General features: G+C 36.9%; 1 protein-coding gene and 1 long non-coding RNA gene across 2 annotated transcripts; one reads left to right on the top strand and one right to left on the bottom strand.

Annotated features, from left to right (window-relative positions):
• Window positions 1–55811: 55811 nt before the first annotated feature.
• Window positions 55812–59919, bottom strand: LOC140337271 (uncharacterized). Its single transcript, XR_011922010.1, has 2 exons — window positions 59671–59919; window positions 55812–56148 (listed from the first exon to the last, which is right to left on the bottom strand). It is a non-coding gene; the product is annotated as an uncharacterized lncRNA (long non-coding RNA).
• Window positions 59920–60178: 259 nt separating this feature from the next.
• Window positions 60179–118960, top strand: LOC140337264 (forkhead box protein O6-like). The gene is made up of 2 exons (XM_072420923.1): window positions 60179–61929; window positions 111134–118960. The coding sequence occupies exons 1-2, from the start codon at window positions 61618–61620 to the stop codon at window positions 112499–112501; spliced, it is 1680 nt and encodes a 559-aa protein (XP_072277024.1). The 5' UTR covers window positions 60179–61617; the 3' UTR covers window positions 112502–118960.
• Window positions 118961–126948: the final 7988 nt, after the last annotated feature.

Raw genomic sequence — 126948 nt, 5'->3', positions numbered from 1 at the left:
TGGGATCCTAGCAATGCCCCTACCTGTTTCAGTGGATGGCACACATCATACTGGTATATGGTATTTTCTATCATCATAGTATTATACATTAAAGTGAATGTGGACATGTAAATCTGTGTTAAATAAAATATGTACTGCTTTCCATGGAGTATATAAATGACTCTTTGGGGATTCACTGCACGTGTATGATACTTTACCATTCCTTTTGTAATTCCATGTTGAGCCACATGAAGGCGCTCATGCTTCATTGTGTGCCCATGTCTCTTTCATATATCTCTTGCCTTTTAATGTCTCCCAGGATGAACTGCTATTATAGGGTCACATTTAACTTGATGATGCATGGACCTCTTTTATTCTTGCCCTGTGTTAACTGCTACATTATATGTTTTTCTACATTGCATCTTTAGAAAAAAAAATATTACACTAAAAAGAACAGGAAGAAAACTATGCACATTGTAGAAATGCATGAGCTTGGTTGTCTGCTGTGCTGCATATCCATTGAAATTCAATCAATGGCATGCAAGCACATTCTAAAAGGAATAGGAAGAGTTGAAGGGGACATTGACCGAGGATGCCTCATGTCTGACTAAGCTTGACTTTGTAATCTGCAATCATAGATTCACCCTAAATAACCCAGGACTGTCTGAATGTGTCAACATAATGTAGTCACTAAGTCACCATTCGTAAATCAAGATTGTGCAAGTCTGAAAAATGCATTTAATAGGGTGCTATAAAGCTTGTCATAGAAAAGGGGATTACAGGTGGCTACATATGTCCTTTATACTGGGAGCACTAAGGGGAAGAAGAACAGAAAATAAAAGCACAAATGACTTTTCTAACAAAACTCAGATATTTGCAGAAGATTGTTATACTGGACAAGATTACATGTGAACTTTGCACAGTATAACTATATTTGCTGTATACAGTGTATTTTACAATCAAAAATGTCTATGAACTTTGAATACAAACATTTTTATAAAATAAAAGATCAGATCAGGAATGCTTTAAATATGATTTTTTTTTCAAAACCAAGTTTGTACAATAATAATGGAAACTTGTCAGGATGGTGAAAATCCATTGCAGCTCCAAGCAAGCACTAAATGCTACCATTACTCAATCCCAAGAAGTGATACTAGACAGAGAGCAAGTAATTTACCCTTTGTTTTTATTAGCATTTATTTATATAGCACTTTACATAGTCATGAAACTATCTGTCCCTCAGAGCAGGGAGGGTTTTGAACAAAACTGGTCCCTGGGCAAATATAAGGTGGAGAGTCCAAAGTATTCTTGTACCCCCTGTCATTCTGTGAAGGGGGGCATAGAGAAGGTTGGGGTTCCTCCCTTGCAAAAACTATCTCTGTCTCAGTCTAATGTCTCCATCAAAATATTATGTCCCCAACATATTCTAAGTACAGTTTTTGGGGAGAAGCCAAGTGACCTATTAGTAAACAGGGAGAACATATCAATTCTATAAAAATAGAGTTGTGGCCAATATTCAAATCCGGGATCCTAAAGCTTCAAGACTAGAATGCTATGCCACTCTCTGCCCTCAAACATGCCAGGCTTCTGGGAGTTGGCCAATAGTGGCTTTTCATCTTAAAACGAAGCTTCAGAAGTGATAGAATCTTAATAGGTTACAACATTGGGCACAGAGACAAATGTGTCCATAGAGAACCTTGAATAGACAATTGTAGAATCATCCACTTTCTAAATCTTGTGTTTGCTCCTGGATATCTGCACTTTCCATTACAAATATATGACCTTGCCCCTATGGCCTTTAAATGGCCCTTCACCCTTCAAAGACCTTATCTATTTGAATTGTCTAGTAAATAGTAGTGAGGTCATGCCGGATCTACCTCCTATTTATTATGAAAAGCAGAAAGAATGCTCAACAAAACTTCAAGGTTGGGCCATTCCTATACAATGAACTATAGAACACACAAGAAAATGAATTAATCGTTTATCATTGAGCTCCTCAAAGAATCGGCACTCTGTATATGCTTAGACTGCTGTATGTCTCCAGTGCCTATTATATTCATAGAAATTGACATTTTAATAAATTGATTCCCACAGGTCACTGATTAGATCTTGAAGGAAATGAGCGTTGTGTCTGCTAATTAATGCAGTTTTATTTCTCCCCCTACTATTTTCTCCCCCCGTTTCTGTCCTATGGTCGCGCTGTTTCTTTCCATATCTCTCCGTCTACTGCTCACTCTCTCTCCTCCCCTTTCACTCTCCCTCCCCACTTTTCTCAGCTATCACTAATTACTCTGCCCACGGAAAACAGGATCATCTGGCACAAACCGCGCGAAAAATACTTTCTGAGAAAAGGCGTCAGAAAGACGAGGGGGATTTAACCCTCATGATTACAGCTGATATTTTCTATCACCAAGCAATATAATCAACTATGAATGTATTATGGTTGAGGCTATCAAAATATCTGCCCCTTTCATCTGCACCACATGTTCATTGTCAGTATGATGGCAGTACGCAGAAGAGGGGTCATCTACAGAATGTGGGTTTTATCTGGTCCTGTGGAATTATATAATGCCTCAAATTCTTATTTTCTTCTACTAATTATATCAGTGTTTCTTAACCTTTTTAACATGGGGAACCCCTTGAAATAACTTTCAGGTCATCAGGGAACCCCTGCCATAATTACTATACACATAGCTCACAGTACATTATTGTGGTAGCCACTTACATTGCTGTCCAGTGGAAAAAAATGTCACCCTTACCGATATTAAAAAGTTCATTGGTGTCAGCTAAACTGACCTGCAGGTCACAAACTGCTTATTGCTCATGGAACCCCTATAAACTTGTTGGGGAACCTTAGGGTTCTACAGAAGCCTGGTTGAGAAACACTTGAGTGGTATAGATGGCTACCTGTAGGCACCGTATTTATAATGCTGCGGTGAGTTTTGCTATATACAGCCTGAATCTATGCAAAGAGCAGAAACCAATTATTGCAAAAAAAAATTGTATTTAAATCTGAGTTTTAGTTTAGCTTCTTGTGCCTTTTTTCAAACTATTTACCCAAGTTCAAACTATTTTACAACAAGTTCAATAAATGGAACTCTGATAGGCTGCTATAGATAACTGCAATTGTATATACATTTTGGGCTTTATGCTGCATTTTAGAATAAGACTAATTTTATAGAATGCCAGACAACAGTATTGTCATTGTGCCAATAGGCTAAAAGTGTATGTAACCCAAGGATCACAATTTTTTGTCTTTAGTATGAAGGAGTAAGGTTGTCAGTCTAGGGGAGTGTTGGAACTACTGTACAGAGCGCCCATATCTTCCCTTCTCTCCATAACATTGTGGGGTAGGTGTTCTGTAGCTGATTACAGTCCAATACAGATACAGCATAAAGGAAGCTATGAACTCGTTCGACTGGGCAAGATCAACAGATATTTTTAGACTTACTGAAAAGAAACATTTTCATTTGTATAATAACTAATATTTAGGAGAAAATGAGAGATGTCTGTTCTTGGGGGTTTTATTTACTTTACTACCTAAATACTGTAATGCAGATGGGTTAACACACTTTATGTTGCATATCAATAGGGGAACCCTTTGAGAATTAATGGATTACCTGTGCACCCTAAAGATCTGCACAAGACCCTTCTACCCTAACGAAATACACTTCCAGTCGTTGCTATGACTTGCGTTGATTGGCTCAGCAACGCCTGTTACATTATGCATGCGTTACCACAGCACAATGATCTAAATGAACCCTTAAGCTGATTTATGAAAACTACAGGAAAGTAAAAATGCAGTTACCCATAAAAACTAGTCCTGTGCTATTTTTTTAAGAATACACAAAAGAAATGTCAGCTGGAGTATGATTAGCTGTGATGCACAACGCAGCCACTTTATTTTAAGGCAATGTGACCATTGTTACAGGTGTGAGCTCATTACAGGACTACGAGATTGTCAGTGAACTTGTTGAGCAGCTAGGTAATACTGATTAGAGGACAAATCTCCAATTACAGATATTCCTGCAGAAACAACCTCTATAGAGATTGTGTACTGAATTATTCCACAGCCTCGGGGGAAGGGATGTCCCAAAATCAGCCAAGTATTTACCTAGTTACGTGATGCTCTACAAAAAAGAACTGCATTTCTAAATGCTACTATAAAAATAATATTGACTTTCATCATTATACCTTAAAACTCTCTCCATTACTCACCATTACAAGAAATTGCACTGTATTTCCTGTCATTGTACGCTTTATTGCTAGGCTACCAATAATTCAATTTGTCAAGCTGAGACTGGCTTTTAAGTACATATCAGTGAAACACGGACCGGCAGGATTAATACCAGTTTATAATGATTCAGTGCACTAAAATATTCACACAGCTAGCCTGTATACAGAAAAATAATACATTCATAAACTGGAAAAGATAGGTGAACAATGTAAAAATGAGAGCTATAAATAAAACAGTTTCTAGGAATTCTGAATAAAATCTGCTTTTATTCTAAGGTCCATTCCACGTCTATGCACACCAAGTTATGAGTTTATAACACTGGTTTTTAACCAGTTTTATGTTTACTCCAGGGGTACTTCTTATAGGTGCATGTCCACTGCCTAAAGAACATTCAGTGTTGTTATTATTTTTTTTGCTCTGACATATTGAGGATTGCTTTACAATGTTCATAGTCATGGCCCTAAACATGCCTCAGAGGAGCTCACAATCCAATGTTCCCACCAGAGTCCTAAGTCACCAATGCGGTCTAGATCAGCCTTTCCTGACCTTTTAACATGGAGCAACCCTTGTAATACATTTCAGGTCTTAGGAAACCCTTGCTACAATTATTATATCCACAGCTCACACTACATTAGTAGTGGTCAATGCGAAAAACACCTCTTACACTGCTGGCCAGTGAGATGAATGTCACCCTTACAGATAGCTAAAAAGATCATTGGTGATCGTGATGAGAGGCACAAATCACTTACTGTTCAAGGAACCCCTAGCAACCTCTGGAGGAAGCTTAGGGTTCCATAGAATCCTGGTTAAGAAACACTGGTCCACAGCCAATTTTGTGGGGAAGTCAATTATCCTACCTACATCTTTTAGGACATGTGAGAAAACCCATGCAAAGACAAAGAGACCACACAAACATCATGCGGATGTTCCTTGCTGAGATTTGAAACTGCGATCCTAATGCAACCCTATCATTATGGAATATTACCAAATTAAACAAAAAAAAAATAACGAATAAAAGTACACTAGGGCAGGGGTCAGCAACCTTTACTATCAAAAGAGCCATTTTGCCTCCTCTTCCACTAAAGAAAAATAGTCTGGAGCCGCAAAACTTAACACAGTTTATAAACTTTTAAAAGTTTTAATATTTTTTTAATTTTACCTGTTACAACAAGTGTGCATGTGTAGGCCTACTTTGAAATAAATTAAACACTGAACTATGCCCCTAGAAGCAAGGGGATCCCCCATCAGAGATCTCCCCGCGGCAGCCGAAGGGAGCCACAACAAGGAGGCTGAAGAGCCGCAGGTTGCAGACCCCTGCACTAGGGGAAAAATTTTAGGTATCTTAAAGAAAAAAGTTTTGTTTCAAAAGCATAAATACAAATTATGATGATTATGAAATACTTATACAAAACACAAAAGGGCACTGATAGTAGATGAGAACTGCAGATAGGATGGCTCACATAAGTAAGCACCGGTTTCTTAAAGGAATACATTTTTTTTATGTTCAAAACAGTGGTTTGTAATACTCCAATTTAATACATTTTCATATGTGCTTGTGAAGTTTGAAGTGCACTTTTATCTTGTGTCTTGCAATGTGTGGGACAAAGGTAAAGATTAAAATTTTTCATATTTAGAGGCAAAATGTACAAAAAACAATCTACATATTTACTGGTCCTGATTAAAGCATGATAACATGAAAAAATGAAGGAATTTATCACAGTGTGCTGCACTGCAGCACAGTGATGTGGACATACTCTAATGTATGGTGTTTGCATATGAATTGTGTTTTTCTGCAGAAAACCACATTCATTTTGCAAAAGCCTGTAGGTCTTAAAATATATAAACAGAAGCTTTTAAATTTGTTCAGAAAATGTTTAGTATTCATTATCTGAGGGCAAAGGATGAAATACATCACTGATGCATTTTGTCGGAACCTAGCTTTCAGAGGATGCCTATATGTATTTCAGAAAATGAGACGTATATGGCCACTAATCATCTTCATGAGTAAAAGAAATCAGTCATCCATTGTCCATCATCAAACCACAAAATGTGAACTTTGAAACCAATAGGGGAATAATTGTAATTCATGGGTAATGCAATGAATGTTCTGTAACATGTAGCTCAGGGACCTCCAGAATTCTTGGCTATATCTACAAATTACTAGCGCATCAGCAGAAAGCTAAATGTAGAAAATACCAAAAAAGGACCAAAGCTTTAAGACTGCAAAACGTTCAAATAAATTATGTGAATGGCCAACTCTATACCAAGCAGTCACCAATGGAATTAAAAACTACCAAAGTTAGATAATAATAGTTGCTGTGCATTTTACAGTGCACATAAGTAATTAATATAAATGTATTGTATGATTAAATATATAAATGATAGGCAATCTGAATTATCCTTGAAATGTACTTTGCCCCTTTGTAGAACTCGATTCTTCTAGGGTAATTCAGGGATGCCAGTGCTACAAACATAAAAGGCTAGGAGTCTAAATTAGATCGCTTGGGGAGATGCCAAAAATCTATGCCATATCACACCCACACTGCATAACTCACTCACATGCACATAGGCATTGCTGTGTCACTTACTCGGATTGACGCAGCATGTCCATGAGCACATCACGGATGTCATAGTGACATGTAACATGGTCATGCATAGTCATAGTAAGCATGAATATATCAACATTCATTAGAAAAGAGTGATCCATTGATTTGAAAACAACAGCAATGCAACATTTTATTAATGGGTATATAACTTGGCAATCGTATAGGAATTAATAAATATACCATGTGGTCTAATCAACAGGTATGCTGTCAGACAGTCTTATTAGAGGGCTGTCCTTTAAAAAAATGCCAAATGTAATGATTTAACAGAATTTTATTACCATACTAGCTATATATTTTAAATTTATAAGGTGTCTTCCCCGGGTGTGACACATTCACATAGCTCACATATGGAGCATATCGCTTTCCTGTAGTGTCCAGCAGATGCTTATGGAGACAAAGCAAATACAATACACTTTCTCTGTGAAAACTAACACACATATAAATATATATTTAATAAATTCTTTGTATTCATCCCTCAAAACAGTCATCAGATATGTATTTACATATCATGGCCAGAAGCCTTTAGACAAAAACAGCCAGCACAATGGTCCACTAAAAACAAAAGTATCATATTAGATTTGTTCTAGTCAGTTCAAGGTTGTCAGATCTAATAAATAATAGTCCAATACTAGAACAAAAGCCAGGCAAAAACAATCGAAACCTCCTCAACATGTAGCACAAAATGTTCATAAGACCCCCAAATAAAAGCAGATACCTTTTCATAATAATTGTTTTTCTAAAAGTGCTTTATTTAAATATTATTGAGAGAATATCAAGGCCAAATAGGAAATGACCTCATCATGCTTAACTATTGTAAGCATTGTTCATGTAAAGTCATTTATATTTGTAATGTAAAATCACAAATAATTTTATGTTACTGGCATTAGGCATTTCTCTACTGTTGGTTATTTCCTATATGGTAAAAAGAATGCTAGACTTATGAACAAAAATAAATATTACTTCTAGCAAATAGCAAAATAGGTAGCTATCCCCCCTAAAGACATTTTATTATTATTATTATTATATTAATAAACAGGATTCATATAGCGCCAACATATTACGCAGAGCTGTACATTAAATAGCGGTAGCAAATGACAGACAGTTACAGACAGTGACACAGGAGAAGAGGACCCTGCCCCGAGGAGCTTACAATCCAAATGGTGGGGGAAGACTCACACAATAGGAGGGGAGATTTGGAGTGATGGGAAGTAGTGAGTGTTTTCAGAGACAGAAGAAGAAGGGTAGGCAAGTTTGAAGCATTGGGTTTTGGGTACTTTTTTAAATGAGCAGAAGGTAGGAGCAAGCCAAATAGGACGAGGAAGACCATTCCAGAGAGTCGGGGTAGCTCTAGAAAAGTCTTGTAGCCGTGCCTGTAATGAGGTTATGAGTGGGGAAGTCAGTAGTAGGTCATTGGAGGAGCAGAGAGAGCGGCTAGGGGAGTATTTTTCTACCAGGTCAGAAAGGTAGGTTGGACAGGAGCTGTGAAAGGGATTTGAAGGCAAAGCACAGGAGCTTGAATTTAATTCTCAGGTGAAATGGAAGCCAATGAAGCCTACAAAGAGAGCAGAAGAAGAGCTGTGGGAAGGATGGATTTCTGGTTAGTGAAATACCAGAGAGGAGGATGTTGCAGAAGTCCATGCGAGAGATTATAAGAGCGTGTACAAGGAGTTCGGTGGTCTCTGTGGACACGTAGGAGTGGATTTTGGAGGTGTTGTGCAGGTGAAAGTGACAGGACCTGTAAATGTTCTGAAAATGGGGGGTAAATGAGAGGGCAAAATCGAAGGTGCCAAGACAACGTGCCTGAGGGGAGGGCCGAATAACAGTGTTGTTAACAGTTAGATATATGTCAGGGGGAGATTTGGAATTTGAGGGGGGTTGATGATGACTTCAGTTTAATCCAGGTTGAGTTTCAGAAATCTGTCAGACATCCATGATAATTTGGCTGACAGGCAGCATGAGACCTTACCCAGGACTGAGGGAGACAGGTCAGGGGTGGACAGATAGATTTCAGTGTCATCAGCATATAGATAGTACTGTAAGCCAAAGGAGGAGATGAGACTATCGAGAGAGGAGGTGTACAGAGAAAAGAGAACCGGTCCAAGGACTGACCCCTGGGGAACACCAACCGATAGGGGATTCGGAGAGGAGGAAGAAAATTGAAAGGTGCAGTCAGACAGGTAGGAAGTAAACCAAGAGAGAGCAGTGTCACTGATACCAATGGACTGCATGATTTGGATTAGAAGGGGATGATCAACAGTGTCACAAGCAGAGGAAAGATCAAGGAAAAGGAGCAGGGAAAAGTTGCCTTGAGACTTGGGTCTGATGAGGTCATTGGCCACTTTAGTAAGGGCTGTTTCGATGGAATGGGCAGCTCAAAAGCCAGACTGGAGAGGGTTGCTGCTCAGGTAATCCGTGAGTCTTTTAAAAACAAAGGCGCTCAAGGAGTTTTGAAACATATGGAAAAAAGGAGATGGGACGGTAGCTAGAAGGTAAGGAGGATTTAGTGAGGGTTTTTTTCAGGATAGGGAGAATAATGGCATGTTTGAAAGCAGAGGGGTAGATGCAGAAGTACAGACAGAGAAAGCAGGAGAATGAAGGAGCAAGCAGAGAAGGGGTTAACAGTCTGGGGGGGGGAATAGAGCAAGCAAAGGGAGTATGGGATGAGCAATACATAGTAACAGGTAATTTTGTTCAGGACAGGACATTTTGTTTTGACAGTCTTGTGCATTACACATAGTTTAGATATTGCACAGCTCAGAAGGTGGCTTTACCTTATTTTCCTGCATCTCCTACTAGTTCCTGGCGTTTCCATTGGATATTATCACCTCTGTCCACCAAGCAGGAAGCTCAGCAGTAAGGCTTCATTCAGATTAACATTCTGTAAAGCAGTGTGGATACCAGCACCATCTGGCCCTATGGAAGAGTCTCAATGACAGTTTGGGGCATTTGATGAACACATGCCAATCATCTGTAAAACACCCATCAAAGCACTTGGTGGTTTGTTGCAGTTCCAGCTGATCATCAGATGCATTCTAAACCAGGCATCAGTAGAGACATGCTACATATGTGTATTTTTTTTTACAATACATTAAGTTGTTGCCTCGATTCTTATAACTCTGGGCTTTTACTCCACTCAAAAACAACTACTGACACATGGTAGCAATAGGCTTTCTGTCTGGTTTCATTCACAAAATGTTTGGTGAATCCTTTATGAAATTCTGAAAATTCTACCTATGTGGCAAGTTTAGTGTTTGGAGTTCAAATTGTGTTAGTCAGTTCTGTCCTTTAGTAGAGACAATAGGCAAATTATTGTCAAAAAGGCTTTGGGAAACTGAACACTGGAATGTCACTATGGCTTCTGTGTGCCTCCCCTTTTTTTTTAGTGAGGGCCTGACTTGTCCAAAAACCTTTTATTACTGGTCTGATTCTGCTGCCTATAGTTCATATGCCATTGAATGCAATGTTATTCTAAGAAAACTTACCTAGACTAAAGTTTGTCAGGCTATGCCTGGTAAAGATTCATATGGAGTAATTTTGTTTCACAGTGTATGATCTGAGTTGTATCCTATGCTGTAAAAAGCAGGGACAAACCAGAATAAGTGCAATGTGTTCATTGGGGCGAGCTGAATATACAATATGTGAAAAATACAACAATCATAAAGCAAAGAGACAGCCTTTTTCAATTGTTTTAGCATAAGAGAATTCTTGAAATAAATTTCAGGTCTTGTGGAACCCCATTGCGACAATTACTATATCCACAGCTCACAGTACATTGGCGTGGTGGTCAGTTGGAAGAATGTTTCTTACACTGATGGCCATTGGGAAGAATGTCATCCTTACAGATAACCAAATCACTATCATTGATATCATTGGTCACTTATATTGACCTGAGAGGCACAAATTGTTCTATGGTCAGGAAACCCCTAGCCACCCCTGGAGGAACCTTAGAGTTCCATTAAACATTCATTGAGAAACACTCATGATGTATAGGCCAGTCTCAAAACTACAAGGTATAATTAAGGAAAGGCAGTAAGAGAGGGCTTAGAAGAATTGAGAGTAGAAGTTCACAGAGGAAATGGCAGGACAGTGGGATAAACACACTGATTGCTACAACTCCTGACTAGAGAAGAGGCAGAATAAAGCTCAGGTGCTGAACATTATTAATACAAATGGCAGAACTGTAGGATGAGACATGGTGATGGTCTTAGCAGAAATGTCCTGATGATGCCTTTAGCTACATATAAATGTACCCTACATAACACCAGGTCATTTATTAATTAGTGAAATAAATAAAATTATATTTTTTGGTATTCTTACCTATTATCATTTTTATCATATATTATTATTTACATAATATGCTACTCTTGTAAAATTCTATTTCAAATTTGTGAGCGCTTCCAGTAGATGATTTTTTTTTGTCTTTAGCTATTGGTGTGGCATCAGCAAGGGAAGACCAGCTTTGTCATATGGAAGCGGCTCAACTTGCCTAAGGTCTTGTTTTGGCCTTTAGAGCTCAGCATAGTATCACCTTTATCAACCTGAGAAACATCAGTACTGTGAACAGACAGACAGCTTTTTTGTCTTCCAGGTTTTATGGAGAACTTAATAGATTGTATGTTTGATGACTTTACAAAGTTACAAGACAGTCTGTAGAAGTTACTGCTACTTGCACTGATTAGGATCTAAATGATTCCATTTCTTTCTGTAGTACATCATAACATTAAATAGCTTTCTTCAGACCAGGGGTTTATGTTTACATGTAAGTTTAAATCTAATTAAATTGCAGATCTGGTACAGTGGTGCATTCTGAAGAAGCAACTGCATGCATAGAAATAGATTTATTTTTATTTCTTTTTTTTTGTTCAGCCCCCTGCTGCTGCTATAGAAGCATTACCAACGCTGCAGATGCATTTTCTCCTTCCATTTTTAACCATTTATAGAAACGTGGATTTTTCCACTTTTGACTTATATCATCATAGACATCAAACACAAATAAGAAAATCTACTACATTGGGTAACAAGTACGGTCAGTCTCATCAGATCCCTGAGGAAGCCATTCAGGTGAAACGCGTCGGGACAGGAGACATACAGTACTTACCTCGCACTATCGTTACCCAGTTAGGGATCACCTTTGTATAGCTAATGACAATTAAATAGGCATGACTATATACTACAAATTCTGTACTGCAATATTTTTGTGAAATTTGTATCAATACAGTCGTAATTTTGCCCAAAAAAACAGCTTTCCTTTCTTCATTTCATTAATCTTATTTATCTTGGGGTGGCAACCACTAATAATTACACTGGAAAGACTCACTTTACCTCCAACTCTCAAACTAAAGTTTCTGAAGTTTTGTGAAAAACTAAGTACAGAACACCACGGAGATGATTAGGAAGGAAGTGTTGACTACATACTTGAAGTTGTTAGCAGGCCTGGAACACTAGTAACAACACAATGTTTTCAATATTTTATTTTACTTTACATGGCTAAAGAAACAATGCGGATCATACCTTACAATATAATTTTTACATTCAAGGTCCTCCTTCAAATGTACCTTGCGTTAAACCATAAGATCCATTTATTAGTTGTCACCTATGCAAAAATAATGCATAATAAAAAAACACACATGCTCTTGGACCCTGTTAAACTACGTAAGCCTAATGGCCAGATCACAGCTAACCCCAAACATGTTGTTCTATGTTTACTGAGGTACTTTCTAAAATGTATGGTTCCAGAGGTCCTTTTAACGCTGAGAGACTTTTTTCTAGCCTTACCCTGCCAGCTTTAGCTGAATCTATGGCGGAATCAAGCTGAGATTAAACTTGAAGCACAGGAAAAGTTTTCTGCTATTTGGGAACCCTGGCAGCAGTATTCTCTCCCAAATGTGCAGTTGATGTGACAACCTTCTAGGTATGGACTATGTTTTAACTAGTGTTGTACACGATGCCTTCCTGGACTTTGTATTTGTATTGTTATTGTTTTCTTTTTCTTTTTAAGTTGCACTGGAAATTTTATTTTTGTACGTTTAGTATTGTGCTATGACTTCTAATATGCACATTGTACTGTATCTCTATTTTTGTTATGCAAAATGTGTTTAAAAAACCTAATAAAAACTGTTGAAACCAAAAAAAAAAACACACATAGACAGGTAAAGTATATTTCAGCTCATGAACAAAAATATAATATGCCTGGCTTTTAGACATTTTCTGCATGCACAGAAACACTATGCACTGAACCAAAATGTTAAACAATGTATTTTTAGTTGCCATCTGTGAACTAGAAAATGCAGAAAGGGTTTAGTACTTTATATATATATATAATTAAGTATATTAAAAAAAGACCTATACTAAGAGATGATGAAAAGCTGCCATCTAAGTACTGGTAAGATGTAATATATTACATTTATGGTTTGGGGCTTTTAATACATCTATTTTACATCCTGACTTTTATCAGCAACTATTTTAAAAGCATCTTGTGATAAGATTTGGGAACCTCAGCATCCCATGATTTCGTCAGAAGATCATGACAGGCATCATCCTCGTCTAGATGTAAGTGAAAGCTGGACGTAAGGTAATTATATGTTTTAATAATGTTATACATTTTACTTTTTTCCCTTAGATGTGTGCTTTCATTTTATACTGGTCTATTTTAGACCTCACTTAGTTAGTGTTGGATGTGAATGACTAATTTTTCTAATTTTTAGTATATAATGTATATGCTATGCAAATACATACCTGATGAAATTGTTCACATTGGAAAAATAATAATAAAAAGGGAATAGTTAAAACCATCATCCTGCCTACTCCTGGATTCTAGTTACTCCAGAACCTTGTTTCTGAATACAGGACATGGATGGATAGAGCAAGCTGCTAAAAGACTGCAACCGTTTTATGCTATTTTAGTAATGCACTGTATTTGCATTGTGTATTTATCTGTATATTTCATGTGATAAAACTGAAACTTTGAGTAAAAATTTTGTGATATCAAACAACACCTCTAAAGTATCCCAATAAAGGTCCATTAACATGTTTTTGCTTCATTGCAGTGCAGTTATAAATCTACATTAACATGTAGTCATATAAAAAAATGTACCAGAACTTTATACATATACATACATTTTATAATATATATGTGTGTGTATTTGTTTAAATCACAAATATTATAGGTAGATAGATAGATAGATGTAGAGTTAATGTAAGTTGTTTTGTTCATTTAACTTTGAATTTGTGAATATTATTTTTTCAAATGATAGCATAAAAAAAATTCTCTACAGTTTTCTTGGACGGCTCACTGAGGATTTCTGTGATTTGTTCTCAGATTCCAAATGGAATCTGAGCCAGGAGCTAATTAAGCAGGAGGAGAAATTATAGAACAGGTGGTGATGTCAAATATTCCTAAAGGAAGAGGGGGTTGGATTATCCCACTATGTGCCTTCTTCCAACCCCAAACCAATCCTTTTTCATCTAACTCAGCCTAGAGTGGGAGAAAGCAAGTTATCATGTTTTCGTCTTGACAAATTTGGGGGGGAAATGTGTGTTTTTTGTGATGTTGCTAAGCTAAGAAAAAAATAACCCATTTAAACATTCACGATAAAAAGAAGAAAAAAGTTTTTTTTTTTTTAAATAAAACAGTGCCCTTCCCTAAATAATAAAGATTTATGATAGATTTTTTTAACTGGTATTATTCAGTATAAAATTACACACCACGAGCCTATATACAGTGAAATGCAACACCTTGTTACAAAAATGGTACAATAACTGATAAATCAGAAGTAATGTATTTATTTATTTCAAGACCTAATTCTATTAAACAATGATATAAAAACATAACTGAAATACATATATGGCAGCTGACTTATCTACTAAAAGATCTGCCTGAGATTTATGCAGCTCTGATAGGACAGCACATGCAGCCTGGTGACCTGACTTTTCTCTGCTGCAGTTAAGGAACACAGATCGGTCACAATCATGCCCCCAGCCTGTAATTAGACCCAAACAAAGCAGCAAAAGGCTGACAAGGTCATATTCCGGCTCTGTCCACATGAATGCAAGACACCTGATTGCCTCAGGTATTTGCCCCTCCATCTAACATTCAGAAGGCAATTTTAGAGGGGATTACATAGGTAATCAAGTATTACAAATACCAATTCTGGTATTTATTACTTTACAATTAAAAATGTTGGTACATTTACTAAAACAGAACTGTATTCATTGTTTATCTGCCTGGAATTTATGTTTAAAAAATAGGATTATAGTCCATTTTGACACAAAATATTTAATTAATTATATTTATATTATTATGTCATTCTGTCTGCTGACAAGTTTCATGAATTCAGATTGTGGCTGCATTAGTTTTATATATTTCTGAATTGGTAAACCATTGCATTGCATACTGTTTTATACCTTCGGACAAGCAGCATTGTTACCCCGGACTGGTCTCTCGATTTAGAATAGATATGGTATATAGATATAATAGCTCTTCAGGACAGGGTCTTCTACTCCTGTGTCACTGTCTGTCTGTCATTTGCAACCCCTATTTAATGTACAGCGCTGTGTAATAGGTTGGAGCTATACAAATCCTGTTCAATATTAATACTACTACTACTAATATTAATAATATTCAATAAATTTAAAATCAAACACTGGTGCATTAGGACCCAGTGGAGTGTTGGGGTGGCCAAGAATCTAATAAGTTGCCAGCTGTCAGAAGCCACACAGGAAATGCTGTTCCTCCCACTGGTCTGAACAAATCCTATTTGAGGATAAAGCAGAGAAGGGTTTGAGGCTCTGCCAGGTCTTACCCTACTATTTATCTGCATAGGACAGGAAATGATGAGAATTAATCTCTCTAACAGGGACAAACACAAAATGGCATTTTTAGTAGCTAGCCATACGCTTTACAAGATTTTCAAGATAACCAAAAACTTTCAAAAGTTTTTAACTTTCATAATAATTTTTGCCATTGCTATTTGGCTACATGTTGATGCAATTGGTTAACCGTCACATCAAAATCTAACCACTTGTTGTGTTTTTATCAATATTTCAATTACATATGATTGTTTAATCGTTTATATACAGAATAGTTATTAAACAAGTGGATGTTACTTTGAATACTTGAGACTGATTTAAATAGTTCATAATTTGGAGCATATTATTGATGTAAAATTATGTACTGTATGCCTAGCATACACCATACATAGTTAGCATGCATACCTCTTTTGCACTCAACAAAATAAAAATACATTTTGTCTGTGGTTTGGCTGAAATGAAAATGCATTTTAAACCCATCCTAAAATTATCTCAGATGATTTTTCTGTGTTTGACTTGCCCCTGACCCTACACAGGTTCATTGTAAGTAAAAGGTCTGACAGGTGGCTGCAGTTCAAACATCTACAACAGTACGATTACTTATAATTAGGTAATACATTTAATTAACAATCCGTGTGAAAAAAATGTCTAATTTTAAGGGTTGACCCAAGACAGATAAACCCCATAGTGAGTTGTTATAAAATCATTCTCCGAGGTCGTTATTTCAGTTCCTAATTATATTGGGGAAGTCCCAGCAGAATCACACACAGCCTTAGACAACTAATGGTAACAGAGATCTAATAACAGGGTACTCAGATTTGGGTTTGTTCCTCTTCCTACATTACAATTAGGATATATATATATTGTGGCACAGACACAAAAAAAAGATTCTTTTCAGATGAGTTTGTTAGCATTGAAAAAAAATCATACATGATGCAGTCTAAATGCTCTGTATAGCACAGCTCCTTGTTTTTTGTTTGCTTTTTCCTTTTCAAAAAATGCACATACCTAAATGTTGCAGGAATAAGATATTGGTTGAAATTACAGTATAAAAGAAGAACAAAACCTTGCTTAAAAATGTAGTGCTCAGAGGAAAACTGTCTAAGACAACTTATTTTAATGTAACATTCTTCTGGTTGACAGCCTAAAATACGCAATCAATATATTTTAATGATTACATCGTCTGTTTTTAGTCATCTAGGGTCATCTAGGCAATGTGTTCAATCCTTCATTACCTTTCTGTTCTTGGGTGAATAAGAAAAGCAGCCAGACACCGACTTGTCCCATCTTCAGAGCTGCCAGGATGTAAAGATGTGCCAAAGATAACTGCACATAGACTTGCTTATCACAAACAAGGATCTTTCTAGTAATACAAAAGAATTGTCTTTGAAATTATTTTCAAAAAACAGCAATAGAAAAACTAACTATAAAAACAGATCTGGAGAAAAGAAAATTATTTATAATAGTATGCCATTAGTGACCAATCAGATCCCTTGTTTTATGTTTCTGTAAAATAGAGGAAAAGGCCTTATTGGTCATTTTGGCTATATTCTGCAGTTCTTAAGTGTATACTCATAGATGTACAGTCTAAGGAGACAATATGGTTTTTTAACATTATACAGTATTACAGTGCAACTAAGTGTTTCCAGTAGACCAACAAACCTCATACTTTCAGGGGGATGTGAACAGTTGCCAGAACTAAATGACAAGGTTAGAAGGGTTAACACAACTGTTTTTTTCTCTAATTTAATGAGTGTTTGCATTTTTTTATTTACAGAATAAAGCAAAATTTTATGTAAAAAAAATAATCCATTTACTAAAAATCGGCAACCCAGTGGTCCATGCAACAGGCAAAGCAATAGGCTTTAGTATAAAAGGTGCCCAATTCACATTTTAAACAAAGGGTTCTAACAGTTTCTACATACCTGTTCATTTTACAATCTTTACTTTCCATATTTCCCTTAGAACTGGATGGGTAGAAAAAATTTCGCCTGTTGCTACAGAATGTATACAATAAATCTAAAGAACACAGCTATGATGGTTTAAGCATATGAATAAATTATTCATTAGTGCTGAAATTCTACCTATACAACACGAGGAGAGAGGAATGTCACACAGCAGTGAGAGTACCTTGTGTTATAAGAATTCATGTGTTCATGTTTATACATTCATCTCCTCAGCTTAATATAGAGTGGAAAGATATTCATCACCACTATTGTTCTCATCCAGAATCCTTGATTTATTCCACCACAGAGCAGAAATTATAAAAATCTTTTAAAAAATCTACCATGTATGATAAATGAAGCAAACATGCAACAATAAAAATGCATAATGCAGGTAGTAAAACATGGTACACCATATGATTACTGGGGAACACAACTAACAAAGGGTATATGTATGAACAGATGAACTTGAAAGCAGCTAAACATATTCAGTGGCTCATATACATTTATGCGTTAAGAATTATCTCTAGAAATGTAAGTAGTTCTATACTATTACACTATACACAGATGTACTGTAACAGTGAAAAATCCCCCTTCATCCACAGCATTTGATACTTATGGTCCTTTTTTTTTGCTGATTTTATCATTGGTGGTAAATCTTTTACCTGTATACACCAGATCACAGACAATAACACCTGGTGTAGGTGCTTTCTGCAAATGGGAAGACCTATTAAGATAATGTGCAACTGCTGAGAGTGCTCATACCGTATTGATTTACTAGGTTCCAGTTGTTAATGACACAGTCCTGTTTTTTAAATTAAAAAGAAGCTCTGGCTGCAATACACACCTATTCTGAGAATTGTTTCCTAAATATTCACCTGTTCTTTGTTCCAGTTCTCTTCCAGGTTGCTTAGTACAGTATGTCATTGATTCCACTTTCAGTGGGGACATCCCAGTCTTTACTGTATAATAATACATACCATCTGTGCCATCTGTATCAATGAGGACCACTCAGTGCCGGACAAAGAGAAGAGGACCCTGGTGGGTTACATAGCTAGGCTGAAGAATAAAAAATAAATAAAAAATATAGATAAAAGCTGGGGTGAAAGGGATATTTCCACTGTTGTCACCTTCGGAAAACCTCCCTTACAAACATTATGAAGTCATGGTATGGTTGCAAATATGTGTTGCAGGAGATCAGCGTGTGCAACAAAAAAATAAAAAAAGTTAAAATATCTTAGCTTTTAATCTTTCTGTAATTAACTTATATTGCATAAAACTAAAAGACAAATAAAAAAGTGAAAATGAACAAGGTTTCTCGCAAAGTACAATGTCAAAAAAGATCAAAACTGTAACGTATTCTTAAACAGAAAAGAACAATTACTATGTTGTTGTGCCTGACTCACTTATTCTTCTATAACTGCTGCTAGCAGGTAAACACAATCTATCTGTCTGAAAGCAGATATATTCCTTATGTGTTGTGTGATATAATATTTTCTAACAGCAAAAAATTGAAAAAGAGTGAAAATGTGCTGCTGAAAATCGTGTGGAGAAAGAGACAAATACAGAAGACGTGCAAAGGGCTGTAACTTTCTGATTTACAAAAAAATAGACAAAATTAAAACAAAGAACACAGATGGAAGTAAAAGACACCTTTGTGCACTTAACTCTATGAATCTGATGGTGCTGCCTTGGCTCCATTCACTTATGTTAATGAAATCCTGGTTTTATCACTACATCTTTTTTAGTGTAGTGAATATATTAAAGCAGTTACAACTCCTATGCTGTATGTGGGCTAGAAGATAAAATAAAGGGAAATGTAGGGAACCTACATTTTCCAGTAAGTTTGTGGTCAGTTGGAAACCTATCAAAGCTGTGTTCACTTGATGTAACCCAGTGCATGCTAATCTTATTACTCATTATCACAAAACATTGCTATGGAGATTTTTGGATATGGCAATCATTTAAGTGAACCTATCAATAAATACTTGCGCTCCTTTTGTGATTCTCACCTGCAAATGCTTTTGTACACAGTGCATTACTGACCTGGAATAGAATGTTGTCACTGAGAGCCAGCAAACTAGTATTTTCACAAGGGGAATTGAAATAGCAGCACTTGTATTTTTCCCTAGGGTACACAAAGAAAAAAACTAGGGCTACAGATAAAATGGGTCATATGGTAAAAATCTTTGAGCACTAGGGAAAATTCATAAAATAATACTATAGTTTATTTTGTAACTGGATAACTGATAAAATAGTTATAAGTGGTCCAGCAGTTTTGTCTCGTATTACCTAATGTAGGTAACACATGCACATATTTTATTTTGTAGCCTTTATTCAACAGACAAAGGGGTTGATTCTCCAGTCTTGGAAAACTTAATAAATCAGGCACTTTGTGTTGCAACTTGTGGTTGGTGTGCTTTAATGGACTTCAATAGGCTTTTCAAATGCCTCTTTAAAATGTAAGCAGTTGAAAGGCATTTCAGAGGCGATTAGAAAGGCAAATGACATGTGTTGGCTTCCTTTTTCTTTCTTTTCATAGCTTTTTTCTGATTTTCAAAACTGTGTGTCTAGTTAGATGTAACTGCATTGTAAATTGACCATCCGTATGAACAAGTCCTAAGCGAGCAGAAGCTGTCCACTTTGTAAAGCATATTAATATTATTACACAGTATTTATATAGCGCCATCATATTACGCAGCGCTGTACAAAGTCGATAGTCGTGTCACTAACTGTCCCTCAAAGTAGCTCACAAGCTAATGTCCCTACCTGTCATATTATAGTAAATAGTATGACTATTGGCCTGATTTAATAAAGCCTTCCAAGACGGGATAAGATAGATTATCATGAGCAAACCTAAGTGATCCAGCAAACCTGGAATTAACTTCTTAAAATTCAGGACATTTCCAGGTCCTGTCACTTTCACCTACACATCTCCAAAATCCACCCCTACCTGTCTCCAGAGACTACCAAACTCCTTGTACACGCTCTTATCATCACTCGTCTGGACTACTGTAACATCCTCCTCTGTGGTATTCCACTAACCTGTCTCCTCTACAATCTATTATGAATGCTGCAGCCAGACCCATCCACCCTTTCCACAACTCCTTTTCTTCTTCATCTCTTTGCAGATCTCTACACTGGCTTCCATTTCACCTTAGAATCAAATTCAAGCTCCTGTGCTTTGCCTTCAAATCCCTACACAGTTATTGTCCCACTTACCTTTCTGACATGGTAAAAAAATACTCCCCCTGCCGCTCTCTCCGCTCCTCCAATGACCTACTACTGACTTCCCCAGTCATAACCTCATCACACGCACATCCTCGTCCTATTCGGCTTGCTCCTACTTTCTGCTCATTTAAAAGAGCACTCAAAGCCCATTTTTCAAACTTGCCTACCCATCTTCTTCTGTCTTTTGAAACCGTCACTACTTCCCATCACTACATATCGCCCCTCCTATTGTGTGTAAATTCCCCCACCTACTAGATTGTAAGCTCTTCGGGGCAGGGTCCTCTCCTCCAATGTCACTGTCTGTATTCATTTGTCATTTGCAACCCCTATTTAATGTACAACCCTATTTAATGTTGATGCTATATATATCCAGTTTATTATTAATATTAATAATAATAATAATTTAAGCGTTCCTACTACCTCTGCTTCATTATACATAATGCATTGTATATTAAAAATCTAACAGGGACAGTTGCAAACCCTTTTGAAGAATAATAGTGAGGCGTAGACCTGGAAACCTAATCTCAGAGGTCTTTTTCTTGTATTCCCTGGGATATAGAAAAATTTTGAGTGATTCAGCAACCCTGCATCAGATATAGGTGGACGGGTTTATAAATAGGTGTTAAATTGCCAATGCCATTTGTAGCACTGTACAAACTGATGACATCCGGGGGTTAAAATAATTAATGATATTTCTGATTAAGTTCCTGGGTCTGCACACCTGCTCAGCTACAACATGAGATCCAGGAACACACAAAGGTGGTGGGAATACCCAAAGGTGAATGGAAGAGTTGAGAATTAAAGTAAGTCGATATAGATGCTAAGAAGCCTTTCTCATTCCTGCTAAAAAAAATTTATGGAGGGTCAGTTGGAAAAAGCCTCCTAAATTGGTGGCCAGTGGAATTATTGTCCCTCTTACAGCAAAAGCTGAAATGTCACCTTTATAGATAAAAACTTAGAGTCATGCAGCTGACTCTACCAATGGGAGTTGGCCCCAGAACTATACAGAAATCATCAAATTAGAGGTCAATTAGCCACCGTTTGAGAAATACCTAGCAACCTCTGCATGAACCCTGGTTGACAATGGCTGAGCTTGAACTTTACCTATAACTAATATACTTGGGCAGGAATTACACTTTTCCTTATAACTTGGTAATACAAAGTCATGTAATATAAAAACCATGTTTTTGTCATGGCATGCATATCGTATTTTCACATGAAACTTGTGTATTGAACATTTACATTTTGTATATAGAGCCATGGACTCATAGTAAACATGAATATATACATGTGTGTAGACATACATTCATTTACTGGTCCCTCTTGGGGGAATAGTAGGGGTTAATAGCTGAGAAACGTCTGACTAATTAAGCGGTTAATTGGATTTGAAGAGAGCGTGGGGGTGTCCTCTCTTCTGTTGTGCTGTGATTTAAACCTCCCTCCCAACTGGATTTGAGCCAGTCTTATTTTTAATCATGAATCAGGAGACAATGTGTCATACAGTGACTATCAAATATTAAAATCTCCAACGGCAATCCATACCAACTTGGATTTTACTACACAATATAGACTTTCTTTATTTTAAAGCAATGTAAAATCTCGCTTCACCTACTTTAATATGTAAGTAGAAGCTTTATAAATCTAGTTTTGCTTCATGAGCTTATAAAGGATATCAGCTAATTACCTACCTATTCTTGTCGTATGAATGTTCTCAATGTGAAAAGGATGTCTTTGAGTTTTATTCATACTTTGGTTAGCTAGGTAGTAAAAGGTGTAAACACTAGAGTTCCCTATAAACAGTACACTAGATTCAGTCTCATATGAATGATGTTGCTCAAGGCAAGCATATTGTAGGAGTTGGAAGCTGAAGAAAATATGGGAGGGTTCAACGCATGACCATAGGTCACTGGGACATACAAAATTCAGTGCCAGTAGCAACAGGCAATCATTTCATAAAATTATTAAGTTTTGTGGGGCTATTACTGCTCAGTAAAATGTTGCTGCTAGATGCTTCATTCAGAAGTTATTACAAGTAATTTCATGACATTTTCCTCCTAAATGTCATGTACTCCTAGTCAGCACTGACATAAAAATCTTTATTTGTAGCAGAAGTAATAAACTTTTTTTCTGTAAAAATAGCAAAATATAGCTGAAAAATGAATGAATCCACCAGATTCAAGGTTCACAAATTCAAAGATTTTTACACATATAACTTCTGATCTGCTGATGTGCTTTTTATTATAAAGATAAAGAAAAAAATCCATGTCCATCTTTCCCAACACACTAGGCATATAGGGGACACATTGAAGAGGCCTGTGTGTAATATACCTCCTGATGTGCTGATTCCAGACCATATGTCCATCAGGGAAATTAGGTGATTGCTTTGGTGAAGGCTTCTACAGAAGAGAAGTTTCTTCGAGATTACAATAGACCTATTCTAAGAGATTATGTAAAGGCCATTTCCGAAATGGTTTTAGAAAAAATTATTATTTGACCCAGGATGAGTATACAGCTAAGGTAATCAGCTAATTGTCAAACAGTTATCTGCACCCTTGTTACAGGTAAATTTCTGAAGCGACTGAACCCAAAATATGACCTCTACATCCAGACAATAGTCATTCTTTACAATGAGTTCAGCAATGGCAGCTTACATAAACTCTAAGTTTAGGTCCGAGTCAATAGTAAATTGCATCTGTGTGCTTTAAATTGACTCCTCTGCCCCTCTGGAGCCTTCCAAAAGTTACCCCTAGGCAGTACATGGGGCCTTGACTTTTGCCTATGTTTAGATTAGGCCTAGCACCTCTATACCTATCATTTAGTTACAAATGACAAAGTACTTGCAGCCCAATAATTCTGACCTCACAGGGTTTCAAAGGGTCATAAATGTAGTTCTACAGAGTACCAACATTTTTTGTTGATGAAAAAATGTTTTTGGCGAGGTTAGGTTTTATTTTAAGGTAGAGCTCCATTTTTTGTAGCACTTTTTAAAGTTTAAAAGCAACTGTTGCTGCATCTCTAATGATGTCATCTGGGTTGAATGATGGCCAACATCATCCAACTTATTTTCTGTGGGTCCAGGTGGTCATGGAGGATATGGCACCATACACCTGGACTGAGCAGCGCTCTCATAAATACCTCGATAGGTTAGCACTGCTCAGTCCAGGAATATACAGCTGTGAACAAAGTTGTCTATACCCCTTATTGCCTCAGAGAACAACCTGCAACATCATGGGGCTAGCTGAAATCATGATTTCAGACTGCTGAAATCATGGAATATATTTAGTAAGTTTAAAAGGAAAACTTCAGAAAAGGGGACAGATCATGGTGTGAGAAGGCAGGAGTGCCAATTTATTTTCATCAGAGTAGCAGTACAGAGTCTCTCCTTACCTGCACATCCATAGTACATAACAGGTAAGATGTCAACCTAATCCTTTAAGTGTCTCAAAATGTTTGAATTTCTGAAAATCAAACCAATGTATAGTTCAGTAGTTTATACTCGTTTTGCACAATTGTATTCTCTCCATACATCAGACTTTTCACATGATTGCACTGGAACTGATTGGATTGTGCAACAATATGAGTCATTATGGCTAACTTTAGCAGACATTGGTGAGAATTGAGTGATTAAGACCCATAAAGCCTGCTATATTTTGGTTATGAAATGCCTTGGTGATGACACTAGTTGTTTGTACTGTAATTCACAGTTCATTTAATGTAAACCCTATGATTCAGCAAAAGACATCCCCTGCTCTTCCTAGACACTTATCATATCCCTTTAAATTTAAAAAGGAGGACACTTGCTTCAGTAACAGAGCTGCCGCTGAGACGTTACAATTTTATGATCAAAAGATGTCTGTCACATAGCTGCTTATAGTTATATCTGGTATCAGCTGAGTAAAGGATATAGCTTTAAAATCAACATCGCTTTATATTAAATTTCAGTTTTATCAGTTCAATCTAGAATTCTGAAGGTCTTGGTGTTGACAGAATTCTAGCTCCCAAAGTGTGGTATTTGGGAATAGTGCATGTGGACAGTGTATATATGGCACTCTTTGGCCATAGGGTGAACTGTCAGCAGGGATGCTCACGTATCTTTTTATAAAACAGTGAATGTGACATTCAGCAAGGTTTTCTTTTGAAGAATACATCACTGTCATTTGAAACATATGGACCAGAGAATTGTCTACTAGAGATTGTTGCTCAATGTTAAATTTAGTGCTTTAGACCCATACGTCTCTTTTACTTTAAAAAGATTAGGAATTATTCATGTTTATTGGCCACAGGTTATTGATTAAAATATTATTTTATGCAGTTTTTTGTAGTAAAGATTTTTTTTCAAGCTTTGTGTAGAAGACAAAAAACAAGGGCTGTACAGACAATGCTCTTGATTCTATAGAGAAAGGAAAGATGAGGATGGGTGGGAGCAACCCTATGTGTTTTCCTCCATAAGAAACAACAGCAGCCATTAGCAGTCTGTGTTTTGGGGAACTGAAAGAGTAGATCACTAAAAGACACCAGGGGAGTTCTGTATAAATTTGCACCCAAGATGATCATGAAGTTCATCTCAGGTAATGAAATCTAGAGTATGTAGCCACAGCTTTAGTTTTCTACATTACTCAGCAAAGGAAGTAGGCTGTCAGCCACAGGAGGATAAAGCAGGTTTAAATGGGATTTTAAGGGAGTGTATAGATGTTTTGTACATATTTTTTACATATTTTGTCTTTAGTATCGTTTAACATATCAATTTTTTCTTTAGCCAACAAGTGGAACTTCTAACTACTTGTTTTTTCCTGTATCTATTTACATCCATTTGAGAGAAGACCTGTAGTTAACAAGCCACAATAGCTCAAGTACAAAAAATGTACACAGACATGTTAAATATTTTCTCCTTAGCTAACTTTGTTGATTGTTAATTTGTTGCATGAAGAAATATATACCAATTCTCCGTGGGTTCCTCTAGGACCCCTCAGATTGTTGAGTGTTTTGCAACAACTTTGTAACAAGCAGATGTTCCAAAATCAATTTTCTTTGCAGGTCAGTGTGTCTTAGGACTGGATCAGTATAGAGGGGTTTTTGAGAATATTTGATCATTATCAAATGTTTCAACAAGGAAACATGAGAGGAGGTAGAGATGCCAACTGGAGAAGGGATCAGAATCTTTGGGTTTATGAACTACAAGAATTATTTGAAAGTATATCGGCCAATGTATGGTAAACAGTTTGCTTGTAGTAGAAGGTCAGAAGCTGTCTCGAGAATTAAAATGTAGAACCTGGCTGGAGAGCTGCGGGTTACCTGTATATGCTCCTAAATTATTTTAAATTAAATTAAAAATATTGGTAAACCCTGCACACAGTTACAGCTGGAATAAAAAAGGAGACTATGAAGGGAGGAGGCAATTGGGGTATAAAGAACACAAACCACAAAGAATGACTATTGATTCACTGACCAATTTAATAATCAGCCCAGTTGTCTTGCTGGACATGTGTCTTGCTGGATATGTAAAAAAGCTCCAGGATTTGGTTTATCTTCTTATCCACAGAACTGTAGGTTGAATAGAAATTCAACATAAATCTCAGTAAATTGTACATAACTCACCAAATCCAAACAAATCAGAGCTGATCTTTATATCCTACGTTAAAATGTCCTAAAAGCCAAGTGAAAAAAATTGCTTGAGCTGTGTGAATGTGAATAGGAGGTACATTTCAGATGTACTATTTTCAAAAAGCTGTTTTTTTTATTCAGATCACAGTTCAGAAGGTAAGAGGGACATAATCTAATGATATGTGACTATTGTTTGGAAATAGGCAGGGGGGAGGTATGGTGGATATTCAATCTCAACAAATGTAAGGTCCTGTAAGTAATCTGCAGGCTCCCAAGACCATTTTAACAAATCTTTGTTTTCTTTACTAGAGGTCAGAATTAAACTTGAAAAAAGGAAGAGTTAGCACTTGTTGCACCTGTTATAAAACAGGTTAAATGAAAAGGCTTGGCAAACCCTGAAAAAGGAGCATTAATCATTCATAGCAGAAGTTTTCTAGTTACAAATCAGGAAACAGGAATCTAACGTTGACTGCAGTTGATGGCTCATTAGCAGCAATCCAAATTACAGTGACCATATTCCAGCCATTGGAAGGTACCATAGTCCTATGCAAAGTAACCTCACATCCCTCCCGAATTATATTCTAATAAATATATTAATATTACCATACTGTTTCAAATACCTAAATGCAGAAGCAGGTGGATTCTTCTTGGAATGTCATAAAACATTCATAATTCCTCTAAACCCTTCCCAGGCACTTTTCAGGCCAGATGTTTCAACCCACCAGGCTTCTGATTCTAAGACAGTAGGCAATGCTCAGGAGCAGCCTCTTTCTAGGTCCACCCTGGACTCTATAGCCCACTGACCCTGTGACACATTGCATAATGGACCCATCCCCAAGCAGGACAATAACATTTCAAGCCCAAAGACTGGCTCCGACTTTTAATTCCTATGCCTCCAGGTCTCACTAGTGAACAAAGCCCCCATTGATTGGTTGGTTGATTAGGGATCCAGGAATTCCTTTTTTTCACTGTCTACAGCACCCGCAGCAACAGTAGCAGGGAAGAAGCAATCAATTGCTAATCTTAGGGGTAACCTACAGAAATCAGAAGACATAAACAAAACTCTGACTAGCCAAGCTGTCAAACCTAACACTAAATGTAAGCAAGGAACACTTTCGCTTAAGGAAGACATTTTTATGATCTTTGTAGACCTCTAATTTATTCTTGGGATTCTTCTTAAAATTTTTATCAAAATAAATAAATTCGACTTCAGTATTTAAATGTGGCGCCCCAGACCTTGTCATGTCATGAAAAAAAGAAAAAAAAATGGAGTGTCAGAATTACCAAAGATATGTAGAAGCTGTGAACCCCACCCCAGACAACAAGGGGATATCAGAGGCTCTAAGAAAGTCAAGGACCAGAGCATTTGTTTGCCTCATTTCTATCCTTGAACTGAGCTACATTGGATCTCCAGTGCAGAATTATAGGTATAATACATATTCCACAGTCAACTATCAAAGGAAGGAATTTCCTCTTCCTTTGGAAGGATTTTCTCTTGGTTTCTGTTGTGTGTCTGGGAAACCAACAGAGATCTTACTATGAAAAAAAATCCTAAAATGAAAAAAAGAAAACTGTAGTCTTTACATACACTCTAATATGCAACCGTTGGAAACTCCTGTTAGGTGAATAAATTGCTTGTCAGCATGAGATTCCAAATGACCATGTAGTTTAGTCCTAAAACTCTGATGTTAATTTTTTTTGTCTTTTTAATATTACCTTTTTAGGGGTTATCTCCTATGGTTAATTGTGCAACAATCTCACTACAAGCTTTGTACAGATGTGCAATCAATCAACTTCTGAGCTCATCTTATATAGTATAATGGTGATCTAAACCAGCGGTTGAGAACATTTTGGTGGTCTGTGGCTCTGGCCGGTGCGCCCCCAGTAGGGGGTCAGGAGAAGGACCCACTGGGGGGCACTCCGGCCACAGCCACGGACCATGTCCCCCGTATGGATCGCAGGCTTAGGACAGTTGGTGGCTTGTTTCTGTAGACACAACCCACCCACTTTCCCATCACAGACTTTGGTGTGTTTCATATAGCTACAGACATTGTGTTGGTTTGATTTTCTTTTCCTTAACATTTACATAATCATCTAGATTCTGAAGTACACACAATTTCCCAATGTATCACAGTAAATTCACTATCTGAGCTATGTGCTCAGATTTAGAGCATATCTAAAGCCTAGTCTTTTTTTTACTTTACAAAGAGTAAGCAGAGGGGAAATCCCATGTTAGACAGCTGTCACTGGAACAGGTGTGCTATTTGGAAGATCTCACTGTACCTTCTGTTCTTGTCATAGTGGCCCCCAGGGTAAATAGTGAGGGTGAATCTCTCCAGTGGGGACACCGAAACCAAGTAATTAAAACATACTAAAAAGGAATGGTAAATTTAAACATATTTCAGCCTTGTTCACATTTGTGCAATGCAGCATGCATGTTTAAAAAAGTTGTAATACACAACACACATTGTATTGCTGGCATCAGTGAGCTGTATTGGGTTGTCATAAAAAAAAAAAAAAAAAGTCACCTTAGCGTACCAACACGCTTTAGCACAATAAACCAAGGCTTAATGTCTTCTTACCAGCAGCTTTATGTGTAAAGGGATCCAGAGCTCCTGAAAGAAGACAGAAGGCTCCTAAAGGAAAACTAAAATGTAAGTTGTGCCCGTAAAACAGGCAGGCAAAGGGCAAAAAATTGGTTGTTAGAGTTGCCTATGCCTCCCCCCCCCCCCTCCTCATTCTGAAGCTTAACTTCCTTATAACAGTGGCTCCAGCAATTGGCCTGATTTTCTAAAGCTCTCTAAGGCTGGAGAAGATACACTTTTGCAGAACCTGGGTGATCCAACAACCCTGGATGAGATTTCTAAAAGTAATTTACTATTTGTTAGCAAATGTTTTCAATCTTGGACTCGATCCATTCCAGCTTTATTTTTATCACCCAGGTTCACTGATGAAAGTGTATCCTGTCCAGTCTTGGACTTGGATTAAATCAGGCCCAATGAGAGAGCACTGGTGACATCTCCTATGACTAAAAGTCAGAAGTAGCAGAACCTTAAATGTTGCACAACAGCTATGAGGCTGCCAGCACTGGAGTGCCTAGGCACCCTCACATATCAGATAATACACTGCTATATTTCAGAAAGAATTTACAACAAAAAAGGACATTTTCAGGGTATTGGTGTGGCACAATTAGCATTTTAAAATGTCTTTATAACATAGCAAATCTTCCATATTTAATTTACTTTCACTTTAATAGTTGAGAAATGGTGAAATTGTCTCTTCCTGGAGATCTGTATATTTGAAACTCCGTCCTGCATATAATACAGACCTATACTAATTTTAAAAGTGCATTGTAGCAATGGTACTTACTAAAATAATAACACTTGGGACAGAGCTTGTATAAAATTGTGTGTTATCATTCAGATGTGCCTAGGGCTGCATGATGTGAAAATACAGCCCTGACTATAAATGACCTTTTCCCCAGTGTAAAGAATAGAGGTTGTATTTAGAGATTTCATCAGCTCCTTGTTTTAAACCTTTCTTTGCCAGACCCTGCCCAACATTTTTCACATTCAATGCCTATACCATTTTATTATTTCTTTCACTTACAGCTTTGAAAGTATATAAAACACCCCTAAAGCTATGCATTTTCTGAAACAGAGGACCTATAGAACACAAAAACGATAGCTGCAAATGTTTGTGTTGCACTTTATTTGTGCAGCTGTTTATTAAACCAATATTTGTAATAAGAAACACATTAAAAAAGAATGTTATTGAGCAGAAATACAAAAAATACCCATTTTGGTAAAAAAAAAAAAAAAAAAATGATGAGATGGTGTAAAGTAAATCGATATTAAAAAGACTAAAATTGTGTGTTCCCATGGAATGGTGACAGACTGTGATACTCAATATTTTCATGTTAGGCTATGTTTAAAGAAATCTTAACAGTTTACCCATAAATAGTGGTTCTTAAGTTATTATTCTTACTCAAAGTGCTAAGGTGATAACCTACACGTATCATGTAATTGCCTTTCACCAAAGTATTTGAGTGGTAGGTGCACATATTTTTACATAACAGCAAAGCTTAAGGGGTTGGGGCACTTGAAACATTTGTATTGCTTTTTAAAATTTATTTTATCTAATTTTATAATTTTTTAACTTATTTGTGTAGGGGATTGCCTTTTTCCATCTGCTAGCTGAGTTGTAACCTTGTAAAATGCAAATAAAGTTGTTGAAGTGTTTCCTGCCCCTGATAGTGGCCTTAGAAACCCCAACAGGATATAAGGAAATGCAGGAAGTACAGGGGCAGAGATAAGAACATGTGCTCAGCCAGGGTAGGTGCCTCCATCCCTTCCAGAACACACTGACTGCTGTGTCTGTGTGTAGTGCAGTATTATATTATTTCCCTCTGTATTAATGGGGTATATGTCATATCTGTTATCAGAGATTATTCCCTCTGTATTAATGGGGTATATGTGATATCTGTTATCAGAGATTATTCCCTCTGTATTAATGGGGTATATGTGATATCTGTTATCAGAGATCAGAGATTATTCCCTCTGTATTAATGGGGTATATGTGATATCTGTTATCAGAGATCACTTTGGGAAATCCCTACTGTCAGTGTATCAGCTACATACACAAATATATATGTGCTCTGCCCGTTCAGTTATCTTTGCTGATTCGCACTCACTGTCTAGTTACATCTAGCATAGGTTAGGCATCCGATGGCCCATAGGTAGCAGAGGTCCGGTTGCATTGACAGATTAGTGTGATTGATAAAGTCTAAGTGGTAGTGCAGATAGATTGTTCCAGAGACTTTGCCTGCATCCCTGCAATCCAGGATCACAGCATACACAGCCCAATTGCCGGTTGGAGGATCTTCTTGCTGCTGTTTTCCAGATCATCTCATCAAGACATCTTTGTTACAATCCACTCCAGAGGCCTCTGCAACTCATTCTGACACTGATCATTACTGGAGGTATTTGTGGTTAAAGACTGTATATATACCCGGGTATATTTGTGCACAATTCTCTGCTATGTGCTTGATATGTGTACTCATTGATGTTTATGGATTGTAAATATTGGTATTACTGTTTTGAGATATTATTATTATTATTATTATTAATAATAATAAACAGGGTTTATATAGCGCCAACATATTACGCAGCGCTGCACATTAAATAGGGATATAAAGCTTACAAATACTCCAACCTGTGTGTTCATTTAGCTGCAGTGGGTAATGTTGTATGCTGGGTGTAGTGGTTCCTCGGATGCTGTTTTATATTACTGTTATTATTCTGGTTAATGTCCCAGGAAGGGAGCCCCTCTGCAAGTCAGAGACCCTGTCCTGGGTGGAGGCACTGCCAACTTTATTATTATCCTCACTCTTCCACATAGTGAAGGCCCCGGATCCTCTCTGTTATCTACAGGTTAGTGCCATAGCCTGGTTTGTGAGAGTCATTTACATGACCCCCCCCCCCCCATAACAGGGCTACATTTGTTTTTTTGCTTCACTTTATTACTAGCCGTTAGATCATTAATGTGTCCCCTGTCCCTTAACAGTGCTTAGTGAGGGGTGCCATTTTGGAACTTAATAGAGGCGATTGAGTGGCTTTGTAGATGCTACCAGGTAGATGTTACCAGGATTTTGTTTTACCCCTATGACTGCTTTGACAAGTACAACACGTCATTGGCTGTCTGGGACAGTGTTTCTCGACCTTTTTTAGTATGAGGGAACCTTTTAAAATAACTTTCAGGTCTTCGGGGAACTATATTCACAGCTCTCAGTACATAAGTGGTGCTCGGTGGGAAGAATGCTTTTTACATTGCTAGTTATTGGGAAGGCTACCACTCTTACAACCCCAAAAGATCATTGGTGTCACTTAAACTAACTTGAGATGTTGTTGATGAAGTTGCCCATTGCTCAAGGAACCCCTAGCAACCTCTGGAGGAACCCTAGAGTTACAAGGAACCCTGGTTGAGAAACACTGAGCTGAGACATTCATGAAACATCCTTGACAAAGAGATAGAGTTATTTCCCAGTATAGAGGAGTATCTTGGTGGTACCCTTTAGAAGAAACAATAACAAAGTCATTGGACTTCCTGTCTCGTGTAGAAAGGAATGTCCCATCCACAGTCTGTCGATAACAATGAACCAATGAGTCAAGTGATGGGGAAGTGAAACGTGCAGCTGTTGTTTACACTGTAAGAAGTGTTGTGGGACTGTGAAAATAGCAGATTTCCACATTATAAGAATTGATCAAATCATGGTAAATGTATAAAACACAAGTTTCTGTAATAAACATGCTACGCACGTAACTATTTACCACAGCTTGTGTCTCAGTTTTAAAATAAATCTAATCTCCTGGCACCACCCTCACTTCCCTTTTTAAACTATTCTACAAATTTTTTTTTTTGGGGGGGGGGGCAAGTTGTTTGGGGGGAATTCAGTGTCTAATTCAGGACTGCAGATGTACCTATGCCAGACGCTTTCTTTGTACTTATGTTCCTGCCCCGGGAGAACCAATGGAAACTGTCCATGTGACAGTCAAAGAAGGACCCCAGCTCCTGTAAATGGAACAGGGAACACCTAAGACTGGAGCATTACCTGAACATGGCTTTCAAAAGACAATTTAGGGTTTCAGAGGGTTCTGTAATGCCAGTGTTTAGTTAAAAGGGAGTGAGATGGAGGCTGTGGGCTTTAAGGTGTACATAAAGCCAAAACTTTTCTTATAGGAAAGAGTTGGATCCCTTGTTAGATATTATATATTCGTTTGTGGCCCCATTGGGGGGATTTATCTTAATACGTATTGTCATATGGAGACAGAAAGTGACAAGAAATCTAACATTTTACAGTTGTCACCAGAGCAGCAGAAAGGACCACCTGTTCCTGTGGCATCTTTCTAAAAGCATAATTCCCTGTTTATTGAGAGATTTCCTCCTATTTTCTGTTCTCTCTACAGGACACGAAGTGAAGGGCATTTTCCCAAACAGAACAAAGCATTAAAAATTCTGACTTTTTCAGATACCTCTGTGGAATTTCAGATACTTTTTATATCATTTTAATAAACCTAAAAAAAGTAATCTATATATGGTATCTGGTATCTTGTATTAACCTACTGGAATCATTAATGCATTTCAAAGATATACTACTTTTTCAGGATAAGCACGTGTCAAAATAATGCAGGAGGTACATCCCGAAGCCTCCTGGGGTACATTATGTAAGTATCCCAGGGGAATCTGGTTTTCCCATTCAGTCTTTACCGCCACTATGATAAAAACAGAAAGGGAAGGGTCCTCTCCTTTTTTTTTTTTTTATATAAAATGGTTATCCACCCTTTTATATAAAGTTAAAAATATGATGATTTAAGGTTTTGCCTATAGGGGTTTGTCTAACTGAAACCTCAAGTGCATCAGACTGATAAATCTTCTTTTGTTCAGCTCCAACTATTGAGCTGTTTAAACAGCAAGTGGTAAAGACACAGAATAAAACACAATAACTCTATTTGCTGGCTGGATAGATTAATGCAACGTATTCAATTGCAATATTTCATATGTCCATATAAAAAAAAAATCTCAACATTCAAATAAAATAAATTACCCTATAACCTATTCCAGCACATTTTATTATGGTGCAAGATTCAATTATTGATTTGATTGCTACATGCTGCCTAGGCCCTGAAACATCAAAGAAACCTCAAAGCTCAACATCACCACCACCATTCTTCACGGTTAGTATGAGGGTTTTCTCCTAAAATATCATCAGTTTGCACTAAATATGTCTACTGTTACTGTGGATATAAAATTTTAATATTCCTTATATCCCCAAACCCCCCCCATCTCCCAAGGTCTCATTAAGGAAAAGTTGTTTTAGACCTTTTAGATGAACTGGATATAGGTCTCTTTGGACAGGTAACCCCAAGTTGATTTTTTGGGGTAAGGAAATCTTTTATTGATTTTTTACTTTTCTCGTTCCTTTGCACTGACCTCTTGGTATTTGTACAGAATTCTACTTAGTGACCCCCTCTATTAACGGGGACTCTGCTGAAGTATCATTAAATTGTTGTTTATGATCTTTACCTCCTTTTGTTTTATCAGACTATCATATTGTGGAATTATTGGTTCCCTACATTCTTTTTCTTAAGCTGTGTACACACTTCCAATTTTTATCGTTGGTAAACGGACGAACGATCCTGCACGATATCTGCGAACGATCTTATGGCACCGATCCTGTACATACAGATAACGACACGATCGTTCAAAGATATTGTACACACGATAGATGCGATCTTTTGAACGATACAGGAAGTGACGTGCACCACAGGAAGTGAATACTGTGTGCGAACGTTCGGATCAAACAAATATATAAAAAATGACTATCCATGACATAAAGTGAGAAGACAGCTTTTTTCTCTCAGTTTATAGTATGAAAAGGATTAGAACCCCTGTCAAATGTTCTGATAACAGGAGTGTATTTAATTTAGAAGGAAGGTAAGATAGTGAGTATAGGGAAAAAAGGGGATAATCGCAAGCAATATGGCAACCAATAAAGATCTCATGAAGACCAAGGTTGATGTGTAATCAGGTGTTGTCAAATGTCCTGTGAGTTAACAAGTCCCAAATTGGAGCAGCACAATGTCCAGACTGTCTATTAAATACCCCCTATAATTCAATAAATAAAATCATTGATTGGTAATGAACTGAGATAACATTAGAACACACATAAAGCGCTCACTTTAGGTTTTCACAGATTTCAGCTTCCTATACCTCAAGCCAATATAACATTATATACATGCAGACAGTCTTCCAGCTATCCTCTAGCAGTGTAAATGGAGGGCTGTAATAAAAACACGGAAAACATAAATCATCACAGTAAATACATACTTTTCTGATGTCCGGTATTGTAAGCCTACTTTGTGTGTGTATTCAGATGGTGACATTTTCCAGGATGATATAAACTCGTTTTACATAAAAGCATCAGGTTTATTTGGTAAATAATGGTTGAATAACCAGAATATATCTCTTTTGTCATTTCAGGAAACCACTAAGTTTCTTCAAGTTCTCTAAAACATTCTATTGTTCTCTCTTTTGACATTTTGTATTGCAAATCTGCATTAAAATAAAACAGGATCGCATGCCGCCTGTGAATCCACAGTAACGTACCAAATTTGGGAAGCTCAAACTGAACACAGTTAAAAATGTATCTGGAGGGGTTATTTTATCCAAAAGTTTATGTCAGGTCAATAGATCCAGAAAGATATTTACCTTACCATTCTTAGACCTATTTCCAGCTAAGTTACCTTATATGACATGTTACAGCAATTTTATCTGGATCTAGTTTTAGACCTTCATAGAAGGATAGAACGGAAGTTGCCAAAATACATCACTGAGGCATTGGTGCAACATTTCCACAATGTTGTTTAGCAATTCACTGTGTTGGATTTCTATGCAGCAGACCGATTCAACCACTATTGTTTACTGATGGGGAGGTTGCTGCGGGACGCCTCTTGCTTGCCCTCCCTCCTCCATTCTCCATAGAACAAAACAGTGCTGTCTGTAGAGTGTACGTTCATTCCTACTAATGTTCGGAACAGTCACTAAAGATTCCAACAACAATTATTGAGAGTCTGTACGAAGCCTTAAAATTGATCTAAACCCAGGAACAAAAGTGTAATTAAGTACCGATTAGAAGTCATTAGATGTAGAAGCTGCATGTTTTCTCTTTTTAGGATTTTCACCTTTTTGAAGATTTATACATTGTGTCAGTACCCCATTGTAGGTTGAAAAAGTTGTTCAAACAAAAGGTCAATCCTATTTTGCAAAAGATGAATACTATTTTCTTGTTAGTTCTTTATAGTCCAAGTTTAGAAGCCACATGCTGAGAATTACTGCAATCAGCATGAATGCAAATACTTAGGTGGAGGGACAAAACTTTGAGGGTGAATAAAAAGTTTTAGACCTAGTATACAGGGTACAAGTTGCATTTTTTGGCCCCTTCGTTGGTTACTTTTTTTACGAACGATTTTTGGCCAATCGGTCGTTCGTTCGTCGTTCGTTTCCAACGATAAAAATTGGAAGTGTGTACGCAGCTTTACTGACTTATCTTCTTTAGTTACATGATTGATCCACCTCTTTTTGTAATTGACCTATTGATATTGTTCATTGTTAATAATTAATTGTTTTCTTCATTGAATCCTTCAATAAAAATTGATACACAAAAATTCTATATGCAATTCATCTTTCTACAGCACATTGCTTCCAAAGACTTGATCTTCACCTTCATATTCAATTTATATTCAATGCCAGATTGTAGTCTTGCTCTAATGTTCTTATTGGACTGCAAACTATTTTTTCTAGCAAACCGCCCATGCAGGTTTAAATAACTGTTGCCAAATACAAGTATAGTGATTCTGGAGACCACTTTTAGTATCAAAAAGTCAGCTCTTATGCTGCATTTCCCGGACTGGCCTGTCCTGAACAAATTAGCTGTCATTTGAAATCTATGCCACTTCTAGATTATTTCCCTACAGCCGAATGATTGATCTTGAATGATTTGGATTTGAATCTTTTTAATCCCTTGCAAGACTCATAGGCATCATCAACCCTCTTAGAGAGGCATTTGGGAGCACTTCCAACTCCTGGCAACATATACCATACATATCAATAGCAAATAGACCTTCTAAATCTCCTATACCTGAATGTTGTTTGATGGATTTATTTGAAATGGTAATAAATGTATGGGGGGGTACCTATTTTTTATCAACCCTGCACTTTTGTGAATTTAAATAATGAGAATAAATTCACCTTGTCAGTTTTATGCATAATTTATTTACCTATATCACCTTTTATCTGTAGGCACTGTTTGACTAGGATCTAATCTTTGCCTGTTCAAACTTGTTAAAACAATGAACAATTTTAATGGGATGCCCAAACTCCTTGTGTCTAAGGGATGAAACAAACATTTCCAATATAGTGCATTGCTGTAACTCACATTACTAAACTATCCCTTCACTAATCTTTTCCCAAAATTTTACCACCAAACATTTCCCACAAAACTTTTCCCAGAAAACAATTCCCCCACCCCTTTTGTTTAACCCCTAATAATAATAATAAGGAATAAGAAATATTATAAGAAAATATTATTAGTAATTTATAAATAACCATTACAAAATATATATAAATTTTCAACTGAACAAATAATAAATATGTAACAATATAACAAAGATACAAATCAACAATAACAATACAATAAACCCTGAATTATTGCCTACTAGTTGCAGGTCTTTGGAGGTCACCCCGCCCCCTCCCCCCGAGGACCTCACCCACCAAACCCCTCATACCGCATCCCTAGGAACCAAAAATTTAAAGGAAGGAGGGTGGGAACACTTTTCCCTTACTGCTGTCACTTGTGAAAAGGACTTTACTTCCATTTCCTGACCTTTTTAGCTCCTACTGACCCCTCCTATAGTCCCCTGCCCCTTCCGCACATTCTTGATCTAAAAAATTAACCCTCTGCTGTCTGCCCAGTCATGCCAGCCTTCCACTATACTCCTTCTCTTGCTCGCTCCAGGCCTACCTTTACTGCAACTGCATTTACGCTGACTTTCATCCCTAGTGGATGGGAATGCAGTGAGTTGTGGCACAGTGCAATAAATGGCAACACACTATCTATAATTGTAGGATGCTGCATATCTGTTTTTGCTGTTAGGTCGATATGCTGTAAAACACACCAACATGTTACACAAAAAGCAACATGTGAACATTAAGGAAACACACAGTTGCAAATAAGTTAAAATGCAGCCCTAAATTGGAACTAAAATCAAAAATAAAAAAGGAAGATGCCTGGAATGAGTGGGGTGCCAATGTTGTTGTAATAACTGTGTCTGTGTAAGCACTTACCCTCCTAGGTGAATTAGGGTGCTGTTCTCATTCATTGGGGGTAAGTGCTTAAGCCAAGAGCTAACTAAGGTTGGGGAGTGCTTCCTGCAATGGCTAGCTGGGGTTAAGGGGGCGAAAGGGCCTGAATACAATTCTGTTTGTATTTAAGCTTAGAAAAAATTGTTTTTGCCCATAGCAGTTAATTCATTTCTTTTCTTCATTTTACAATTGTGGTGGACAGTATATTTTTTTACACATGCTATTCATAATAATTCATTATAAAGGGAAGAATAAATCATTTTTCACCTGCTACTGGATAGTCTATTATGAATCACATATTAAAACTAGCTTATCAAAGAGTCATTATGTGATTATGTTCATTCTTGCAGGTCAGTCAAAAAAAAAATCTGCAAGACAATTACACTTAACATATTTCATGGGTGTTTATTTTAACTTGCCATAAAATGCATGTAAAATAGGCTGTTGGGGAAAAGATACTTCATAATTTGCCATGGTATAAGCATGAAATGAATAATCATTTACTCGATTAAAACCTCCATGACATTAAAAAAAAGTTTATTCCAGTACTTGAATGAAGGAGTTCACATCATACATTAATATACATCTAAACACTTGGACCAACAAACCTAAATTCAAATTATTTAGTACATTAACCACTTTTTAGTCAAACCAAAATGAGACCAAAATACTGTTTACTATACCAAATTGTGTTGTTTTAAAAAGAGATGAATCTTTCTTGGTATTATAATGGCACTGAAATGTAGTCATGATAGGCAATATTAACATCAAAAATGCATAACAGTCTCCCTAAATGTTTAGTGCTCCTTTATAGGTGTTCCTAATACAGTTAGTATACAGAAAGGGTATTTAAATGTTAGAGGATAGGTCAGTGTTAAGTCCAGGCATAAGGGGGAAGGTTACAAAGAAAGAGAGGTAAGTGTTATGGTTTCAACTCAAGGTGTGAAATGAAGACATAGAAGACATGGAATAAGGGTTATTTAAAAAAATACTGGTCCACCCAAAAACAGTGTTTTTAGTTATAGAAGGTGCCTTATATGTCATTAATACACATACGGTGAGGTCTCTGCAATAATTCTGCAATAGTTTTAACTGACTTTGTTTATGGGGTTTATTTAAAATTTGGTATTTGCCCCTTTTTTGTTCATGTTTGTTTTTTTCTCTTTCAGACTCCCTTTTCCTCATTCCCCCTCATTTTTCTTTAGTTTTTTTTTTTTTTTTAAATTCCCAAAAAATACCTGTTTTTGATTCACTCTATTTAGGGAAGGTATGAGGACTGAACGACAAACACAACCACCTAGCCTTGCTTCATTGGGCCTGTTTTTTTTTTTTAATTTCCAAAACGGGAGAAGATACACTTTTATCAGTGAACCTGGGTGATCCAGTAAACCTGAAATGGAACTGATCCAGGATTGAAAACATTTGCTAACAAATAGCAAGTGACTTAGGAAATCCATTCCAGGTTTGTTGGATCACCCAGGTTCACTGATGAAAGAGTAGCTTCTCCAGCCCTGGAGAACTTTAATAATACATGCCCATTGATTGGGGGTCATGATAAAAGTTCAATGTTTCCAAAGGACATGAGTTATAAAAGATATACCTTTTCACATCTTCTAGCACCAGCCTCTCTGAAGCTCCTGGCATTCGATTATCTCAAAATCCACCAGCCCAATATACATCCTATTGCTACCATGATCCCCAGCCCATTTCTTCTCTTGACTTCAAAACAAAAACAAAAATACCAAGTTTGGCTGGAGCTGAGTATCACAAATCTGGTTCCTCTGTGTGGTGGGGCCAAACATCTAAACGTATATTTCTCTTGCATATTTAGCTGTTTGCCTTTCAGCTCAGTTCATATTCCAAACATTTTTTTTGACCAGGTAACCTGAAATGCTTGTGTGAAGTGCTGGGTTCACATTAAAGTTTAATGAATAATAGTGCTACAAGAACAAACTCTATTTTCTCATTGGTGTTTGATATCTTTTCTTGTTATTCTTGTTTTCAGCTTGTTTCATATTTCATTGAGTGATAGAGCTAAAGGCATATGCTTTATGAAGCTCAACTAAAGTATTTATTGAATTTTGGGTCCTAGGGCAAGTATATGTGATCATTTCAAGTAATTTGTTTGTATTGAGAAGATAATACAAAGTTTATAATTATCCCATAAAAACATCAGATCCCTCCAACTAGGGCAGCCTTTCTTATCTAAGGTTCCTTTAAAGCTTGATATGGAATGAGCAATTTCTGACCCTCAAAAAGTAACCACTGACACTAATTGTGTTTTTAAGTATCTATAAGAGGGAATCTCCCTGCTGATTACCAGTGTAAGGTAACAATTTTCTGACCATCAATGCACAGGGGAAATTTTCCTACTGATCTTTCCAATGTCAGGGAACATTACAATTTTCAATGTCTGCATTTCTTTTCTGGCCTTATTACAGTTCCAGAGACCACAATTGCAAAAAAATATTGGTTAGATAAAATACAAAGATGAGTGCCAGGAGTGATAATACATGGGGTCTTAAATAAGCAGAATTAAAAGTTCAAATCCTAAAAATCTTCATTTGCTGAAAGACCCTTGGATGTTCAGAACAGACTTCTAGCAGTAGTGACCCAGTCAAGAACAGTACCGTATGTGAATTGAAACATGCTTTGGATAAACATCCAGACTGAACTAAAAGTTTGGTCTTTTTCTGACACTTTTATACTATTAATTGAAAATTTGCAACAGGATGGCCTAAGATACATATGTGTAAGTGACCACAGTTTTTGCCAATCCCTCCTTTTCAAAGTAGAAAAATATCTTTTTTTTTGGGATGGGGTAAGCAAAGGTTAGGTCCTCTTTCAGATTTCACCACTATCACAGTCATTGGGATAATAAGGAGGTCAGGTTCAGGTGAGGTGATGGAAAAAGTCAATATCTGCATAGTTTATATACATAGATCCTTTGATTTTGTTAATTTATGTTTTTCTCTGTGTTTGGAATTTTTCAATATACCCTTGTATAAATTGCTTAGGTGTATGGTTCCACAAATTTTCTTCATTAATGAGGAAGAGACATCGTCTCCTGGCTTTTCCTCCCCTAAAGCAAATTCCTTAACTGCATGCTTCCGCTGTTCTTGTTGTAGATTCTGCTGTTCTTCGGTCGTCAGCTCGTCTTTGTGTTCCTCCACCAGTTCCTCTGCTTCAGCATCATCCACCTCCATGCCCAAGGACTTGCCCCGAGACACAATGTCCTCTACAATGTTCATTCTCAGACCCCTCAATGTCCCATCCTGAAATGTAATCGGGCCACAGATTGTCCTCTGAGATACTCCATCCCATGCCTTATCAATGAGCTTGATGCAGGTAAAAATTTTAAAATGATCTTTCCAAAAATCTCTGAGGGTTAACTCAGTGTCTGAAGTCACTTTGAAGCACCGTTGGAAAAGTGACTTTGTGTAGAGTTTCTTGAAATTAGCAATGACTTGCTGATCCATGGACTGGATGAGAGGAGTGTGTTAGGTGGAAGAAAGTTGACTTTTATGAAGGTGAATTTCTCCAACAACTGTTTGTCCAAACCTGGAGGATGAGCAGGAGCATTATCGAGGATAAGCACAGCCCTGAGTGGTAACCCTCATAAATATTTTTTGATTGATGGGCTACAACCCCATTCACCCACTCAGTGAAAAACTGCCTTGTGATCCACGATCTGCTGTTAGCCCTCCACATACTGGTCAGCAATTACATTTGCACTTTATACTTTTTAAAAACCCTTGGATTTTCAGCATTATACACAAGCAAGGGCTTAATTTTACAGTCACCACTTGTGTTGCACAGCACAACACAAGAGTTAGCCTGTCTTTTATAGGTTTGTGTCCAGGAAAAGCCTTTTCTTCCTCCATTATGTAGGTTCTTTTCGGCATCTTCTTCCAGAAGAGGCCGGTCTCATCACAGTTAAAAACTTGTTGCGGTACATATCCCTCACTGTCCACAAAGTTTTTGAATTTCTTAATGTATTGTTCGGCTGCTGCTTTGTTTGAGCTAGCAACCTCACCATGTCTCACAACGCTATGGATACCAGTGTGAAGCTTAAACTTATGAAACCAGCCTCTACTGGCTTTAAATCCCTCAAGATCCTCTTCAGTGCTTCCAGTGGTCTTCACGAGATCGGTGTGCAGCAGATTAGCCTTTGCTCATATAATGGCCTCCGATATGCTATCCCTGGCAAACTGCTTCTCATTTATTTAAATGAGTAAGAGCTTCTCAACATCTTCCATAACTTGGGGGCGTTGTTTTGTCATTACAGCAACACCCCTAGCTATGTCAGCTTTCTTAATGGCGTCCTTACTAGCCAATATTGTACCGATGGTCGATGATCGGACGAGTTCAATTAGTCGCAACCCAGCCTGATGCTTAGCGATGATCTCCTTCTTTGTCTCCAGTGTAATTCTCACATGTTTCGGCTTCCTTGGCTCCTTTCCGGTAACTTTCTTTGGACCCATGGGGGATTAGGTATATAAAAAATTTAGCAAAAAAAACAAAACAAATGCAATCGCAATAAAGTGCAGAAATCACTAGAGACGCAGTCAGGGATGTTTACTAGGCAATGCATCCAAGCTGACTGAGGCTGTGGTAGCCTGAGTGATGTGAGTCGAGGCGAGACAAGATGAGGAAAGATGAGCCGAGACAAGGCAAGATGAGCTGAGACAAGACGAGATGAGCGCATACAGTACATGTTGTAAAGCGCGTTTCGTATCTGAAAGCTCCTTTCGGTTTTCGGAAACCAAATTTTATCCAAATTTTCTTTCATAACCTGAAAATTATGTAACAAGATACTGTTGTAAACTGAGGTACCACTGTAGTTGCCTCTTATACGTTCCATATATTTTGTTTTTGATTTATGGTAATTAATTTTGAGCCCTACCTTTAGGGTTTCGGTCCTGTAAGTTTTTCTACCGACTCTACTTTGGTAGGATTTAGGATTCCTATATTACCTGCAAAAGCACATAGTTGAGCAGTGTTGGTGTTAACAAAACCTCCCATTCCTAGGTGTTTGTACACGACAAGGTTTAACAGAAACATTGAAAGTATCTAAGTCTACTGTTTACATTGAATACTTCTGTAAGGTGCTCATATGGTAGCTCTAGATCCAGCAAGGTAAATTTTTAAAAAGGTTTATTAACTTCAAGTGTTGTTGGTTGTTGGGGAATCTTCTTCCTTTTTATTTTCTCAAACGCTCAAATGACCCTGATTTATGAAAACTCTCCAAGGCTGGAGAGAATACACTTTCATCAGTGAAGCTGGGTGATCCAGCTAACCTGGAATGGATCTGGTCCAGGATTAAAAACATTTGCTAACAAATAGCAAATTATTTTTAAAAATCCATTTCATGTTTTCTGTATCACCCAGTTCACTTCTGAAAGTGTATTCTCTACAGCCTTGGAGAGCTTTCATAAATCAGGGCCATTGAATATACTACATACATCTTTATTGTGTTTCAAAAGTTTTCATGTATGTTCCTAACTTTAATGATATGAGCTAAAGTGGATCAGCATGATCTAAATCCACCATAATTCCCCATGGATTCACTTTATACAAGAGAATATTTTATGTCCGATGCTGTTTTGTAAAAAGAGCCCTTATTTAATTTTTCCTGAAATACTTTTTCAAGTATTCTGTATAGTAAAGTCATTGTGTCCTTTATTTATAGTATTCACCTCTGTTTTACTTTTTGTTGTGAGATCTTCTAGACTTTTTGTTCGTGTTTTGTATTCTTGTTTATAAGTATTTCTACACTGCATCTTTTATTCACTAACCCTAGTTTTCCAATGTTTACCATGGATATTCTATCACTAAATCTGGCTTTTTTACCTACATTTTTATTAAAGTTTTACAAAAAAGGTGTACATACAAACTTTTACATTCAACTTTACAATATATGGAACAAGTCCATTGTCCAACCATGACAAGAGCAAAAACTGCAAAGGGCCACCTACAAAGAGTGGCCCCGTTAAACATTCGAAGACTGGAGTTCGTATATTCATATTGTCCATGGAGAGTAAACATTACTGGGAGAGTGAGGGAAATACCCCTCCTGGGGCGATCCACTGGCCTCCCTACCTGATGGGTCAGCCACCCGAAATCACCCTGAGATTATGTAGTGGAACTAATTTTAACACATAACTATTCCAATGGGAGGAGTTGGTAAGGTAGGAAAAAAAGAAAAAGAGAAAGGAAAGGGAGAAACCAAGAGGGCTGAGGGCTAGAAGAGGGTACGGACAGAGGGACTAGTCATCTCATGATGGAACAAAATTATGCTTATTGACTTGGTGTGACACGGGAAGGAAACCTCAGCGCGACAGACATGTTTGGTCTCACCCCATTGGCATATAGTATTCTATCCAGGGCGACCACACTTTACGTAAACGTGTCAAGAAATCTGTAAGTATAGCTCTAATTTTTTCATTGACCAGGAACCAGGACCTAAATCTGGCTTTTACAAGATAGTTAGTGACTCTGTACTATCATGCGTCCTCCATGGAGGTAGTTCACCATTTTGATACTGGAAAATGATCTATTTGATTACTTCAACTGGTGCCAGGGATAATCCATGTGCCTTTGTAAATGGACTTATGACAAAAACACGTGTTGGTTTTTCTAAGGTTATTCAGTGTGGCTAATTGGACAATCCTCCCGCTATTGTCACTAGTTTCTTCGTGTGGGTTATATTTGCTGATGACATCTTGGTATATTTCCTTATTGCTATTCTTGGCATTTAAACAATCACCTAATCAATAGGACAATCATTTCTTGAAATGTTATCACACACTTGCTAAAGCACATTATAGAACTGCTGAGTTACTAACTCATCAGTTGGTTTGGTTGGAGCATATAAATTAATAAACGTAATATTAGGGAATTTATATTTTTTTAAATTTCATCAATAAATGGCAAGAAGCCTACAACTGACTTCTGGATTTATCTTTCTACTATAAAACCTGCAGTCCCCTTGCCGTTTTGGGCCACTAAAAATTGTATAATTCTTTTTCTAAGCTGAACCTTAGCCTTTCCACCTAATCTTTTGTATTTCTTTAAAATCCATTTTGTATTTATCCAGTTCCTTAACACAACACTTTCATTTTCCTGCCTAGAGCAGAGTCTTGATATTCCGTGTTACAAACTGTCAAATATTTCTCTTGATCCCATTTCGTCACCCGAGTCATTTTTCATAGATCATTATGGTAATAAACTTTGTAGCCTTAGTAACAATCTTTACAAAAAGTAAAAATTTATTTTTTACAGAATAGTGTTGTTTGCCCTAGTTCCATCCCCCTTTTCAGAAGACCATTTCTCCCACTGTCTTCAGCCCTGAACATACTTCCCAATAGGGTTGGTTAAACAATCTTCCACTGGGTTGTTCAGATAACTTGGAGGTGAGATTCAGAATTGGGTAGGAGAGGTTAGGTAACACTATTTGGTTACTAAATCCAAGTGTTGCATATCACTACCCTATTAGGATCCCACCTTTCTTCTATACACCTTCCAAGAACCCTTAGACCTGATTCAAATAGTGGGATACCTTTTGGGAGGAGATTTGTAAATATAAAAATTGCTTGATGAGTGTCAATCTGAAGGAGTGGGTCTACCTAGGCAGGCTGCCCTTGGTAACACCAACATGTATCACTTCCTAAACCACGCTCTACATTCATTTGAGCTATTCCTGCAAAAAGCACCTCGGAAATGGAGAAAGTGTAGCAGATATCTGGAGCAGATAGCAATATCCTTTATCTGCACTTTGAGAATGTATGGCCTGTTTTAGACTTAAGATTGAAAATCGCATGGTTAGCTGACCCTTTTCAGCTACAATACTTCTAACTGCAGAACTTGTTAAGCACTTTGTCGTGCAGCTGAGTGTGGTTGCATTTGAAGTATAGTTTCTTCCTCCAGAAGAGGAAAAGCAACCGCATGTCCAGCAATTACTTTCGCTTCTAGGATCAACTCGGCAATCCACCGCATCCACATGCAAATGTGTTCGCAAAATGGTTCCCAGTACGTCCCATTCAGTTAAGTTGGGGTGGTTGGGAGTGTGGTTGAGCTTGTGGTAAAATGCTTTGGTCAATTGCTAGCCCTAAATCTGGCTAACAAAATATATGATTTCAATTGCACAGGATTTAATCATGAAAATGTATGCACTAAAATGTTTTACCCCAAACAGCATTTATTTGTGAAAGCATTAGCAATGACCTTCCATAGTTTTAAGAAAACAGAAGCAGTTAAAAACTTTGTTAAATAAAGTAAAGTATAGTAAATAAAATAAAGTGTTTATTCACCTTGGCAGCCTTTGGAATGGTACACAGGGGCAGATGTTTCAATTTTAGATTTGAAGTTTTCAAATCAAATATATTTGTTGGATTTAAAGTTAAACTGAAGTAAAATGTAATGTAATGTTCAATCAGTTGGTATCAAATGACATTTTCTTGACTAGAAGCAGTTAGGAAGAAATCAGCTGTATTGTAAAACGTTAATCAAAACTACATGATTATGTTTACTTTACAATTGGTAAATATGAGTATTTCAAATGTTAACTAGTGTACACACTAGATGGTATATATGTATGTGGTGGGGGCCACACCACCTGGTTGGGTTAAATAAATCTCTGATATTTAAACTAGTTATCTATGCTAGTTAATAATACAAGCATATGGTAAACAGCAAACTCCCAACACAAGCCAGATTTGTCCCTTGCTGCAATACTAACACAAAGTTACATTATAGCACATAGACATCACCATTCTATAAGCACTTATTTATCTTCTTGTGGCTATGTCTACACTCCAGAAGTGACTAAACATATTTGCTGCAGTGACTACAGCAGAATGTGCCAATGCATTGTGGAGAAATGACATTGCTGCAGCTAAACTGTATATATATATATATATATATATATATATATATTCCTCATATGATAGTTACATTACAGGCAGGTTACATAAAAAAGAAAAACAAAATACATTACAAGAATATGTGCAACAATATTTAAGTTTAAGTAAATAATATTCCATGACTACTGCTAATAGAGACTATTGCTGTAAAAATGAACCCGTATGGTTTGCATGTTTTATGTTTTTATTTAATATGACCCTAAAAAAATATATTATTTTTCATTTGAGTCAGGGAAATGTTGCATATGAACATTTGATATGCTACTTTTAGTCAGCAAATGAAGCGTTAAATGCTACAAAGTTAGAGTTTCCACACATAGTGATCTACTGTTATGCTCAGAATAGCTAATGTTTTAGATGTTCTTCTTTTCAAGTCTATATAACAAACACAAAATTGAATAAGTCAAATGAGGGACCCCTTATCCCTCTGTAAGCTTATATACACTGCATGGATTTTTAAATGGACAAAAGCAGTCCACAAGTGAAAATTTAGTGCTGGGTTTTATGATATGCTATTTCATATATGCTATATATTTTTTTTTTACAAACATTTACATTAATAAAAAAAAATAGCATAGAGATCAAGTGATGTCCTCAGTTGTTCTAAAATAAGGTGTCATAAATAAGGAAAGGTATTATCTAAAAATACCATTAATGTGGGGTTGGGGGGGCAGGAGTGTTAAATCTTCCCTTATGACTTTTCTGCTGGTACTTGTATTAGTATTGTAATCTACACCTTGTCACAAGCACCAGCTTTAGCCCTGAGGAAGGAGGAGCAATTCCCTGAAACGTGTTGTATTTACACTCTATATTACCTAAAGATATATTTATTTATATTCAATGGCAGCCAGGCCTACTTTTTGTAAAACATTATTTTTTAAAAAATATTACAATAAAATTGGCCAAAAAAGAATGAGGGTTCACATTTTGCATGTGAATTATTCATGAATTATAAGAAAAACCTAATTCAGAGAAAATTCTAGACACATTCTAATAACATAGCAGATTATACTGGGGTGGGCAATATTGCAGCCATTTGTCCTACGTTGCTAAAGGGCACAAACTGTAGCAAATTGCAGCAGTACATTATATGTGAAAGGTATGAGGCTGTACACATTAGCATCGCTGGGTACCTTAATTCAATGTAATTTATTTAGTAACAAGTTTTCCCATGGTTTTGTGCAAACTAAGTGTTACAAAGTAGGATGAAATCATAGAAAACATGTATCTAGATCACAAGATATTTTATTTAGTAACAAGTTTTCCCATATTTTTGAGCAAACTAAGTGTTTCAAAGTAGGATGAAATCATAGAAAACATGTATCTAGATCACAAGATACAATGGGAGGGATTCGACAATGCATTTATAATATGGGGAAATACAGATGAAAAAGTGGAAGCATTGCGGGATTAGTTCCCAAAGAGGATATTTGAGGTCATATTGTATTCTTGTTGGAAGGGATTAGAGTTAGGGTGCTTTAGTAAGGTAGGGAGTGTTTAAAAGAAAACCCCAAGAAGAATAGAAACCATTGAGAGCTCTTAAAGACCACACTGTAAAAAATAGAGAAGATAGGTTGTAAAAATGAACAGAAAAAAAAATTAATAGATACCTGAAAATTTTGTGTGATTTTGGGTGTCTAGGCTGGAGAAAACTTGGTAGGTTACCTTGATATGTATTTTTGTATAATCAGCAGCCAGTGAAGACAATAATAGAGTTTAACACACGAGGAAGAGGAGAGGTGGATATGTTGAACAGCAGACATCAGGATGAATTGGAGTGGTGCCAGTCTATTCATTAGTAGGCCACAGAGGAGGGTAATACAACAATCAAGTCAGGATATGATGAGAGAATGCAGTACCATTTAAATTGTGTCATGTGTGAGGAAAGGATGGATGACGAAAATGCTTTTTAGTTGGAGATGACAGGAGGCAATTAGCCTGTGAAAGTGATGTTTGATTGGAAAAAGGACAATACAATATTACACCTGAGCAATAGACTTGGGGAGATGGAGTTATCGGAGTGTTATCAATATGTTTTGCATTGCTATTGTTTACAATACATATGACACACAGCAGTACAAGTGAATAAAACATGAATGGCAGTCTAGAAGAAAAAGAAAACAAGGGATGTGGAGCTGTATAACAATGTACCTATATTCATATGCTTGAGTCCTGCAGATACTCACAAAGAGACAGACCTGCGCAGACCAACTCAGAACAAAATACCCAAAGAAGAAAGAAAAGACAGCATACCCTTCAAAGAAAAGAATAGACATACCTTGGCCAGGGCAAAATCACCCCCCGTGCACACTCTAATGTCCTGTGTTTACATGTGGGTGCATCAATGCTATTATTATTAAATATCCGTATAGTCATATAGTGCAATATTTATAGATTATAGAAGTTAAAAAGGCAAGTGGTGATTTATTGGCTAAATAAGAAAATCACTGTATAGATACTCATTTGTGTATAACTAGGGTTGTCTAAGATTTCTGTTTCTTTCATAAAAGTTCAAAAAGGTATTGGCCAATCTGACATATGAATGTGGTCCAGGACTACCCTAACAGGCCTGTTAGCACTGCACCAACAGATCCTGATGATGTATATTTGTGTTCATTTTCTTGTGTTTGAAAAATGCAAACTCAATAGGAACAATGAGCTACTGGTTGTTATTTAGTAAAAAGTGTGTCATACCTCTGCATATAGACCTCTGCTTACACACAGAGTAAATGTCCCACTCTTAAGCTGCAGGCAGGTGACAGGCTTTTCTACTCTTTTTTGTGTAAACTTAGGGTTCAATTGAGCTTTAATAACAACTTTTTTGGAAGAAATCACAGCCTCCAAAAGGTAACTGTAAAAATCTATTTACCCAGACACCTCTGCAAAGCACTTCTTGTTCAGAAATATTCATAGGATGTCTTTATGTTTAGGATCTACCAATACATTTTAGCAATGGCAAAGAAACAAATGTAAAGGTTTGAACCCCTAATGGGTTGTAGGGCCTTTTCACACTTAAGCATTCTGTCCTGGTGTATTAATGCAAATGTGTCAGTGAGTGGTATGGCAAGCATCAGTATGCATTATAATAGGGCTGACAATACACCATGTGGATGAAGAAATGTCTCTCTCTTTTGTTTTCTTTAAATTGAACATTTTAACTGAACAAGAGACAACTCAATAAGAGAACACAATTGACAGAAAAAAACAAAAACAAAATAAAAGGTAAGCAACAAACTATAAAGTACATACCAACAGCAGTCTACATACACCAAGTCAAAATATATTACATATCCACCAGTAGTACTAATTACTTTTTAGTACTAATAATCCCAATAAAAATGCCATTAATGTAAAAAAAATGGTAGGTCAAAGGAGCTGGCCTAACATTCCTAACAAATTTAAATATTTACCAAGTGTACATAAAAACACAAAGCAGAGAGAAGAAAAAAGGCAGTGCCCATAAACATGCACCTTTTAGCATGTGTTGTAGCAAAACACGCGTGTGAGTGCACCATCATTGCTGCCTTTGTACCCATCAGAGAGATCTCCTATCATATAAATACATTTTAAAAAGTATAAACCAAGAATAGTTTCTAACCCTTCTGCATTCTATCCAAAACTAGAAAAAAATATTTTACTTGAATACTAGAGTCTAAGGAGTACAAAGAACATACTTTGCAGAATTCATATCTTTTATATTTTTTTGCCTGTACAATTTTTTAGTGCCTCTGGCTGCCACACAAACCCAAAGCAGAACAGATGCAGCTCTATTATTACCAGTTGGCAAGGTGGCACATTTGTAAACTGCTTTTAGTTTTTCTCTGAGTAGTAAAGTCAGAATCAAGAAGATAACCTGAACATTAAAACATTTATTAAGAAGTGGTACCTGTAAAAAAAGGTCTCTACAGGACACAGTAGTGATGAAGGGCCATTGTGCTCTCTAGCCAACTAAGTTCTTCAGAAGTGCAAAAATCAGCAGCATAAGAAAAAAAAAAAATGAGTATGAATGCTTTTCTTTATGGGGTGCTTTTTGGTGATGTTTTATTCTAGTGACAGGGGTGCTTTAACAATGAGAGTTTGTTATTTTTCTATATCTGTCCCCTATTTTATAAATTTTATTTTCAATTCTTCACTTGGCTGCTTAGAGAATTCCATGACTGTTGGAGGTAAACAGAAGAGGTTACAGGGGTCAGAGAATTTATTAACCTTTGCAATTATCTTCACCTGACTTTAGACCTAATGAGTCGATTGCATTCTAGGATGTTGAAAAGAAAAAAAATATAAAAAAGAAATAAAAATATATTTTTTTAATCTGTTAAACAGATGAATAGTAATTATACAATAAAATGAACAAATAGGTCAGACTTAAAGTCACTGCAAACCCTAATGAATGGTTTTTATTGTCATATCAGAAGGGTGATTTTTTTACTAGCAATTTCTTGCTGTTACAAATTGGTAAAATCCTTAGAGAGAAATAGCTTAAAAAAAAAGTAGGATTACTGCAAATAAATCACCTGTCTGGCATGGCCCCTAGGGCTCATATACATTGTTTTCTGCATCTGAAGTGTTAAAATGCATGTCAAACTCAGCAAACAGCCATTACCTTTAATGGAAAGAATGTTTTTCTGCATTTTCTTGGAAGCAGCATGCCCTATTGAGGTGCGTTTAAATTGCAGTCAAAGCAGGTAAAAATCTGCCTTTTTTTTGTTAAGTATGCATGCAACTGCATGACATGAACAAAAGCACTGTATATTGTATACAAATTTGTTTGCCATTTTGTTAATTACCATATATACTCAAGTATAAGTTGATCCGAGTATAAGCCGAGGTACCTATTTTTACCTTGGAAAACAGGAAAAATTGATTGACTCGAGTATAAGCCAAGGGTGGGAAATGCTCTAACTACTGGCAAGTTTCAATATTCAAAATAAATACCAACAAAATTGCATAATACAACCACTACAGCCAATATACAGTAAACAACCTAACCACTAAATTCTCTTTAACCTCCTTGGCGGTATGATTCTGTCCAGGAAAAAGTGGCCCCGCCTAGTGTTCTAATTCTCTCCGTATTTCCATGCAACAGAGGAACAGAGAAATCCTGCAACACTTAGTTTAACTGGTTACAATACCAAGAATCTCTGGTCTTTAGAATCCATTTATCTAAAGTGCCATAAGATAAGTTTACTGTTCGGAGTATCTGAAGTGTATTGTACTGACACGGGTATATCGCTTGTTGGCACTTAATGTTATTCTCTATCTCTGCCATGGGGAACCAATTCCCCTCAAATAGGCACCCATGTCCCCACCCCATTCACCCCCCCTAGTACACCCAATCCTTCCCCACACTGTTCCCACACCCCTTGTGTGTGTTTTAATATGATCTATGGAGAAATAGTTTTTTCATAATTATTGCTCTCAGTGATTTTTATACTTTTTGAATCTACATTGTTTTTGTTTGTTATATTTTGTCTTTTTGGAAAGTGAATAAAAAAAATGTTAAAAAAAAAAAAAGAAAAAAAAAGCTTTCCAAAGCTGGAGAGGATACATTTTCATCAGTGAAGCTGAGTGATCCAGCAAACCTGGAATGGATATCTTAAAAGCCATTTGCTATTTGTTAGCAAATGTTTTCAATCCTGGACCAGATCCATTCCAGGAGCTTTAATAAATCAGGCCCAATGTGTGGAAAACAGTGCTGTAAAAAAAAAAAAAAACCTCTGTTCTTGCTAATGACAGACTTCTGCTAAATTCACTCCGTGGAGCAGTTCAATGAACAAAGCTGTGGTTTGTGAATTGTTGTGCTGTCAGCAGTGGCAGAGGTGTACTGATAACAAAGGTTGTTGTGGATGTATAGAACAAGTTTTGGGTCTCAGTATTAGCACAATTTTTTTCTCATATCAGTATATAGGCGAGATGAAGGGTAGCTTGGACAGTATTATGTACAGTATGCCTGCAGACTATGAGCTGGATAAAGGTATAACAATGTGTATGGCACAGAAGACTCAACCCTTTTCAAAGTCCTTACCTGTAACGTCTGACCGCTGCATGAGATGAGCTGTGAGAGCAGTACACTGAAAGTGTACTTATCAGTACCCGTCTTTCCTGCACTGACATGCCCCCTGCCTCTGATTGGTCACTGGTCACAGAGACTGGCATAAACCTGAACTCCTGGTTTCAAAGGATAGATTATCTTTTGCAGTCTTAAATTTAACAATTCTATGCCCCAAAGGAGTTTACAGCTCAATGCTCCTTAAATATGCAATTACAGTTTAATGTCACAAATACATACAGTACATTACAGTAGTTATTTATTGTACTGTTTCTTCTATGTTTAAAAGGGTAGGGCATCTTCTGGACAACAAGCTTTTAATCCTAAAAGCTTTTGTCTACATAATCTGTAAATTACTGTGTGACAATTACCCTATTTAGTCAAGACTCAAAATTGTGTGCTCCTGAAAAATGTCAACAAATGGCAATACCTTTATTATTTTATAGTTCACCCTTTTGTTTTCATTTTGTTATTTTATTTGGCTCTTTTGGTCAGGAACTGATGTGAATGAATGCTGAAGTGCTTTGAGCTGTGCGCTTTTAGGTTTATATCTTACAGGAAAAAAAAGGAAATTGACAACTATCACTTTCAGCCTCCTGATCAGTTTTACAAAACTGGGAAGAACTAGCACAAATACCAGTCCCAAGGCTGTTGATTGCAAACCATTGCTGTGCTGCCATAATACTTATAGAAGTGATAGGTAAAGGGTTGAAGAAAATCTGTCAGTACCCTATGATTCAGAAAAAGTATTGCTTTACAGTACAGCTCCTAATCATTCTGGGTGTCTTAAATTCCAGGGTTCTGTCTCATGCAAATCATAACACTTCAAGTGTTATGAAGTGCTCAGGTACTTCTTCGCACATCCTAGGCCCAATAGGTCCCATAATGCCACCCATCAAAGTGATAACCCAACAGGACTGTGCAAAGTTGGGTTTGAAGGGTGACTTCAGCAAAAACTTCTAATTTAGGTGGTAGAGAATTTTTCCACTGGGGGCAAGGAGAGTAACACAAAATACATTTTACAAATAAAGTCTATACACACTCCTATAGTAAAGCAAATATAGAATTTACAGAATATGGATTAGGTGGGATATTCCTTAGCATGAGCATGACTAAAGATACTTAGAGCACTATGGGTTAGCTAAATGCACTGTACTGCAAAAGAAGCATGCAATGCACCCTGTGATTAAAGTCTTGTACTTATCTATCTGGTGAAAGGTAAAGCAATAAAGTTCTGTAAACAAAGGGCTTTTTTTCTCAAATCTGAAAGTGGAAAGGATTAATATGGAAAAAGAACGCTGCAGCCTCATCTGCTGCCTTGGAGAGAAGACTGCATGCTGTCAAATCCTTTGTAGTATTAAAGCTAGTTGCCACTTTCACATGGTGAGCCTGCCTCCAGTTCAGTGAGATTCCAACCCCAGCATACCCTTTGATTTTTTCACTATATTCTCCCTACAGTACACATGCCCTATTTCCCAGTATGTATGCAAGCTATGTTCTCACATAGTATAAATGCACTGGGGGGGGGGGGGATTCTTTAGCACTCATTTATCTTTGCACTCCTGTTCTGCTGCCTCCCCCAAGCTCTTCTTTGCATTGGAACCCTCATGTTTCCAGTCTGCAGTACTGAAGGCTTCCTGCACACAAACATTATACAGTTTCATAGCTCATGAAATATCTCTCGCTTTGTTCTCTTCCAATGTATTGCACTGCCTCTTTATCACCATCCATTTATTTTGGATTCAGTGCCTCAGTCGAAAGATGCAGCCAAAACCCCGCTGCTGTGTCCCACTGGCTGGAAAACCCTCCTATCTACTGGATCTACACCACTACTGTTGGCCAGTTATCTTTTGCCCATCATGTAATGCAGCAGACACAGCATCAGTTCTGGGTAGTAATCTACAGATATCAATGCCATTATTTCTACTGAAACCAGTGAGTTTTTGATCCCACTCCACCAATGCTTTATTCACTTTGGCACCAATGTTTTTTTTTTTCTTCAACACACATACCAAGCCCAGGGTATTCTTACTCAGAGTGAACATTGCTGGCAGGGAATTCTTCCTCCTTATGGTAACAGACACACCAGTGCTTTTTTACTCCTACTGACCACCAACCATGGGTAATAATAATCTATCCCCTAATACAAGGACATTTTCCATTCCACTGATCAGCAATAAACTATAATAGATGCTCGTTATCTATCATTGCCACCAAGAGAGCGATAGGAAATCCAAAATTTTGGCGTTGACACCAGAACAAAACGTAGGGAAATTCAAACAAATTGGGACATATGTTTTATGATATGTCAATAAAGTATTGTATTAACGTTAGATAGATTTTTCCTCATTTCTTGTTGCATCTTCAGTACAGAAAGTAAAATAAAAAACTCCCAAGACACATGCAATAAAAATAAACCAATGGGGGGCTTTACTGATATCTACTGTGTCAAATAATCAAGTCCAATTAGTGCAAAATATTTGGTCAGGTGTGAAAAAAATTCTGTAAACTAAGAATGATTTAATAGTTTATTTTTAATAATTAGCAATGCAAAAGTGAATGAATGGAAGAAACATCTAAATCAATGCAATATTTGTTGTGACTACCCTTTGCCTTCAATTCAGCACCAGTTCCTCTAGGTACACACAGTTTTTGAAGGAACTCAGCAGGTAGGTTGTTCCAAATATCTTGGAAAACTAATCACAGATCTTTTGTGGATGTAGGCTGCCTCAGATCCTTCTGTCTCTTTATGTTCTCCCAGACGCACTTGATGATGAGATCTGGGTTGTGAGTAGGTCAGACCATTACTTTCAGGTTTCCTTATTCTGAAGATACTCCTTAATGACATTGGCTGTAGAAAGACAAGAAAGACTACATTAACGCCTTCTGTTTCTGATTAGTGTTTAATTGAAGAAGATTATCACTGAATTACTACTTACAATATTTAAACCTTAGAGTAATTCTGAAAAAAACTCAGATTTATAAAGAATGCTTGAACACTACTAATGATCCATCATATTCTAAGTCTCTTTGATTCTCTATTAAAGTCATTTTTGGTTGCCTGTATTACCTGCATGTACGTATCTTATGTTTTCTTCTGAACTTTTTATATTATTATAACTATCTATCACCACCAATAATCATTTTATACTTTAAACTTTGGTATTTGTGAATATATCACTAACTGTATTATTATAATATTATGTATTTTCTAATCTTGTATAATATGCGATTGCCTAAACATCCAATTTTATTCTGCTTTATTATACAGTCGTTTGAAAAGTCTCTACATGTTCCCTGAGGAAGACTGATGGGCGAAATGCGTTGGAATCAAGACAATTATCATTCCTACGAATAATATTTAGTCAGGTGGCTTTTGTTTAGTAAACCTGGCATTCTCCTTTGTGTCTTCGCACAGGAGAGCCAACCTTATATTACCTGTTTAAAATATCTTCACTGTAAACATTGTATCACCTTACTCATATGGAATATAAGCATTCATACTAATTATATTTTGAAATTTAGCCACTCAAAACCCAAGTCTTTTCTCTCTCTTTCTCTTTTCGATATATTACCCCTGGGGTAGCCAAACAATATACTAAAGCAATATGAGTTACGCACTTTCCTCCTTTTGTTATTTTTGGACATTGGCTGCATGTTTAGGGGTCATTGTTCTGCTGCATTTGGGACCAGTCAGACGCCTCCCTGATGGTATTGCATGATGGATAAGTATCTGCTTGTTTACCTGAGCATTGAGGACAACATTAATCCTGAGCAAAGTCCTAACTCCACTGGCAGAACTTCAGCCCCAAAAACGCAAGGAACATTCACCATGTTTCACTGTTGCCTTCAGACACTCAATATTGTACTCTCTGGCCCTTCAGCAGACAAACTGACCTTTTTAACAGAATAAGGAATAGTCCTGCTGGGGAGATTTAAATTGATGAATTAGCCTCACCTTATTGCCTCTGAGTTACATCTGATTTTTTTCACTGGTGCTTTGACCTCCTCTGACCTGTAACTGAACATCTACCTAGATGCATCAAACCCCTCCTGTATTCTCAAAGTTTGTATAAGAGAGAAGTAATTCTAATGTAAACAAGAGCCTGAGTACACAACCAGTAAGCACTGGCTATGCACTCTGTATTACACATTTACTAACAGCTATACCTGGTTTTCCAATTGATATTGCCCTCACATTACAGAACTACACCAATAAAACTTAGCATAGAGGCAGGGGTGTAGTGGGGCCGGGACAAATGGGAACACCGTGCCCTCACTTTTTTCGGAAATGGCCACGCATACCAACACTTTATTTAATTCCTTTGGTGGTCCGTGGCTCTGGCTGGTGCCCCCCCCCGGGGGGTCAGGAGAAAGACCCCGTGAGGGGGGCGCACCGGCCAGAGCCACAGACCAAGTCTCCCAAAATTGTGATCTCAGGGTTGTGGGTGGGTTGTCTCTCTGAACACAACCAGCCCACTCTCCCATCACAAGCCTGCGAGTGGGCGGGTTCTGGTATCATGACTTCAGGCTGGGGGAAAGTTTGTTCCACTTTGAGTGACACATAGGCAGGGGTGTAATGGGGCAGCACGTTTACCGTTCCCCCTCTACTTTTTTTACCACTACACCCCTGCATAGAGGCCATGACTCATGTGTTAACCCCTGAGCAGTCAGTCCCCAGTTCATATGCAAAAATTCACTGTTGCAGATGTAGCCAACAGTGGGCCCTGTGCAGAACTGACTTAGGGGTCTCCCTCGAAACTAAGGGCCCCTGTTGTTAAGGAGGGTATGGGGCCCTTGTGCAACAGCACACTTTGCATCTCCCTATGTCTGCCCCTAAAAGCTCATCTGTACTTTGCCCTCATCACATCAGTGGGGAATGTGTATTTTTCAGTGCCCATTCTCCAGGGCCTATGCATTAACCCCTTATCATCTAATACCCAGTCCATGTACAATAACTCTTCGTCCCATACATATTTTGTGGTTAGCATCCAGACTATGCGAGTACGCGCCCAGAATATAACTGTTGGAGCAAATTGTACCAGGGCTTACCTATGTCTTTTTGGGTTTTATATCTGGGATATGTTTATTTCCCTAGTGGTTGAACTTGATGGATTTATGCCTTTTTTTCAGCCTAACTTATTATGTAACTATATGAGTGCCCAGTCTGCAGCACATGGACATCAGCAGTCAGCACCTCATCCCCAGGCCATGTGCATCACTAGAACAAATCTATTAATCTAGCTGCTGCCTCCAGGCTACATCTTGTCCTACAATTCTCTGGAAGTCTACCAGGCACATCTCTTCCTGCCAGACTCAGACAGCCATCACCTTCTCCTCTAATGACAAGGGAGAGGTATGCCTATAAAATCCCATACATCGGTTGCCCTTGTCAACCACTTCAAACAGGGATTTCCTGGACATGTCTTCCTGATAGCTAGCTGTCCTGACCAATCCAAACAGGTGGAAAGGTTCTACATCACTGCCAATCAGCGGGCAGGAAGGCCTGGTTTGGCACACAGCCTCCAATGGTGGGCGAGCCGCGACCAATTCATCGTAGCAGGCGAAGAGGAAGCGCCGTGTGTTCACACCCACGTGGCCGGCAGTCAGTCTCATTGCTACAGACTAGTGATGAGGGCTTTAGCCACTGAGCCCCGCCCATTGCCCCGCCCACCCGACAGACAAGCCAGTCCTGTGTGCCCTGGTTGTGGAGCGTGCACCCGGCTTCTCCAAAGACAGAGCAAAGCGTGTCATTGTGAGACAGTGTGGCAGCGTGTGACAATGTGTGTGGCAGTGTGTGCTGGGTGTCACTACAAATCACTCAGTGTAAAGACACATAACTGGGGTAGCTCGGACCTCACAATCCATCATACCCCTGCATATATTACCAATTAACCCCCTCCTCACTCCCCCAACCTGCTTACCAACCATTCTCTCCAAAAACACACCGACTCCCATCTGCGTTTATATTGGCTGGCAAGCAGCTGTTTATTTAACAAATAAATAATTACATAACCATAAATAACCATAGTATAACAAGGTAGAGGACAATTTAAATTATATAAACAAACATATAGGCAATCTGTCTTTTAATCAAATTGAACACCATATTTAACGTGCAACCCTAAAGAATTAAACATTACCAACCACGTTGCAGGTCTCAGAAGGCATAATCCGTACACCACCATAATTCCAAACGAACCACACCACCTTGGCCCCCAGCCGCCCAGCACCCCTCAGGAGCCATAACCATCATACCACTTAAAGAGGGACCCTACCACAGAGAATCCCTCTTACCACCAAGAGCGTCTTCTATGTCCAGGATTCCTGCCTTCTAAAACCCCAACCACCCCTACAAAACCACACTACTTACCAAATCCAGGTAGGGTGGGCGGGGAAACGCTGCATCCCTGCACGCTGTCTATCCTGAAAGAGGGCTTTACACTTCCTGCTTCCCCATTTTCAGCCCCCCTTCTCCTAAACCCTTCCTCTCACTCCTCGTGCTGACACAACCCCTCCCTTTATCCCCCAGACCAATTAACTCTTTCTTCACCCTCTTGCTGTTCCCCGGAGTCCCTCCGTCAATTCTCTGCCTACGGGCTTCACTCAGTCATTTCCTCCATACATAAAGGAAGAAGTGTATTGTCACAGATATCTCCTCAGCACTGGCAATGTTAGGTGACACTTGTGGAGAATATGTTGTCACCCCATGCAGAGCTGTACAATGCCTCTCCCTCTGGTAATATATAGCTGAGGGGGCCATTGGGGGTCTGGGTGAAGTTTGAGGTGAAGAATGGAGCCCCGTCTCTCTCTCACACTTGTCCATGGCAGAGGCGCCTACAATCGGCAGGCAGAGTGTCATGTAAAAGCAGCAGGAGGAGGAGACAGGGGAGGAGGGGCGAGGGCTGCATCTTATTTATTTATTTCTCTCTGTCTCGCTCCCTCTCTCTAAATGCTTAAGGTGAAGAGTGCAGAGGCAGGCACTACATGCTGGTATCGTGCCGAGTCCCCAGAGGAGGAAAAGCCGGGGAGTCAGGGGCTGCCGGGGACCGCTCAGCAGGTGTGAACAATTCTCCTCTCATCCACACCGTTCACTCAGTCAGGGTTCCCCCGCGCTGTGTGGAGGGTGCCCTCCTGTAAAGGGTGCCCCTTCCTCCCTCTGCACCTCGACAATGAGCCTTTCACCAGCCTGTGCCCACACCGAACCATCCTCACACGTGAGGCTCTGGCTGCCTGGGGGGCAGTGCATGGACTGACTGGGGCAACTAAGAGCCACAAAGGTACCCCGGAACCACCCTGGCATCCACAGCTGCGGAGAGCAAGGCAGCACAGCAATGGTTTTCCTATTAAAGGCGGACTTGTGAATTGAGAGGGGGGACTTTTGACTTCCCTGCAGGCTCCACCCAGCAAATTTTGGGGTCTTAAAAATTGAATTTGAATGGCATTTTTTATTTTATTTCATAGGAACATCTGTTGCTGCGAAAGACTGGGACTAGACACCTCTTTGGACTGATTTCAAGCACCCTCCTATTAGAAATGCACAGACATCTTGTAGATCACATCTAGAATTGACATTTTTTGGCAATATTGTTGCTTTCTATTTAACCCTGGGACAGCTATTGAAACATTATGTCATAAGCAGCTTTGTTGTTGCTCAATAGCAGCTCATCATTGCATCCTGCTGATATCATTCTTTATATATATATATCTCCAAATACAGATTGATCACTCCATTCATATTCCAGCCATTTGATACCTGCTCACCCAGGCTGGCCTTTTTCATTGACATTAGTTTGATGGGATTTGTAGAATTGGCTAAGCATTTGGCAGACAATACAAGCTCTGACTTTCCAGTTCTTTTCTGATACTTGAGTATTTATTGGCAGCGCTGGGGAGACTTTCTCTAGTCATTCTTTGGCTAATTCTGAAGATTTTTTTAAAGAATAGAAGAGCAATTTTATGCAAATGATAAACGCAGCCTTTTAAACAAATCCAGTTCTCGTCTCATTGGGAATATTCGAATACGGCGAAGGCTGTCTTTTGATCAGTCATTTTTTTTTTTTGCCAATATGAAGCTGATTTCCAAATAATATACATGCAAATATTTTCCATTATTTGCTGTGCTTGCACACAGGTATTCAAACGAATCTGTTCCAGAGGAAATTCATTCTTGCCGTTCTACGATTGAAGTTGGCTTTTTGATTCATTTTTTCCCCATTTTTGACTATTAATATTTCCTTACTGGAGCCCTGTTTGCAAATGAGGATTTAAACAGCTTTTTTAATCTGAGAAAAAGAGCGGGTACTTTTGTGAGCCAGTGATGGAGAAGTTGGAAGCTGAGTCAGATGTGGAGCCTCAGGGACGCCCCCGTTCTTGCACCTGGCCCCCACTCCCTGAACCCTCCTCGGATATGCCCTTGCCTCCTCCTGGCTTGGATCCAGGGCAGATGCGCAAAGCCAAGAGTTCACGTAGGAACGCCTGGGGTAATTTGTCCTACGCTGACCTCATTACCAAGGCTATAGAGAGTTCCCCAGAGCGACGACTGACCCTATCCCAAATTTATGATTGGATGGTCCGGTTTGTACCTTACTTCAAAGACAAAGGTGACAGCAACAGTTCTGCTGGGTGGAAGGTGAGAACCCTCAATTGGTTTCCTTAGGTAATCGGTAGCACCCTCAAACTCATAATAAAATGTCATTCTATAGTTCTGCGTTAGTGTTCAAATGCTAAGATAAGAGAGTTGTTAAGAATAATTGAAAGATGTGACTTTTGATGTGCCAATGAAAGGTAACTGGCACTTGACTGTGAATAATAAGTGCTGTCTGTGCAGTGTGCATGCATAGGGGAATCCCTGGCTAAGAGGTATCCATGGGAAAGTACATTGAAAGTTCGGAGATTACATCCGAAATACATATAGTTTATGTGCAAACATTGGTGCTATAGTAAGCATTATCTTTGGTTTGTTAGAGCAGCATCCTGGACAGAAAATGCTCTAAAATTGAAGCCAATGTAGAATAATTTGCCAACTGTTTCATAGCCAACAAAAGTGTTTAGTAGAAATGGTACTCTATGATTATTTAGATTATTTAGATGATAGGAGTAAAAAAATGTATATATATTTATTTATAGGTTTAGCTACAAACAAGGCAATTTCCAGATTGGGTGTAGGTCACCTGTTGTTGTAAATGTGTAAAGATATTTATTTTATTTCATGTATATATTATGGCATAAAGGTTACTTTTGTTAAAAGTATGCATGAAACACAAGGGGTAAGGACATTTCTGACACATGTAAAATAGAATATTACTAAAAATCTACATACATGGGATGGGGTTAGCATTGATGTGTTCTCAGTTGGGTACCAAGTAGGTGATGAACATGCTTGGGTGCTTACGCACATGTTCTAAGGTCTTGGCACTGAAAAATTAACTCTCACAGGGTGAAGAGGGGTTAATGAATATTCATTGGAAATTCAGCACTAAGGGGTTAATGCACATGTGAATGGGTCTATTCATTGAGGATTTAGGGCACATTTGCTGAGGACTGAGCACAGAAGAGGTAAGGCATATGGAATGGTGTCTAATCACTGGAGGGTTAACACACATAAACTGAGGATTTGGTTTCAGGGGGTTAATTCACATAATATAGGGGGTGAGCACTAAGTGCTTGATACACATGATCGGGGCATTGGGTGCTAAGGGGTTAACTGGTCACTGGTTTAAGGGTCCCTGGATGCTTAATGCACACTAAACACTGGGTGTTTGTATAGGGGCTAATGCACATTCCCCGGGCACCAAAGAGTTTATAAATGAAGTGAATGTATATAAACTTGGGACTCAGTCTTGATTTATTACACATGTCGAAGACCTGGTGCTGAAATACACAAAATGTGGGAAATGGGCACAGTGGGGTGGGTAATGAACATGCAGTGGTAGCTGTACACTGAGGGGTTCATATATGTTGGGGGCTATGTTTTAGGTGCTTAATATGAAGCAGCTTTGGAATGGTCACTTAGGGGTTAATTTGTATGAGACTAGACACTAAAGGGTTAACACACATAAACTGAAGAATTTAGATTTATGGGTTTACACACATGAGCTGCAGACTGATAAGGAGGTAATATGAATGCGATTTGAAAAGGGCACTGAGAGGTAAAACGTACATTGCTGGAGACTGGACACTGAGGGGTTATTGCAAATGACATGGACACTAAGTGCTGAGGATAAAATCTCACATGAACTGGAGACTAGACACTGAAAGGCTAACTGGGCACTGGGTGTACAGTGAAAATGCACATGCCATGAGGTATTACCGTGCAATGAAGCCTGGCCATTGAGGGTCTAATGTGGAATTGGGGCCTAAGGAGTTGATGCCTAATAAGCTGGGGTCAGAGCAATAAAGGGTTAACACAAATGTGATGTGGACAGGGTGCTGAGGGTTTTTTCTGTTAATAACATCAAAAATAACATCAATTTCAATTAGTTAATGTTATATATACTAGCAAATGAGAGTGCAGAGTGGTAAATGCAAATATTTTAAGAAATGGATGTTAAAGGGTTAACATGCATGGTGCATTTGGGAGTTAATGCACATGTGGAGGGGAATAGGCTTTGAGTAGTTAAAGCACATACACTGACATTTGACCCCCAAATAAGTTGACAAATATGGGTGAAGACTGCTGCTAAGGGGGTAATATAAATATGATGGAGACTGGGTACTGAGGGGTTATTGTACCTGTATTACAGACTGTGGGTTCTGAGGTTACTGATAACCTAAGGGTTTAATACAGGAGTTACAAATTCTGGGTGCTGCTAGACCTTCATAACCTTACTCCAGAGTGCAAACAGAGGAGAGGGCAATGGGAAAAGTAGAAACAAAGGAGGAAAATGTGAGAGAGTGCAACCCTGGGAGAGGTGATCCATGAACTATTAAAGTCTTAATTCTTTGTATGCAGGGGGCCTCCAGTACTTCTCACCAGATGCTATATGTGTCATTCTTTAGAGAAGAGCTGTGAGGACAGAGCAAAAAGGGGGAGGGGAGCATATTCACTGAAAGTGTAAAGCCAAATAGGTTCAAGAAACTTCAATCATTGACATGAATACTGGGAAGTGAGATGTGTGTGCTGGAAGGAGAATACAGAAGTCAAACCAATGGGAGTGCCAAGGTGGGAACTCCCTAGACTGGAGGCAGAATCCCCCATATCAATGTGGTACCTAGCTTTAAAGTAGACTATGACTTTAAAAACAAAAATTGCGAGCAGGTAGGGTATTTATTGCAGAAGGGACATTGTGTGTATAAAACATACTTACCTGCTTGTTTACAGTCTTTTCTAAAACATACACTGAGGTGTCAGGTATTCCCCCAGTGCAGTCAAATTGGCCAATAACTCAAATCCAGAATGGGACTGGGTGAAGATGGCAGCTCCCGCGATAAATCCAAGAAAGTTGATTGTAATTGAAAAAAATGATGAACAGGCGGATACGTTTATTTTAATGCAGAAAGTGACCTGTCGCTTGTCAAAATCCTGTCTGTTAGCTATTTTTTATTTTTCAACTTTAGTTCCGCTTTACTACTATAAAAGAGGAAAGGGGCGGGATAAAGGGTGGATGTATGCATGGTTGTATTAGATATGATGTCAAATAGTTCAGCCCTAAAGACAGCATTTTGTTTCCTGAAAGTATTGGCAACATAATTACCAAAAATAGTGGTCCAATGACAAATGCACATAAAACTTTATATCGAAGTACTTTATACAATTTTTGTTGTACTCAAAGATAAGCAAAAAAACAATATGACCGTTTGATAATGTGTGGATGGACACTTATGACTTGTGTTCTACCAGACTCTTCTGAGCGCTTTGACTACTTTTCACTATGCAGATTCTTTACTTGCAAGTCTTTTATGTACCGTATAGTTATTTTATAATGAAGAATTGACCCAGAAAGTGATTTACTGACTATAATGGCATTTTTATCTATGATAAGAGTTAAACATTGCCACTTGCAGCTTATCCTGTCTAAGTTTCATGCAGCCCATAAGTGAAATGTGGAATCTGTGCACAGTAGTACTTTATATACAAGGCGACCATTCATTTTCTGGAGAGTAATATACTGTCAGATTTTATTGTTACAAATGATACATAACAATTCAGAAAAAAAAATTTTGAAATGGACAAGTTAGGATCACGCAAGTGATCTGTTTAGTTTAAGTAAAGTATTCAGTACTGTTTGGTGTTCAGAACTTCTTTGGATTATTGTACTCTATGGTACTAATACAAAACTCAGTGACTAATAGTCAGTACAACTACCAAACTTACAGACATATTGTTATATTTTACAGTGTATACATATATATATATATATATATATATATATATATATATATANNNAAACAATACAGTATAGAATAATATTTACAGTATACGTTTATATTTTAAAGATTGTGAAATGTGTTTATTTTCTTGTAGATATCTGTGTGGGTTCTTCACAAACAATGAGTTGTGAATGGGTTCTGCTACAAAAAATGAATTAATTGAAACCCTTATAGTTGCTAGATGTCATTCAAAACAATTCCCAACCCATGAAATTGTGTTTTTCAATATTATAATTAGCCATTGATGAAAAAAGATAACGATTTATGATCAGTTCAGCCTGGTGGGTTTATTTGGGTGATTATGCTTTATCTTCAAGCCTGTGTACAGATGTTGCTAGACAGTGAGCAATTGTGCACAGAACCATGCACATGCGGTCGGTAGTCAGTTGACATATCCACAGTGTCTTTACGATTGCATCTGTAGTAAGCACAGTGGACTGCCCAGCTCTTCAAATAAACATATTGTTGTAATATTTGTGGAAATGTTCATTGTTCAAAAATATCTTTTGCTCATAACGACTCCTATCTTGCGTCAGCATGCAGCCTAATATCTATTAACAGGGCTTTAACCTGTGTTTTCTGTAAAAAAAAAAAAAAAAAGAAACAGAATTTAGTTGCTGTGGGAACAGCTTTATTTTTGCTCCATTATTTTCTTTTGAGTCCCAGTTTGTGCTTGATTGTATGAATAAGTGTAGCCATTTTTTAGGTATTGCAGGTATAAGGGGGATGCTCTTATTTCTGTTCTAGATTCTGCTTAATCCTGTTCACAAATTTCCCCACTGCATGGTCCAGACTGATCATTGCATGATTTGGAGCAAATTATAAGAGAATTGGTAAAGGACAAGAGATTGCACATCCATGTATTAGCACATAATGCAGCAGATTATCAGATTAGTTCCTCTTTCATGTAACTATAGACATCTTTTCTGAATTGACTCATATTTAATACTATTACAAGAGGATATTGCTGTTCATTGCATTTTGTGTTTTGAATACAGAAAATTCTGTAACTTGAAAGTATCCTAAAGATAGAGAGATTCTACTAACAAGTTTATTCACCATTAAAATTGTAAGCCAAAATAAATGGGGGGGGGGCTACAAATCACCAAAATAAAGTGGTCAGTATCACAATTTCTTTTCCTTTAGTGAAATTGTTCATGCCATGCATTGTACTGGAGCCAAAAGGTGCTCTGAAGCCTGAAATGTTTATCCTCTCCCATTTTGGTCAAGTTCTTAATTAGCAGGGACCCAAAATTTTTTGGATACACTCTAGGTTATACATTTAGGGACTGTGTGGTTGTGATGTGAAATGTCAGAGACACATTCATTGTATTTAGTACCAAAGTATTTAGTACCTTTTAAATGTTAAGGTTGACGACAAATTGATACTAGAAGCTACATGGAGCTTCTGAATGACCACGTATAAAACCCTACAAAAGCCTGCACAAAAGATAGACCTTTTCATTTTCATTGAATTTTTTTTTCCAAGAGTTTTGAAAGTTTTTGCAGGTTAAAAAAAACTTATACAAAAGCCTGCAAACAATGGAGGTCATACCAAAAAAAACAAAAACAAACATGGCCAACCTTTATGACACTTTAGGCTAAAGAAAAAAAAAATTGGAGTGGGTGCAATGGTCAGCAGATGTTTGCTGCAGTTTTAGCCATGGCATATGCAAGTGTTAAGAAGCGATTGTAACTGTGCATTGTCCTGTCACCTATTGAATGTGTGTTTGAAGATTTTACACATTGTGAAATTCTTGACACATTCACACTTCTTGGCGTTTTCCCTGGTGTTCAACCAGTACGACTACAGCATCCCCTTGTGTATGGCATGTTCTTGGATTTACATGCTGGACTATTCCTGGATTTGGTATTTATATCATAAATCTGCAGTTGTTTTTATTAATACCTAGAGGGATTTTAATCCGCTGATTTACTATTACTTGCTTCTAAGAGCTAACAACTTCTCATAACCCCTTTATTACTGAGGGTTTCCACCATGAATGACCAGGGCATTTTTCTGCTAAATCCTAATTGTACCAAAAACTAAACTTCACACATATATAAATATATCAGACAGATAAGTAGATATATTAAGGACAAATAGGTAGGGCTTTATTTAAATAACCAGGCTTGGGTAATTTATATTAATTGCCACATGATAACAATTAGACTTGTATTATTCATGATCTGTTACTACAGAGTTTTACCTGAACCATATGCACACCATAACAAATATTTTCTTAGGAAGGACAATGCAAGCACTGCTTACCATTCACTATCCTATAATGAACATGGTATTAGGTATCATGTAGTACAAGTCAAGGATATTCTATATTTTTGTGCACAGGGACTTCAGTTTCTGCCCAGCAGAAGGATTACCTGATATACATTAACTAATAGTACACATGTAAAAGAATTATTTAGTGGTCTAAACAATCGGTTCAAATTGTTCAGGTTCCACCATGTTCAGGCAGATATTGCATACGTAGAGAAGTAGATACTAGACAATATTTGTGGATATACATTCTGGTAATCAAAGATTTAGCTGATCTATTTTTTTTATTGGGTATTTCAGAAATACGTAATAGACTTTAAAACACAATAGCCAGAAGTCCATTGTAGGACTCAGAAAGCCAAGAATTATGTGATCCCATAAACTACAGTAAAAGATTAGGCAACAATTGTAGAATTTTGTAGATGTTTTGAATGATCTATGAGATTTCCCCAGCATAGACATATAATGCAACATGTACATATATAAAACTGTCTGGTTACAAGTCTAGTGGATTCAGGTGACATACTGAAAATAACATAACTTTAATTGGTCACCTCTTTACACTACACTATCACATTGATATGTTAAGTGAAATATGGTATTGCTGACCCATGTTATGAATGCACAAAACAATGTGTTTAAAGGAAATCTGTACCAATGACTGCCATCCATTGCTGACCTCCATTTAAAAGTACTAAAAGCCAGAACACCTGATTGTATATTTAAACGTGGCTTGTGTCTTAGTTACTGGATCAATATGACAGTCAGACACTTAGCATTTTTAGAAAGAGGTCAATTTAAATATTCTCTTACCACAGGTTTACTTTAACGGAATAGCTCTTTTTTTATGATGACAAACCCCCCCAGCGGCTTGCCCAATATGTCAACATATCTGCCTTCCCCTATCAATCTAGTTAGATACCGGTAGATATAAATAGTTGTGTTTACTTTATAGATATTCAGGAACAAAAGAAAGGAAAAATAATTTGGATTATAAAAACATGTACACTCATTAGTGCCCCTCATCCAAATTACTCGTCTGTCATATGAGACATCAGATTAAGTTTATTTCTTTGATTTCAGGTATATAAATGCGCAGAATTCAAATGTAACTTTTTAAAATGATTTTGAGATCCAGTTCCATACTTTTTGTTTTGGTTCCCATACCTCATTGGCTATGCATACCTGTTAAAATAGTTCCCATACATGGAGGATGCTTTTTTTTCTTGGTAGGGTGACTAAGTGAACAGGAGTTTGTCATTCATAAGTAGATCAGTCTTGCAGGGATTTAGTACAGCTTAATATTCCTTAACCAGCTTATGAGAGGCAGATCCTAGCCAGGGAGAATTAGTGACAATCACGCCTTTACATGACAGATGGGTGTATAGAATTACTATTCATAACACAGTAAGCTATATGTGTGCATTGTTATGATATAGAAATCTAGTAATATAATGTTTCTGATTTATGGCCCCCATATAATTCTGTATGGATTAAGCAGAATTAAGCAGAAGAATAAAAATGTATTATAATTCAGCTTACAAATCATTACATGTAGTAACTTCATTATTTTCATTTTGCAACTCGTTTTCTCTTTATATTCACTTGTCATCCTGCCAGTAATGCACTTTCACTCCTAGAGTGACATTTTTCACTCACTATACTACCTCTATGGTGGTGCAATATTATTACACTTATTGAACAGATTTACTGTAGCAAAACACCTATTTAGCAGGCCAAAGGGAACAATAAGAGATGATCATTGATAAGGTTTTACGGTTTTCTTTTTATCAGTACAGTATGGTGCTTTGACCACTTAGTATTGTTAGCACAACTTTTTTTTATCTCACAGAAGTGAATGACTTCTCAGGAATAGTAACAGGAAAAGAGAGGGGTGAGTATATAAAATGTCTCATAGCTGAATAATTTCCTTTTTTTACTGAGACATCCTATAATTGCCTTTTTCTAAAAAGACCACAAGCAAAAAAAACATTAAAATTCTTCCTTACTGGCAAATCATTTTCAGACACATGACCCTTTTTTAAAAGCCAAACTGCTGTAAAATAAATAAAAATACTCTTACCCTTGCTCCCTGTGCACTTCAAGGGTTAAATACTAATTTTTATCATCGCATTTGTACTTTATCATCGCATTTATCCCTTGTTCTATCAGTAGCCATGCACTACTCTTCCATGCAATACTGTGGCCGGACCCTCAATATACTTTCCTATACTGAAGGGCTATGGGTCTCCTGTATTGTAGGGGATGACGTCAGTGCCTGCAGCTATAGCACCAAGGCTGCATGAGACTGGTCGCGTGAGAGGGAAGCAATAAAATACAGTAAGTAAAAGTGATATTTACAGAAACCCTCGATAAAAAAAACATACAGGTAACCAATCTGCAAGGGTCATTTTCTATTTTAATTGGGCCAATTTAATATGCTCAGTACATATCACTTCTACATGAAATTATTATTTAGATTTTTTTTATTACCAGACATTCTATTGCTTTCATCTTTGTGATGCTGTGGAAATATTGCTGCATAGCTAAAAAGCAGTGTGAACCGGTGTGAAACATGTTCATTTCATTGTATGGTATTTAAAAAGAAAAACTGTCGGGTTCCCCTAAATTAATTCTGTTTATAATGATATAATAATTGGTGTCAGGGCATGGCCAGAGAGGTGACATGTGCCATTTAGAAGAGGCCAGCTGTGTAATTGAAATAAAATGGTTCACCCATGGAGAGAACCCAGAATCCTTTGGGCTTATACTAAAACAAAAGGTTATTCATTGGAGGCATAGAAAACTGGATGGAAATGTAGTGTAGAACGCAGAAACACTGAAGGATTTCAAGTCTGCTGTTCCTTTGTTTTTATAATTATAAAGTAATTCTTAGCATTATAAGGTGAGTAATGATAAATATTAACATTTTCCCACATTTGGTATACACATATACATTTTGCAAGATTTTTCTCACACCATAAAAATTACGAGAGAGAGAGATCTGTCCTAAATATAAAGGGGCATATATGACCTCTACTGCCCATATCTCCAAATGAAGCAAAGTTGTTATAAAGCTACAATTAGAAGTCAAAGTTAATCTGCCATTGTTTTTTTCACTTCACCTATTGAAAATGTCCTGAATTCATTGACATGCATGTGTCATGATTGCACATTTCTGTTTGATCAATGAATTGAAACAATATTTCAATCAAACCTAATTTATGAAATTTTACAACCCATTAACTCTTTTTTGGGAGGTCATTGGAAGCCATCATCAAATTGTTTTTTTTTTTATATTTCAGTTTGTAGAGAAATTAGAGCAGTTGAAATTAACATTTTTTGATTGTTTGAAATGTTTTTGGTTTGGTTTGATATTGGATCATTCTTTACATACAGGTACAATATAATAGGCTAAGAACAAGGTTAGAATTAGGATCAGACATCCCTGAAAATAAATGTCACAAATTATTTGTTTATTATTTGTTATTCCCTTTATTTATTTATTTTCATTGACATATCTTCCCGGTATTAATTCAATGTACACACAATGGTGCCATGGGAAAAGTTACTAAAAAGGTGGCAATAATCAAAAAATCATTATTTGTAGTCTAGAGTTAATCAGTACTATTATTCAACATGTAATTCATTTTTTTTATCAAGAAAAAAAAACATTTATTTTTGGCATATTGAAAAAAACCCAAATCTAATCTTGTCATTAGATTTAAATGATACCGATTTTTAAAATGTATTGCATGTGTGGCTAGTATTGAACTTAGAAATAAAGACATTTTATTATTACAATTATTATTATTGTTATTATTATTATTATTATTATTATTATTATTATTATTATTAATAATAATAATAATAATAAATAGTATTTATATAGCGCCTACATATTACCCAGCGCTGTACATTAAATAAGGGTTGCAAATGACAGACAGATACAGACGGTGACACAGGAGGAGGAGAGAACCCTACTCCAAAGAGCTTACAATCTAGGTCATAATTTAAATACGGTTTTTGGAAACTTGATATAAACATGATCAATTCAAACTGAGCATGTGATGGAATAAAATGTCATAAAAAATCTTTTGCAATAACTCTTGTTAGGAAGATCAATGAATCCAGGTACAGAAATTCATAGATACAGATCTTGACTTTTGGGCCAGCACCTCCTCCATATTCAAATCTTCTTTTTTATTGGGAGTGACTTCCTCACTGGCCAAGAGAGGTGTGAAAAAGGGGAGAGACAGTCACAATTTTCATGGGAAAAGTTAAGATTTCCATATTGCTGTAACTGTTTGTATTTCTAGATTTGCATGTTTTGGCATGTGGTTTCATTGAGATAACTTCTCCATAGGCTGTATTTACCATATGCTCAAACTAAATTGCTGCAGGTTGTCACAGGTTTACTTTAACCACATAGTAATCATGTCTAAGTGCATGTGTTTAAAAGTGTGCCATTTAAGTATTTTAGTTTCACATTTTTTTTTTACGTATCTGTTGCAGGGTTCTCAGGCATAATGAATTAGTGTGTCGCATTCTGTCTTGATGCTGTTCACTTAAATTTATTACAGAGACAAAAAAAGGACAATATTTCAAGAAAATGTAGTGTTTAGTAAACACTGGTTTGTTCATTGATTACAGTCTGCTGATCACCGTCCTATTACTGTTCTCCAGACTCTACTATGACCTCAGTTGTCAGTGACAGCCCGGTGCTTTCATGTTCCCACAGGAACACTGCTGGCCATTTAAATGAAGTATATTACGAGGTCATGTCCATCAGCCTGCAATAGTATGACTTAACGTCTATACTCCAGTGTTAATTTAAGGTTATGTTAACAGCCTTTTAGAGTAGGGTACCTAAACATTAGTGGAAGTGCTTAAACTTGGAGAAAATGATGCTCCAGACTCCCTTTCATACTGGTCAAAGGGCCAAATGATTTATTAATTAGTAACATGATCTTTATTGAAAAAGAAGATTAGAGGTTGGATTAGCTGAGCTTTACCTCGTACAGTAACATTGGGCCTGATTTTTTAAAGCTCTCCAAGACTGGTGACGATAGACTATCATGGGTGAACCTGGGTGATACAGCCAACTTGGAAGGATTTCTTAAAAGTCATTTTATATTGTTTGGCAAATGTTTCCAGTACTGGACTAGATTCACCCAAGTTATCCCATATTAGTCTGTCTTCACCAGTCTTGGAGAGATTTGATAAATCAGGCCATTACAAAATACTTATGATACCAGATTAGAAGGATCTTGAATCATCATTATATTCTGTTATATGGTAGAGAAGGCAGGATGACTACTTAAATGGAGAAATTGTTCTCCTGAAGAGATTTTGGGAGACAACTTCTTTTCAATGCAATGGTGTTTAAGTAAGTTTAGCAACAGGCACTCCTAAATGACCCTGTCAGCACAGGGTGACTTGTTTATAAAAACATCCCTGCTAAAAGAAGCACAAAGCTCCATAGCTCCAGCAAGTATTCAATGGGTTTAAACTTCAGCCTGTAGTGGAAGCAGGTTTTTATACTCCCAAAGTAACTGGAGCTCAGGAAAGTGCCGGCAATTCAACACATTACTTAGCATGTAAGCAAATATATCTGATGTTAAGTCCACTTTAATATATTTATCTTGGCTTCAGACTGGTCGAGATTCTAATACAGAGCTTTGTGAGGAGAGGAGATGAAGATACATTCATGACCTTCAAGATTTTATTTAATTTGGTAATTTTTATAATCATAAAATCTTTTTGATGAGAAAATAAGCATAAAATGAATCAGTTAAATATTTTAATATAATAATAATAGTTAACATAATTGTTACAAGGTTGGAATCCTGACAAGCATACTGCCAGCAGTTTTCATGTTCACCCTGTGTTTGTGTTTCCTCCACTCACTCCAATTTCCCCCCACACCTCCAAATGCACACATTTAATTTAGTTGGTTCCCCAAAAAACTGTTTTTGGTACATGTGCAAAATCAACTGCGAAACCAATGTGCAGCATGGGCTTCCAGCTGGTGGGTGTGACGTGGATATGTGATAATAGTAATAATAAAAGAATAAAACTAAATAGATAAAAATTTAAAGAAACTGGTGCGGCTTAATAAATGTATGCCTAGAAATACACTACCCTACTGTTTTTTATCTGGCATTCACTTGTTTATATTTCTGCCAGACACTAACTCGCCTTAAATATAAGTATGTCAAATTTTTTTTTCAACTTGGTGGCAATGTACTTAGGTATGTTTTTCCTGACCTCACAGGTAAAATATACAGGGTGCCTCTTTTAATCTGTGCTTATATCTGGAAATGACCTGTTGTGGCCTTTAGGAATTTGAACTGATGAACACGGCAACAAAGTAAGACAGTAACTGCAGACATAGAGTCACATAGAGTAGTTATGTGGTGATTTTATTGTCAGTATTTAGGACATCTGTAAACTATATAATGTTTCAGGTATAAAATGATGTGTAATTTACATTTCGTATATCTGTGGTGGGGGTATGACATAGTCTGCTGTATCTGTACACAGCAAACATATATGCCTGGGAAGTCTTTTATGTTCAACCATAAGTTGGCTGTTATGTGGAACATTTTTAACCAATAATACAGAAATAAATAATAATAATAAAGAGATTTGTGCATTCAAATGTAGACCAATAATACAAGTCTTTCAATTTCCACTGCTCATCTGAGATGTTTCCATAAGTTTATCCCTCTAAATTACTGTTTATAGAATAAGTGCCTACATTGTTCACATTTGTATTATGTATTGTTTACTTATGTATTAGCATTATGAATTATTTTGGCTTGTTACCAAAAATCTACAAAAGCTCAGAAAAACATGTCATTTAAGTATTATAGAGCAGCAGAAAAAGAATTCAGTATCTACTTTAATAGAGATTGTTCTTGACATAATGATAATGGATAATGAATACAAAAGTTAAAGGCTTACTTTCACCAAATGCCTATAGTGTGAACTTCTGCCAATACTATAGTAGATGACTTGATGGGTGGATACGATTTCTCAAAGGATTTAACCTTACCAGGATGTTAATATATCACAGTTCCAGTTTACTGGATTTACCAATTGGTGGAACTGTGACTAAATTCTGAGGTTCAACAAACAAAAATTGTCTAGCCATTGCATGAAGCATTGGTAATTTATAATACATACACTTCTGGTACATCATGTAAATTAACAAGGGGAGGAGTATAGCCATAGCACTGGACTGGTATACATATTGTAAAGAAGATAAATAACACCAGTCATAGGTTTGGTTCATATGTTCAGATAGTCACAGCACAGTAATATGAAAACTTTTTGCTTGAACTTGGGCTCAGAAAATCTGAGAAACCCTGATCTTGTACATGCGTCTGGAAGAATACTATAATTAAAATCAATTAAAATGTGATCTGGCTCTGACTTTTTTGGTGAACTGCTGTGTGTATGTACTCCAACATTCTTAATAAAACAATATACAGAAGTTATGCAGGAAAGGAATCATTTTTACGTCCAAATCTTCTACTAAATGTGCTGTAATGTTATTAACTGAAATATGGGGTTTTACCTAAATATTAAACCGATACAACTGACAGATTTTGCAACATAATCCTGAACTATATTGTCTGTAGAATAAAAATCCAATGATCCACATTTAACAACTACCTCCAGACACACTTCCATTCAGTTCCTTTTTACAACACAGGGATTTTGTGGAATTATTTAAAATACCACACTATACAAATCACATGAAATGACTCCTATGAATTTATGGTTTTAAGGATTCTTGTCAAATGGTAGATAAAACATAATATGTTACTTTAACTTTGGTATTGTATTAATATGTTGGATGCTGAATTACTACATTTTTTTTCATGAACACCAAAGCGCAGCTTCGGATAGGGTCACAAAAAGTAAAGAAAGGCAAAGTAAAAAATAGTTTGGTGCATTAATATGCAGTGTGCTAACTGCTATTTAAAGGCTGTAAGTATAAAAAAAATAGATGATCTGTCTTAACTATATGTTACATAAATTTTTTTCCTCCAAGGTGTTAATTTATGATGAGCACAATCACAAAATTGCAGAGTGTTTTACTCTGATGAGACGAAGTTTTTTTTTTTTTTTTTTACTTTATGCATACAGCTTGCTATTTACATCCACAGTGCATACTATCCTATGTTGATCTTCGTGCTTATGTTTTTTTTTCTATTGGCTTATGTTAACAGCAGACCTGGGCTTTGTTCACACTTGTGCAATTTTACAGGAATGTTGTATATGTAGTTCCTAAGGATATCTATGTCATTAAAATTATCAGATTTGCATCCGTTTAAATGCATTTCATAAACTGCAATTCTAAACCTTTAGATTTGGATAAACGCAGAGCGGACATGTGCAAGAATTAAAGTGGTACTGTTGCCTAGAACTAATTTTCTCAAACTGGTTAGAAAATAAATGTTTCACGGATTGGAAAAAAAAAACTGGGGAAAGACAAATTGTCAGGAATTATATTTTTTTGCTGCCAATTTGTAGTAGCTTGAGCATGAAAAGAAACAAGAAATTAGCCATTTGATCTATTATCAACTACCAATAGTTGATTACTTTGTCCTATTTAAAAAACAATGTTGGAGGTATTTTTGTCTATGCTCTACTTATCATATGCAACAGGGATGCTAATACAACATTAACAAACATCATACTTGGGAATATCATACTTAGTAATATTGCTTTGGTTACTGATATGTGTTTGCATGATATGGATAGAAGTCCAAATGTATCATGGCTGGGTCTTCTATCATGTGATTCTGAGTAATTTAATTCTTTCTTTTTTTGGTATTGTATCAAACTATCCGTGAGAGAAGTGAACTGGCATTGCTCCCACTCTCTCCTGATTAGTTCCCTCTCCTGTTTAATATTACTATCCCAATGCTTTCTCCGTAAGTAGCTGGGTTTGGTTTCTTTGGCACTAAATCTACTTAAATCAGATCCGGCTTCTCCGGTTCTACCTGTTCAGTAAGCGAGTCATAGATATAAAAAAATGAGGGGGCCCAGCACAGATATCTGGCAACTTTCTCTGTGAAGATCTCTGCAGTGTCCGTGAAGACCTTACCTATGACTTAAGATGAATGTTACTGGACCTAAATTTTAGGCTTTTTTATTTTTAAGCCATGATGCAATTTGTTAGAGAAAATAAAGGGCATTAGTCACAGTGCCACATTATTCATTGCATTTATTTTTACAAAGACATAATACTTTAAAAACAATGTCAATTCTTCCATCCCTGTTTGTAGCTTATGTTATGTCACCAGATGAAGCTCAGATAGCAGGTGGGGACATTGCTGGATGGGGGAAGGGAATACTTGGCAGGAATGGCTGTAACATAAGTTCCCCCCAGCAAGCTTTGCTGGCTAGAGTCTCTTGTGAATGTTTGGTGTTACCTTAGGATGTGACATCAATTTTTCTACATGCCACCTCATTTTGAAGGATTGATTTGGAATGTCCCTGGACTTACTACAGAATCAGGCTTTCCAGACTGACACGCAATTTGAAATCAGTATTAATAAAATGGCTGGTGAGTTCTTACATTTTAGGTACATCTTCTCTTCTATGCTTTGCAGACAACATATTTTGTGTAAAACCTAAGCTTTTTCAGTTTTGAGTAGAGCGGTGAGAGGGGAGAACCCCTAGTCAGGATTGTATTGCTTTCAGTACCTTTTTTAGAAGGAATGTCCTAGTAGGTTCTTGTTAGTAAATTTAAATTACTGTATATACTTACATATACACCAATCCCTATATGAACCAGAAAAAAATGTTTTCATTTGAGTATTAACCTAGGCCACAAAAAATGGGCAGCACTGCTAACATTCAAAACTGCAATCAACAGAAATGCTAAAAAAATGATTGCGAAAAAATACATCAATGGTGTTTTATATTTAAAAAAAAAATACTTAAAAAGCAAAACATTCATAATCACATAAGCTTAGTCTGTTTATTTGACCCCTTTTTACAGATTAAAATATTTTGTACTTTTCAGTTGTTATACTGGGTGATTTGCTCCCAGCCAGGAGCATTGAATTTTTTATGTAAAGTTTGTTAAAAAATAGCTTATCTTTGATGGCTCTGATTGGTCAAACTAAAGACAAATGCAGTTCCAGGACAGTATAAACCATGGCATTTTGAGGGAAAAAATATTGGTTTATACTCGAGTATATATGGTAAGTTGTACTGTAAAATAATTTAAACTTCACAAAAATTAGTCTGCTCAATCGCATATGTGATCAGGTTTTGGACAGATTAATAGAGGAATATGTTTTTTTTTTTTTTTTTAAACAACTTTTTAGTCAAGGTTGATGTTTCGTATAGTAATAATAGTATTGGCTGATTGTGATACCAGCTGAATATTTAAGACCTAGATGGTACATCATATTCTTGTAGTTGTCTGCAAAAATCAGTTTAAGTTCATAGTAATGATCGAAGTACTGTCCAAAAATACCACAGTGTATGCCTAGCATTAAATGAAAACACTGACATAGAAATCAAACTATCACTACACATGCTAAAACTAAAAAAAAAATGACTATGAAAGAGTTATTCCAGATTTTCTTTCTTCATGTTTTATGGTAATCTTACTATCTTAAGAATTGTTAAAACTCTGTGTAACTTTTTTGATAACAAGGTATTTTGATAAAAGATTCTACATCTGTATTGATATGTGCATTTATATATTAGGTTATTCATCCAATATTAGCCATACATTGTACAGTTCTTCTATGGTATTTTAGATCAATAATATAATTTTAATAAAAAGGTTGATCACAAGTTCTAGGATGAAAAAAAAAATCTTACCCCTATTTTTGTGGGTAGATTCACCAAAACTAACAGGGGGATATAGTTATAAAGTAGTGGTGATCAAATAGGAGATTGCCATTTTGTCTTTTTTTTTCTTCTGATTATTACTTTTTTAATATCAGAAAATGAGTTCTGGTCATGTATCACCAAAACCTAAAGTGGTAATCAGAAGCTCTTTTTATTGAATCACTTTTAAAGTTGGCAATCACTGGCCATAGACATACATTGTGACCTTAATCTGCACTTTTGAAACTTGGTCTGCAAATGGGGCTGTTGGGTTGTTTAAAACAAACACCATTGATCTCTATTGTGGCTCATTATGCAATAAACATTTACTGGTGAACCATTAAGTGAAGATCCGGTTGATGAGAAAGGAAAAAATGGCTTGATGCAGCTTAGTGGAAGTTCAAAGACAGCGTACTTCTTGTCATTATATGAACGGATTGGCTCCTTGTGCTGCTTCTTTTTTTATAATTCAGTTCTCCCATATTTTATATTGCTTTAATTAAAAAAAAATGTTGTGTATTAATGCTGACACAGCTGCATTTTTATGCCTTGTGTTCAGCTTTAACTGTTTATAATGCCAGGAAATTAGTGTAATTTATTTTAGTCACAGTGTATCAAATTATGGAAACACAAGAAAAAAAAAACAATTATGGGCAGCAATATTATTAAAAGTCAAATTTTTTCTAGTCTTAAAACATCATTGTAATTGGTCCCGGAGTATGATTGTTGTATATGATGGACCTGCAAACTCCACTTATGTCCGGTAGGTGCAATAAACTTTGATTATGCTGACCTTTTAAGCCTCTTCCAAAGAGATAAAATGATTCAAATGCTGGCTGTAATGAAATCATGACTGCATAGGTCATTGTAGGATGACATGATGGACCTATATGGACCATACAACGTGAGGATTTTATGTGGAAGTTGTCAGAGAGACATGAAAAAATGTTGAATAAAATGTTTTTATGGAATCATTTAATTAATTTGTGGGAGAGGACATTTATAAAGCCCAGGTTAGTGATATTCAAACAACTTTGATGCAATCTCTGGTTGTTACGTGCATTTTTCAACACATTACAACATCACCTGCTCCCCTCCCAGCACACACCCAATTGGTATGACCTACATTTATGTTGGTTCATATTAAAATGTAAGGACCTTCTAAATATTTCATAACTTAAATAAACACTATATGGTCACAAACCCTCACCCACCCCTTTACACATCTCAAAGAAGGCTTGGCTGCAACACAACTACTGGCTGCCACCCAAAGAAAGAGCAAAAAAACACAATCCATGTGTCAGTAGAGACTGCAGGCAGTCTATTGTATTCATTCAGAAAGACTCTGTCTTGTAGTAAAGTAAGAGAAACAGAAGGGCACACATTTGTATAGCACTATTAGAAAAGTGAAGGCAGTATTTATGGTAAGCAAATATGGTTGTCATCATGAAAATATGATTGGAACTCATACACAAAACATGTATCAAGTATCTGTTATATTGAAACTTATCTCTGCACAAACCTTTAAAGTAATTGAGTTATTATCAATAATGAACAGTGCTTCTAAGTTGTCGCATTGTTGGAACCCAAGACTTTGGTTGGAACCCAAGACTTTGGTAAAGAAATAAACAGGCTTGTTAAATTCATTTATTAACAATGGGGTTTTGAGGGGTAAGCTTAATGAATGGGACTTTCTAGGCCAATCATATTCAATTTCCACATGTGTATCCCAAAAAATATATTTTTATTAAATAGCATTAGGAACATATTATTTAAAACTCATTAAAATGTGCAACAAACATAACCACCTGTCTGGGTTATACCCTGCTGATTTTCAACGCGTTTCACAGAATCAATCCGCTTCTTCAGGAAAGAGAGACAGAAATATCTGCTTCCTGTGGCACATAAAGCTCCACCTCAATAGAAGAGTTTAGGCAAGGACTGCAACGATATGGAGTAAGAGTCAAAATCAGTTATATATCCTCTTTTTATTTCCATTTCTTGATAGAAGTAGCTTAGTAAGCACCATTATCCAAATTATTAATCAATTTTTTGCTTTTAATCCCACCATACATTGCCTTTGTAGTCAGCTATTCTTTTCATCCAGTCTCCATTCAGTTTAAGAGCTTACTGCTGCTCTAGCATGCCTGCGTGTGGCATCCCCACAAGCTGGCTTTCCACATGTGTATCCATTTTTTTGGATACACATGTGGAAATTGAATATGATTGGCCTAGAAAGTCCCATTCATTGAGCTAACCCCTCAAAACCCCATTGTTAATTAAATTAGTATTGTGGCAATGTATTAGTTGGGTGGTTGGTCATTCTTTGTTGATTTCAAATTGTTTATTAACAAAATAAAACTGATTGTGCACTTGTTCACAAACACTCATATTAGAACTCCACTTATAAAGTGTTGTATTCCTGCTTCAATATCTGAATTCAATGTGTCAACCAAGGTTGTCAGGTGAATGTATCATACCATGCACAGAACTTTAGTAACATGATTTGAAAGGCATTTACACAGGAATTTGTGGGGTGATATACACTGGTTGTTACGTTATTTTTCCATCTGTACCTAAGTTCCATTTTCCCATTTATCAGTCCTATTCTTACTATTTACGTATTCCTAATGTTTGTCATACTTAGGTTGATATGGAGTCTGGTGCATGGACTATTTCTGTGCATGCACTTATCTTATCATGTAACTGCTTCTATTCTGTATGATACTTTGCAGGAGCTTTGGTTGAATGGGATGATCTAGCAATAACCAGTCTGGGTGAACAGAAAACTTTTATATTTATGTTTGTATTTGTATAGGAGCATTGGAGGAATATAAAAGGCAGAAAGGCACAGGATTTCCAGTTGTTTCCATTTGTCTTCCCCTCATTCTTTAGCATTACTGAGGAAACAAATTAATAAAAAAACAGGATATGGTCAGTCCTCATTGAGAACCAACAGGCATTTTGCAGCTGAATCTTGAAGCCATTATATTTTTTATCTTTCAGATAAACTAGTTTAAATACCTGTACTAGTTAGAACTGCAAATCTTTCAGGTTGAGCAGTTACCACATCTGTATTGCATGTAATAAGTTGGTTTAAATTGTTTATTTTGCTTTCCAGGAGCTTAGATTAAAAGTATGGCTTTTAAAAATACAGGTATTCTTTTCCCCATTCTTTCTCTAAACTTAAACCTGCCCTGATGCATCTGACTTGCACCTGAATCCTCAATGTCTTTTGTTAAAATATAATTATAGTTTCTCCTCTATCTGTGATACAAATTTTATTTCTCCTGATACATGAGCTACTTAACAGATGACCACATCGGGTTTTACTGCACAGGTATATTCAGGTAAATTTTCAGAATATCCCTGCAGACCATGGCTCTCCAATTTTGATAATCTACATGTGAAGCTGGGGGGATGGGGGAAGTCATTCAGACCTTGGTGTCAATGTGCATTGTGTTCATGCTTGTTCATTATCACATGTTTTTCAAATGTTAACATGTGATATGCAATGGGCTGGCAAGGCACCACAACATCCTAAAAAAAAAAAAAAAAAAATGTTTTTACTTGACAACATACCACGATGCAAGGTGCATTACTGTGTGCTGTCGTGAGCTGCAACATGTGCGTTCTGGCTGTGTTGCCTATTCTAAATGTTGCACCACAAGACACTAACGCACACACTGCAATGAAAAGTTATTTTATGAGCCTTGGGCATGTACTTCTATTAACTGCGTGTTAGTCGCTGGCTTTTTTTTTGTAATACATTTCACATGCACTTAGGTATAACCCTCCCCTTTTAATGTGTTTTTCATTTTAACACAACTTAACTGATCTATTTCACAAATGCATTTAAATTAAAATTCGAAGAACCAGAGCTGCAAAATGATGATTATTTTAAAAACACAAATTTTTAGCTTATAGATGAACATATTAAATATGAAAAATGAAATATAAATTGAGTTCAAGAGGACATGATACTGAGCACGTTCAGTCATTGTCCATCTCTCTTTCTTCATATCTCTAGGCTCCTGTCTTTCTTTAGGACAGTAAAATATGAAATCCCTGACAAGTCTCCTGAGGGACTCTGTGTCCCAGTGGAATGTGGCAACAAGAACATTGGTGTCCCCAGAGATGAAGATGCTGTAACATTGCATCATTAACAGCAGGAGGGGTGTGCCCAAGGAAACATGTCTCTGGGTAGCACCTTTCATTAACCCCACGCATTCTGTGTCAATTAGACGCTGTCATTTGTCCTGTATTATAACACCTTCACTACTAAAGGTATCAGTGACTCATATCCTGCTCCTAAGTGTTGTAGAATAAGGTTTTTTGTTAGAAAAATACTCTGAATTTAAGTTCTCATTGTTACCTTCAAGAACCCCTAGAAGCCAATGAGATTTCAGCATCATTATCCAAACAGGGCAACATGATTTCTGATTGGTGGCTATAGGGTACTCAATTAACACTTGGGATTATGAATGTTTGTATTTCAATATTTTTATTGATTTTTAAACATGGGAATAACAAAGAAATTAATTTTCTTTTTTGTATAAACAAACTATTCAACAACACATAAGTCCAAAGTAGCATGTGTCCTTTCGAGACACTTGTTTAAAAGGTAGTTCTCTGTAAAATGACTAATGACAAACATAGATCCGGGAAGGTAACAACTTTTGCAAAAACCATCTCGAGCTTTAATCAAAAATTTTAATTACCAAAACATTTGAGACATAAAGCCATAGAGATGAACAATTCCAGATATGAAAAAAGGGGAAGGAGGAAGTAAAGGGGGTTGGAGACTGTCAAAGTAAAATATGTGGGTATAGGTTGAGACCGTAGTAAGCCTTAAAGTGTATTACACCAGTTTGTACAATTTCCAGGGTTCCCAAATTTGGTCAAACTTGTCAATTTTATCACTCAAGATGCTGGTGAGTTTGTCATTGACCAATATCCAGTTTATTTTATAGATATTGGTATACCCCTTCTTTTCCAAGCCTTCGGTAATGCAACCCTTCCTGCCATCAAAATAAGGTTTATCAATTTTTTGGAATGGAGGGAATAAATAGGTTGGTCAAGTTTGCTAAGCAAAACATTTTACGCAGATTTTGAAATATCTAAATGAACAATCTCTGATAGTAACTTAAACATGCTGACCAATAATTTTAGGCTGTCGGGCACGACCACCATATATGTTCTATTGTTCCTCGTTCGTTGCATTCCCTGAAGCACAGTGGGGAGGCATTAGGTGTCTAGCTATGCAATATGGTACTAGATACCATCTAAGTATGACTTTGAGACTAGCTTCAACTATGGCCAAAGTTAGCGAAACCTTAGACAGTGCCATGGAAATTTCAGTTCCCAGACTTTTCCTAGATCTTTTTTTCCATTGAATCATATAACTTAATTTGGTGGTCGGAGAAGCTAAGGTTGCGTATATCAGAGAGATCATACCCTTCGCATCTGCTATTGAGCGGTAGGCACTCGATTATGAACTTTTGATTGATGCCTAAACCTCAAGGCTTTGAAATAACTGGACAGTCTTGGTAAATAAACAAAGTACTATGCTTGAATGTTGACCAAAAGTGGAATCGGACAAGTTAATGCCATGCTTATTTGTCAACAAGTATATACATAATATATTTTTATACCAGTAACTGATAACAGCTAGAATATATCTCTGCAATGAGGAAGAGGATAACATGTTATTGTAGGTGGTAATTGTTCTTTACATGTAGTCAAAACACTTTGCTCTATTTTATGAACAAGTCCCTGTCATCTTGCTTATTTAAGATCTCTTTAAAACCGTTATATACCTTAAAATAGTTTTATAATGAGCCAACAGCCATCAAAGCATAGTGACTGAGAGATGAGCTCATCAGCCTGCTTCTTCTCCTTTCACAGCCTAGTTACACAGGGAAGGGGGGAGGGGCAAGGAGATCTGTGCAGGTCTGGTGCCTGGCTGCATTGAGTGAGAAAGCAGTGTAAATCATAGAACTGAATGGACAGAAATACATGTCCTGTAGCAGATTTGCCAAAGTTGTGCCAAGGACACAAAGCAATAATAATCTCACGTATCATTCAGAAGCTCAAGGAGGAGCATCTATTGACTGAAATATCCTTTTTCTTTGTTTTTTTTTATAAAAAAAAACAACAAAATATTCTACATTGGTTATCAATAAAACTATCCATCACTAATTAGAAATACCTTTGTTCAGTAACTTCTACCTATATTAATAAACTTCTCATGATCACCGGATCTTGGCACTTTCCCATCATTGCCCAAGACTGAATATTGCAGCAGCCAGTATATATAGTAATGACTCCATGCTGTCCAATGAAAACAGATGTTATTATTATTATTATTATTAAACAGGATTTATATAGCGCCAACATATTACGCAGCGCTGTACATTAAATAGGGATTGCAAATGACAGACTAATACAGACAGTGATACAGGAGGAGAGGACCCTGCCCCGAAGAGCTTACAATCTAGTAGGTGGGGGAATTTCACACACAAAGGATGTGAGATATGTAGTGTGGGAAGTAGTGATGATTTCAAATGACAGAAGAAGCCGGGTAGGCAAGTTTGAAAAAATGGGTAAGATGTTATCTTTCTTTTAATGCACATTTTTACTGAATACAGAAGAGTTAAAATATATCAAAGAGCTTTACAGCAAAATTAACAGTAACTGTTTCAGTTCAGGAGCTTCTAATAATAGTATGTTCGGAAATTGCTAGTATTCTATAGAAACATATTTCACATATCAACACATGACTGTTTCTTTCAATTCTTCAAAATCATTCCTACTTATTACATTCTTAGCGCAAGGTCAAAGTTACTCAGACCTAGTAATAAATGAATGCTCGTAATTTTACATCCAGAAAGTATATGTTGCCAAGTTTAATTTGTGAATTGCCAGTAAATCATCACCTCACCTTACAATAAGCTCAGTCTGTAGCTGTAGCCATGGTGTAGGGGATAATGACTTTGGTTGTCAGTCACACTGGGATCAATATTTTGGAATGACACATTTACAGGTTTCGGCAATACAGATTAGGTGTTTTGAATTAAGCCCTGTGAGACCATATAGCAGAGATAAGCATTTCTTCTTTAAGAGGGATTGTAAAAAAGTAATACAACAAAAATGGGGGAAGGGGGATTTTAAAATGTGAAAGAAGAGGTTCACACAGATAATGCTAAACTGGCATTGTTATAATTGGTCCCTAAGTGTGAATGTTGTAATGCACAGGCAGAGTTGCACTGCATATGCACCAAATGGTTTATTGCTTTGCACGCAGTGTCCCTTGAATATGTTATGTTGTTTGCCTTGCTGCCAGCTCAGCCACGTTTTATCAAAGTGTCTGAAATATCAACTTCATCTGTTGCCCCTCAGCAACCAATCAGATTCTAATTGGCATTCTGCAAATCCAATTCTTCAATGCAAAACAATGCACAAAAGAATTCCTAGTTGATCGTATACTGAAGTTCAATGTGTATTGTGTGGTCCTAGTTTGTTGTGTGTGTTCAACATGCATCACTGTTGGTGTATGACATCCTAAAGATTACTTTTAAAAGTGTATGGCTAAAAAAAAACAAAAAACAATGATATGGCTGGCTTGCTAAGCAATGAAATGAGCTGGTGCCAAATGGTCTATGCATTTATATAGACATTTAAACAATTGCTTTGTACAATATGCTGTTATATGTCATGTGCACAAATGCTTTTTACAGATCAAGGCTTTTTTTAACCATCCAACCAGATTCCTTCCTAGACGTGTACCCGTGAAGTACCCGTAGCACAAAAGAAAAGTCTGTTTAAGTCAATAGCTAACTGTAGATTTTTTTACCAACTTGGGTATAGACAATGTAGGAAGCTGCTGCCATCAAAAGAGGTAAGTAAACACAAGCAGATGAGGAATGCCTTAGCCTGAGGGTTTTTAGGGGCTGGGGGCGTTAAGGATGTTTTATAACATTCAAAAATTTGCCCCTGTTAAAGAGTAAGAGTAATAAAAGTTTAAAACTGTCTCATTTTACACTATTCATGTCTGCTTTTCATATATGGCAAGGTAACAGAATCTAAGTATAATATTGAAAGAATAAGTCACAAATTGCAGTAAAATTCACACAAATCTCAAATTTGGCTCCTATCTCTGCATTTTGAATTTGCTCGGATTTTGCCTGATCTAGGCTGTCCGTCAGTGAAGTGTTGGAGTTATTAGGGGTTGCTTTTTCAGTTTGTATATGTGTTGGTCCTGATTTTTTTTAATCAGTTTCCCATTGTAAGGATGGTAGTAGGGTGGCATTTTGAATGTTCAAAAAACTTGTCTGCACTAAATATGAATATATTTATTGCCAGAAAGACTTGAATCTGCAGTAACCTAGCAACCAGAAAGCATTTTTCTTTTTTTTTTTAAGCTTGGTATGTTGTGGTGTCACATGCATTTTTGTATGCATTTAATGAGTTTTTTTTTTCCATTATTCTCTGGATGTACTTCCTGTTTTTAGTGTGCAGCTGTGAGAATTACAAAACCACATGTATTTAAACATATAGCAGTACCATTCCTTTCTGATGACGATACACTTAGTAGAGTTCTCTTTTAATCTGTATTATTCCTGTTTTCGTTCTATTGTATTGATTAAATGATACCTAGCTATAGTCATGCCCTTTATTTAGTTTCATTTCATTTTCCAACTCTACTCTTGTAAACTCCTTTTATTGTCTCTTTCTTTGTCACATTTTCTTTTGGTATTGGGCTTTTTTTCTTCAATGTGTGTGATCCTTTACTATATCTCCCATGCTTATTATTGCCATCTTCTCTTTGCTGATACTCTCCTATTACGTAGTCTGCATGTTCCCTTTGCGTCCCTGTCTGACCCTGTAATTCCTCTCAATATGTAGTAAAACTACAGGGATTTCACCCCCCTCCTCAACCCTTGCATAAGGAAGTCAAATCTTGTCCTCAAATGAACCCCATAAAAAAAACCCCACTCCCACTCGCTTCCAGCAATAACGTAACTGCCTGCTAGATAAACCATAGGAACTGTAATAAGGAATGATAGGAGGAGGAAAACAGACAGTGTCAGTGTACAAAGAGGGGAATGAAGCAGAAGTTACATGTGAGACAGCATAATATTTAGGATACTCAGAAGTAGTTATGTAAACCATTCTATAGGAGGTATAGAATAAGAAGCTATAGGGAGGGGATAAAAGTAAAGGGTATTTGGAGCTATAGAGAACGGGAACTGAGTATAGGTATGTGGACTTTTATAAACTTCACACTCTGCAGTCAGAAAATCTTGTTTATACAGATATACAAGAAGTGCTGGAAGCATTTGATTAGGTTTCAGCCGTCTAGAAGTTTGCCAGCAGTCTGTAAAAAAAATAACTGATTGAGGCTGTTCATAAAATCTGTGGAAACAATATCCATAAGAAGTACTGAGATTTTTTTCCTACATTTTAGTGTAGGCTTACCAGGATATTCTTGTCATCTGTTAAGACTTTTACGGTGTGAAAATATATAAAATTGTTTCCTATACACTGAACAGTATGTGCTGCACTTGTACCCAGACAGCCCTTGGCAAACAAGATTGTTAATACATTACATTGGTACAATGTCAATAGAACAGTATTGTTTTTTCAAACTGTATTGTTAGCATGGATAGGCTAATTTAATATTGGTGTGTAGTTTGCTAATAATAGCAATCCAATATATGTAGAAATATGGTAATATGAAAAAGGTGCATAGGAGGCAGTATATAAATGGGTGACATTAGGAGATGGAAGGAACTATAGGGAACAGTCATAGGTAGTAGGTTTACTGAAAGATTGCAGTAGTACTAAGAAGTCATTACATGACGAGACAGAGGAAGGTATAGGAAACAATTGTATGCAGAGTGACTTTGCAGAACTCTTTAAGAAATACTTTAGAAAACTACTGCTTATGTGCAGACCAAAATAATAATTCCAGGTAACTGCAACTATAAAGAATTACAAAAAAAGTTGTTTATCTTTAACCCACCTATATCTTTTTCTAGATAAAATGCTGAAGGGTTGTAGGATGTTCTCTCTCTTCACTGTCAATTTGAAGAAAAAATGTTTTATCCTGATTATGATATGTTTTACGATTCTGATGTGCTTATTGGAATAAAAAGTACACAAGTTTCAAGAAGAGATAAACCAAATTACAAAAACAAACACAAAAATTGCTTAACGTGCTAATGTAATTTGAATTTAATCTGCAGCTTTTTTTATTAATAGCTGGTAATTCTGTCATGAAGGTCCTTGGACACCATCGCCACCCAACCATAAGAACTTTCAGTGGTTACTATAAGAATGTTGTGCCCCCATCATTAAGAATCTAGTCCTGAGAAATTACATGCAACCATTGCTGGTTTTAAGAGCATGCAGACAGGAAGTGTTTAAAATACACATGCACAGTGCTTTGGCAAAATAAATGTAAGGTTTTACATCTACTTAAATCCATTTTCCATTTTGAGCCATGCAAACTTTCTCCACAATGAAAGTGTACAGTGTACAGTTCTTCACAGCACACTGCAACAGCCAACCATCACTAACATTTTTGTTTCCCAAAGCTTTTCACCCCAAAATTGAGTAAACTATAATATGTAGAAATAGGAGCAGTTTGGGGAGTTAGAAAAAGATTGGAGAAACAAAGTGTAAGGAAACTGTTTTTAAAGAGATTAGAGGAGGAGGGAGACATAGAGATATAGGAAGATTCAGAGAACGGTGTAAGAATTTTGGGAATTTTAATGAAGTGTTTTGTAACAGTAGAGATGCATTCATTTAAAAATTCATTGTGTTTGTGATCCCTAAAATTGCAGTGATAGGCCTTGGGGCCTATTATACCTATGCGATTCCTCCCTACTGGATGGGGACACAGACCGATAAAAAGGTAACGAAGCCGGAAGGGTTTTGAGCACAATGCATGATTTTGAAAATTAAAAAAAGAATTTTTCAGAAGACAGTTAGGTACAGTTGTACTTGCACTCTTCCCTGTCTGTCCCTGCTGTCTGCATTGAATTGATTCCCCTCTCTCCCCTGTGGCTCCAGGAACTTGAGGTCACACGAGGAGAGCAGACGCTCCCTGTACATATTTCTCTTTACTGCGGACATTATTTTTACGGCCTCACCATAAAAGGATTGAGAATAGGGAATGATACAGAAGGAACACACTGTTCTGTATATTGATGCTTAGCATTGATGAACAGATAAAATATATTGTGCAATGTTATCTATAGTAGTTATGAACATACAGCCCACTTTTGCATCTTCAGTCTTTCAATAACCCCTCCGACCTGCAGGGTTCTAAGCATATTGCCCCACACCTTTCTCCTAGTGGAATTGATGATCCTGGCTCCTGAATTGTCTGTGTTCCAGGATTCAATCATTGTTATGTCCATCTACAGACATTACAATGCAGTTTGCTGTAATTAAACTTGCACATTTATTCATTCAAGAGTTCTTATAGTTAAAACTGAACTGTAATGCTGAGTGAGCTACAGGTATGTACAGCATGCTTTAACATTATGGACTTAACTTTTAGCTTTCCTTCCTCCAGCACTAACAAGTTCACAATTCCCAATGCTGCTCCATCCCTTGCCAATGATATCCTATTCACCAATTTGTCTACATCAATAGTCATCCTTCCCCAGTCTTTGGGCAGCCAATAATATGTACTTCCAATTATTATCGTCGGAAAACGAACGACGAACGTTCCTGCACGATATATATGAACGATCGTATAGCACCGATACTGCACATAGAGGTAACGACACGATCGTTCGTAGATATTGTACACACAATAGATACGATCGTTTAAGCGATAGAGGAACTATGTGCACGACAGGAAAGTGAACGGACGTTCGTTCATCACGCATGCTCTGAACATGGACGATCAACGAACGACCGTACACACGAATGATGTTCAACGATCGTCGTCCAATCCGATCCGCCGGTCCGGTCGTTCGTTTCCAGCGACTTTCTTCGTTCGTCGGCGTCGTTGGTTACTTTTTTACGAACGATTTTTTGCCCAATCGATCGTTCGTCGTTCGATTGGAACGATAAAAATTGGAAGTGTGTACGCACCTTTAGTGTCTTCCACTAAAACACTATACCTACTTGTAATTCTGTTTGCAAGGTTTTGCATTACCAAAAAATGCATCCCTTTCAAATAAATGGGTAGTTCCAACACATCACATGTTGACATACATTAACAGGCATTCTACACTGCAAAAGATTGCCATGTAAATAGGCACTTAGACTAATGATTAGCTGACAATGTCTTTCAGTCTGACAGACTTCCACATTCTTTACTACCTTTACTACTTTGCCTGAAAGCGTTTAATGCTGAGTGAATTATTTGTAGGTTTTACAATATACTGTACTTTATGGAGGCTGCAGAAAGTAGGATTAGGCTACCTTGCTTGGTTTTGTACAATCTGTGGATGGTGATAGTCATGAGGCCTTCTGTTGTTCTTTTTTTTTTTTTTAGGTGCAACACACTTTAAAAAAAAAAAAAGGTGCAGCACCGCCCCCTAGTTCTCGATCGCTTAGGCGATCGAGAATGAATGGAAGCGCAAAGCCTCCTGGGATACCTATGTCACGTATCCCGGGCGGCTCTTGGGTGCTTCTTCTGCGCAGATGGGTCCTTCTGCATGTGCAGGGAGATACGCAAATTTTTTCCATCCTACGTCACCTGATCTCGCGCCTGGGTCGGGTGACGTAGAATGTAGAACCCGGAAGAAGAGGAGAAGATGGCGGGGCCCGGAGCACCGACTTTGGAACAGATGCCGGGACGACGCGGGTCCAGATGCAAGACACCCCCGGATGGATCTGACTGCCCTGCGGCATTAAAGGTAAGTGTGTTTTTTTTTTTGGGGGGGGGAGTTCCTCTTTAAAGACTGGATTTTAGTTGCAGAAGGGACAAGCAATGTCCATTTTGTAAAAAAAAACAAACAAAACATGCTTACCTGTTTGTGAATGTTTTTTTAACACATTGAGCTGTATATGTGCAGTTCAGTATAAGATGCTCGCAAATATGCCGATTATCCTGGCATTCCCTGGGGCTTTTTCGTTACATGATTGTGGCCAATCAAGATGGCAGACACTGAGAAGAAAAGCAGGTTAAGATGGTGGTGCCTGCAAGCTAGGCAACACCTGTCCTTTTTACAAAGGACCTGCCTGGTAACATTTATTTTTCTTTTTTTACCACTTTAATCCAACATTCAGTCACTAGCAGTACATTATCTGTCGCTACATCTAGGCTAGGAAATTTACTCAGCTTTTATTTGTAAATCCTCTGGGCTTCTTCCCAGCTACGCAGTGCACAGGACAGTGCACACATGGTTTGTATAGAAGAAGCTGATATGTTCTTTTGAAAAGTGTTTAGCATTATTATTACTTTAAGTAATAGAAATATATTTAGGGCTTGTTCAGATGAGCAGCAAAACATATCTTGCAGACACTGCACAGCCTTCTGCAATTCCTCTACTGCTAAAAGAGCTTTGCTGCCCCACTGATAGGCTGCCTTTTAGATTGCATTCAGACACAAAGATTAGAGTATGAATGGGTGCATTCCCATACATTTTTGGACTACCAGCATCCCTACCTGAGATTATCTGCTCTTTGTTTGAATGATAGCTGCACTCATCCTTAAGGATGAATGAAATCTTTCATTGGTGCGGCACACTGAGGTGTAGAATGGTGAGCTGCGTCTGTATGATGAAGCTTTCCACTTATCTAAATGAGCATAGTATAGCAGGGGAGCCTGGACTACAATACTGACTGAACTGAATTTCGAATCCTTAGGTAGGTAAGACTGTTCTCATATATGTATTCCATCTTTTTGTTTTATTAATTAACCTGTAGGGCTTTAAAGTGATCCTGTCACTATGAATAAAAATGTAAGTAGCATTAAACAGAAACAGCAAGCATACTATCATCACATGGAATGGGGCACTATTTCAGCCTCCATATTTCTCTTTTGACTGGATACATTCAAACTAAACAACCAATGAAGTCCTCATTGGTGTGTCTGAAAGCCAAACAAAGTAATTCTTTAAAAAGGTGCGCTAAAATATTTGTCATAGGATTGATCTTAATTTGGATTTTTAATGGAGGGGTGGTGCTCTGATTACAGGGCTGGGACCTGTAGATTTCAAATTATCATTATATACATTTTGCAATCAGTAGAATTACTGTGCAGTGCTTAGAGGCACAACAATGCTGTATAAAAATTGTTTGATATAAAGGAAGACCTGACTTGTAAATGTTGGCAAATATGAATTTGTTCCAAGCAGGGGTGCAAGGAATGCAGTGTGCTTTGAATGGTTAGATGTTGAGCTGTGGCCTTCATGGCTTTCAGTGCAGCGAAAGGTGGCACATTTGGATTGATGCATTTCATTGGGGAAGTAGTGCTAAAACTGTTGTTCACACTTTTTGTTTTAGACCCCCTGCCATGTGGCCGCATCGCTGCAAAATGTGCCATATTCTCATCAGTTCTCAAATATTGTGCCCTTCATCTGTGCTTCTCATTATTTAGGGTTAATGTAACCTTTCCAAAATAAAAATATCTTTGTAGAGTTGCTTTAGAGTTACCAACAACTATTTAATTTAAGGGCCTGCCTAAAAAACATTTCATTATACATCAAGTCAAGAAGGCCCTGTCACAATAAGAATATAACAGCCATCTTAAGAAACCTATGCTTTCCCAATGTACAACACATTCAGGTTTGCTTTTATCCCTTTCCCTGCAGCATATACCCACTACTACCTCACTCCCATGCAATTCTATTCAGTTGAAATAGCAAAGAAAACACCCAGTACTTCTAGGTATGGAGTAGCATGTTACTTTGCCAATATCGGTCCAATCTTCAAGCACCAGTGCAATCACATATTAAGAACCCATTTCCCAGTATCAGTTATGACCCAGAGCACAAGGGTGGCTTTTCCTGCTTCCAGTTGACAACGGGGACATTGTAGGAGCAAAGAAAAAATAAATTATATTCTGCTAGACAGGAGGGTTATTGAACTTAGAGATTTGCCCTACGTGGGCAGAACACATTTTTACTTTAAAGGGTATAGCCAGGTTACTAATTTGAAGTTGACATTCTTTGTAAGCATAGGGATAGCTGGGATCATTTTATCCGCGTGCCATGGATCATGCAGAGGTAGAACAACTCCTGTAATGGCAATTCAAATTCCTTCTGCTAGTGTTCTGGCCTCAGTAATCTGAAATTGCAGGGAACTATTGCATTTTGCACATTATTATTACTGTAGTCTTTCTGTATAGAGGATTACCTGTATGTAAAAGCTGCACAGACAAAGATGGGTACAATTTAGTTTTGGAAATTGCACTAATTTACGTACTGTGGATTTAATTAAAAAAGCTTCTTTGAAAGATTTGAATGAGCCTTTTTGTATTTTGTATATGGGGAGCTCTCAGAAAGGTGTGTTTAAAATGCAGAATATATATTAAGCTTAAATTAATGATAGCTGTCTTAATGATTGTAATGTTACCTTCTTACATTTACATTTTGCTGTGCCTTAAGGTTGTTTTCTATAGTTATATATATATATATATATATATATATATATATTTTTTTTTTTTATATATACTGCCCACATTTCAATAATGCTTTTTTTAGGAACACAAGTTGATACAAAATATCAGTATATATCACAGAGGCACGCTTTCGCTGTCCCTACAAACACCCAGTCACGTTTCTATGGTAACACTCCTGTCGCCGGCCGTCATGGCAACCGTCTGGGGCTCCCGTAACCACGGCGACGTGTGTGCTCCCCCTCCCATGCATACATACACTCTTAGAGGGAATTCCCTGCCTTTCCAGTTGATTTAAAGAAGCAGCAAGTTGGTTTAGACATTGCTCAGATATATTGGTCTTTTATATGTCCCTGATTGCCTGCTGAATACCACACTGGAAATGTAAAAAGAGTACTTTGTAGGCAATCATTATTCATGTGATTGTTATATATTTACCTTTTATCACCCCTCTCTCCTGCAGTTCATATACACTTTATTCCATATAAAACCTTTCTATGCATGCTAATGATATTTGCCTCCAGTGATTCACCTCTCTGCATTTATGTGTATCACAGTTTCTTAAGTCTTCTTTGTTAGCTTAATTAACGTGTCACAAACACCTTACATTCATAATTTTCTTTCTTGCTGTTCATGATCAAAAGCTCTTCATGCTTGTCTTTATTAAAGAATTTTGCCAAGACATCAGTACATTGTGGAACAGGCAGACCAGGAAAGACAGAAGTCAGGATTTGTAATCTGCAGACAAGGATGCCCGTAGAGCCACAAGACAGACACTTAGAAATTTTACAAGCAAAAGTCGTCTAAAGTTTCTGTAAACCTGTAAGGAGACGCTTATCTGGCCAGTGATCCCATGCTGTGTGCCATTGCAGTATAACACCCCATATATTCTGTCCAGGGATGTCACTTGCAGCAGCATGGAGAACAAGGAAATAGCAGTAGCCCCTGCTTCCCTTAAGCAGTGCAGCCTGAGATGTATTTTCTCAGCATCCCCAGCACACATTCTGAGTCTTTGCACAGCTGACGGGGATTTTAGGGGCAGATTAGTCCCTGGCTCCATTCTGCCCTGCCATTTGCTGCTGGGACTCTATAGCCTTTCTGCTCAGAGTCCTCCGTGTCTGTTGTAGCAATAAGCTAGGCTGGCCTGCTGCTGGTGTGTTTTTTGAATACATTTTGCCTGTTTAGTGTATTCTCCTTGACCATTTTTTTCCTGTGACCCCAGATCTGCTTTTTACCTCATCTGGTGGATTCGTTACCCATAAATGGCCTCCGGCCCTGTATACTGGACTTGTCTCTGCTGTAACCTTGGCACTGCATTATCTGTGGGCTCCTGGTCCTCTATCAGTCCTTCTCCAGATGCCATCTCCTGTGCAAAGAAGTCCTGGGGCAGCCATGTGCTTGGACAGTGCAATCCTTTTTTCTTTACATTTAGTTCTGAATTTCCTGGCTCTTGTTATCCCATTCTGTATTTTTTTTTTGTTTCTGTGAATCTTTTTATCCATGTGCTGCTCTGTGCACTGCCTTTCCAGTCATATCTTTTTATTCTCCGGTGGCACATGGTTAAACATTTCTACACTGTCATGTGATTGAGTCTCTCTGGCTGTGACCACATTCTAGTGCTATATTGCCACTGCTAAAAATGCCAGGGATACTGATACTTGTATACACATCATTACACTGTGTAATAGAGATTGTGTTCTTTTTTAATCTATTTACTTGGCTGATGTTGATTATTTTTAGAAAGTCTGACAATAACAAAGTTAAATAATCCTAATACACAAGGTGACAATCTTGTTAATGAATTTTGTCAGACAACTATGAGTGGTGTAACCGATGACTTGTCAATAAGGAGCTCTGAATGACTGAAGTAAAATGGATTTCTTGTAAGGCCCCCAACTACCAATCCTCACCCTACCATCATTCTCCCACCATTGTTCATCGTGTTGGCTCATAAACCTTGTGTAAGCTCTATGATGGATAGGGTTGGAGTGTATATAACTTCACACCCATCACATGCCAGTGTTTTAGGCTAATGATTGACATCCCAGCTTTTAGCAATGCACCTTGGAAGAAGTCACATGTTCCTCCATATTGAGGGCTCTGATAAAACAACAGACTGGTGTGTACAGCCGAGTTGATTATGATTATGTGGGGGTAGGTTTTCTTTTTAAACGATAACCTGTAACTTTGGCCCTAATAAGCAAAGTGATGGATTCTGCAGGGCTGTCATCCTCATCCTAGCTTCCACCTAGTTAGGTCTCTGACCTGTTAGGAGTATGTGGAATGTGAGTTCAAAACTTGCTGGTTGCATGCTTGTTCCAGATAATAATAGCCCTGCGCCTGTCCCTTTGAAAAAAGATAAGCAATGACAGCAACCATGTTTCTGCACTTATTGGTGCACTTTAAAAAGCTTTCTCATTTTCAGATGAAGAATAGAAAAGCAGTACAGGGTTCAGGTGTCCTGTTGCTGAGTGGTGGCCAACCTTCCTATACACAACTGAACAGCTGCTGGACACTAGCTACTTGGCTTTTCGATGGTCTACTAACGCAAGAATGCTTCATGGCAGTAAAAAGTAAATTAGCTCTGAGCAGAAAAATAACTTGAGATGTTCAGTGGCTTATTTTATCAAATAACTAGTGGAAAATCACTTAAGGTATAACATATATAATATTGTGCTGCTCTGGTATATGCGTATGTATATTTACAGATCTGTACAGGCGTTTGAGGGTGATAGGGTTATGCGGACCTCTTTTTGGTGGGTCCACATGTATTCTAAAGGGTTAAAGTTCTGAGTGGTTTATTTTAGGACATTAATCTTCTTTTCAAGCAATCTTTTAGTGCTTCCTGTGTTTGTACACATTTTTATCTGACATACATTGGATACAATTCCCATCAGAGAAGAGAACTACCATTTGTTTGAATAATCAGCAGGCCGTGTGGTATACAAATTATATATCTGGATAGGTTTGTTACCTCTGTTTTAGATTTGATTTCAGGAATAGAATAAGGAGACAAGTTGTGCTGTATATTTTTTGTTTATTCAACTATTCAGTCTAATATTTTGGATTGGTGGTGCTCCTCTGGTGGCCCACCAGTATTCTTGGGGGGCCCATGGTAGTTGTCATATTTTGACAAAACAAGTTTTTTTCCCTCCATTCATCATTGTATTTTAACAAAGCCAACAGCAAGAACACTGCATTTCATTAATTGCTGTATATCAAGATTCATATTTGGCTCAACTAGGGCTGAAGGTTGATAATTATCAAAAGTCCTGAAAGTGTTGATGGTTTAATTTAGTAAAACATTCTGGCTTAACTGCAATTTACCCAATAAAACTAAAACAATATTTTTTTTAATGCTGAGCACCTTTATGAAGAAAATACAAACATGCAATACATGTACATGTGTGCAAGTATAGATTTCAGAAAATGTAGGTATACAAACATACAAGAAGTGAGCAGTTACTTTGGTCCGCAGCTATGGGCTTCTCTCTAATGAACATAGGAGCTTAAATTTATTTTGCATATCACAGTGCCCCCCTTTCCAGACTTTATGGGTACCTACTGTACAGTACAAAGGGAAGTTCAATAGTTTTAGTTATCAGTGTGAACAAAGCCTAAGATAGTGCAAACTTTCCTTGACAATTATCACTTTGGACATTGCTTTGGACCATGTATTAAAACAGATTTAAAACATTTCATAATATAAATGATATAAAGTAATCCTAAGAAAATATTGTGGCCGAACTACCCATATACACAAACATCTGAATTACTCAATGCATACAAGCATTCGGCTAGTATAGTCCGCACTGCCTTGCCTTAATATGAATGCTTTACAGAGTGTATGCAACAGGGTGTTTGTTTACTTAGATCTTACCTCGGGGGGCTGATAGCATTTTTCCAATGTGTCATTAAGTAAAGACAGAAAAAACTAAATATATGACTAGCCTATGCAAATTGTTCAAAAAAAGAAGTGATTACCTATTGCAATTAAATTCTCATTTAATCTCAAAAAGAAGTCCTACACTGGCACTAAATACTAATTTACAAAAATTACAGTTGACAGTTGCATGTAGTTATGAACCTCCCTAAGATACACATAAAAAATTCTGGACATGCATAAAGAAACATGGATGTACTGTGTTACTAATAGCATACGGGTATTATTTTTGTTAGGATTTGAAACCAGTAGAATAGTGGTCAGGGAGCTCTCCTAGTTTTCTCCTACCCAGTCTATTTATACGTCAGTATGTCTGATTATCCCTGGGGTTCCTGAGGAGGATAATGGCTGCACCCTCTGCCCAGCAAGCTACAACTTGCCCTTTTTGGGCCAGCTTTTCTCCTTCTTTTGCCATTACTGTCTCATGAGTAATATCATTCAGTTTAGAGCATCTGTTAGCTTTCTAACCATTTCATCAATAGTTTATATCCTGTAGTACATCCGTGAGATGTGACAATCTAGAAATTCTAAAGAAATGCCTCTCTAATGTTGATAGTATCATCAAGCAAAACTATAACTTTATTACTTTTATTATTACTGCGTGTGGTGTACCTGGGATTCTTCAGCATTCCTGTGCCACTCTGCACAGATTTTACACCCCTAGTGTCAACATGGGTGCCATTGAATGCACTTTTATTCCTCTTGCATTGAGTTGTATTCCTCAGCATCTGTACAAACAGTTGGTGCCATCAACAGGTACCAATGAAATCTATGTAACTGGTAGCCAACCTTTGCTTGAGCTACATCAGACGATTGTGGTTGGGGCTCAGATGCTCTACAAATGCATTGTTCCCCAACTTTTTCCCTGTAGGTTTAATACACTGTATAGTGAATGCCAGGTTTACCATCTTGCCCTACTAAAAACAAAGGCAGGAGCATAAACAGAATACAAGGGCTCACTAAGACAAAAATCCTTAAATATTTTCACCTCCAGTAAAAAAGTAACTGTTTTGAAGATAATAAAATTATTAAGCAAAGGCTGGGAAAAGATTCCCTGAGAAATGTAAATTTATCACCTGCATGCATTTTTGTACAGTATATACTTCTCTTTCCTACAAAGGCATTGCCCAGAAGGAAATGTGATATTTCTGTATGCCCTGAATTATCATTAGCTATGATATAGTGATAACATATTTTACATTTTTTTTTTCTGAAAACAATTTTATGGTGGCATCATCTTTTGTGCATTTTGCTGGTATGTTTTATATTGGCATTGCCCTGCACATTAAACGCTTGTTTTAGTAACATTTCTGAATTAGGAAAAAATGGAAAATTATTTTGGCTGATATCTCCAATCTCTATCAATTTTATATAAGCAGTCATTTTTGTACCTAGGATACTGCAATTTTCTTGCTACTTCTGAAAGGCTACTATATAATCTGTGATAGGAATTTATTCTCTACTGATATCCAAACGCATAGATTACTAGTTTGCATACCCCTAATCTGTGGCAGAAACATACATTCAATCATTTTTTGTAAAATCTCAGTTGATTTTGAATTGTTTTTTGCTCAATAAATTCCATTCTCTATCTAAGGGTGCATGAAAAGCATATCATGAGCCATAAGATAGTGGCATTGTCTGCTACACAGTTATCTTATTAGTGAGCAGTGTATTACCAAGCCTTTCTTCAAATCCCCTGACAGTGTTACTGCATGAGTGATATTGCACTAGCTAGTGCATGTCAGATTCCACTACGCCTTCATGTTAACTGCCCATCCTGTCAGTACATATTAAGCATAGCTGTAAAAAGTATAGGTTTGCATGCAACAGCAGTTGTTTCAGCAAAAAATGTCAATGTTTCCTTTTACATAGACATAGGATGCATATTACGGAATTCTACTCATTGGGTAGTTTGTAGTAGGTTTCCCACAAAGGTTGCTAGGATTTTCTTTTGAAGAACCCTGGGATCCACATAACTCTGCCAGTATCAGACCTCCCGGCTGTCTGTTTTGGGTTGTAAATATTCTAATTTTATCAGAGGGTTCTCTGAGACCTGAACACTTTTTAAGGGTTTTTTTTCTGGGGTAGTAATCTTAAGAAGGTCTGTATTAGGTATATTTGGGGATTTTGTATGTAATGCTAAATATGTAAATGCTTTCTGGCAGTATACAGCTTTTACCAATCCAATGTGTGAAATTTCTGAGGGGTTTACCCATGTTACATGTTCTGCTGCAATCTTTGTGGTATGGAAGGTGTGACATTGGCCCTTTCTGATAGTAATCTCTGGCCTTCCAAATCCACTGTCATATTTTATTATTTATAATTTATTGCACTTGATCTTATTGAGATTAGGTGTTGTCCCGTTTCTTATAGATAAAAGGGAAAGATTGCTTGATAACAGATTTTTTAATGTGTGCAAATTTATTTATTGGTGATCTCCTCCTGTATGTGCTTGTTCTTGCAAATACCTTGTCTGTCCACACTATCAGCTCCTTTTATCAGAATAGTTTGTAGTACTGCAGACTTTTATGGGGTGGAAATTACTCACATTACAAATATAGTCAGATTAAAACAGCACAAAATTTTTATTTTAACTATGGATATCATTAGTTATAATTTCCAGTTCTTTTTGCAATAAATATGCTGATAGAAGAATGCAGAGGGACAGAATAATGAACTTTTCAGTCTCATGTTTGTCTTTTATTGTCCATTTACAGGTTTTAGTGCAGAAGAATATACACACACACATAAAGTAACTTGTTTTCGTAGTTTATGAAAATTTGTTATTGTAAATAATTCTGATATTAACTTATAAATTTCTGCTTATTTAGTTGTCTGCTTTGATCACTCCCATTCCTACATCCTTCATATAGTGCAGCGCCCCATATGGGAACTTTGCTTTTAGCTCCCAGTAAATGGTTTGGATTTGCAGATACATTTCTCTTTACATGAATTAAATAATGATGCCATATATTTCAGTTTTAAGAATCATTTTTATTTTTTTAAGATAAAACAGTAAAATATCACAATAAAAAGAAACAATTTTAGGTTATTGGCAAAATGCAATGGACCAAATGTCATAAGATTTGTTGTTCAGTAAAATACTTGGTCAAGGGTCTAAATAGTTGTTCAAGGCTTTGTGTACCCGTCTGAGGAAAATGTCAGGCATAAAAGTTTACTATTGTTTCTGTTCCTGTAATCAGAGCTTTTACATCTATATTGCATTTCTGTGAAATTTCTGGTCAACAACCAACATTAATGTGTGTAAAGAATATATCTGTCTCCATGAAGACCTTTTGGTGGATCTCTCCAAAGGTTTGGGGGATCCTTAGGACCTCATTGGAAACCTGAATGTTTCAGTTTTATTTATATTGGAACTTAGGTTAAAAAAATAAAATAAAATAAAATGGAATTTTATTTTAATAAGAAAATTATTTTTAATTCTAATGTAAAGACTGCATCAACCTACACATTCCACTTTCCAAAACATATATTAAAAAGAATGCCATTTCATGGCATGGGATTTCGTTCCTTTTACCTGAACTACCTATAGTCTATCGAGAAATATCACAGAGCCCCAATAATTTTTGCTAAACACTCTAGGCATTTTCTAATCCAAAATTGGGCCTATCACAGTTATAACAGCAATGTTTTTTTACACTTAGATGAAAAAATTGTGTGTGCTCAAAATTGTAAACAGATAATGATCTTTGATTTTTAGGAACTTTTGCAGTGACATTCTGCTTCTTAGACATATTTTTTAACTTTTCATAATTATTATGTACAACTATTGTATACCATATAAGGAAATACATTTTGTTGCATAAATTAAGTTTTTAGTATTTTTTAAATAAAAGGATATATATATATATATAATAGGTCATATAATTTTTCAGTATTGATAGATTTTCTGCAAATATTTAGAATCTATATATTCCTTTTGGTTTTCATAAGTTTAGTGTAGAGAAAGTATGGAGTTTGCTTGTTCCCCCTGGGGTTTTCATAGGTTTCCGCGGGGCTTTATGGTTTCCCCACACCAGAATCAACTTGTAGTTAGGTTAATTGGCTCTCCAAGAAACTGACCTTGATACTTGTGGCAAATAGGCAGCACAACCAAAGTGCAGCACAAGCTGCTGGGTGCAATATGGACATGGGAGAATAGGAACAAAACTAATTTAAAAAAAAGTCTTAAAAGAGAAGATATGCACAGAATTATAAGCATCAACAATATGAGCTTTCATGGTTTTTACTTAAATAAATAATAATCACTTCTGTTCAAAACCCATCAAGGCTCGTATTGTTGAGGTTTGTACATTTGTGCATACCTTTTCTGCAAAAAACCTATGTAGAACAAGAACAAAATATATGAATATATATATAATATTTCCATTTTAAATATTTGTTGCATGCCTTTGATTCCATGGTTCTGTTTTAGACTATGATTACCAGATATTCCCATCTCGTTTGCCCACCCCTAGCTCCCCAACCCCCCTGTGTTAATAATGTTTTATCATATATATGTTTCTTACTGTGGTCTTTATTGGATGTACAATTGCTCTATTTTCATATTGTTCTTTCCTATGACTGTACTGTTGGAATTTACCTTTTGAAATGCAAATAAAAATGCATTTACTCATAAATATTTGTTGCATATGCTGGGTGCAGGCAAGACCTTATTCCAGCAGGTTCTTTGTGATGGTGTAACACCAGCTACCAGCCAGTATCAGGGGCCTTTTTGTTGTATATAATTATGTTTATTGTCATTGCATGTTTGGAGCCACCAAGGTACTCTTCAAAGTGAAATGATGTATCATAATCTATACTAATATTTTTTACCTGCCATGGGTTATTGCAGTGTTTTGTTTTGAAAATCTGCACCCTGTTCTGATATAAGTTTTTAGTAATAAAAAAAAAAATCTGGTGTGATTTTTTTTTTTTTTTTATTGTATCTCTCGTAAAGGAATATTAGTGGAATTACACTACATGAGGAACTTTACTCCCTTCTTCCCTGGTCATTTTATTAATGCTCCAACAGTTGGGTTAGAAAATGGCGTGCTCAGCCTGTGCATTCACAGACAGCGTGGGGTGAGGCTGTGACATTCAGTGACCCAAACAGGCCAAACACGCAAGAGTGTTTTAACTGAGAGGAGGAGGCGATGCAGGAAAGTGAGAATTCTCATTTCACCATTCAAAAATTCTCAGCATTAAATGTTCGTTAACGGCTGTTGGCTCCTCATTATCAATATACCAGGCTGCATTTACAGCATAGTAATTATTCCACTTGCACTAAACCTATAGCTTGAGCTCTTGCTAATCTTGCGTGTCTCTGTTTTAGCTGTAATGTGTCTGAAGTCTGACATCCCTATAATCAGAGATAAAGTCAGGAAAGGACATGTGCACAATGACTGTGGGAATCATTCAATTCACAAAAACACTATCGCTGGATCCCTGAGCATTTGAGTCTACAGGGAACAGCGGAGGTGAATACGTCTTACATAGTAAAGTAAAAGGTATGATAAGGTGTAAAATAATAAGGTAAAAGTTTTCTTTAATGCACATCTAAAATAAGTCCCCTATGTTGTCCAGTTGAAGAATGAAACATGACTCATCTTTCTACATTACTTACTGCAACTGTGAGAAGGTCAGTCTGCATTCTCATTATTCTCATCTATGTGTTGCTGAACACCAGCCTTGATTACAAGTGTTTAAACTGCAACACTATAAATATCTTTTAGTGATCCTCATGTCACATACGATTGGGTCAATAGTTTATGTATATCAATTCACATAAACAGGAAAATTGTTTTCATTATTGCTTTCAGTCGAGTGAGTCAATGTAACACAAAAAAAAAAAAAAAATCTAGACAATACACATCACATGTGTAATAAACATATATGGCTCATATTTGGCAGCTAATTGGTATTCTATGAGGATTTTTATCCTACCTTACTAAAAGGTCCATTTTCATGTTCCCTATGAGCCACACACAGTGAGGATGTGCCCTGATTATGAAAAGGTGAGTAAAAGGTGTGGTGGGGAGGAGGCTGTTGAATTATTTAAAGAATAACTTTAACGTTAACCTATATTCAACGTACCCTGCCCTATATGTAATATATTTGTTTGCAAAATAATCAGTTTACAAAAGAAGTATAGATAAAAACGCAGATGTTACATGCAACATTCTTTGTGCCATATTGGAATGCTCTGAACCTACTACACCTAAAAAAAATGGTACCAAAATTATTGTTCTAAAAATGTTGATCTGTTCATAACGATAACAGACATCACTGTAAATCAAAAATGCAGGGAAGGCCAGTCCTCTTTAATTGGGGTAATCCCAGTATATACATCATCACTTTAGATTGGAAGACCTCTCTTGAGTAATCCGAAATGGCAAACTATAACCCTACTTCTGTGATAAAACAGGAGAAAAGTCATTTTAGTGGCATTGTCTGTGACAGCATTGAAGATGTATTTGGAGCTGGCAGATACTTCAGACTCATGTGAATGTCACAATGAGTGTTGTAGAGGAATCAGTACTGTGGGATTACTCTGGAGGGGTAAATGGAAGGAGAAATATAGCACATCAAAAGAAAAGACTGAGGCAAGAAGACTGGCAAGGATATGGTAATTGCAGTGTGACAAGACCAGATGCTAATACCACCACCTAGTGGACAACAACCAATGTGTTTAGTATGAGAAGAGTAATGCAACCCTGGAACTGGGGCATGCAGGTTTGCATTCTTTAAATACTGCTTTGTAAGGAGACATTTAATGCAATTAAATGCAGGACATTCATATAAACAGTAAAAAATGTTTTGTCATGCTACGGTTTATATATTTGCATTTAAACTTCTAAATCTTTGAATCTACTGTCGTTTGTTAACTGCATATCTGACAACAGCTAGGAACTGATTTTAATCCTCAAATAATACCAGAAAATAATTTATTTACCATTTTTTGTTTTCAGCTGGAGTTTCTCTTTAAGGTTCTGGTCTTTCTTGTCTTTGGATATCAGGGTGAATCGATCAAATGATTCTGAATGTAGACCATAGATACTATATACTGCCATGGGGCAGAGGGATAAAACAAGGAGTGTGACAGATTCATTAAGTAAAGGGAAATAAAGTAGCTCTGATCTAAGTCATGAACCTTGTCCCTGCACACAGCAGCTTTGTATGTCTGTACTGTGAATGTGAGAGCGCTCTACTTCAGAATTCTAACCATCTCTGGAGAGCAAGACAGAGCAAGACAGAGCATGTGGATATGGGGGGATGGGAATATCACTGATAAGAACATAGCAGGTAATAATTCCACAAAAGAGAAGCAATCAAAGTTTAGGACAATAGGGGAAAATATTGCAGTGGTGGCATTTTATGTTGGTTGTAGACATATTTATTATGTATGAAGCAACTTTAGTTGTAGCATTTTATTTATAAAGAGCATAATATTATATAGGATTTAACACAAACTATAATTTTTTTCTGGGGTATGGGGTTATTTGGTTGCTGTATTTATTACAGCACTGGACAAAATAGTCAGGCTGTGCTGCAAAAAATGTTCCCGGTAGTTTTGGCATTAATAACATGTCTTCTTAAAGAACAACTAACCTTTCCTTCTAAGCTTGTTATCAGCTATCTGTTCAGTTGTAGAATAAGTGCAGAAATCCCAAGTTCTGTCTTTCCCATCCTGCTTGCTTGCTTTAAATTGGTGTCTCAGATTTTTGAAGTGAGAGAGCTAACCAACCAACATCCCCAGAAAGAGATTACCAATAGCAGCTTCCAAATGTCTAAAAAAATCCAAATATATAAACATTTCTACTGGAGATTAGACAACATGACCATACATTTTACTTACATTACCAATAGTAATTTGTCATTCTTTATCAATAGATACATCCCTCCCCCCTTCCAGAGATTGTCACCTTAACCATAATATGGGTGCTTTGGCAAATACCAGCTTTGATAATACGGGCTTCAGGCAGAGCTGAGGGGCCAAAAATTATTTAAAGTAGGATCTGACATAATATGCTTTTTGTACCCTGGTAAACCTGTTTATAAATAGATCTATCAATGATAAATCATATATTTTTTTAACATTAGTAGTCTTTAAAGAATTCTATTTATTCTGAGTTATGTCATGTTGGCTTCTGGATCTTCAGATGACTTTGCCTGCCCAAGTTGTAAGCATTCTTAACCCTTTTCACCTTTTTTATTTTCATGGCATTCATGCAAGATTACACTTGGGATCACTATTTATTCCTCTTTCTGAACCCTATCTTTCCCTCATATGAGGTCAAACACATCTTTTGTTGGGAGTTTCTAGACTACAGGTGTCAAACACAAAGCCTGCAGGCTGAATCTGGACGGTCTGGCCGTTTTATGTGGCTGGTGGTGACTGTGCCGCATCCAAGCGCCTGACATTTCCAGGCAGGAGGACCCAGTCCCAGAAAGCTAGGTAGAAACAGGGAGGTCCACACAAAGTGCCTGACCATGCTTCAGGCAAAAGGACCCCAGTTGCTTCCTAACACTCCTGCTGAGACCCAGCACTAAACACAACTGTGCAGAATCCCAATCCTGCTGCCAGTAGTATGCTGCTGCTGCTCCAGGTATAGAATCTCAGCTCAAATCCAGCTAAATGCAGTTAAATTGATTGGGAGGCAGTTCATAATACAGATGGAATGCCCCGAAACATACAGCCAAAGCAACCCAGAAGTTTATTAAACCGAAGACGTGGAATATTCTTGAATGGCCAAGTCAGTCACCTGATCTGAACCCAATAGAGCATGCATTTCACTTGTTGAAGACTAAACTTCGGGCAGAAAGTCCCACAAACAGCAACTGAAAGCCGCTGCAGTAAAGACCTGGCAGAGCATTAAAAAGGAGGAAACCCAGCATCTGGTGATGTCCATGAGTTCGAGACTACAGGCTGGTATTGCGTGGTATGGTGTGTGATATGGTGTCTTAGGGTGTGGAAGGATCTATTCTTCTACTAAGACTATGTATCTTAATAAAAAGTTTGTCCCGCGACTTAGCCTGAGTTTTAGAATTTAGCCCCTTATGTGATTTGAGTTTGACACCCCTGATCTCAACCATGATTTTGCCATCAGTCTTGCAGAGGTCAATTTGTTTAAAGTGTACATAGTACAGTACATATTAATGAATTGGCTGTCAGATGGCTGCCAGATTTATGAAACTGTCATCAGGTATTGATTGCTGCAGTGTAATTAAACTAAACTGACCGAAGCTCCATTAACTCTAATGAAGTAATGCCTGTTTTTTTTGTTTTAGGGAGGACCACCAAATAAAAAAATTGACCAGCAGACCACTACGACGTTAATTCCCATTTTTCAAAATTTGTGATTAAGGTGTTTAAAACAATCAGCACTGATCTCTTTTGTGCCCTGTGACATCATCAGAAAGCATACGTTTGCTGGTGAACTATAATTTGGAGATCACACGTATCCCATTGTTAAAAACATGACAAGCACTAACTTTTAACAGTAGAAGTAGGATCCTAAGTGGTTGTTTTGTTTTATGAATAGGGTAAAAAGGTTGTTCATCAGAAAAACCAATAAAGCCCCAATAATACAAGGATGTTACCAATGCAGGTCATATGGGATATTGTTAATGCATATAGTAGTTGTCTAATATTGTTCTTATTGGTTATCCTTATGTTTCCCATTTCCAGCCCTTGGATTCACATTTGGATATGTTTTTCTAATGTTATAAATATATATTTTATTGTATTTGGAGTGATTCTTATCATGCATTTACCAATAATAGCTTCGTTATGATACTTGTGGTGACTGTAACTTATGCCTTTAATAACACGTGTCTACACAAAAGCAAGGGTGTTATTATGATTCTCTCCTCATCAGCTTATCATACCATGGCTTCTGCTCCTTCAAACATCTTAGAACTTTTTGTTACATTCAGAAGATAAATGATTGTTCATGTTCACTTACTGGATAGGTAACACAAGAGAAGGTGATATTCCATTATTATACTATTATAGTACTAATATAGTGAACACTACAATATCCTAAAGGTGCAGTTTTACATCCCACCCCTAGCAGACATTCACATAAGTATTTACCAGCATATAGAAGGAACTTACATCATTGCATACAAAATCTTTGACGTACAGTAAATTGAGCAGCAGCTTTAGTTCGTGTTGATATTGCAGCTACTAATGCTTTTAACAGTTCTCTTACAAAGCCTTTTGTAAAGTTGCACATTTTTAGCCTTGCTTGTGTACTAATAAAAGCTGACTGTTACTATGAAATGCTGCAAATGAATTGTTCTGTGCATTGTTAAAGTAGAGCTTAAAAGAAGAGAAATGTGATAGTTACTGCTATTGAGACAGTAAAAAGTTCAGAGGTCACCTGAAGTCTGACAGTTGCTGACTAGTCAAATAGGTGACCTTGCTGTCTGCTATCTTCTTAACATGCAACATGTGAGGTCATGCAATTGACTGGCAGTGCCTGTCAAATTTTAGATAACTTCTGACACTCCAGGTAAAATGTCAATTCTGATAAAACAAGTAAAGCTAAATAAAAATAAGGTAACCCTATACTTGGTGAATTAAATTCAAATAAAAGTGCTAATCAAAAATCAAATATTACCTTCCTATGTAGTACTTATATTGCCTTTTGCATCCTTGATAGCTTAGAAATAGATTGTATAATTTAGGCAAGCCCTCATTATACAACATTTTGGTAGATTTTATTTATATATTTTATGTATATATATATATATATATATATATATATATATATATATATATATATGACATTTTAGAGCTATAACACTGTACCAGAGTTATCTAGGCATGTTACCATGATCCAATTTTTAGGTGGACTGATCCTATTATACACACTTTAAGTTCATATGAGACTATTTTGTTATGTAGGCAATTTGTGTATGGCGGTTATCAAAGGTTATTCACAGTTGACAGTTTGGTGATTCAGAAATATCTATTTCTAATATATTCTCAGGAAATGTCTATAATAGAAAAACAACAGCAGCCATTTGTGAAATAAAACATCCTAGTTCTACATGCAAAAGACAGTGATAGTACTTTTCTTTTATGAATTTATCATGTTAGAGAAGGAGATGCGATTATCATATCAGCCAACATTGTTACTGTTACCTCAGTCAGAGTGCTCATTTGTGCACCTGGGTGCATATTATTTGTGTCTACTTGTAAGCATCTAGAACTGCTTAAAAACAAAAAGCTTCTCAAACCTCCTGTTATATGTAAATGATTAGGCATTTTTTATATTATCTAAGGGTACTTTGTCTTCATCGTGGCACAATCAGCGAGAAGAAACAATTTTTGTCAGTTAGTATCCCAAAAATATATTTTCAGAAAAAAATCTTGATTTTCAGACTTTTTGCATTTATATATCTATTGGATTATTGCTGCCTATAAAGCCACCAAATAGCCATTAAAATGTATTATTTTTAAAAGCAATGAGTGCAGGTACCTGGAATTATCCCGATACCTCTATAATTATGTGCACTTCAGCATCATTACTATGAGAGGGAGAGGCAGCACTAGGGACCAATCAGGATTAGCTTCAGGACACATCTGCTAATAGTAATCATGCTGACAGGAGAGTGATGGCTGATCAATGTGCTACAACTTTGAAGAGATGCCTTGATTCTAAGAGTAGTGAATAAAATTACAGTTTTTTTTGCAAGGTAAAACTATTCCCAATTATGTATGTAGATGCTTAGAGTTTAACTTCAAAGAATTAAATCTCATATTCACTAAATCTGATTGATGCAAAAATTATGCTCCAGTTTATTTTTTATTTGAAACTGTTGCAGTAAAAGTACTTGAGGTAAGGCATGCAGAAATTTTACCAAACCTGGGTTCTTTGCATTGTATTAGTAACCTCAATGCAAACCAAAGTCACAGAGGGAAAATCAAGAATGTGCATGGGATTCGATTGATGGACAAACTTTTGCACGTATTTGTATTTCTTTTAGGGAAAGCTTTAAATGGGATCCTTCCAGTGGTGTCCCGCTAAATTCTTAATGGAAATGATCATACAACTGTTATTTTAGAATTTTAGTCATAGGAAACTATTTCGGTCTCCAAAAAAAAGAGAAAAAGATTTCTGTGTTTTGATTCTAAAGCTACCCTCTTTAGCATCCAAACAAAATTAACCTTGTACTGTTCACCTTACATGTTTCATTTCTATGAATTATGGATAATGTATACGGATTGGGATTAGTTGGTATGCAATTAAAGTTTAGGTAAACCCAAGAACAAACATTTGTGTACAACCTCCCTGCATTTAGAGGTGACTTGCATTCACCTTTTTCTATCATCTGCTTTCTAGATGGATGTGCTCTATACTTCAGAGGTAAATTTGGCAGGCTGATGACACTGCTTGTGATTTCAGTGCAGTGGTGGAGGTTTGAAGCTCAGTAAATTTCTAGCTGGTATTTTTCTGTACTAGCTGTGCCTGTAATGTCACAAAACATGAGGCATGTATTGAAGAGATGTCATGAATATGTTTATTATGTTGAACCTAATGAGAACTGTACTGCATAAATGTTCTGGTTTTGGCTTAGTTCAGTGTGCATAGTTATGCCAACCTATATCTCTCAAAGTTTGTAGTTAGATTAATATTATCTAGGCTAAGCATGTCAGAAGTAAAACAATAAATGAAAAATTTTATTCCTACAATATACAGTATATGTATGTTAGATGTTATGATTTTGCTGATCCTAATTAGATTTTTTTTTCTATCTTTTTATTTCAGAATTCCATCAGACATAACCTTTCCCTACATACACGTTTCATCCGCGTCCAGAATGAGGGAACTGGAAAAAGTTCCTGGTGGATGCTAAATCCAGAAGGTGGAAAGACTGGAAAAACCCCACGTAGGAGAGCAGCTTCAATGGACAGTACAAGTGGCAAGTTTCTAAGAATAAAGGGAAAAGCTGGGAAAAAGAAACAACAAGTGCAAACCACACCAGAACAGACAGAAGGCAGTCCGGCTTCCCAACAAGCAAAGTGGTCTGAAAGCCCAGCATCTCATACCAGTGATGATTTTGAGGTATGGGCAGAGTTCCATAATCGAGCTAATCCTGTGGCAGGAAATATGAGTGGAAGACTTTCACCTATCTTGGGTAATGATGAGCCTGATGAACTGGAGGATGATGAGGTGACACCCTCCTCCCCTCTTATGTACCCAAGCCCATCTAGTGCTCTTTCACCCAGCACTCATTGTTCAGTTGAAATGCCAAGGCTTACAGAAATGGGTGGTTCCATTGGTCTGGGTGAGGGACTTTCTGATCATTTATTAGACGAGTTGCAGGATGGTTACAGTGTAAACTCTGCTACTTCCTTACGCCAACGAAGCCCTGGGTTCGCCTTCACCTCCAAGTGCCCCCCACTAAGCAACACATCAAATGCATTTTGTGGCAACATTTACAGTCAGCCAACAATGGGCATGATGAGAAGATTACCAATGCAGACAATCCAAGAGAACAAACAAGCTTCTTTCTCTCCTGGAAGTACCTACAGGAATTCTTCCCTCCAGGATCTTCTTACATCAATGTCCTATGGACACAAAGAAGCCATTGCACAGACTGATCCGGGTTTATCTTCTGCAATGGGGCCACAGCGCAATCACAGGCAGAACACAGGCATGCTAAACAACTGTGACTCAGGGTCCGTACCCTACTCTACTAGTTTAATAAAGAGCCACAATTTGTACCACCCATCCACTATAAACCATCATTGCTCTGTTAATAACAGTGCCTTAGCTAGCTTAAGTGGACTGGTAAATTCAGAATCATGCAGCTTGTCTTCAGCTCCACATCATTCTTATTTCAGTAGTCAAAGTGGGCATGGAAGCTTGCTGGAAGGGCCATACCAAGGTGCATATCACCACCATCATCACCATCATCATCATCCCCAAGTTTGCAACCAAGACAGATTTCCACCAGATTTAGACCTGGACATGTTTAGTGGTACTTTAGAATGTGATGTGGAATCCATCATTCTCAATGACTTCATGGACAATGATGAGATGGACTTTAATTTTGACTCTGCTCTACCACCACAAGGTGGGTTTAACATGGCTGCTGCAGCACAGCAAAATCAAAGCTGGGTACAAGGTTAAAATAGAAGTAAGGCCGGGTTGTACGGTGTTTCCTGAAGGCAATCAAAAAGATGTTTAGCTTAACTAGATATTTATTTGATGTGCAATGGTTGGGTTGAAACTTTTCTGCAAATTATGAAAGACCTTAAGTTTTATAGAAATGTCTCTTGTTGGTTAAGATTGTGGCTTCAATATTCTATATCATGGCGTTAAAAGTTAAAATCAAATTTAGTTTTAATAGCACAACTAAAAAAAAGTCCCGTAAAATATGGAAAGAGCTATGAGAACTTGCCTTTAAGACCGTTGTCCTTCTGGGAGTTGTTTCATTTTATTTCATAAGGGGAAAAGCTATTCATGTTCTCATATTAGTCTGGGTGTGATCATTAGGGTGTCTATTTTTGTTTCATAATTTTGAGCATGAGTGACAAAGAAAGTTGGACTATAACCATCTTTAATGCCCTTGCCCTATGAAATACAATAACATTTTAATATTTTCACACTACAATAACATAATCACTTCCATTTGTTTGCTCCAATAAATTATATCATATTAATCTGTATTTAACTACAAATTGTATTGGCCAATGATACCCAAACTGACAGGACATGTTTTTTTACTTTTAATATAAACAGTGACTCTTTGGTGGTTCTTTTAATGGTTGAGGGTTTAATGATCTGCTGGAGCACCTGTAAGCTTGGAAAACATATCATGTTTCGTGGTCACTGAAGACCTAAATCTGGGAACAGTAAGATATATATATATATATATATATATATATCCTTGTCATCCACATAATCGACAAATGGAAGAATCACTTTTTCATTCAAATAACAGGGATCCAGACCAATTATGAGCTAACAGTTCTGAAGTGAATCTAAAGGGTGCCTTAGACTCAATATATTAGGAATGTAACTAAAACACTAAGAATTATTTACTAATGGGAAGATTGTTCCTGATAAAATAAAAATGTAAATCGACCAAAGATCACAAGGTCATGTGACTTCCATATTATTTGTTACAGTCTTCAGAGGTGTTAGGCAACAAAAAAAGGAATTTATTCTAAAAAAAAAAAGTTTAATAGGAAATAACATCCTCCAGCAACCTCAGGTTTAAATGATGATATCAACAGTTGGTTGTTATCAGTTTTTTTAGAAAAGTAAAATATATTTAGGACAGCTAAACACATTAAAATATTATGTGTTCATTAAATCATAAAATTTAAATACAGCAAGTTTAGGTACCTGAATCTTTTGTTAATGTTGCCCTCCTTAAGTGATTTGCACTGCGGGAGAGAGAGGGGAAGCAATAGTTTACTATATTGTTCAGTACTCTATAGCATGCTTAGAGAAAGAATGAGCAGAGTGAAGACCTCTACATTGTGCTGCTTCTTTATAATCCCCTCTGTAGTCTGGGGGAGGGCTGGAGACTAAGCTGTTTTGCCTAACTAGACTGATGTCACCAAAACTGGTTGTGCTGTCTAGCAGGGGCTGTTGGTATTACAAGACCACCTGAACAGAATAGTGAATCCTTTGGCAATTGAGTTATAATTATTCATTCCAGTAATTAGTAAATTTTTAATGAATACGTTACATAGAAAATCATTTCTGAACACTGTGGCCAATATTATGCAAGTTTTAGTCCATGAAAAATTCTAAAATGTAAAATGTAAGTTTTCTATCATAGCTTTGAATTATTGAGTGTTATCACCCATCTTAGGGTAATACATCTACAGGACTTGTAACAAATTAAAACATAAACAGATTCCCCCTGGATTGAATGGTAGGGGTGTTGGACAAGTAGGTGTTCTGATCTGTGAGCGAGATTCTGCAAGAGAGGTGGAGAACTACAGGGTCTGATTTATAAAAGAGATATAGGAAACTTTTTAGATTCACAGCTATTCTTTTTTCACTACAAGTTTGATGGTAAAAATTAGCAACACCCCTATTTACATTCCCATTTCAAACCTCCCAACTTTAATCTGACCAACCAAAAGTGATATTTCAGTTGTCGGTAGAGCTTGATATGCTAATGCATTCATATGGTTTTAGGAGTTTTCAAAATGAAGCCATAGACAGTGGTCAAAGATTACTCTTAGTTAACAACAGTAATATTAGAATTGGCCAATAAAATGTAATGGATAGGAATTTCCTGTAATCATTATCACCTATGTTACAACTGAAGAAATTACATACATAAACTCTAAACACCCCTACCTCTCCATGATTTAAATCCTTTGTAAACTTTGTAGTTATAAAGTCTCAGACTTCTGATGCAGTATAATTGCACCAACGTGACCATCAGATAAAACATTAATCTGAATATTTCACAAAATAATGATATCTACAATTTTTTCTGTGTACCCTATATAACAAATAGAAAATCCAGTTGCACACTTTGACTCTTTGCACTGCCTTGCTTAAACCATATCTAAAATGGCCTATTCATCCCGTTGACCATATGATCTTTTTTCTATTATAAGTGCGTTTGTGTTTAGACTTGTGCAACAATTGATCTAAAGATGTCAATTTGTTGTCAAAACTGCATTACTCTTGATTTTCTGCCCTAATCAAAATCCAACTCAAATGAACAGATGCTGACATCTCACTGAAGTTCTAGTTTTGTACAAATTCACTATTTATTTCCTTTAATTCTTATTCTTATATTCTAAAAGAAGAGAAAAAAATACCATGAAATTATAAAAACACTTGTTCTTCCAGAGAGCACAAGCTGTCAGAGAAATTACCCTAATTTGCCATAACACCAAAAGGGCATTTACATAAATAAAAATTGCACAGTGTTTTATAAAATGGTGCTAACTAAATGGTTATAATGTTATGTGGTGTGCACTATATATTGAACTGCATGCAGTCTGAACTGTCTAGGTCAGTTTCTGTGTGACCAGGGCAACTGTCCAAGGGCCTGTGTCGCTGGGTTTTGTTTGCACCAGATGGGCTTTTGTATTTCTATACAAGTCTATAGGAATTCTAAAACTGCTCGAAGCAAATGCTAGTTTAAAAAAACGATCATCTGCAGGTCAAGTTCACCTGTCTGACAATTGATTTAAGAAATTCTTTATTTAGGATTTTTATGAATAATAAAAATACAAGGAACAAAAAGAGTGATCAATATGATTAAAACCAGTGACCTGTCTATCATTTCTGAATACTCACTGAAGCATATCAAACTTATGCTAACACAGGCCCTTAAGCAGGACTTACTGAAATGCAGCAAAGTTTGGGAAAATGCTACATTTTTTAAACTGTTTAAGGTAGTGACTTTTACAATGGTGGTAACTGTCTTGTAGTGTGTGTGCAAATCATGTATGAAACTGGGGCATGAAAAAACATGAAACAGTTGACTAGCTTGACCAAACCCCCAATGTTATGTTACTTTGCATTGTAGCAACAAGAGCACAGTAGTATGGAACTCAATCTTTAGCTCATGAATGTGCAATTGTTCATTTTCTGTATTTATTTTAGAGAAAAGTACATCAAAATTGGGACCGAGCTTCTGTAAATGTTATGCGTATCAATGCTATTGGTCTTAGAATGAAATTTGTTTTCCATGCAGAGAGTAAATTTAGCCAATAATAAATACTCAAATTCAAGCCATTAGCTTGAACTCTCCCTATTCTCCAATAACTGCAAATTCAAAACACCCCACGCACCCCTAGATTGCAGCTATAAAATGAACATATGTATTTTGCCTCTACTTACAAACCTAATGAATATTTTATGCCCTACAAACTCTTTACCCTTCACCTCTCCTTGGTAAGTAATAGGGTTTTACTTGATAAGAGCAATGCTGTGCACTTTCTACACTGCTCATGCAGATTTCTGTATTCATTAGCTTAAAGCTGTGAGGATCTGCCGGGCATTAAGGTAGCCATAGACCTTAGTTTACACTCAGACCTGCAGGGATGACCCAACTGTCAAGAACAGCCTTTGACTAGAAGTTCATTTTCTATAGAACATTATTTAAATTACACCATTTGCCTTTTTAAATAGAAGGGTGATTTTTTTTTTGTAAACTTTCACAGATTCATTTGTGGTACTGGCATTCTTCATTTCTACAAGTTATATTTTTAAAGCAGTGACAATGTTTTTCTCATTTTGGAAGTTGCCCTAATACAGGAAGTTGTTATAAATGCTGCATAAATGCTGCAAATGACAGGAATAACCAGTTTTAAGGAGTAAAATAACAATATGAAAAAAAAAGACATAAAAGGAAATGTGAGATGCTTTTTATTATTATGGTTTAGATATTTTTTAAATATTCAGGCAGAAGAACAAGGAGGACAGAAGAGCAGAATGGCACCACCATTAGCTTATGTCCAAGGCAAGAATAGAACATTTTTTAACCTGTCTGTTAAATCCCCTCTACATCCCCTCTACATCTCTTCTCCATCAATGGTCAGCCTGGTCTGTGCCTATCTCATGCCTTTAGTCAGCTGCATTTCCCAGGTATACTAAATCATTGGTTGACTAAAGGTGCGTACACACTTCCAATTTTTATCGTTCCAATCGAACGACGAACGATCGATTGGGCAAAAAATCGTTCGTAAAAAAGTAACCAACGACGCCGACGAACGAGGAAAGTCGCTGGAAACGAACGACCGGACCGACGGATCGGATTGGACGACGATCGTTGAACATCGTTCGTGTGTACGGTCGTTCGTTGATCGTCCATGGTCAGAGCATGCGTGATGAACGAACGTCCGTTCACTTTTCTGTCGTGCACATAGTTCCTCTATCGCTCAAACGATCGTATCTATTGTGTGTACAATATCTACGAACGATCGTGTCGTTAACTCTATGTGCAGGATCGGTGCTATACGATCGGTCGTATATATCGTGCATGAACGTTCGTCGTTCGTTTTCCAACGATAATAATTGGAAGTGTGTACGTAGCTTAACATGCAAACTAAAAGCACAATGCATCCATAGGGAAATTAATATTTTTAGGGAAAGGGCTCCTCCTAACATTTTATTGACCTGTAAACCCAGCGACATAGTCAAAAAAGATGTTTTGACATGAAAACAAAAACCATCAATCAACACCAGCTAAAGATCCAGTGAAAACTGCCACAGAGACTTTCTGAGTAGGAAGTAGGGATCAGACTTACAAAACTCCAACACATGAACCTTGGTGCCCATGTGGAGAGGGACACTTCTCTTATCTAGGGAATTACATCTACCATAAAACTGTTAACCAGTTAGCCACTTACTGTACATATCAGTGCTGATCAAGCAGAAATGCGTGTAGTTCAGTAAGCCATTTTCTTTATGTAGCTTTGAAATCAAAGCAGAGTTACTGTACTTGAAATGGAGGAGTATAATGATGTATGTTGTGTGATTTGTTGTGTTATGGCGTTATAGCCAACCTGCTTTCTCTATGTATACTGTTCCATCACATTTTTATGGTTTTTGTGTGTATAGTATGCTCTTTAAAGGCTGCATTGCCGCAGCCCTTTCTCTGCCATTATTTATTCAGATGTCAGGAACAGAAGGACAAGGTAAATGCTCTAAAAGCCAAGGAACTAAGTTTACCCCAATTACAAAATATATATTTTTAAATCCAATGATGAATACATTTTTAAATAAAAAAATCAATAAATAACATCAACTAACATTAAACCCCCTATTCAGCCCTTAACACTACCTAAATACTAATTTTTTTAAAGAATGATTCTACCCTGGAATCCTCATATTTAAACGGTTTCTGATTTACTGCATATATATGATTGTTTACATGTTTATTGGTATTTTTTTTTTTAATTTCCTGAACAGAATTTAATATATACAGAAACATGTACATACAGAAAATATATTCGGAATAATTTTTATTTTATTTGTATCTTGTTTTCTATACACTCAAAACATTTTAAGCTCAATTTTTAAGGACTGTTATTTTTTTTTGTGACCTCTGTAATAATAATGGAGGTCTTGCAATTGTGACAAGGTACATTTATGTTTCAGCATAGTTTAAGGCAGAAAAATTAAACCGATAAAGGGATAAACTTGAAAAGTTGCTTTTTGGTAATGCCCTCCACTATGGAGGTAGTTTTTGAGGATTGGGACTAACAGGTAAGGGGGGAACCTACAAGGCTAACTCCGAAAGTGCCTTACTGCACCTGGAAATGCCATGTAGTATCTCAGTTACAATAATGTTTTCTTTAACGGACATAGCTCGCTGCGTGACGACTATTCTGAATACTTAGATCATGAACAATAGCCGCCTTGTATAATGGTTTTGAGTATCCCAATATCAGTTTGTGGTACAGTGTAACGATGCTCAGTATCACTATACATTGCTTCACTTTGCCCATCTGGATCCCCCCTTGTCCTCCTCACTGCAGTGTAAAGCAATTGTAATGTTTTTTGGGTGTTGTTGTGTAGTGTGTGAATCTTCAGATGTAACATAAACCTGTGTATACTGACTGTACAGAATATTTTCAAGAATAAAATTGTTTTAAGTATTGTATGTCTTATGTGTGTTCATTTGATATTTACTGTTGCGTGTGATATGATAAGTCTGTCATAAAACTTATCAATCTTTAATTGTACGGTGGTAATAATAAGAAACAACTGTCAACAATAAAAAATCAATTTCAGGAATTGTCACAAGGCGCAGAGTCTAAGCATTAACCAGGTCTTTTCTAGGGCCTCTAGTGGTGAGAATGTCGCACTGCTGGTTACCGCCAGGTTGCGGTCTTTGGGCACAACAGGGTAGGCAGGACTATACACGGTACCAAATCACTAAGCAGAAGAATCGTCAAGGAAGGCCGAGGTTGAGACAGGGAGCAAGCAATAGAGGTCAGGTCACAAGCCAGAGGTCAAATACCAGGGATCCAGGAAATAGACTGAACAACAAGGGGTTAACACAGGAGCTGGACAGGGTAAGCACTGAATTAGCCAACAGGTATACAGGAAATGGTCAGCTCAGAGTTAGGAGGCTTGGCACAAATGCTGAGTGCTGTGTCTGAGCCAGCTAAATAGTCAGGGATGATTAAGAGGCTATTTCCTGATGGGCGAAACTGAGAAAACTTGGAAGAGAAGGCACGGCCAGGGTCAGAACTGCCCGCATGTGCAGGAGAAGCGCCTGCTTCCAGTACTCTGAGACCTAGCAGCCGGTATAAGGTTATTCCAGCCAAAAAATACGTCCCCACTCCTTTTCCCATACAATAAAGCGTCAATAATACTTAGCTTCCAGGTTTCTTGGGAAAACCTGCTACAATTATTATATCCACAGCTCAAAGTACATTAGTGTGGTGGTCAATTGAAATAATACCTCTTATATTGCTGGCCAGTGAGAACAATGTCACCCTTACAGATAGCCAAAAAGATCAATGGAAACCGACCTTAGAGTCACAAACTGTTCATTGCTCAAAGAACCCTGGCAACCTCTGGAGGAACTCTTGGGTCCCATGGAACCCTGTTTGAGAAACATTTTCCATGTTGCCATTAATATTACTAACATTAAGTGGCCATATGGTAAAACAGCAAACGCATTTCACAGGCTGGTTTTGTCCTTTACAGCAATAAATAAACAAAGCACAGCTCACAATCATACACTTTAGATAAGGAATATAGCACAAAACAGTGCAAAATATTGTAAACATTTGTTTGGTGTTTTAGGGCTTCTGACCATTGGACCATCAGAAAATTGGAACGGCCGGTCAAGGGAGAAAGTGGTATCGGATCAGTTGTGTCAATCCTTTCTTATTCCAATCCCACATCTAGACCAAAAGAGCATTAAACAACTGTAGCTGCGCACTGCAAGGGTAATTTTTACAGCCAAATCGAGATTAAATACCAAAATGCAGAATAAAAAACATACATAAACCCACAACTACTAATTACATGTTACCTCTCACCAACTGACTGCAGTTACAGCAGTGAAATATTTACTGCAATAAAACAATTGATCACTGCCTGCCATCTATGTAATTGAGAGTGTGCTGATTGTGGATGATGTTGAAGATTTCAGCCTTTCAGTAAATCAATTCTGCTAGACTAGTAAAAGAAAATAATTATAAAATTTTGCAAAGTCACATTGCAGTATTATAAGGATTTCATCTTCAGGCATTTAATATAGCAATGAAAATGTAGTATATTATGTGTTACACAATATAGACAGAAGGTGCCTTGAGTAATACAAATAGGAGAAGCAGTCTGGAAAAAAGTAAATGGACTAAATATATATATATATATATATATAACATTTTTTTATTTTTCATGTGTACTATCACCAGTATTAAAGCTGCTGTTTAAAAAAGGTTTGTCAGTCATTTCAAACATACTCTAAATTTTATTTATTTTTTCCCACTATCGATTTCCAGAACAAATTCATGTCATTTGAAAATTTAAAAAAGAACTCTGTGAAAGATGTTGTTTAAACTACGTTAGCTAAGAAAATAACCTATTGTACCAAATTACTAATTTTCCTATTGCCCTTAGAGCAGAAGAGATGTTAGTACATACCGCCCAGTTCCCTGTGCTCTTTTAGGGTATTTCTTTTATTAAATTAGGGAACGGTGCAAAAACTATTTGTAGCACAATTACAAATACCATTTATCTGTTTTATATAACATAAGTAAACCTAAATGTACTAGAAAGTTCTCCAGAATTGTTGGCAAAAGCATTTGGACATTTGGGCACAATCCATTTTTAAAAAACTTTATGGAGCAAAGATGGTGTCAATAATCAGACACCTTATAAAAAAAACTGGAATCATCCAAAATTAAATACAGCTCACTGGCATGTTTCTTAAGATCTGTCAAAGATGTCCAATTCTCCTAGTAACGATATAAATGAGGATGGTCGCCTACTGCAAGGAGAGCATTGTTAAACAGCCTACTGAGACAGTTTCACTGCATTGTGGAATATTTTTATTAGTGGCTAGGTAGCTAACAGCGGGCCCCTGTACAGAACTGACTTGCAAGCCCCACCACCACCAAGCTGATTTGGGACTCATGTTGGCTGGAGGATTCAGGGCCCGTATGGCAAATTTTGCACCTCCCCATGACTGTTCCGTTCTGCATGCTGCAACAATGACTTTCCTGAATACCTGCATTTGTGTCCTGCAGATACAAAAGTACAAGGGCTTCAGAAAAAACACTGCACAACACAAGTCAGAGGTATCATTGACATCTGTTGTTATTTATAACTCTGCTAACTATTTAAACCTTTAAAAAATTACAAAAACCCTACTCTGTGCTCCAACAGCAGGTGGTCATGTGATCAAATGTCCAAGCCAGTGTTTCTAAACCTTACTATAATTACTATACCCACAGCTCACAGTACAATACTGTGGGGGTCAGAAGTAAGAATGCTTGTTACATTGCTAGATTGCTGGCTAGTGGGGAGAATGTCACCCTTACACATAGCCAAAAAGATTATTGGGTTCAATTCATTTATTGTTTTTTTGCTTTGTTTGTGAATAACTCAGTGAGGATTTTATACAGTAACTAACACAAAACTGCTTAAAAATGAATTTATGAAAATAATGTACCAGTTCCGACTTACATACAAATTCAACTTAAGAACAAACCTTCAGTCCCTATCTCATATGTAATCCGGGACTACCTGTACTGTCTGCTATTAGTTACTCTCTAAAGTAATATTCAATATTGCAGCCTGCATATAATTGGAGAAGAGCCAGTAATATGACTTTAATAGTTCACATGAGCAGGCTCTTTTGGACTTTATTTTACAACTTAGTGTAATTTTTATTGTGCTTTGACAGCCTGGGACTTTCAAAGCCGGTAAAGCACAACCAATGCACATTTGTATTTTTTCTTGTTAAGCAACAGTATGGTATAGCTGTACTGCTGTTTTTTTAAATACACCACTTAATCTTGACTGAGCTTCTGAAGGGGTTCAGGGAAAAACCTGTCAACAGTTCTGCAAAAATGTTTATCTTTTTTTTGTTAGCTAAGATCACATGGCTAGCTATCGTGTGGTCCTTGAGCAGTGCTGAGTGCTGGACAGGTAAGTATTACAGGCTTTTATTTTTTTAAAGGATTTAGTATGGTCAGAAAGTCTTTGTTATATTTTGGGCAGCACGGTTGGCTCAGTGGCTAGCTCTTCAGCCTTTGCAGCACCGGGTCCCAGGTTTGAATTTTGGACAAGACACTATCTATAGATTTTGTATGTTCTCTCCATGTTTGTATATGTTTCCTCTGGGCACATCCCCAAAACATGTAGTTAATTGACTCTATTAATGTAACATACTGTGTAATATGTTGGTGCTACATAAATGCAAGATAATAATAATATTGCTCTGTTTTAAACTGCTGAACCACCACCCTGGAAAAGGCACATAATTCCAGTATGCCCACAAATCTATTTTACACTTGCTTTCATTTTTTACCTTTAAATGGCTCAGGAATACACCTGAGAATCTTGAAAAGAAAGACAGTGCTATCCAAGACCAATTTCTATATTGAAGAAATTGAAAGATGATTGTTTCACTGAGTGAACTGATTATAAAAGGTTTGAGCGTCTGCAGTGCAGAAGACAGGACTGCATTGATTGACTGGAAGATCTGGTGAAGCAGATTTACTGTCATCGCTGAGTGCCTCTAAAGACTTGATAATTTGAAGAACCAACTGCAATAAAAATTACAATTGGTGACACCCATCCAGAAATGTTGTGACACACTCGAAAATAATATTACACAAAAATGTGTGTTCCATGCCAATGCATAATATTTCATTTTACGTGATTAAAACAAGCAGTGTGACAGCTACCACTCTCATTAACCAATACATTCCTGCAGAGAACAAAGATGTGCATTGTGCAGGTAAAGAATGGTAAACACATACAGTGTCATATAGTTGTTCATACTGTATGACAGCCAGATAAATAGGATCTTTTTATACAAAATACTGTAAACACCATTTTCATGTTTGTTGTTTAACTATGGAATCATTTTTAGTTAATGTGTAGCAAAAGCATGAAAATACCAAGTGCCCATTATAAAATGGTTGATTGTGATTAAGCAAGTGGTTGTAAAAAAACAAATTCCAGAGTTTCTAACTGCCAGGCTTAGAAAAAATAGGGACTGAACAGGGCTGTGGAGTCGGTAGATAAATCCTTTGACTCGGACTCCGACTCCTCAGTTTCTGGTACCCCTGACTCCGACTTTCCGACTCTGTATTTACAGAGTTTCTCATTTTATCTTCACACTTGCATTCAAACTTTACACTTTTGCAACCAAACTTCACAAAAAATTTAGACCCCCCTAAATATTCATAAATCAATACATTTATTATAAACCTAAATATAACACAATATTTTTACCATAAAAGTTTTTCCCAAGAAACATTATTAAAAATATATGAAAATAAATTGATGATTTGTCATTTATTATGCTTTTTAATTTATATATATTTTAAAATGAAATATCTTTATTTCAGGGTTTTATACTAAGTTTTAAGATAACAATATTATTAATCTTTTTATCTTCAAAGTTATTAGCTTTATATTTAGTATTGCACTTACCCTTATGGCCAGACAATTAAGTAATGCAGAACTTCAAAGAGTGGTAGATACTTCTAGATCTAAATGGAAGTGATACCTCCCAGATAGCAATGTTTTGGGTTGTAATCGTACAACCATAACCAAAGTTATTAAGACCTATGAATCTTCCGGTAGAGTGGAAAAATTACCAAGAGGAGGTCTGAGAAATTCAATGTTGGATGAAGCCCATATGGAGTTGAGCAAGTTATTTTCCAAAGATTGTGGAATAAGTCTCAGGGAAATGAAGGATCAATTATTTGTCAAGATTAGAATGAATGTATCTATTTCCGCAATGCATAGATGTATTGATAAATTCCGATGGTCATAAAAAAAAAACTACTTTAATTCCTGCAAGGCGCAATGATTCCCACTCTCTTCAAAAAAAGTCTTATCTCTACTAACAAAATCCTTGATCTCATTGCTGAGGAAGATGGAAAAAACATCTACTTTCTTGATGAAATATGTTTTAACATCTCAAAGAGAACCAAAAGGGGAAGATCTCCTATTGGGCAAAGGGCGGTGCATGTTGTGGCTCGAGTGCGTTCCAGAAATTATTTATTTTTGTTGTGTGAGGAATAAAAATGGGACCCTCCACTTTAAGGCACAAGCATTTATTCAAGAAGCATTCTTCAATTTTATTGATGAGGTTTTGAATGTTTTTAGTCAAAAGTGTGTTCAGCATGCCATCCTAAATATGGATAATGTCCCCTTTCATAAAACTAGCCAGGTAAAGCTTTACATTGATAATGTAAAGTGCTCATAAACAGCAGACGTTATCGTGTTTGTTGACAGACTTTTTCCCATTGTGAATGGGGTGCCGCTTTCACTAAAATATAAATATAAAATATGGTATACTAACATACACATAGTCTTGCACTATTGCAAACATACATACAAGATGGTACTATACACACAAATAAGCTATAGCCCTGCACTAAACTTAGACATAATTTGTCCTATACAGAAAAACATGCACAAACATATATACTATACCCACAACACACAGCCCTACATTTTACTCAGAAACATACACACAATATGCACTATACACAAACATTCATACATTCCTGCACCATACACACAAGTATACTCATAGCTCTGAAGTTTTATCCAGAAACATGCACACAGCCTTCCATCGTAGTACACACAAGCAGCCATGCAGTTTTAAAATAAACATGAACACTTACAGTTGAATCCAGAAAGCTGTTTCTCCAAGTTCTTCTAAGCTCTTTTAGCAGACAGAGGAAGTTGAGCAGATGCTTTCGCCTTTATCTTTGTTTGCTGATCTTCTGTTGAAGACAGGGCAGTTGGAGGCTCCGGGGCCAGGGGGGCCACTTAACTAACTTCTTAGTATTAGGTGGTGTGCAAAATAATGTTAAAGTTCAGCTCTGTATGGGAGCATATATGGAGAGTGCAGACAGGACGCCTGAACACACATCAGGCCATAGCACTCACCTTCACCTATATCATTACACCTATTTAAACTCAAACAAACTTATTTAACACATTATATCTGAAATAAAATGAAACATTGTTTGTAATGTACATATTCCAGACTACAATAATGTGAATGTCTGGTAGTATAATAGCTCAGCTGAACTTCACACTAGTACAAATACAACTATGCACTGGGCTGTATTCTTACATCAGAGAAGTACTTATTTATGACTATTATTTGTGAAACAGCACATTTGAACTTGCTGTATTTTTTTATTTTTTTAATTTAAATTTATTTAATTTATTTTTATTAAAATTTAAATTTATAAGGAGTCGGCACATTTTCTTCGAATCCGACACCAGGTACCCAAAATTGTCTCCGACTCCTCGACTCCGACTTCACAGCCTTGGGGCTGAAGTGGTCTACAAAAATAATTTACATTTTCCAATTAAATTAAATAGGGTTAAATGTAGTTATGGAAAATGGAAAAGGAAGAGAGAGATGCTTAGAATTGGAAAAGATATACTCTGTTACGTGACTCTGACACAATAATATTAATAATAATAAAAGTAGCAGGTAAAATAATTGATTTCTGCACACCCAAACCCTGGGCCATTCTGAACAAGCAAACTCCAACACTTTTGACACAGAGCTTGCCCTTCGTCTCCTACACATTCCTATTAGCTAATGAGAAAGCCCATCATAGTGATGGCCCAATAGGAATGTTGAAAGAATGCAGGCAAACTCCAGAAGTTCAGGATATCTTGGCATTCAGCTATGCAGAAACTAATTAAGGCTGTCACAAGTACACAGATGCCTGCACTTTATTAGCTTTATTTTTTTTAAAAAATGGAAAGTTAGAAAATCTTCCATCTTCATTTGAACAATCAGATAAATATTATAAATGATTTTTTAGATCTTAACACAGGGTACATAGTTAAAGTATGTCTGAGTGTTATCCTTCTTTTAAGAGGTAAAAACCTTGTTATATAGATGGAAAGAGGTTCAAAGCAGACCAACTATAGATTTTTTTTTCTTTTTACATGGGGCCAATATAAAAAATGACTATCCATGACATAAAGTGAGAAGACAGCTTTTTTCTCTCAGTTTATAGTATGAAAAGGATTAGAACCCCTGTCAAATGTTCTGATAACAGGAGTGTATTTAATTTAGAAGGAAGGTAAGATAGTGAGTATAGGGAAAAAAGGGGATAATCGCAAGCAATATGGCAACCAATATAGATCTCATGAAGACCAAGGTTGATGTGTAATCAGGTGTTGTCAAATGTCCTGTGAGTTAACAAGTCCCAAATTGGAGCAGCACAATGTCCAGACTGTCTATTAAATACCCCCTATAATTCAATAAATAAAATCATTGATTGGTAATGAACTGAGATAACATTAGAACACACATAAAGCGCTCACTTTAGGTTTTCACAGATTTCAGCTTCCTATACCTCAAGCCAATATAACATTATATACATGCAGACAGTCTTCCAGCTATC

This window comes from Pyxicephalus adspersus, chromosome 1, assembly GCF_032062135.1.
Source record: "Pyxicephalus adspersus chromosome 1, UCB_Pads_2.0, whole genome shotgun sequence".
In the NCBI taxonomy this organism is placed as follows: Eukaryota; Metazoa; Chordata; class Amphibia; order Anura; family Pyxicephalidae; genus Pyxicephalus; species Pyxicephalus adspersus.
This window is presented reverse-complemented; position numbering and strand designations above follow the sequence as displayed.

Excerpts from the sequence above, each read along its gene's own strand:
- LOC140337264 (XM_072420923.1), top strand. The coding sequence starts at position 61,618 with ATGGAGAAGTTGGAAGCTGAGTCAGATGTGGAGCCTCAGGGACGCCCC. Across the intron at positions 61,930-111,133 it reads ACAGTTCTGCTGGGTGGAAG|AATTCCATCAGACATAACCT; the intron begins GTGAGAACCCTC and ends TTTTTATTTCAG.